The sequence below is a fragment of the Melopsittacus undulatus genome (genome assembly GCF_012275295.1).
Source record: "Melopsittacus undulatus isolate bMelUnd1 chromosome W unlocalized genomic scaffold, bMelUnd1.mat.Z SUPER_W_unloc_2, whole genome shotgun sequence".
Classification (NCBI taxonomy): Eukaryota; Metazoa; Chordata; class Aves; order Psittaciformes; family Psittaculidae; genus Melopsittacus; species Melopsittacus undulatus.
The window spans coordinates 294,780-416,982 of record NW_022993944.1 but is presented as its reverse complement, the minus strand read 5'-3'; the positions used below and the strand labels follow the sequence as shown (position 1 = coordinate 416,982).

General features: G+C 44.8%; 1 protein-coding gene across 4 annotated transcripts; it reads right to left on the bottom strand.

Moving 5' to 3' along the window:
* Positions 1 to 29,026: 29,026 nt before the first annotated feature.
* Positions 29,027 to 121,566, bottom strand: LOC117438228 (methyl-CpG-binding domain protein 2). 4 transcript variants are annotated; one of them, XR_004550670.1, is made up of 8 exons: positions 121,308 to 121,566; positions 81,624 to 81,783; positions 76,196 to 76,333; positions 56,828 to 56,918; positions 45,571 to 45,748; positions 32,566 to 32,706; positions 31,201 to 31,245; positions 29,027 to 29,888 (listed from the first exon to the last, which is right to left on the bottom strand). XR_004550670.1 is itself a non-coding variant. In XM_034073734.1 (7 exons), the coding sequence occupies exons 1-6, from the start codon at positions 121,418 to 121,420 to the stop codon at positions 32,577 to 32,579; spliced, it is 810 nt and encodes a 269-aa protein (XP_033929625.1). In that variant the 5' UTR covers positions 121,421 to 121,566; the 3' UTR covers positions 29,027 to 31,245; positions 32,566 to 32,576. The 4 variants fall into 4 exon arrangements, 3 of the variants coding, with proteins under 3 accessions (XP_033929625.1, XP_033929626.1, XP_033929627.1); XM_034073734.1 differs by having other exon boundaries at positions 29,027 to 31,245; XM_034073735.1 differs by lacking the exon at positions 31,201 to 31,245.
* Positions 121,567 to 122,203: the final 637 nt, after the last annotated feature.

Genomic DNA, 122,203 nt, shown 5'->3' with positions numbered 1-122,203 from the left:
TGGAAGAACTCGAAGCATCAGCTACAGGAGCTGACCGTGAATACCCCAAGCAAAATGAGATAGAGGAAGAGAAAAACGAATGATTGCAAAATATCACTTGGGGGCAAATGAAAAGTAACAGCTTGAATATGCATGCTTGTAAATTATTAGAGGTTGTGATTTTGTGTATAAAACCACCTGTATTTCCTAGCCAGTTGCTAATAAGAAACTATACCTTGTATTGTATAGATTTATCACTTGTAAAAGAGATGTTAGAGCATGCAAATTTGCAGCAGCTGCTAGAAAATGCTAAGGCAAAAGCTAGAAAGATTCTAAGATGATGGTAGTGTTACAAAGCAAGTAATGGAACAAATTAAGAGGGTGGGAGATCTCCACTGGTAAGAAATTTCTTTGGTTAGTCCCTCACTGCCATCAGCACCTTCAACATGCTGATGCACTCTGTAATAGTTACTCTGCTAATTTAAATCTGTGTGTGCTTTGCCATATTAGTGACTTGTTACTGGATGCAGCAGGTGAAACTCTGCATTGACAACAAGGTGCAAGGACTGAAGTTGACCAAGTGCCTGCTGTCACAGTCAAGGGCAAGACTGGGTTGGCCTCTGTGTTTGCCACCAAGAAGAACTTTAACTCTGCTTTTGTCTGCAACCAAGCAGGCATAAAGCGGTGGAGACACATGCCATGCCAGACCTTGATATGAGGGATGACCTCCGCTGTTATCAGAGAGCCATCCAGGAGAAAAAGGGCAGGCCCAGCTGTGTACAGCTATCGACAGGACCATCCTGACTGCTAGTGAACAGTATAAAGCTGCAGAACTCAACAACATAAAGAAACACCAATGACAGAAATCTTTGTAATATCTGTTCTATTATGTGTGACCACGGGTAACAGACAAGCACACTGGGCACATCTGTTAAATCCCCAATATTCCTACCTGTTACACGGTGTGTAGGATTCACTGGTATGCCACATGCTATAAAGGTTCAAGTGACTTCAAATCAGACTAATCTTAATGAAATAATGCTACCTAGAGTAGTGGGTTGTTATGTTACACAAGTCAAGCAGTGATAAGCAGAAACACCAAACTGTAAAAAACTTTTAGTAAAACTAAAAAGGGGGAGATGTGGAGACAGTGTTCTCACAGGAGAATGAATATTTGGTACATGAGCTCTGAATAACTCTGAAAGATACAGCAAGGCTGTGGGAGGCCCGAGGAAGCTTAAGCAAGCAAGATAAGAAGAAGCTGGAATTCACTGAGTTATGAGAACTGTGGACTGTTGGCAAGGATTTGAGGTCAAGTTCTCACACCTGTGCTTAACCAATTATATGTTAGTCACTAAGGGTCTTCAAGACAAGTATCCAATCATGATATGCCAAATTGCTGTAGGTGTGTGTAAGCAATAGTATGTAAGGAGTTAATGCTTTGCAATAAATGGCTTTTTGTCTGATCATATTGATCTCTGATTGAGTCCATTCCACGACAGCACACCCTCTCTCCCCCAACTGCCCCATCCCAAACACGGTGGCAATTCAGAAACGTAGGTATTGCCAGGTCTATTTTACAAGAATAAAACCAGCATTGTTCCTTCTACTGATGTAGGTTCCTCATGCTTAGAAATACATGTACAGAATACAGTGAAGCATGCTGGGTCATGTGGGCTGTATAATGTTCTCCATCCAGCTGAGACCAGCATGAGGATGTGTTCAATGCCTTTTGCTGAGACTGTTAAAAAAAGGCCATGGAACCTCTGAGAACCCAATTTGACACCCGGCAGGACACTGTGCAGCTAAGGGGGATGCAGAGAAACAAAGCTAACAAGAAAAACAATCTCTGATCACCTATAAGCCATGATTTTTTTTAAAAAAAAACAAAGTTCATCCATACAACTTCCAGGTATCCAGCGCAAAAGTGAAGCCAAGGGGGTTGTAGATTTTCTGTCTTCTGCTTCCCACTGACATTGCTTGCAGAGCACTTCCTTTGCCTACATCTCTTTAGGGATTTAATGGGCACCTCAGTAATGCTGCCAGCTCTCACCCTGCAAAGGTTTGCACCTGGTTTTATCACTGGTATTGCTAAAGATGGTTCTTGCCTGTTCACAGTGATATGATATATTGCTTGCTATATTGTACACCTGCAATTGGTAGCATCTTGGTACTGCATCTTGGGCCTGGGATGAAGTGACCCTCTTAAAACAATAAGGAATTCATGGGCACAGATATTGGTTGTGTTTGAAGGAACAAAGGAAAACAATCAGGACTGATAGCAGTAAAGGATAACTTATTTGACAGCTTGGCAACATGACCATTCAGTTAACTAATGTGACAAAAGAATTAACTTTTAAGGTGTCCTGAAATGAACTGATGGGAAACTCTGGAGTAGGCAGTAATGCTTGGAGCTATGTGTCTGTCTCTGTGCTTTTCCAATTCTGGCTGCCTTTAAGTTGGGAATGACTGGTTCCTAAATGTGAGGGTGCACAAACAGCCAGACCAGTATAGGGGATATGATGGTCCTCAATTCCTGAGTAGTGGCACCACAAATCCTACAGCAAAATTTTGGAAGCATCAATGTCAGCTCCAAACCACAACATAATCAAGATCATGTACAAGAACAACAAAGAGATTATCCTCCTCCTTTTAAAATATTAAATAGCTTCTCAAAGTGACTGAACCCTTTCCCCAGAAGTGAAAATATAAGTGTTGTGGTTTAAAACCCCACCTCAATCTCCCGCAGTACAACACACCCCTTTCCCCCCCCCCCCCCACCTCCCCACTCCCGGAGGGATGGGGAGGAGAACCGGAGGAATACAACTCCCACGGATTGAGATAAAACCAATCCAGCAATTAAGGTATAACACAAATCACTACTGCTACCACTAATAAAGCAATGTTAGGGGAAATAAACAAGGAGAGAGAATACGATACCACCCGCTGTAACGAGCCCAACCCAGAAGAGAGCTAACCCCCTCCCCCCTTCCAGCCAACTTCCAGTTACCTCCCCGAGCATGACGTGCTGTGGTATGGAATACCTCCCCGACTAGCCCAGGCCAGGCGCCCTATCTCTCCCTCCTCCCGGCCTCCCCTCCTCCCTGGCAGAGCATGAGCTTAGAAAAGGCCTTGGACCAAAACCAAACATTTAAGCAGTAACTCAAAAACGTATGCGCTCCCAGCCCAAAAGTCAAAACACAGCACTGCACCAGCCACCAAGAAGGAGAAAAAAATGACTGCTACTGCTGAACCCATGACACTAAGCAATCCACAAAGATGATGAATTAGGGAATGCTCAGCCTTTTGAACCATTGATAGATATTGCTCCATTTTTAGGTCTTCAAGGGGATGTCGAGTTTTAAGTGCAGTCAGCAACTCAGACCCAAGCAGCCCACTCACTCACTCCACCACCTTCCTCCCCTCCAGTTCCCGGAGGAGAATCAAAAGAATGTAACTCCCATGGGCTGAGAAAAGAGCAATCCAGTAACTAAGGTATAAAACACACCACTACTGCTACCACCAATAATAATAATGATAAGGGAAATAACAAGGGAAGAGAATACAAATGCTCACCACCTGCCGATACCCAGCCCGACCGAACAGTGAACTAGACCTTCTGGGCAACTCTCAGTTTACATCCTGGGCATGACATGCTGTGGTATAGAATCATAGAATCATAGAATAGTTAGAGTTGGAAAGGACCTTAAGATCATCTAGTTCCAACCCCCCTGCCATGAACAGAGACACCTCACACTAAACCATATCACCCAAGGCTCTGTCCAACCTGGCCTTGAACACCGCCAGGGATGGAGCATTCACAGCTTCCCTGGGCAACCCATTCCAGTGCCTTACAACCCTTACAGTAAAGAACTCCTTCCTTACATCCAATCTAAACTTCCCCTGTTTAAGTTTTAACCCATTACCCCTTGTCCTATCACTACAGTCCCTAATGAAGAGTCCCTCCCCAGCATGCCTATAGCCCCCTTCAGATACTGGAAGGCTGTTACAGTTAATATATCCTCTGCAGGTTTCTCTATCTTGAAATGCTTTTTGGGAATATAATGTTTTTCTTTTTCTTGTCTATAACACATTCAAAAAGTCTTTAATGAAGTAGTACATAGGCTTTTCATTACAAACATTTTGCTTTCTCACTGTGCCTCCTCAAGCTATACTGTTAAAGACTGCAGATCACGACTAGGATGAATAAATAAAAGTAGTATTTACTTACAAAGGAAATAGCTATAGAAAATGTTAAATTTTATTATGACCCTGAAACTTCTCTGAACAATATATTTAGAGTCACAGAATTTTACACCTTATACCAAATGGACATTAAATGTCTATTGTAGCTCTTCCTAAGCACTAGATTCCCAAGGAAAGCAGGAATAAACAAGCATGTCTGGCTGCATGATCAGACATCAGCTGAGTTCCCTTATTATTGTCTGGGAAGTCCCTATCTCTTAAGAGTCCATTTACAATTATGACAAGCAGAATGCAATCTACCCCAAGAGCTCTCAAACCTGTGAATACCTCTTTGGTTAGCTTGGGTCAGGTGTTCTATCTCTGCTTCCTCCCAGCTTCCCTCCTCCCTGGCAGACAATGAGACTCAGAAAGTCCTTGGTCAGAGTAAACATTACTTAGCAACAACTAAAAACACTGGTGTTATCAGTGCTGTTCCCAGGATGAAAGTCAAAACCACAGTACTGCGCCAGCTTCTAAGAAGGAGAAAAAGGGACTGCTACTGCTGAACCCAGGACAGTATCAACCCCTTATTACATACCATTCATGTCATGCTCATATCCCACATTTGCAGTATACTATCACTCTTATATATATACATATATATATATATACATCCACGCACATACAGAGAGAGAGATCATTCATTAGTGCATGGGCCAATCCCTATAAAGCTGATGAGTTCATTCGATCCATAATATAGGGCTCCATCTCTTGTAACAGTCTTTCAGATCAGGACAGGCTGTGTGCAGTTTTGGATTGCTGCCTGCTGATAACACCGCAGAACTCATCTGGTTTCATCAAAGTTCATTCTCTGTTCAGATGATGGTCAGAGGGAAGTCAGGGCCAGTCACTGGTGACCTGAAGGCATCTAGTTGGTGGGCTATAAAAGTGCTACATAGCAGGCAACAGTATACAATTCAGTTCATTAACAGTTTTCCCCTAAAATCAAATCACCTTAAGGGACACATCAGACTTCCCCATCCTCCCACATTACCCACCAAGTATAGCCAGGTCTCTGAGCAAAAGCAGTCCTATGAGTGGGTTTACCTTTATCTGAAGCAGGAATAACCCAGACTGTCTTCCCAGCAAATTCTTCATGTGCACCACAGGAACTTTGTTCCCCTCTACAATATGTAAAAGTTATGACTGGGCTGGGCCAGCCCTGTTGGCAGATCCTCTGGTGTTGACCAACTAGGTGGCCTTTGGTGTGTATCCCAATGCTTGAAAGTTCCCCCACCCATTGCTCTCAGTGTAGTTTTTAACAGCCCATTGTACCGTTTTATTTTCCCAGAGGCTGGTGTATGATAGGGGATGTGATATACCCACTCAATGCCATGCTCTTTGGACCAAATGTCTAAAGGTTATTCTGGAATTGAGTCCCATTGTCTGACTCAATTCTCTCTGGGGTGCCATGTCGCCACAAAATCTGTTTCTCAAGGCCCAGTATGGTGTTCCGGGCAGTGGTGTGGGGCACAGCGTATGTTTCCAGACATCCAGTGGTTGCTTCCACCATGGTAAGCACATGGCGCTTGCCTTGGCAGGTTGGTGGGAGTGTGATATAGACAATTTGCCAGGCCTCCCATATTTATACTTCAGCCATCATCCTCCATACCAAAGAGACGTTAACCTTTTGGCTTGCTTAATTGCAGCACATGTTTCTCACTCATGAATAACGTGGGCAATAGTGTCCATTGTTAAGTCCATCCCTCGATCAAGGGCCCATCTGTATGTTGCATCTGTGCCCTGAAGGCCTGAAGTGTCATGGGACCACCTGTCTTAAAATAAATCACCCTTATGTTGCCATTCTAAGTCCATCAGAGCCACTTCCATCTTAGCAGCTTTATCCACCTATTGGCTGTTCTGCTGTTCCTCAGTGGACTGACTCTTGGCTACATGGGCATCTACATTGCATATCTTCACCACCATGTTCTGCATCCAGGCAGCGATATCTTGCCATAATGCAGCAGCCCAGATGGGTTTACCTCTGCTTTGCCAGTTGCTCTGCTTCCATTGCTGAAACCACCCCCACAGGGCATTTGCCACCATCCGTGAGTCAGTATAGAGATAAAGTACTGCCCACTTTTCTCATTCAGCAAAGTCCAGGGCCAGCTGGATGGCTTTCACCTCAGCAAACTGACTCGATTCACCCTCTCCTTCAGCAGTTTCAGCAACTTGTTGCTGAGGAATCCATACAGTTGCCTTTCATCTCTGATGCTTTCCCACAATACGGCAGGACCCATCAGTAAATAAAGCACACTGCTTTTCACTTTCTGACAGTTTATTATATGGTAGGGCCTCTTCAGCATGCATCACCTCCTCCTCTGATGACATTCCAAAATCATTGCCCTCTGGCCAGTCCCTGATGACTTCTAGAATGCCTGGACGACTGGGATTTCCTATCCGAGCTCATTGTGTAATTAGTGCAGCCCATTTACTCCAAGTAGCAACCCTACCTTTAAACATTCAGCCTAGCATGGGCAACCTGGGTGCCAGGAGGAGCTGTGCTTCAGTGCCAATCACTTCTGAAGCAGCTCGAACCCCTTCATAGGCTGCCAGTATCTCTTTCTCCGTTGGGGTATAGCTGGCCTCAGATCCTTTGTATCCCCGACTCCAAAAGCCGAGGGGTCGACCTCGAGCCTCCCCTGGAGTTTTCTGCCAGAGGCTCCAGGTAGGACCATTCTCCCTGGCTGTGGTGTACAGTACATTTTTTACATCTGGACCAGTCCGGACTGGTCCAAGGGCCAAACTATCTCGCGTTTAATTTGATCAAAGGCTTGTTCTGCTCAGGGCCCCATTTAAAATCGTTCTTCTGAGTCACATGATAGAGAGGGCTTACAATCGAACTGTAATTTGGAATATGCATTCTCCAGAACCCCACAGCACCCAAGAAAGCTTGTGTTTCTTTCATATTAGTTGGTGGAGACATTGCTGTTATCCTGTTGATCACATCTGTGGGGATCTATGTCCATCTTCCCATTTTATTCCCCGGAATTGTATCTCCTGTGCACATCCCTTGACCTTACTCCGTTTTATGGCAACAAAAGGATTTCAGCAGGATATGGATTATTTCCCTCCCTTTCTCAAAGAGTTCTTCCTCTTTATCACCCCACACAATAATGTCATCAATGTATTGCAGGTGTTCTGGAGCTTGCCCCTGTTCCAGAGCCATGGCAAACGGTAGGGCTGTGTTTCCACCCCTGGGGCAGTTGGTTCCAAGTGAACTGTACACCCTTCCAAGTAAAAGCAAACTGTGGCCTGCTCTCTTCTTCCAAAAGAACTGAGAAAAATGCATTGGCAATATCAATCGTGGCATACCGCTTGGCGGCCTTTGACTCTAATTCATACTGAAGTTCTAGCATGTCCGGTATGGCAGCACTCACTGGTGGTGAGACTTCATTCAGGCCACGATAGTCTACTGTTAGTCTCCACTCTCAGTTAGACCTTCACGTTGGCCATATGGGGCTGTTAAAGGGTGAGTGGGTCCTGCTAATCACTCCCTAACTCTCCAGATCACCTTATGGATGGGAATCAGGGAGTCTCGGTTGGTGCCATATTGCCGCCAGTGCACTGTTGTGGTTGCCATTGGCACTTGTTGCTCTTTGACTTTCAGGAACCCCACAAAAGAAGGATCCTCTGAGAGACCAGGCAAGGTGGACAACTGCTCAAATTCCTCAGTCTCCAAAGCAGCAACACTAAAAGCTCATTGGTACCCTTTTGGGTCTTTGAAGTACCCTCTCCTGAGGTAGTTTATGCAGAGGATGCATGGAACTTATAATAAATGCTCGGAGCAATGTAGTGATATTCCAGCCACTCCAGCCAATGAGCCGGGTTCATTTGGAGCTCAGCTCAGATGCCTCTATACAAATGCCCGTAGGATGGGGAGCAAACAAGAGGAATTAGAGATGTGGGCACTTCTAAGGTGGTATGATAGAATAGGCATCACAGAAACATGATAGGATGGCTCCTATGACAGGAGTGTTGTAATGGAAGGTTACAGGCTCTTTAGAAAAGACAGACCCTGAAGGCGGGAAGGGGGAGTTGCTCTTTATGTTAGGCTTAGGCTGGAGAGTATGGAAGACTCTCTAGGGACAGGTGATCAGTCAACAGAGAATCTGTGGGTCAGAGTTAAAGGAAGAACAGTGATGGGAGACATTACTGTGGGGATCTGTTGCAGACCGCCTGATAAACAGGAATCTGCGGATGAAGCCCTCTATAGACAGACAGGAACTGTCTCATGCTCGCAGGCCCATGTCCTCATGGGGACTTCAACCACCCTGACATCTGCTAAAGGGACGGTACGGCCCAGCACAAGCAATGCAGGAGGTTTCTCAATTGTGTGGAAGACAACTTCCTTCTGCAAGTAATGGAGGAGCTGACAAGGAGAGGTGCCATGCTTGACCTCTGGCTCAACAAGAGGGAAGGACTTGTTGGAAATGTGATGCTCCAGGGGAGCCTTGGTTGCAGCAATCCCGAGATGGTCGAATTCGAGATCCTCAGGACAGGGAGAAGAGTGTGCAGCAAGCTCACTGCTCTGGACTTCAAGAGAGCAAACTTTGGCCTCTTCAGGAATCTGCTTAGAAAGGTTCTGTGGGATATAGCTCTAGAGGGCAGGGGGGCCCAAGACTGTTGGTTAATATTCAAGGATCGCCTGCTACAAGCTCAAGAGTGTTGCATCCCAAATGTAAAGAAGCGCAGTAGGAGGGCCAAAAGACCTCCTTGGATGCATAAGGAGCTGCTGAGGAAATTTTGAGCAGAAAAAAAGAGGCTTATAAAAGGTGGAAGCAAGGACAGGTGGCCTGAGATGAATACAGGGATGTTGTCCGGGAAGATAGGGACCAGGTTAAGAAAGCGAAGGCCTAGTTAGAATTAAACTTGCCTAGGGATGTTAAAGATAACAGGAAGGGATTCTATAGGTATGTAGCAGCCAAAAAGCAGACTAGGGACAAGGTAGGCCCCCTCTGGAAACTATCGGGAGAACTGGCTACACAAGATTTGAAGAAGGCTGAGGTTCTGAATGGCTTCTTTTCGGTCTTCACTGGCAAAGACTCTGACCACACCACCCAATTCTTGGAAGGCAGACACAGGGACTATGAGAATGAATAACTTAAGCTTACTGTAGGAAAGTATCTGGTTGGAGACCATCTTAAGAACCTGAACATACACAAGTCCATGGGCCCTGATGAAATCCATCCATGGGTCCTGAAGGAGCTGGCAAATGAAGTTGCTAATCCACTGTCCATCATATTTGAAAAATCATGGAAGTCATGTGAAGTTATCAACAACTGGAAAAAGGAAAATATAACCTCCATTTTCAAGAAGAGGAAAATGGATAACCCAGGGAATTACAGACCAGTCAGTCTCACCTCTGTGCCTGGCAAAATCTGGGAGCAGATTCTCTTGGAAGGCATGCTAGGGCACATGAAAAAGAGCAACATGCTTGGTGACAGCCAGCATGGCTTCACTAAGGGAAAATCATGCCTGACCAATTTGGTGGTGGTGTGGTTTAAACCAAGTCTGCACAGCTCGTTCACCCACTCCCCCCCTTGCTCCCCCAACTCCTGGAGAGTTAGGAAGGAGAATCCAAAGAATGTAGCCCCCATGAGTTGAGATAAGAACAGTTTAATAGCTAAGGCACAACACAAATCACTACTGCCATTACTACTACAAATAATAATGATAAAGCCAATGACAAGTGAAGAGAATACAACACCTCACCAACCACCGACCCATAACTCACCCCACCCTGCTACTGCTCAAACCAGGAGAGGTGGCCTTCTATGATGGGGCTACAAAAGTGATGGACAGGGGTGGAGCAGTTGACGTTGTTTACCTGGATTTGTGCAAAGTGTTCAACACTGTCCCACACAACATCCTTGTCTCTAAATTGGAGAGATATCAATTTGACAGGTGGACCACTTGGTGGATAAAGAACTGGCTGGATGGGCACATGATAAATGTCGTGGTCAATGGCTCAATGTCCGGCTGGAGACGAGTAAGGAGTGGTGTCCCTCAGGGATCGGTGTTGGGACCAGTCTTGTTTGACATCTTTGTCGGTGATATGGACAGTGGGATTGAGTGAACCCTCAGCGAGTTTGCAGATGACACTAAGCTGTGTGTTTTGGTGGATACACTGGAGGGATGGAATGCCATCCAGAGGGACCTTGACATGCTTTTGAGGTGGGCTGATGGCAACCTCATGAAGTTTAACCATGCCAAGTGCAAAGTCCTACACCTGGGTCGGAGCAATCCCAGGCACAGCTACAGATTGAGCAAAGAGATTCTGAACAGCCCTTTGGAGAAGGGCTTGAATGTGTTGGTCAATGAGAAAATTAACATGAGTCGGCAGTGTACCCTTGCAGCCCAGAAAGCCAACCATATACTGGCCTGCATCAAAAGAAGCGTGACCAGCAGGTCAAAGGTGGTAATCCTGCCCCTCTACTCTGCTCTTGTGAGACCTCACTTGGAGTATTGTGTGCAGTTCTGGTGTCCTCAACATAAAAAGTTATGGGTCTGTTGGAACAAGTCCAGAGGAGGGCCACAAGGATGGTCAGGGGGCTGGAGCACCTCCCGTATGTAGGTAGGCTGAGAAAGTTGGGGCTTTTCAGCCTGGATATGAGAAGGTCGCATGGAGACCTCATGGCAGCCTTCCAGTATCTGAAAGGAGCCTATAAAGATGCTGGAGAGGGACTCTTCATTAGGGACTGTAGGGAGTAATGTGTTAATACTTAAACAGGGGAGTTTTAGACTGTGTATAAGGAAGAAATTCTTTACTGTGAGGGTGGTGAGGTACTGGAATGCGTTGCCCAGGGAGGTTGTGAGTGCTCCATCCCTGGCAGTATTCAAGGCCAGGTTGGACGAATCCTTGTGTGGCATGCTTTAGTGTGAGGTGATCCTCCCCATGGCAGGGGGATTGGAACTAGATGATCTTAAGTTCCTTTACAATCCTAACTCTTGTATGATTCTATGATTCTAACCTCCGGACCAGTCACAATGGCATACTTTTGCCATTTCCTCCCAGTCAGGCTGATTTCAGCCTCTCGTACTGTCAACTCTTGGGATCCTCCTGTCACTCCAGAAATATAGATGGCTTCCACCCTTTGACAGCTTGATGGCGTCAGGGTACACTGTGCACTGGTATCTACTAGAGCCCTATACTTTTGTGGGACTTATGTGCCAGGCCATCTGATCCGCACAGTCCAGTAAATCCGATTGTCCCCTACTTCCACCTGGCTGGAGGCAGGGCACCTCTAATAGTCATCATAACGTTGGACACTTAAGTCTTGTTGAAAGGGATTATTCTTCATTATCACAGGAGCTGGGTGACGTGTGACGTATACCTTCTGTATGTTCTCTCTCAAACAATAGGACTCCTTTTGTTAATAGCTGAGACATGTGTTGTTACATGTGAGGAGCTGGATAAATCATCCCTCAAGTGTTTGAGATCCTGGGACAGTTTTTCCACAGCTGAGATGATGGAAGGGGTGAGACTGTCTTCGAAGTCTCAGAGTTTATGAATCATTTCATCAACTGTTAGTGGTACTATGTCATTCCAGGTTACTGTTGCCAACGAATGTGCATATGATGACGGTGCATTCCGTGTAATTTTTCACCACATGGGTCGTGTACACTCGAATTCATCTGAGTCTATGGGTATATCCCCATTATTCCGCTTAGTGCGTCAGATCATCTCTGCGATGGCTGATTCCCTCAGAGACTGGATGCCTTTGTCTGAAGTAGTACACTTGGCCAAACAACTCATAACATCGTCCTTGTATGGAAACCATTCTTTCAGAGCTGCCAAGAGCCACCTCCAAAGACTGAGGGACTTTCTCTCTCTTGCAATTGTTTTGTCAGTTCCCCCTTCTCTAGCAAGTGATCCCAGCTGCTTGGCTTCTGTACCTTCTAGTTCGTGACCATTGGCCCCATTATCCCAGCACTGGAGAAAACAGGTGATGATGTGCTCCCCTGGTTGATGGGTAAAATCTTTTCTCATATTCCGTAGCTCAGTTGAGGTCTGAGGTTGAGAAGTCACCTCTTCTTCTTCTTCTTCTTCATCATGTGATGATGACTCCTAATCAAATGCTGGACCAGGTGATTAATACATTTTTTTCTTCATCTTCCTTCACCCTTCTTGCCTCCTTTTTGCTTTTTCTTTTGCGTACAGGGGCAACCGATATTGGTACGAATTGGTCCTCTGGTTTAGCTGCAGTGATTATCACTGTAGTTTGAGTAGCGACTGTACTTGTCGCTGGGGGTGGTGTAGCTGCTCTGCTTGGAGCTGCGGTAGTTGCGCTGTCCGTTGCAGCCAAAATTTGAGTAGCTACTGTACTTGTTGCTGGGGGTGGTGTAGCTGCTGTGCTTGGAGCTGGAGTAGCTACGCTGACCGTTGCTTTGCCCTCAGATCCTGGGACAGTTTTTTTCATTTTGAAGGTGCTGGATAGTGTTGAACAAGGCTCTGTAAGCATAAGCCAAGCACCAGCACGTTGCCATGATTTGTCCATTTCTGGTATGGCCAGAATGACAACACACCTCATATAAGTGTTTTACTAATTTTTCTGAATTTTGCACTTGTTCGGTGGTGAAATTCCAAAGTACTGGAGGGTCCCACTGACCTAGATACTTGCCCATACTATCCCACACACCCTGCCACTCATGGCTGTCCAGCCTCGGGGAAAATCTCTTGGTCCTCCTATATCTTCTTTTAACCCCAGAGAAGATCCAAACCTGACTCTGCTTAACTCTTGAAATCAGACGAAATGGTCGTGGGCAAAACACACTCTGATGCCAATGAAAGCTGGTCAGTATTCAAGGATCACCTGCAAGCTCAGGGGCAATGCATCCTGACAAAGTCAAGCAGGAACTCCAGGAGGCCTGCATGGATGAACAAGCAGCTCCTGGACAAACTCCAGCATAAAAAGGAGGCCTACAGAGGGTGGAAGCAAAGACAGGTAGCCTAAAAAGAATATAGAGAAATTGAGCAGCCAGGCTTCAGTTTAGAGAAAATAAAGCCCTGACAGAACTGTATCTGGCCAGGGACATTGAGGGCAACAAGAAAAACTTCTATAGGTACAATACAGATAAAAAGAAGACAAGGGAAAATATGGGCCCTTTCCAGAAAGGAACAGGAGGCTTGTTAACCCAGGACATGGAGAAGGCTGGAAAATGACGTTTTTGTCTTGGTCTTCACTGGCAAGAGCTCCATCCACACTTACCAAGTCACAGAAGGCAAAGGCATCGACTGGGATATTGAAGAACCACCTGCTGTAGAAGAAGATAAGGTTCAAGATCATCTAAGGAATCTAAAGGTGCTTAAGTCCATGGGACCTGATGAGATGCATCTGTGGGTCCTGAGGGAAGTGGCAGATGATGTTACTAAGCTGTTATCCATCATATCTGAGAAATCATGGCAGTCTGGTGAAGTTCCTGCAGATTGGAAAAGGGGGAATATAACCCCCATTTTTAAAAAGGGAAACAAGGAAGACCCAGGGAAATGCAGGCCAGTCAGTCTCACCTCAGTGTCCCCTGGCAAGATCATGGAACAGATCCTTCTGAAAAATATACTAAGGCACATGGATAATAAGGGGGTGATTGCTAACAGCCAACATGGCTTTGCTAAGGGCAAATTGGTGGCCTTCTATGATGAGTCTACGGAACTGATGGATCTACCTGGACTTGTGAAAAGCATTTGACACTGTCCCGCATGATATCCTTGTCTCTAAATTGGAGAGACATGGATTTGATGGATGGACCAGTCACTGGATAAAGAATTGGCTGGATGTTTGCACTGAGTTGCTGTCAATGGCTTAATGTTCACATGGAGACCAGTGACGAGTGGTGTACCTCAGGGGTCGGTGTTGGGACCCATCCTGTTCAACATCTCTGTTGGAGACGTGGACAGTGGGATTGAGTGTGTCCTCAGCAAGGTTGCTGATGACACCAAGCTGTGTGGTTCAGTTGATATGCTGGAGGGAAGGAATGCCATCCAGAGCGACCTTGACACACTTGAGAGGTGGGCCAATGCCAACCTCATGAAGTCAAACAAGGCCAAGTGCAAAGTCCTGCACCCGGGTCAGGGCAATCCCAAGTACAAATACAGTCTGGAAACTAGATTGATAGCAGCCCCCTGAGGAGGACTTGGGGGTGTTGGTTGATGAGAAGCTCAACATGAGTCAGCAGTGTGTGCTTGCAGCCCAGAAAGCCAGCCTTATGCTGGGCTGCTTCAAAATGAGTGTGGCTATCAGGGTGAGGGAGGTGATTCTACTCCTCTACTCTGCTTTCATGAGACACCACTTGGAGCACTGCATTCAGCTCTGGGGCCCCCAGCATGGACCTGTTGGAGGAAGTCTAGGGGCAGGCCACAAAGATAATCATAGGGCTGGAGACCTCTCCATAGAAGACAGGCTGAGAGAGTTGGTCTTGTTCAGCCTGGAGAAGAGAAAGCTCCAGGAGACCTTATAGTAGCCTTCTAGTACTTAAAGAGGGCCTACAAGAAATCTGGGGAGGAACTTTTTACAAGGGCATGTAGTGACAGAAAAAAGGGGTAATGGCTTTAAGATTCAAACCGGCCATCAACTGCCATTCTCTATCATTTGCTGAGGTGAGTAGCTGGAGAGAAGACGCCTGCAACACCGGAGCAGAGCGGGGAGAGATCAGCGTCCAGGAGCTTCACCACAGAGCGACAAGAGCCACTGAGGAGGGAGCCCCAAGTCCTCAACAGGACTTGCCCAGGAGCCAGCTGCTCAGCTTACACGAGGGGCTGACTCACCGGGGGGGTGGAACTAGGAGGAGTGGCACCAGCTGTGAGTGGTTAAAAACCTACCCAGGGAGCGCGGCGACCAGGAGCGTGGCGACCAGAGCGGGTCGAGGCAGTTCGCACGGGCTGGCAAGCGGGCTGGCAAGCGGGCTAACCACCTTATCAACAGGACTCGCCTGGAGCTCAGGAGGGGAAGGAGTGCTTGTTTGTGTGGAGAGACGTAGATGGATCATTCGACCAGATAGATCATGGTTACAACATGATCAAAAGCGGTAGTGAGTAATAATGTGGGTATCCAGACTGAGCCTTCCTGCAGACATGCAGCCATGCAGGTCTCTGGCTGCAGCAAATGCCTGAGCCTGGCACTTGTATTGGAGGGAGCCAGTGACACTGCTTGTGTTCGCTGTGAGCAAATAAATGATCTGCTCAGGCAGGTGATTGAACTGAGGGAGGAGGTAAAAAGGTTGAGAGCCATCAGGGAATGCAAAAGTGAAATAGATTGGTGGAGCCACACCCTAAGGCAGGGGCAGAGGGAAGTGGTTGAACAAGTGACGGATCCCCTTCCCTCCTACCATCAGACAGAAGGAAAGAACTTAAGGGACAAGGATGTATGGAGGGAGGTCCCTCCTCGGAGAGGTAAGCGAAAACCCCTGCAATCCCTTCCTCCCTCCCAGTTGCCCTTGAATAACAGGTATGAGGTCTTGGAACTAGATGGCCAGGTAAATGGAGATGGAGAGGTACATCTATCTAGTGAGTCACCTAGGGCTTGTCACTCACCCCCATGCCTTAGAACTTCCCCAACCAAGAAGAAAAGAAGAGTAATTGTGGTGGGTGACTCCCTTCTGAGAGGAACAGAAGGGCCCATTTGTCGACCGGATCCATCCCACAGGGAAGTCTGCTGCCTACCTGGGGCTCAGATTAGAGATGTTAAAAAGAAACTCTCTGATCTGGTGCAGCCCTCTAACTACTATCCGCTGCTGGTTTTTCAGGTTGGCAGTGATGAAATTATTACAAGGAGGGCAAGGGCAATGAAGAGAGACTTCAGGGCCCTGGGACAGCTGGTTAAAGGGTCTGGAGCGCAAGTGGTGTTTGCCTCCATACCTGTTACAAGCAAGGGTGAAGAAATAAATAGGAAGAGTCTGCAGATTAATGTATGGCTATGTGACTGGTGCCATAGGCAGGGGTTTGGATTTTTCAATCATGGGCTGCTGTATGAGACACCTGTTTTGCTGGTAGCAGGTGGGATACAGCAGTCCCAGAGGGGGAAAAGGGTTTTGGGGCAGGAGCAGGAGTTAGCAGGGCTTATTGACAGGGCTTTAAACTAGATATGAAGGGGGGAGGGGATTTAACTGGGCCTGTTAGGGACAAGCCCAAGAGAAACATGCTAGGGCTTGAAGGATGGCAGACTAGGGAGGACTATCAATCTATTGTTTCATTTGTGGGAAAGGATAGTTTAGACCCTGTCCCGCAGGTGAAAAAGGGTACTAGGACAAGAGTTAGCAGAGCTAACTCACAGAGCTTTAGGTTAGATTCAAAGTGTGAGGGGGTCGTACCAGAACTAGTGAGGCATTGTTCTAGTATTAATGAAGACCAAAAGGCCTCCCACCTCCCAAAGGTGCCATCAGTGTGCTCTGCTCTCTCCCTGAAATGTCTGTACACCAATGCACACAGCATGTGGAATAAACAGGAGGAGTTAGAAGTCTGTGTGTGGTCTAAATTTTATGACCTAGTGGCAATTACAGAGACATGGTGGGACAGCTCACATGACTGGAATGTGGTCATGGATGGCTATGTCCTTTTTAGGAAAGATAGGTCAGCAAAGCGAGGTGGTGGAGTTGCTCTTTATGTGAGAGAGCGACTAGAAAGTATTGAGTTCTGTCCAGGGGCAGATGAGGAGAAAGTGGAATGTCTGTGGGTACGAATTAAGGGACAGACTGGTACGCGTGATACAGTTGTGGGAGTCTATCATAGACCTCCTGATCAGGATGAAGGAGTTGATGAGGCTTTCTACAGGCAACTGGAAGTAGCCTCGCGACTACATGCCTTAGTCCTCATGAGGGATTTTAACTACCCTGATATTTGCTAGAAGACTCACACAGCCAGTCGTTCACAGTCTAGGAGGTTCCTCCAGTGCATTGATGATAACTTTTTAATGCAAATGGTGGACAAACCAACTAGATATAGCGCTGCTAGACTCACCAACAAGGAGGGTTTGGTTGAAGTGGTGATGGTCAATGGCAGCCTTGGCTGCAGTGACCATGAGATGGTGGAGTTTAGGATCCTGTGTGGGAGGAATAGAATACCTAGCAAGGCCACAGTTCTGGATTTCCAAAGGGCCAACTTTGGCCTGTTCAATCAACTGCTAAGGGAAGTCCCATGGGAAAGGGTTCTAGGTGGTAAAGGGGCTCATGATAATTGGTCAGTATTCAAGGACCACTTCTTCCAAGCTGAGGATCAGAGCATCCCAATGAGTAGGAAATCAAGTAAGGGATCTAGGAGACCCGTGTGGTTAAACAGGGAGCTGCTGGGCAATCTCAAGTGGAAAAGGAGAATCTATGGATTATGGAAAGAGGGGCTGGCCACTTGGGAGGAATATAGGACAGTTGTTAGAGGATGTAGGGAGGTTTCGTGGTTTAAACCAAGTCCCCCAACTCCTGGAGAGTTAGGAAGGAAAATCCAAAGAATGTAGCCCCCACGGATTGAGATAAGAACGGTTTAATTGCTAAGGCATAACACAAAACTCCTACTGCCATTTACTACTACAAATAATAATGATACAGCAAACAGCAAGTGAAAAGAATACAACACCCCACCAGTCACCGACCCATAACTCACTCCACCCTGCCCGACTGAGCACCGCATACTCCCTCCTCCATTTTTCTCCAGCTCTCTCTTTCCCAGTATGCATCCTGGGCATCACGTGCTATGGTATGGAATACCTCATTGCCTAGCCTGGGTCAGGTGTCCTGTCTCTCCTTCCTCCCGGACTCCCCTCCTCCACCTGGCTGGAAAAAACCTTGAACAAAAACACCCTCAAAACATGCTCAAACCATGACATTATCCACCCCTTATTCCATACCATTCACGTCATGCCCAGATCCCACATTTCCAATACACCATCACTCTTAAGTCCACCCCTCGATCATGAGACATCTCTATGTTGTATCTCTGGAATGATGGCCTGAAGTATCTGGGCCCACCAGGCTCAAAATCATTCACTGTCCCCCTTCAGCAGTTCTACAGCTTGCTGCTGGGGACTCCATACAGCTGCCTTCCACTTCCAATGCTTCCAAAGCACTGGAGGGGCCCAGTGGATCAGATACTTGGCCATACTGTCCCACATGCCCTGCCACTCATGACTGTCCAGCCTTGGGAACAGTCTACTGGTGCTCCTATGTACTTGTCTAACCTTAGACAAGACCCAAACCTGACTCTGCTTAACTTTTGCGAGTGGGGCTGAGGTAGCTGCCCTGCTTGCCAGTTCTCCCACCACCAGCTTCTCTTCTCCTGAGTCCGGATCTTCCTTCTCTGCCTTGCTGGGAAATGCTGTGTGATCTCCTGTATCCTGCTGGGGCTCGGCGGGTGACTCCCGGGGAATATTCTCGGACGCTGCGGGGTTCGGAACGGCAGCAGGACTCGGTTCCTCCACTGCCTTGCTGCGAAGTGCTTCGTAGTCTCCTGCATCCTGCTGGGGGTCGGCGGGCGACTTCCGGGGGACACTCTCGGCCGTCGGAGGGTCGGGAACGGCCGCGGGACTCACCTCCCCCGCTGCCTGGTCCCGCTGCTCAGCTACCGCCCTGCTCCACTCCTCCTCCGCCTGTTCCCGCTGTTCTGCCACAGCCGTTTGGCTCCCCGTGCCACTCTCCCTGGCAGCCTCAGCTGCCGGCAGCTCCCGGGGCCGCTCCTTCCCGGCTTCACGCAGCTTCACGCAGACGAGGGTGAGGACAAGGACGGCGAAAAGCAGCGGGACGGCCTGGTACAAGTCCGAGTCCACAGCCTTGTCCATCCCCCCCTGCTGCCGGAGCCCCACCGTATTACAAGCCTCCGACACAAAGTACAGTGAAACAAAAGCTTTAGCCCAAGCCTCAAACACATCCAATCCATACACAAAGTACCCGGCAAAAACCCGAAACCGCGAGATCCAGAGAAAAACCTCTAAGAGCCAATAAATCAGAATTGTGGCAAGAGACCATAAATCCGCTCAGATCTGTTCTTATCTCAAACCCTCGGGCCCCACGTTGGGCGCCAAAAATGTCGTGGTTTAAACCAAGTCCCCCAACTCCTGGAGAGTTAGGAAGGAAAATCCAAAGAATGTAGCCCCCACGGATTGAGATAAGAACGGTTTAATTGCTAAGGCATAACACAAAACTCCTACTGCCATTTACTACTACAACTAATAATGATACAGCAAACAGCAAGTGAAAAGAATACAACACCCCACCAGCCACCGACCCATAACTCACTCCACCCTGCCCGACCGAGCACCGCGTACTCCCTCCTCCATTTTTCTCCAGCCCTCTCTTTCCCAGTATGCATCCTGGGCATCACGTGCTATGGTATGGAATACCTCATTGCCTAGCCTGGGTCAGGTGTCCTGTCTCTCCTTCCTCCCGGACTCCCCTCCTCCACCTGGCTGGAAAAAACCTTGAACAAAAACACCCTCAAAACATGCTCCAGCCATGACAGGAGGCAATTAGGACAGCTAAGGCCTCCTTGGAAATTAATCTTGCTAGTTGGATTAAGGACAATAGAAAGGGCTTCTTCAAATACATAGCAGATAAAACTAACACAAGAGGCAATATAGGCCCACTGCTGAACGAGGTGGGTGCCCTGGAGGCAGAGGATACAAAGAAGGCAGAGGTGCTGAATGCTTTCTTTGCCTCTGTCTTTACTCCTGCAGACTCTCCCCGGTGGGCCCCAGATTCCTGTAGCCCCAGAAGGAGTCAGGACAAAGGAGGAGTTTGCTTTGGTAGATGAGGATTGGGTTAGGGATCAGCTATGCAATCTGGACATCTATAAATCAATGGGCCTGGATGGAATGCACCCACGGGTGCTGAGGGAGCTGACGGAGGTCATTGCTAGGCCACTCTCCATCATCTTTGGTAAATCGTGGGAAACGGTAGAGGTGCCTGAGGATTGGAAGATGGCAAATGTCACGCCAGTCTATAAGAAGGGCAAGAAGGAGGACCTGGGTAATTATAGACCGGTCAGCCTTACCTCCATCCCTGGAAAGGTGATGGAACAACTTATTCTTGACTCCATCTCTAGACATATCAAGGATGAGGGGGTTATTAAGAACAGCCAACATGGTTTTATGAGGGGGAAGTCATGTTTGACCAACCTTATAGCCTTCTATGATGAAGTGACTAGGTGGAGGGATGATGGTAGAGTGGTAGATGTGTTTTTTCTTGATTTCAGTAAGGCATTTGATACTGTCTCCCACAGCATCCTCATAGATAAGCTAAGGAAGTGTGGGCTTGATGATCAGGTAGTGAGGTGGATTGAGAACTGGTTGAAAGGAAGAAAGCAGAGAGCTGTGGTCAATGGGGCAGAATCTAGCTGGAGGTCTCTGACCAGTGGAGTCCCTCGGGGGTCGGTGCTGGGACCAGTGCTGTTTAATATTTTCATCAACAACCTGGATGAGGGAACTGAGTGTACCCTCAGCAAGTTCACTGATGACACTAAATTGGGAGGAGTGGCTGACACACCAGAAGGCTGTGTTGCCATTCAGCGAGACCTGGACAGGCTGGAGAGTTAGGCGGGGAGAAACTTGATGAAATTCAACAAGGGCAAGTGTAGAGTCTTGCATCTGGGGAAGAACAACCCCATGTACCAGTACAGGTTGAGGGTTGACCTACTGGAAAGTAGTGAAGGGGAAAGGGACCTGGGGGTCCTGGTGGATGGGAGGATGACCATGAGCAGCAATGTACCCTTGTGGCCAAGAAGGCAAATGGCATCCTAGGGTGCATTAGAAAGGGTGTGGTTAGTAGGGCAAGAGAGGTTCTCCTCCCCCTCTACTCTGCCTTGGGGAGGCCGCATCTGGAATATTGCATCCAGTTCTGGGCCCCTCAGTTCAAGAAGGACAGGGAACTGCTTGAAAGAGTGCAGCGCAGAGCCACAAAGATGATTAAGGAACTAGAACATCTCCCTTATGAGGAGAGGCTGAGGGAGCTGGGTCTCTTTAGCTTGGAGAAGAGGAGACTGAGGGGTGACCTCATCAGTGTTTACAAATATGTAAAGGGTGGGTGTCAGGATGATGGAGCTAGGCTTTTTTTCAATGATATCCAGTGATAGCACAAGGGGCAATGGGTGTAAACTGGAGCATAGGAGGTTCCACGTGAATATCAGGAAGAACTTCTTTACTGTAAGAGTGACAGAGCACTGGAACAGGTTGCCCAGGGAGGTTGTGGAGTTTCCTACGCTGGAGATATTCAAGGCCCAACTGGACAAGTTCCTGTGTGATGTACTCTAGGTTACCCTGCTCTTGCAGGGGGGATGGACTAGATGATCTTTTGAGGTCCCTTCCAACCCTCGGGATTCTGTGATTCTGTAAGCTGTCAGAGGGGATATTTAAATTAGACAGGAAAAAGTTCTTCACTATGAGGGTGGTGAGACCCTGGAATAGGTTGCCCAGAGAAGTTGTGGATGCCCCATGGCTGGAAGTGTTTATGGCCAGGGTGGACAGGGCTTTGAGCAACCTGGTGTAGTGGAGGGGGGTTGGAACCAGATTATCTTTAAGGTCCCTTTCAACCCAAAACATTCTATCATTCATTCTATGATTCTATGATCAGTTATTTCAACTGTGGACCTTCTGGAGGACTTCAGCAATGAGCTGCAGCTAGAACCTGACCATGGCCCTCTCAGCTTTCTGCCATCTTTATCACTTTCACTTCCTAAAAGCAACCTGTGGGTAACCTCTGACTGGAGAGAATTCCAGAGTTTCTCACTGAAAAAAACTTGTGGAAGCCCTTCAGCTTTTGCACTGAGACATCCCTGGGGTCACAGGGATAAACTAGGATTCACATGGGTGATGAGCCAACCCTGCAGGCATCCACAGAAGGGTAACATTAGCCTTGTTTTCCCATGACATGTGATGAAAACTATTTCTGGGTTCCCACTGCTATACAGGACTCAGCAGCTTAATGTGGTCAGGGTTTTGAAGACAAGACTGGGTCTGCCTTGGCCTTTGGCAAAAAACTCATGTCATATATAGAATCAAAGAATAGTTGGGGTTGGAAAGGACCTTAAGATCATCTAGTTCCAACCCCCCTGCCATGGGCAGGGACACCTCACACTAAACCATATCACCCAAGGCTTCATCCAGCCTGGTCTTGAACACTGCCAGGGATGGAGCATTCACTACCTCCCTGGGCAACCCATTCCAGTACCTCACCACCCTAACAATAAAGAATTTCTTCCTTATATCCAATCTAAACCTCTGCTGTTTGAGTTTCAATCCATTACCCCTTCTCCTATCACTACAGTCCCTAATGAATACTCCCTCACCAGCATCCTTATAAGCCCCCTTCAGATACTGGAAGGCTGCTATGAGGTATTGTCATGGTTTAAACCAGGTCCCCCAACTCCCGGAGAGTTAGGAAGGAAAATCCAAAGAATGTAGCCCCAACGGATTGAGATAAGAACGGTTTAATTGCTAAGGCACAACACAAATCACCAAATCACCACTACCATTACTACTACAAATAATAATGATAAAGCCAATAACAAGCGAAAAGTATACAACACCCCACCAGCCACCGACCCATAACTCACTCCACCCTGCCTGGCCGAGCACCACGTGCTCCCTCCTCCATTTCCCTCCAGAGCTGCACCCTCCAGCTCTCTCCCCCAGTTGCATCCTGCGCATCACGTGCTATGGTACGGAATACCTCTTTGGCTAGCCTGGGTCAGGTGTCCTGTCTCTCCTTCCTCCCGGCCTCCCCCCCTCCCTGGCAGAGCACGTGCTCAGAAAAGGCCCTGAACAAAAAACACCCTCAAAACATGCTCGCTATCAAGTGCCGCGGCCAGGTGGAGGGGAGAAAACACCGATACGATGTAGGTTCACAAAAGCTCCGTTTATTGATTACAAGGCTGCTCTTAATATACTCTTTTAAGCTTCCTTACACGTGATCACGCATTACTTGATTGGCTGCCTCGCTTTGTCCACGAGGCATACACGCTCCCCTTTACCTTTCCTGATTGGTTTCAAACATTCGTGTCAGCTTAGCGTTACATAATGCTTTTGCAATTACTGGCATCCTGTTATTGCGTTCCTGTTTTGCTGATCTTGACACTTCTTCTTCTTTTAACCTGGGGTCATAAGTTCACTTTCTCACAGCTTGCTGTAGGCCTGTTCAAGCGCCCATGCTCGACCCCCAACAATCAAGCAACTGTTCCAGCCCAGAAGTCAAAACACAGCACTACACCAGCCACAAGAAGGAGAAAAATGACTGCTACGGCTGAACCCATGACAGGTATCCACTCAGCCTTCTCTTCTCCAGGCTGAACAGCCCCAACTTTCTCAGCCTATCTTCATATGGGAGGTGCTCCAACCCCCTGATCATCCTCATGGCCCTCCTCTGGACTTGTTCCAACAGTTCCATGTCCTTTTTATCTTGAGGATACCAAGTAGAGGGGCAGGATCACCTCCTTTGACCTGCTGGTCATGGTTGCTTTCTGGGCTGCAAGCGCACACTGCCAGCTCATCAACCAAGACCGCCAAGTCCTTCTTCAGAGGGCTGCACTGAGCCTGGCTGCGGTCAGAGCCTTTGCTGGTGAAGACTAAGGCAAAGAAGTCATTCAGAACCTCAGCCTTCTCCAAATCCTGTGCAGCCAGTTCTCCTGATAGCTTCCAGAGGGGGCATACATTGTTCCTTGTCCGTTTTTTAGCCGCTACATACCTATAAAATCCCTTCCTCTTACCTTTAACATCCCTAGCCAAGTTTAACTCTGACTGCACCGTAGCTTTCCTAACCTCCTTAGCTTCATGGACAACATCCCTGTATTCACCACAGGGCACCTGTCCTTGCTGCCACCTTTTATAAGCCTCTTTTTTACTGTGAATTTTTCTCAGCAGCTCCTTTTGCATTCAAGGCGGTCTCCTAGGCCTCCTGCTGCACTTTCTTCTACTTGGGATGGAACACTTCTGATCTTGTAGCAGGTGATCCTTGAATATTAACCAAGAGTCTTGGGCCCCCCTGCCCTCTAGGTCTATATCCCATGGAACCTTGCTAAGCAGATTCCTGAAGAGGCCAAAGTTTGCTCTCTTGAAGTCCAGAGCAGTGAGCTTGCTGCACGCTCTTCTCCCTGTCTTGAGTACCTCGAATTCGACCATCTCGTGATCGCTGCATCCAAGGCTCTCCTGGAGCGTCACATTTCCAACGAGCCCTTCCCTGTTGGTAAGCACAAGGTCAAGCAGGGCACCTCTCCTTGTCGGCTCCTCTATTGCTTGCAGAAGGAACTTGTCTTCCACACAATCAGGAAACCTCCTGGATTGCTTGTGCCGGGACGTACCGTCGCTCCAACAGATATCAGGGTGGTTGAAGACCCCCATGAGGACAAGGGCCTGCGATTGTGAGGCTTTTCCTATTTGTCTGTAGAGTTCTTCATCCACGGGTTCCTCTTGATCAGGCGGTCTGTAACAGATCCCCACAGTAATGTCTCCCATCGCTGCTCTCCCTTTAACCCTGACCCACAAACTCTCTATTGACTGATCACCTGTCCCCAGAGAGTTCCATACTCTCCAGCCTATCCCTGACATAAAGGGCAACTCTCCCTTCCCACCTGCAGGGTCTGTCTTTTCTAAAGAGCCTGTAACCTGCCATTCCAACACTCCATTCATAGGTGACATCCCATCATGTTTTTGTGATACCTATTATATTATAACCCCATAGATGTGCTCATTGGCTGCAGCAGCTGAAACATCTCTACATTGCTCCGAGCCTTTATTATAAATTCTGGCTACTGACTGGGTGTGTTGGGATGGAATGATGCCCCCCTCCCCCAACACATCTAGTTTAAATAATCCTTGACAAGTCTGGCAAGCCTCGTCCCAAAATTGCTCTTCTTCTTCTTTGTCAGACCAGCTCCAACAGCCGTCAGTAGAACTGGCCTACTAAATTGAGTCCCATTTTCTAGATACCCAAACCCTGACTATGGCACCACCCTTCTAACCATTTATTAACGTGGCCAATCTTCCTAGCCTGTTTGGGGTCCTCCCCTGTATCCTGGAGTCTTGACAAAAAGACTATCTGAGCTCCAGAGCCCCTAACTACCTCTCCAAGGGCTCTGTAGTCCTTCTTTATACTCCCCAGGCTACTACTATCTACATCCCTAGCACCCATATGTATCACTAGAAGCGGGTAATAGTCCGTGGGACTTACTAGAGCAGGCAGCCTCTCCGCAACATCCCTGATCTGTGCCCCAGGTAGGCAACACACCTCCCTTGTGACCAGGTCAGGCCGACAGATGAATGCTTCTGTCCCTTTCAAGGCAGAGTCCCCTACTACTACAACCCGCCGCTTTTTCCTGGTGACAGCGGTAGAGATCTTCTGTACCAGTGCATTAGCCATCTGTTTCTGGTGCAAGTGCATTTCCTCATTAGCCCCTTGAATGACAGCAAAGCAGTTCAGCTTGGGGACAGTAGATTTAGGAGGAAGCCCCTTGCTTTTAATTCCTCTCTTCCTCCTTTTGTTGTTTTTTTTGTTACTAATTCCCAGCTTCCCAGGTTAACGGCCTCCTTCTTTCCTCCATGAGCTAGAGGGGAAGCTTGAGGCCCTTGCACTGTTTGAGCCTGGAGCAAGCATTCCTGCTTCCTCTCAGCTTCCCTGACATCTTGCAGCTTATTGATATCATCCCGCAGCTCAGCCACCTGCTGGAGGAGGACCTCCACCAGGGAGCACCGAGGGCAGCCCTGCCCATTCTGCACCTTTCCCTCACAAGACCAGTGCAGGCACTCTCTACACTCCGAGCTCTGCGCTGCAGCCTCCCCTCTTACCGGCTCTGTCTGGGTGCCTACGCTGGCCACTGCCAGGACAGCCAGGGCAGAGCTCCCAGACAGGGCCCTGGTCATACGGCGAGTGCTCACCATCCTGCTTGCCTCCCCGCATGAACTGCTGCGCAGACTGCTTCAACCCACTCTGTTCGCCGCGCTCCTGGTCGCTTGCACTCCCTGGGGCTCTTTTTAACCACTCACGGCTAATGCCGCTCCTCCTGGCTCTGCCGCCTGTGTGTCAGCTGCTCACATCATCTGAGCTGCTGGCTCCTGGGCAAGTCCTATCGAGGACTTGAGGCTCCCTCGGTGGCTCTTGCCGCTCTGAGTTGAGGCTCCTGGGCGCTGACCTTCCCCCGCTTTGGTGGTGAAGGCGTCCTCTCTCGAGCTACTCACCTCAGCAAGAGTTCCTGGAGTTTTCTCCAAATCAATATTAATGTGTTGCAGGTTACATACATACCGACCCCTGGTTGAATGAGATACCGCTGAGCAGGAAATGGAACATATTGCCCAGTCGGAGGGGTGGTAGGCATTGCGTTTTAAGGGCAACCCCTTCTCACCCTTCCGATCCTGCACAGGTCCTTATAACCCCCTAGCGTTGGAGTGGAAAATTACCAGTTGCAACATCAACGCACATGTGGCCAGTGTGGGAACAGTTGTTTTCCAGTACAAGGCTCCCTTTCGCTAACAGCAGTGTTAACTCCCTTATTTTCAAGGCTGTGTTCTCACAACCCGTGCCAAACAGTACTATTCCATTTTTGTGTGTTTTACCACGGACCATTATCTATTGTCACTGACACACCAGGACACACGTAGGGAGTAAATAATATCCGGCTGATGGGGGAAGGAACATCACAGGACTGATAACAACTAAGGAGGCACTAAGTAAGACCAAAGATGCTAACCTTCAGGATAACAGAGACTGGAACAGAACAAAAGCAAGGACATAGCATTGCTAACTCAGCACTAGAACCTTGCAGTCATGTGCAAGCACTTAGGTAAATATGTAAATGCAGTGAGGAAGACTATTGGAAACCACCGGAGACCCCCACTCAGCAAGAAAGCACATGCGTAATTAGAATGCAGATATTATAATTAGTTCCTGGAAATATAATGAATATATAAATTATTTCCTGGAAGAGCTCTAAGTAGGCATGAGTATGCTAAATATATATTTGCTGTTTGCAAGTAACTGGTGTGCTCACCCTTGCGTAACTATTCATGTGTGTGCCCAGCATTGCAATAAAGAATGCTGCTTTCTAAAATTCCAAATTGAGTCTTGGAGAGTTTCTTTGACTGACTTTTATGTCAACAATTTGGTGCCCAAACAGGGACCTTCTGCCGTGTTTCCCATGGATACAGGGAGTCTCTGGGACCTTCATGGGGAATTTCCCTGAAAGCAACCACGTATCCCTGGACCAACTAAGGACCTCAGTAAGACCCTTGTGCCGCGGCCAGGTGGAGGGGAGAAAACACCGACACGATGTAGATTCACAAAATGCTCCGTTTATTGATTACAAGGCTGCTCTTAATATACTGTCCCACACGCAATCACGCACTACTTGATTGGCTACTTCACTCTGCCCGCGAGAGGTACACGCTCCACTTTGCCTCTCCTGATTGGTTTCACACCTTCGCTTCAGCTTAGCGTTACATCATGCTTCTGGCATCTTGTTATTGCTCTCCTGTTTTGCTGACCTTGATGCTTCCTCTTCCAGCCTGGGGTCAGAGGCTCACTTTCTCACAGCTTGCTGCAAGCCTGTTAAAGCGCCCATGCTCGACCGCCAACACCCTTGGGTTTATTTCTTTAAAAATGTATTCTTTCTCATCCCTTATCCCCCTTTGTCGCAGGGGGTGCTCTGTGCAGTGGGTAAGGTAGTCTGATTCTGGTTGTCCGGATACTGGTATCTGTGTGGAGGTCAGGATCATGGGTACCACTGACTCCATGGGGGGAGTACTGAAATGGTCCCTGCAGGGTTGCCTTTTACAACACTAGAAACAAATTGGTGGACCCCTGGGTGGTTCAGTTACTCAGAAGACTCTGGTAAAATACTGTAATCAATGGTGGCTGTTGTGCAAATGGATTTTGGGGAAAAGTGGCCTGTGAACAACACAATTAATTATAATACTTTGTTACAATTGATGCTATTCTTGAGATGAGAAGGAAAGTGGGATGAAGTAGCTTATGTGGAAATGTTTTTCACTTTGAGAAATCATCTGGAATGGTGAAAGGGTTGTGGTTTTAATCTTGCACCCCAGGACCCGTTAGTATTGTCCTTGGAGAAAGACAGTAAAATTTGTTTAAACGCTATTGCTCTTTGTGCAACATAGGACAGTTATGCACTAAATGTGTGAGGAATCCAAAGAAGGAGGATTAGGATTCAATGGTAGCCCCTTGGAGAAGGAGTATTGTGAATACTGAGGCAGAAGGTGTTGAAAATGAGAATCAAGCATAAGCACAAGCACAGGCACCAGAAAGGGAGACGTTAAAGGGAGCTGAAGGATTTAGCCCTATAGCATTGTGAACTAGGGGAAAATTAGGGGAAACTGTAATTGTACCTTTAAGACAAGCTGTGGGCAACAAAATAAGGCAAGATATAAAAGAATTGCCTTCTGGGTTTGTGGAAAGATTAAAAGAGGCGATGCATAAATATACTACTATTGATCCTGAATTGGAGGAAGGAAGGAGAGAATTAGGCCATTTAATAAAAGGTCAATCCATGGAAGATATAAGGAAAAAGGTACAAAAGCTTAAGGGAAAGGACCAATGTGATTTGGGAAAAATAATGAATGTGGCCTGGGAGACCTATCATAATCCACTGCCCTGGTGCAAGTTCTATGAAATGGTTCAAATGGCAGTGGGAAGGGGTTTGAGTCCCCAATTATTAATATTGTTGGTTGAAATAATACAATATTGTGTCCTAGTCCACACCTATCCCAGGAAATCCTGCAGTAAGATCACCTGTCTCCCCACTTTCACGTCTTTGTGCAGAAAAGAGACTCCAAAGGCTATAGCAAAGCTCCCCCAGCACGGGCTGCAATGCAGGACAATACCTTACTAGGCCTGGAGAAGCAGATGTTATTCTAACCTTGGAAGTACTCTGACCTGCTAGGCAATTTAGTCTTTAAGCCCCCAGAGAAGTTAAGCAAACCTGTTCAGTTTTTTGATTATTTCTGGGTTTTCTAATTAACTGTGACAGACCCAGCTCGTATCATGTAAATCTTTGCAGTGTTGTAGGCCGCCCTGACATCCTACTTGCTTTGTCTGGATAGACAGAAACAAGACCAAGTTTTGGCCCATGCTGCATTCTGCACCAAAGACACTTTCCTTATTATCTCACCTTGACCTCAAAGCAGAACTCTGGAAGTCATGCCGTATCTGGCCAAGGGAACACTGAAATATGAGCAGGGACAATCTTTGCTTAATCTATCCACAACAGAACAAATTTTCAACTGCTAGATTATAATAATTTATTTATCTTTACAGTGATGACAGAAGAATGTACAGGTGTTTTCAGCCATAGGTATAAAAATATGTTTATATACAGAGTCACAATAATCTTTAATTAGGAAATTATTTGGTTCTTCTGATCTATTCTTACTAAAAACCACAGGAAAAACAAATATTTAGTACAGGCAATATAATTCCAGTAAGTTTACAACCTGGCATCAAAAGCTCAGCTTTAGATCAAGGTTAACATTCGATACTTAAAAAAGGACTTTAAGTCATAGGACACAAAGTTACTTTTCAAATAAGATACTTGCATCAAAAATAGAAGTCTAAAAAAAGCATTGGTTTTAATGATATTAGAAAGCTATAAAAATGTGCATGGGTCTATTTATTCTTATAACAAAAGACTGAAGGAGAAAGTGCCTCTGTCTTTTAGGAAGTTCTTCCTGGGATAAGTCAGTTAAAAGTACCTGTAAAAGAGACAGAAACAACCCCTTGTGGAAAAGTAAAGGATGATGGTGACATCAATTAGAATTACTTAGTTGGAGCAGTTTTAGGTGTGTTTCAGTCCCATACTAAGAGCACACCATAAATAGTTCGTAAGTGGGTAACAAACAATACAATGTAAGTAGCTGCTCTGTTGTTAAGAGTCCTGCAGGTGCATAGTTACTTTTTCATTAAGCACAACCTGCACATATATAACATGCTTTCACCATCCAGCCTCTTTCACCACACACCTTCCTGGCACATCACCCAGGCTTCTGCAGTACTGTATTACAGCCTTAAATCCCTTTCTGAATTCTTGGGGTTTAAGTACAGCACAATGTGTATGTGAAAAGTTTCTTAATATAAAAAGATCTTACTGGAACATTAGTCTGTAAAAAGGAAACAAAAACTTGAATATTTCAAGATATTTTACATTAATTAATCCACTTACTCAAAAATCTTGTTCAAGTCAATAATTAAAACCACTAAGGAAAAAAAAACCAAAACAGTTTTACAGAACACAGCCAATACATTAATGTCTACATGTACACTGGCTACACACATGTAAAAAGGTAATGAGCTTACAAGTTGACAAAACTCAAGTTCTACTGATCCAACTGATTCTTGCAGAGAACCACAGTACCAGTGCAGAAATAACCACTTATACAGATTTATGACTCCATTAGAAAATAATTATTTTATTAAAAATTAAAAAAAAGCAAAATGAAAATTTGATTCTAAAATGGCAAATATTTGAAATGTCAAATCTTAAACTAATATTCTTTCTTAGCTTCCTTTAAAGTTATCCATAATTAGTTTTATAGGAGAAATACTCATGGATTAGGAGTTTAATAGTAAATAGCTGTTAGAAAGTAATTAAAAGAATCCAGTAGCCCAGAAATCATCAAGATTTCTGGCCTGTTAAGTTGCCAGCAAACAACACTGGGAAATAGCTTTTGTTCATTTATAAAGACCAAGTTTTCCTTTATGTGGCACTGACACTATAAGTAATAAAAGTGACTGTACATTTTAAACACATTTTGTTTCTAGTTATAAGAATTTACTCAAGCAACACACCCTTGTATCTGAAGCGGTAACCTAGTGCACAGTCCCGATACTGAGTGCAAAAACAACATCTGGCTGTTGGGTGCACCAGGCTTATATTCTTCTTATATCAGGGAACCAAAATGCCATGGAATTACCCCTCTATGCTATGGGTTGAATACTGGTTTGAATGTTCAACAGCCTTGATAAACAGGTCACAGCCTGGAAACTTCCATCTTACGTCTGAGTTACCTGAACAAAGTATTCATAGTTGTGTAAAAGTTATCTCCACTTTACCTGTCAAATAAGAAGTATATATATTATTTCCCCTTATGGCTAGTAAAAACAGAAGAAAAAAAAAAAAGAAGAAATGAATTCATTTAAAATTACACAACCATCTCCAAACACAATTCTTAGTTGTTAAAATTTCAGTTAACTCTTTATAAAAAGTTCAGATCTCAAAGTTGTGCACTTTCATAAATGAGCACTGTGTGCTTAATAGAAACAAGAGAATGAATTATCATTCTTCTGTGGGTGATTTTAAAAGAAAAAAATTAACAAAGTGTTTGGCAAATCCACAGATCGGTACTGTAAAGAGGTATAAGATCATAGAATCATAGAATAGTTAGGGTTGGAAAGGACCTTAAGATCATCTAGTTCCAACCCCCCTGCCATGGGCAGGGACACCTCACACTAAACCATATCACCCAAAGCTTCGTCCAACCTGGCCTTGAACACTGCCAGGGATGGAGCATTCACTACCTCCCCTGGGCAACCTATTCCAGTACCTCACCACCCTTATAGTAAAGAATTTCTTCCTTATATTCAGTCTAAACCTCTGTTGTTTGAGTTTCAATCCATTACCCCTTCTCCTATCACTACAGTCCCTAATGAATACTCCCTCACCAGCATCCTTATAAGCCCCCTTCAGATACTGGAAGGCTGCTATGATGTCTCCATGCAGCCTTCTCTTCTCCAGGCTGAACAGCCCCAACTTTCTCAGCCTGTCTTCATATGGGAGGTGCTCCAACCCCCTGATCATACTCGTGGCCCTCCTCTGGAATTGTTCCAACAGTTCCATGTCCTTTTTATGTTGAGGACACCAGAACGGTACACAGAGGTCTCACAAGAGCAGAGTAGAGGGGCAGGATCACCTCTTTTGACCTGCTGGTCTCTCTTCTTTTGATGCAGATACAAGAATATACCTTGGAAAATAAATTTGTAGAGGTATTGCTCATTTAAAAATAAACAGAAAAGTTTCAGAACTCGTTATGTAATTTTACTAAATTAAATTTGAAGAACAGAAAAAGGCCAGTTACTTTGATTGCTTTAAATCAGTTTCAAGTACTAAGTGCCAGAAAAGATACCTACAGTAGTTTCTAGAGACTAGGTCTTTGCTGTAAAGGATTAAAATCACTGTTTTTCCCTCCCTAGTGATCTGTGTATCATTTAATGTGAGGTTCTTCACATCTGTATCTGCAAATTCACCCTTGTGTTCTGCTGATAGAGGGCATGTCAGCTAATGTGTGTGGGGAGAAAGCAGGATTGCTTATGTGTGATACACTGCTGTCCACCAACTGACTGCTGAGACAGCTAAATCTTAGAGATTGGACTCACCTGATTTCTTTTTACACTTCATCTCTATTATCCATTTTTACATCTATATCTTTTGTTGTATCAGCTGCTCGTGACAAAATGTCTGCCATTAGTGCTTCCTCCAGCTTTTTACGCACTTGTTGCACCCGCTCTTCTTGTTTTCTGAAGGGAGATAAGGGAAGAAGGGGCAGAAATGTCAGTCCTTCAAGTGTACTAGTAGGTTGAGAGCATAATACGTCCAACAATGACTCAGGACTGGTTTCTCAACTCTTATTTTAACTGAGAACAGAATATGATAGTTCTAATTGGAAGGGACCTACAATGATTATCTAGTCCAACTGCCTGACCCCTCCAAGGCTCACCAAAAGTTAAAGCATATTATTAGTGGCATTGTCCAAATGCATCAAACACCTCTTTAAACCATTACTGACTATTTCTGTTACTTTTGCACATATTCAGGCACTAAAATGAGAGCACTCTGAGTCAAAACCCATTCTGGTTTAGCATGCATAGTTTCCTTTCCCTCACACAGTGACAGAAGTATTGAATGTGATGTATGATCTTCCACTCCCAGATTAGATACTTGAAAAGACCAAACATAAAGTTAATGGAGCAGTTTCCCACTGGGCTATCTTTATTAGACTGGCTTTTTTCTTTTTCCTTTTTAATTTTTTTTGGCAGAAACACTTTAGAGTAGATCACTGAAAATCACAGCAGGAGATTCCTGTCACAAGCATTGTAAAGGAGACCTGAGGCAATCTCCCTCTTTCCTTGAGTAAGGCTGTGTACACCAGGAGCACTTCTACAGGATGATGGGGCACTGAGTAGGTTTCTAAATACTCAAAGAATCAACTCCAAGTCCTACACAATGCATGTGCAGTGGAAGAACCTCAAGGAACTTCACCATTTCAATTTTTTATTTAATTACTCCTACCTATCTATACAACCTTATCTATTAGGCTGTCTGCTTACAGAGATATCAAAATGAAGAAAAAAAAAAACACCAAAAGAACAAGCTAGCAATTCAGTAAGAACATGTTTTCTGTCTTCCAGCTGTTTTCTATCTTTGATTTTTATTTCAGTATACAGCTTACTGTCCTAGAGCTGTTAACTTTCAATGTCTAGAGAGTGATCTTTCAAACCCCATGGCACAGAACCAAACAAAACCAAAGACGCCTTATCTTTTGCAGAACCTGTGACAAAGGAGAAATAAGAGTAGCAAATTCAGTATCTGTTAATGGAATGAAAATGATCCCAAGAGCACACATAAGATGAAATACTTTAAAAAAAAATAAAAAATAAAAAATAAAACACTGTTACCATCTCGCTGTTGGAATACACTGTGAACTGGCCAAAGGTTATGAAAAATAGTTGAAGTATATTTATCTTTTCCTCTTTCTGGCTTTAGAATTTTGACTTTAAGACAGTGGGGTCTTTCCACAACCCACAGCCTAAAAACTCCATTACAACATGCTTCAAACTAAAGTCAGTAGCTATTTACACCAGCAGATCCCTTCCCGAGATTGCTGGGGTTTCCTTACTCAGAGTAATTTAGGCTATGATGACACTTAATTACATCATTTTTAAAAAAGCATCTGAAGGATCAAATCAGAGAGAAGAAAGCTGCTGGAATATCTTTATAAAGCTCCCCTTCAGAATGCAAAGAAAATTCCAATGAACTAAACAAAACACAGTAAGGACACTTCCCTACTCCCACAAAGAATGGATCAAGACTGAAATATAAGAGTTCCTTGATCATGGTTCTAGTCACAAGGCATTTTAAGTATATGTCTTGGCAAAGCCCTGAAGCATTACATAAATCATAGAATAGTTAGGGTTGGAAAGGACCTCAAGATCATCAAGTTCCAACCCTCCTGCCATGGGCAGGGACACCTCACACTAAACCATATCACCCAAGGCTTCATCCAACCTGGCCTTGAACACTGCCAGGGATGGAGCATTCACTACCTTCCTGAGCAACTCATCCCAGCACCTCACCACCCTAACAGTAAAGAATTTCTTCCTTATGTCCAATCTAAAACTCTGCTATTTAAGTTTCAACCCATTACCCCCTGGCCTGCCACTACAGTCCCTAATGAATACTCCCTCACCAGCATCCTTATAGGCCCCCTTCAGATACTGGAAGGCTGCTATGAGGTCTCCCCGCAGCCTTCTCTTCTCCAGGCTGCACAGCCCCAACTTTCTCAGCCTGTCTTCATATGGGAGGTGCTCCAGTACCCTGATCATCCTTGTGGCCCTCCTCTGGACTTGTTCTAACAGTTCCATGTCCTTTTTTTTCTTGAGGACACGAAAACTGCAAACAATACTCCAAGTGAGGTCTCACAAGAGCAGAGTAGAGGGGCAGGATCATCTCCTTTGACCTGCTGGTCACGCTTCTTTTGATGCAGCCCAGAATACGGTTGGCTTTCTGGGCTGTAAGCGCACACTGCTGGCTTATGTTCATTTTCTCACTGACCAAAATCCCCAAGTCCTTCTCCGCAGAACTACCATGAATTTCCTTTTTGCCCAACCTGTAGCTGTGCCTGGGATTGCTCCGACCCAGGTGTAGGACCTTATACTTGTGTCGTGGTTTAAACCAATCCGCACAGCTTGTTCACTCACTACGCCCCCCCATTGCTCCCGAAACTCCCAGAGAGTTAGGAAGGAGAATCCAAAGAACGTAGCCCCCACAGGTTGACATAAGAACAGTTTAATAGCTAAGGTATAACGCAAATCACTACTGCTATTGCTACTTGTCATGGGTTCAGCCATGGCAGTCATTTTTCTCCATCTTGTAGCTGGTGCAGTGCTGTGTTTTGACTTCTGGGCTGGGAATAGTTGCTTGATAGTGAGCATGTTTTGAAGGTGTTTTTGTTCAAGGCCTTTGTTTTTGTTCAAGTGCCTTTTGTTCAAGGCACATGTTCTGCCAGGGAGGAGGGGAGGCTGGGAGGAAGGAGAGACAGGATACCTGACCCAGGCTAGCCAATGAGGTATTCCATACCGTATCACGTGATGGAGTGAGTTATGGGTCGGTGGCTGGTGGGGTGTTGTATTCTTTTCGCTTTTTGGCTGTATCATTATTACTGTGTTATGCCTTAGCTATTAAACCGTTCTTATCTCAACCCCTGGGGGCTACATTCCTAGGATTCTCCTTCCTAACTCTCCGGGAGTTGGGGGACTTGGTTTAAACCACGACACTACTACAAACAATAATGATAAAGGAAATAACAAGTGAAGAGAATACAACATCTCACCAGCCACTGACCAATAACTCACCCCACCCTGCCCGACGAAGCACCGACCGATACCTCCTCCATCCCCCCAGAGCTCCAGCCCTTCCGGGTATCTCCCGGTTACATCCTGGGTGTCATGGTTTGAGCCATGGTATGACATGCTATGGTATGGAATACCTCATTGGCTAGCCTGGGTCAGGTGTCCTGTCTCTCCTTCCTCCCGGCCTCCCCCCCTCCCTGACAGAGCATGAGCTCAGAAAAGGCTTTGGGCAAACCAAACATTTGAGCAGTAACTCAAAACATACTTGCTATCAGCAACCGCTCCCAGCCCGAAAGTCAAAACACAGCACTGCACCAGCAACCAAGAAGGAGAAAAAAATGGCTGCTACTGCTGAACCCAGGACAACTTGGCATGGCAAAACTTCATGAGGTTGGCATCAGCCCACCTCACAAGCGTGTCAAGGTCCCTCTGAATGGCATTCCTACCTCCAGTGTATCAACAAAACCACACAGCTTGGTGTCATCGGCAAACTTGCTGAAAGCGAACTCAATCCCACTGTCCATGTCACCAACAAAGATGTTAAACAAGACCGGTCCCAACACCAATCCCTGAGGGACACCACTCGTTACTGGTCTCCAGCCGGACATTGAACCGTTGACCGCAATACTTTGAGTGCAACCATCCAGCCATTTCTTTATCCACCGAGTGGTCCACCTATCAAATTGATGTCTCTCCAATTCAGAGACAAGGATGTCATGTGGGACAGTGCCGAATGCTTTGCACAAGTACAGGTAGATGACATCAACTGCTCCACCCCTGTCCATCATTTTTGTAGCCCAGTCATAGAAAGCCACGAAATTGGTCAGGCAGGTTTTCCCCCTAGTGAAGCCATGCTGGCTGTCACCAAGCACCTTGTTGTTTTTCATGTGCCCTAGCATGCCTTCCAGGAGAATCTGCTCCAAGATTTTGCCAGGCACAGAGGTGAGACTGACTGGTCTGTAATTCCCTGGGTCATCAATTTTCCCCTTCTTGAAACTGGGGATTATATTTCCCTTTTTCCAGTCGTCGGGATCATCACCTGAATGCTATGATTTTTCAAATATGATGGACAGTGCCTTTGCACTTCATTCGCCAGCTCCTTCAGGACCCATTAATGGATTTCATCAGGGCCCATGGACTTGTGTACATTCAGGTTCTTACGATGATCTCAAACCAGCTACTCTCCTACAGTGCGCCCAAGGTCTAGATTTTCACAGTCCTTGTGTCCACCTCCCAAGACTTAGGTGGTGCAGTCAGAGCCTTTGCCAGTGAAGACCGAAGCAATGAAATTATTCAGAACCTCAGCCTTCTTCAAATCCTATGCAGCCAGTTCTCCCGATAGCTTCCAGAGGGGGCCTACATTGTCCAGTGTCCGTTTTTTAGCTGCTACATACCTATAAAATCCCTTCCTGTTATCTTTAACACGTTTAGCTCTAACTGGGCCTTAGCTTTCCTAACTTGGTCCCTAATGTCCCGGACAACAACCCTGTATTCATCCTATGCCACCTGTCCTTGCTTCCACCTTTTATAAGCCTCTTTTCCTATGAATTTTTTCTCAGCAGCTCCTTATCCATCCAAGGGGTGCTCCTGGCCCTCCTGCTGCACTTCCTTCTAGTTGGGATGCAACACTCTTGAGCTTGTAGCAGGTGATTCTGGAATATTAACCAATAGTATTGGCCCCCCCTGCCCTCTAGGGCTGTATCCCATGGAACCCTGCTAAGCAGGATCCTGAAGAGGCCAAAGTCTACTCTCTTGAAGTCCAGGGCAGTGAGTTTGCTGCACACTCTTCTCACTGTCCTGAGAACCTCGAATTCGACCATCTGGTGATCGCTGCATCCAAGGCTCACCTGGAGTGTCACATTTCCAACGAGCCCTTCCCTGTTGGTAGAGCATGAGGTCAAGCATGGCACCTCTACTCATCAGCTCCTCTACTGCTTGCAGAAGGAACTTGTCTTCCACACAATTGAGAAACCTCCTGGATTGGTTGTGCCGGGCCGTATCGTCGCTCCAACAGATGTCAAGGTGGTTGAAGTCCCCTATGAGAACAAGGGCCTGCGAGTGTGACGCTTTTCCTATTTGTCTGTAGAGTTCTTCATCCACAGATTCCTCTTGATCAGGTGGTCTGTAACAGATCCCCACAGTAATATCTCCCATCAATGATTTCCCCTTAACCCTGACCCACAAACTTTCTGTTAACTGATCACCTGTCCCCAGAGAGTTCCATACTCTCCAGACTATCTCTACCATAAAGGGCCACTCCCTCTTCCCTTCCTACCAGGCCTGTCTTTTCTAAAAAGCCTGTAACCTTCCATTCCAACAGTCCAGTCAAAGGAGCCATCCCACCATGTTTCTGTGATACCTATTATATCATAGCCCCGTAGAAGTGCCCACTTCTCTAATTCCTCTGTTTTTTTCCCCATGCTATGGGCATTTGTATAGAGGCATCTGAGCCGAGATGCAAATGAAGCTGGCTCATTGGCTGGAGCGGCTAGGATATCACTACATTGCTCCGAGCATTTATTATAGGTGCTGGCAACTGACTGGGTGTGTTGGGGTGGAATGATGCCCCCCTCCCCCAACACATCTAGTTTAAAGCATCCTTCTTGACAAGTCTGGCAAGCCTCCCAGCAAAACTACTCTTTCTTTATCAGAGCAGCTCCATCAGCCCCCAGTAGGCCTGGCCTACAAATATGGGCCCCATGTTCAAGACACCCAAACCCTTGACTATGACACCACCCTTTTAACCATTTATTAACCTGTCCAATCCTCCTTGCCTTTGGAAGGTCCTCCCCTGTGTCCTGGAGAATTGTCAAAAAGACTATCTGAGCTCCAGAGCCCCTATCTACCTCTCCCAGGGCTCTGTAGTCCTTCTTTATACTCCTCAGGCTACTACTATCCATTTCCCTAGCACCCACATGTATCACTAGAAGCAGGTAGTAGTCCGTGGGACTTCCTAGATCAGGCAGCCTCTCTGCAACATCCCTGATCTGTGCCCCATGTAGGCAACACACTTCCCTTGCGACCGGGTCAGGCCGACAGATGAGCGCTTCTGTCCCTTTCAAGGCAGAGTCCCCAAATCCAGCAAAGACATGGGAAATGATCAAACCTCCCTTTGTCAAAAATGTCACAGGGCATTTACACAACCTTGCTAACTCAGTAACTGTGGAGACAGAGTTCTCACTGGAGAATGGATATTTGGTACATGAGCTCTGAATAACTCTGAAAGATACAGCAAGGCCGTGAGAGGCCCGAGGAAGCTTAAGCAAGCAAGATAAGAAGAAGCTGAAATTCACTGAGTTATGAGAACTGTGGACTGTTGGCAAGCGCTCGAGGTCAAGTTCTCACACCTGTGCTTAACCAATTATATGTTAGTCACTAAGGGTCTTCAAGACAAGTATCCAATCATGATATGCCAAATTGCTGTAGGTGTGTGTAAGCAGCAGTATATAAGGAGTTAATGCTTTGTAATAAATGGCTTTTTGTCTAATCATATTGATCTCTGACTGAGTCCATTCCGCGGCAAATGGTGCCCAAACAGGGACCTTCCATAAGTTCACATTGAAACGGAAGAGGGTGTGAATCGCTGGGCCGCAAAGAAATCGTCTGGAATTGATCTGGCTGGACCAAGATCGGGAGGCAGAAGCCTTGGAGGTGAAATCCTCGGATCAGAGCCTTGTGAGCCCGGAAGACACTGCGCAGTGCAAATAAGGGGAGCAGCCGGGCAGTTGAAAGGGAGCTTAAGGATGGGAAACCAGTTAAGTAAAGTAGAAGAAGTAATACTTAAGCTCTTCCAATATATCCTCTCTGTGAGAGGGACAGACTATGATGAAGCTATGCTAAAAGGATTGTTGCTCTGGAGTAAGGAGAAGGAGTTAATTGTGGGAGTCAGCGAAGCCTTTTATCTCGAGACTTGGGAAAATATTGCTAAGGAAGAAGCCTCCTTTTTATGGGTGTTTTCAATCCTTTTTAAGGTGAATGGAGCAACCCTTACAGAGACAGACTTAAAGTTAATACTGAAATGATTGATGATGCATTACCCAGAGATTGATGAGTCTACCGGACTTGAGATCTCTTTGTGGAATGAGGCAGGAGTTAAACTGTGGAATGCAGCCATGAAAGACAATGACACTGTGAAATGTTTGTTAGTCACTTGGAGAACTGTTTTAGAGACTTTAAAGTCAAAAAATTAGATTGTGGAGACCATCGCGCCCTCACCCCCCGCTCTTCCCCCGAACCTCCGCACATTGCCGCCACGGCTGCGAAGACTGAGGATGGGGATGAAGACGATCCTTTTGACTCAGACCCTATGGACCCCGAGAAGGAGCCTGTGCACGTTCATCAGTCTGCTGTTGCTGATCCTGAGATTCTGACACCTGATAATGCCGATGCTGACCTGGATAGTCCTTTTGACCTGGAGCCTATTCATCTGGAAAAGAAGCCTGATTTGTATCTCCCAGATCCTCATGATAAATGGGAAGCTATAAAGGGAGAAGTGAGACGGGTGGGTGATGCAGATGTATTGCACGGTTTCCCTGTGGTGTATATGCTGGTTCAAAACCCGCAGTGGGAAAATCTCTTGTATGCTCTTATCAGGGGTATTGGGCAGAATGTGTCAGACCGTGTACTTGGGACCCCATATACAACTCCTTTGATACAGTCTGTCTGTGATACTCATGTAGTAGAAGTTGGTAAATATAAGTATGTTCATGTATCTATCAACCCTTGGAAACCTTTATAGATATTGCTGGCAACTTCTTCCAACATAGGCTGGCCACCTGTGTTGGAATGAGTGTGCAGTTTGGTCAGTATAAAAGCCCAAGCCTCATGCGATGTGAGGGAGGCAGAACCTCTGTGGGGACGCCCACTAAGTTTGAGCCTGCCACCTTGCACTGTGAAGATGCTTCTAGGAGCTGGTTTCCTGATAGTCTTCACAAGGTCCTTGTGCCATGCTCTGCATGTGGGACTGTGTAGAGGGAGTAATGATTGTCTGGATTTTGTGTTTCAAATATTGTAGTTGTATGGAGTGTGCTTGTGGGATCCCAAGCGTGTGTGTATGTTTGTGATGAGGGCAGACAGTGTTCTGTATATTTTTTGTTGTCAGGATCATGTAAAAGTTTTTAATGGGTAGCATTTTAACATTTTGGGCAAGAAAGGGTTAATGCAAAAGTGCAGCAGGTTTTTATGGTTGCTGCTGCCAATAGGGCGGCACTTGTAGCTGTGCAAAGCAGGGTGAGTGACTCTGGAAAAAAAAACAACAAAAAGGAGGGGAGAATTTAATTAGAACTTCTGGGATCAGTTGATGGGCTGAACCTGCCTGCTCCCCATAGGGACACCTATTGGGTAAGAGTTTTATGCATGCTAAATAATTAACTCATTCTAGCTGTTATTAGTGACTGTAGTTTTGTTTTGTATTGCTTCAAGCTTGTTTTCCAGCCAGTGTACTATCAACAGCACGTAAGGGATTTGATTCAGTGACTCTGTCAGCGTGGGTCCCTGAATAGGTTAGTCGAATCACACTCTGATACAGTGGGCTGTCCAGTACGGTTCCCACAATGGGACACGGACAGGCTGGTCGGAAATAAGGGTCCCGTCCTTCTTGGGACATTGACAGGCTGATCAAATATAAAGGGTTGAAGGAAACCCCCCTTATAATGTTACAATGTGGTCTAAGCCATAGGGGTTAGGAAGTATTGCTTTTCATTCTGCATCTGTGACAGAGAGAAAAATCATTCAAATTAACCACAACAATAATATCAATAATATTGCATCTTCTGTCTTTATGTGAACAAAGTACTACCTGACAAATAAATCTTACTATCTTTAATGTCAAAAAAAAAAAAACAAACCCAAAAAATCCCAAAACCTCTCAATCTTTTGAAGTATTGGGGCAGTTTGTAACCTGGGGATAAATCCAAGACTTGGAGGAACAGTTCGGTTGAAACAAGAACTGCTAACTGAAAAAGCAAGAGGGGAAATGCAACCATAAGCTCTATCAGCCATCACCTAAGCAGCATCATGGTGACAGAGAGAACAAAAAAAAGGGTAATGATGGAGCAAACTTCTTGACTGTTAACACTGTGCAGTCTATTTCTGCAGCTGCTTCACATTCCCTTTGCATCAGAATGCTTCTGCTTTAAGGAATCACTTTAACCTGTTTACTTCTCAAGAAATTATAACCTGGGAGAGGAGGTATATTTGTGCCCTCCTACCTACAGGTCCATGGTGGCTGCCTGCAAAGTTTGTCAAGCCTTGCCATGAGCTGGACAGATGAGTGGAAGAACTCGAAGCATCAGCTACGGGAGCTGACTGTGAATACCCCAAGCAAAATGAGATAGAGGAAGAGAAAAACGAATGATTGCAAAATATCACTTGAGGGCAACTGAAAAGTAACAACTTGAATATGCGTGCTTGTAAATTATTAGAGGTTGTGATTTTGTGTATAAAACCACCTGTATTTCCTAGCCAGTTGCTAATAAGAAACTATACCTTGTACTGTATGGATTTATCACTTGTAAAAGAGATGTTAAAGAATGCAAATTTGCAGCAGCTGCTAGAAAATGCTAAGGCAAAAGCTAGAAAGTTTCTAATATGATGGCAGTGTAATAAAGCAGGTAATGGAAAAAATTAAGAGGGTGGGAGAACTCCACTGTAAGAAATTTCTTTGGTTATCTACTCGCTGCCATCAGCACCTTCAACATGCTGATGCACTCTGTAATAGTTACTCTGCTAATGTAAATCTGTGTGTGCTTTGCCATATTAGTGACTTGTTACTGGATGCAGCAGGTGAAACTCTGCATTGACAACAAGGTGCAAGGACTGAAGTTGACCAAGTGCCTGCTGTCACAGTCAAGGGCAAGACTGGGTTGGCCTCTGTGTTTGCCACCAAGAAGAACTTTAACTCTGCTTTTGTCTGCAACCAAGCAGGCGTAAAGCGGTGGAGACACATGCCATGCCAGACCTTGATATGAGGGATGACCTCCGCTGTTATCAGAGAGCCATCCAGGAGAAAAAGGGCAGGCCCAGCTGTGTACAGCTATCAACAGGACCATCCTGACTGGATGAATGGATATTTGGTACATGAGCTCTGAATAACTCTGAAAGATACAGCAAGGCCGTGAGAGGCCCGAGGAAGCTTAAGCAAGCAAGGTAAGAAGAAGCTGGAATTCACTGAGTTATGAGAACTGTGGACTGTTGGCAAGCGTTCGAGGTCAAGTTCTCACATCTGTACTTAACCAATTATATGTTAGTCACTAAGGGTCTTTTAGACAATTATCCAGTCATTATATAACAAATTGCTGTAGGTGTGTGTAAGCAATAGTATATAAGGAGTTAACGCTTTGCAATAAATGGCTTTTTGTCTGATCATATTGATCTCTGAGTCTATACCGCGGCAAGTAACCTAAATCAAGCCATGAACAGTTGAGCTGGGAGAGAAAGGAGGCCCATTCCAGGATGTGAGTACTTCCTAACACTAATGTTTATCAGAGAATGCACTTTCCAGAGAGCACATGAGAAGTTAATCTGAAACATCCTTTCTTTGTTGATGCTATGAGGTCCTTCCCTGCTTCGCTCTTCAGTGAGTCTGTTTTTCAGACATGGAATCTAATATAAAGGCCTGCAAGTATCTTGATATTGAGGAGCTGGGCACAATACAGCCAGAAGCTTGTTGTGGTTTAAACCCAGCCACGCAGTCACTCACCTACCCCCCCCCCTTGCCCTCCCCTCGCTCCTGGAGGGATGGGAAGGAGAATCAAAAGAATGTAATTTCCACAGGTTGAGATAAGAACAGTTTAGTAACTAAGGTATAACACAAATCACTACTGCTACCACCAATAATAATAATGATAAAGGAAATAACAAGGGAAGAGAATACAGCACTTCACCACCCACCGACCAATAACTCACCCCACCCAGCCCGACCGAGCACCAACTGATACCTAGTCCAACCCCCCAGTCCCTCCGGGTAACTCTCAATTACATCCTGGGGATGACGTGCTGTGGTATGGAATACTTCTTTGGTCAGTTTGGGTCAGGTGTCCTGTCTCTGCTTCCTCCCGGCTTCTCCTCCTCCTTGGCCGAGCATGAGGCTCAGAAAGTCCTTGGCCAGACTAAATTTTTGAGCAGTAACTAAAACCATCAGTGTTATCAGTGCTGTTCCCAGGCCGAAAGTCAAAAACACAGCGCTGCACCAGCTACTAAGGAGAAAAAGTGACTGCTACTGCTGAACCCAGAACAAAGCTTTATCACCTCATTAGGCTCCTTTATTTGAGATCTTCTTTTAAATGTACTTAACTATGTTGATGAAGTTTTGAAAAACATGCTGAAGCATAACCTTAGTCTGTGCTAGATTTCAGAATCATTATCATTAATATGATTTGTAACAAGCCCCTTCCTATCATCTCGGACATATGACTGTAGTATTTAACTATCACAGTACACAGAAGTGACAGCCAGTTTTCTATATCTCAGACTGTTATTAAGGACCCAGGTTCCCTATTTACAGCATACGAGGCTTTCTCCAGAGGATACTCGTGGGTCTTGCTTCCCAAACTCATGTGAAGACAAAGCTTTAATTTCCAAATTTTCAGTCAGCTAGTTAATCTTCCTGGGAGCAACAACCAAAAAATACCTCCCAGCACTCCCAGTCCTGAAGAGTTTGGTCTTCTAGCAAAAAGAACTTTTAAGTATTAAAAACACAGCTCTTTTTAGACAAGTAATATGACTTTTAAAGCACATGAACTACCAAGAGCAAATATTTAAGAACCAACAGCAAGAAAACACTAGTAATAAAAGTGCTCATCTTTAACATGAAGTAAAACTCAAGGACCTAAGAGTATCTACATTCAATTTGATTAATTTGACTTCTTATGCTAGTTTATCACAGAAGTATTAGGTAAAGCTACTGTAGTCCATTAAGTCAGCAGAGTTAGCAGTGGTGCCAGGGAAAGCAAACATGCGACCCATGAGTGCCCACTCTTTGCTCCCAGCCCTCAGCCCTTCAGCTCCACAGCACCATCCTGGCAATAGAGCTCCCACACAGCAGCATACTATGCTGATCCTTCTCACCTCCCCTGCCACAGCACTCACTGCTAAGCAGCTCCTTGGCCACGTGCTCTTTTCAGCCTTCCTCTGAGCAAGACACAATCCTCATCCTTTAGAAATCTCTCTCTTCACTCAGTCCTAACCTTGAAATTCAGTGCTGAAACCCTTGCTTTTAGTACTGTAATAACGGATGAGTCATTTTTTTTAAAGAAAATTAACAGTGCAGCTATTAGTAAACCAAAATCTTTGCACATATGTAAACAGATCTATCTGTGCTCTTCATATCATATCCCAATCTCCCACTTTAAGAGAGCATATTAGTCACAAAGCTATATGCTATAGGGGAACATTCTTATTCTCTTTGGTTGAAGTTACTTACTTTTTAACTGAGATCAACAAATTAACTTGACCAAACCAGAAATGGGAAGGAAGAAAGCCAGTATTGATCATGACTACAGCTTAATGTTTAGGGCACTCTCTTGGGAAAGAAAATATGGATTATGACTCATATCTTAGTGAATATTTGATATTACTATTTTGACCAGAAAGAAAAAAAACAGGTATCCATTTTTTAAGTTATTGAACTAATCAACTAATCAACAGGTAAAAGAAAAATGTTCATACCTCTCTTCTAGGACTGCACTGAGCCAGGAAAGAATCTACTTTAATTGAACTTGCTTTTCATTTTACTGAAGACTTTACGAAACTTACCTAATGTCATCATCCATGACTATGAAAGCTTTGCAGAGGGGTTGAGATGTATTAAGCCAGACAGCTGGGTTCTTCTCAACAGCTGCAGAGAGCTGCCCCGTGATAGGCGCAGAACTGGTGTGCAAAGCACTAGCAACAGCTGATAACAGGGTATTGTCATTATTACCTGGCCCAACTCCTAAAACAAAGATAACTGAATAATTTCACATTTCATATATAACTTCCAGTGGCAGAGCTCTTCTCAGTTTGTAAGGTTAGGTACACTCATGATATAATTGCCACTGGACATGACTGTATAATCTAAACAGTTAAATGCAAGTTCTTAAAAATGGATTTGTAGTACCACAGTTCTCATTTAAGTATAAGTTAACATTTCAAAAGTCATCTTGTTTTTAAAATTGTTTAGGCTTTTTTGCTTACACTAACGATTACAATATCATATTTTTTTTAATTAAGATGATCAGATTATTATAAATTTATCATTCACATATTGAAACACCTTCTTTGCAGTTTCATGGTATTAATCCACAACAGCACAGTCTTTGCTTCAACACTACAAGGTATTAAATTAATTCTGGAAAATAAACACTGGAGATATTTTACAACACTCAAATTCGCAAGAAAATCTCCCAAGCAGTGGAACAAAGTTATTAACTTTTAACTGTGACTTGAACATATTTTAAATCAACTTTCATAGAATCATAGAATTGTAGAATAGTTTGGGTTGGAAGGGACCTTAAAGATCATCTAGTTCCACCCCCCCTGCCACGGGCAGGGACACCTTCCACTAGATCAGGTTACTCAAAGCCCCATCCAACCTGGCCTTGAATATTTTCAGGGATAGGGCAGCCACAGCTTCCTTGGGCAGCTTGTTCCAGTGTCTCACCACTCTCACCATAAAGAATGTTTTCCTAACATCTAATCTAAGCCTACTCTCTTTCAGCTTAAAGCCATTCCCCCATGTCCTGTTACTACAAGTCTAAATCCCTCACCAGAATTCTTGTAGGCTCACTTTAGGTACTGGAGGACTGTTATAAGGTATCTCCAGAGCTTTCTCTTTTCCAGGCTGAACAAGCCCAATTCTCTCAGCTTGTCTCCACAGGAAAGGTGCTCCAGCCCTCTGACCATCTTTGTGGCCCTCCTCTGGACTCACTCAAGCAGGTCCACATCCCCCTCATTTCAGCTCAGAGGGCCCCAGAGTTGAATGCAGTACTCCAGGTGGAGTCTCACAAGAGTGGAGTAGAGGGGGAGAGTGCAGTTCTGCAGTGCAGTTGATATTAACTACAGAAATGAACTAAAAATAAACATATTTTTCAAGACCTGAAATTGCCGAGGTGAGCAGCTCCAGAGAGGACACCTCCAACACCAGAGTAGGGGGAAACACAATGTCCAGGCGCCTCAATTCTGACTGGCAAGAGCCACCGAGGAAACCTCAAGTCCTTGACAGGACTTGCACAGCAACTGGCAGCTCAGCTGATGTGAGCAGCTGATTCGAGCAGCTGATTTGTAGGGCGTGGCACCAGGAGGAAAGGCACTAGCCCTGAACAGGTAAAAACCCATCCCAGGGAGTGTGAGCAACCAGGAATGTGATGTTAGTCAGGGTATGGTGTGGCAGGTCAAATAGCAGGGTGAGAGGGTAGTAAAGCGGTATGGTGAGCACTCACCTCAGGGCCAGGGCCCAGCCTGAGAGCTCTGCTCTGGCTGCCCCAATGGTGGCCAGCATTGGCACCCAGACAGAACTGATGAAAGGGAGGCTGCAGTGCAGACCTCAGAGTGTAATGTGCCTTGACTTGTCTCTTGAGGCAGGGGTACAGAGCTCAACTCAGTGTGCCCTGGTGGAGGTCCTCCTGCAGCAGGGGTCTGAGCTGAGGGAGACTGTCAGTGAGCTAAGAGATACCAGGGAAGCTGATAGGGAGCTGGACTGCTTGCCCTAGGCCCAAACTGTGCAGGAGCCACAAGTGTCCATCATAGCTCATACAGAAAAGAATGAGGGCATTAACCCAGGAAGCTGGGAACTAGTACCAAAGAAAAGCCAACAAAGAGGAAGAGGACAATTAAAAGTGAGAGGCTTCCTCCTAAATCTGATGTCCCCCACCAGAACAGCTTCACAGTTCTGCAGGGGGCTAAGGAGGAAAGGCACACCTCATCAAATGCGTAACCAGCTGATGCACCAGTAAAGAGTATCAGTACTAGTGCCTCCAGGAAAAAGTGGCAGGTCATAGTAGTAGGGGACTCTACTTTGAAAGGCACAAAGGCACTTTTCTGCCATGACATCTGGCATGACATCTGTTGGCCTGACCCAGTCTCGAGGGAGGTGTGTTGCCTACCAGGGGCTCAGATCAGGGATGTTGCTGAGAGGCTACTTGGCCTAGTAGAGTCCTGTTGACTATTACCCACTTCTTGGGGTCCATGTGGGTGCTAGTGACATAGACAGCAGTAGCCTGGAGAACATTAAGAAGGACTACAGAGCCCTAAAAGAGGTGGTTAGGGGCTCTGGAGCTCAGAGAGTTTTTTCATCAGTTCTCCAGGTCAAAGGGGAGGACATTATAAAGGCCATGTGGATTTGGCAGGTTAATAATGAGATTGAACACTGTATGTATGTGCAGGTTGGGAAAGTATCGAACAGGGGAATAAAAAGGGCTTGGTTGTAATAAAGTGGGATTTGAGTCTCTGCATCAACTTGAGTCTGTGTCATGAAATGCCACAAACAGCGCCCACCACATGGGGCATGAAAAGCGACTAGTCATCGATCTGGTGGTGTGGCTCAGTCGAACTGCTTGCTGAAAGTAAGCAAAGGTGTACACTGAAAGGATGCAAATTCAAACCGCGTGGATTGCCTCTCGCAGGACGGGGGTAAGTGGCTGAGAATTATGGGGTCTGCTTTAACAAAAGAACAAGGAAATGTTCTAAAGTTTTTGCTATAGTTCTTAAGCAGTATGGGAAAAAAAAGTTGATAAGGAAGAATCAAAACATATCCTTCTCTAGGCATCAAAAGTTGAACCATCTATTAATTCCACTAATATTTATACCCCAAAGATTTGGGATAAAATTGGTATTAATTTGTGGGACTGTGTTACAATCAATGATAAAGTTGCCGCCACTTTATTGAGCCCTTGGCGAACTATTTCTGAAGCTGTAAAATTTCATGTCGGCTCACAAGGAAGCAGAAGCAGCACCTTTGGCTCCCTTACCACCACCCTCTTTGCCAGACTCTGTTGTGAGATCAAAAAATCAGTCTGCTGTTGTTGCTCCTGTGGTTCTGCTGCCTGATAATTCTTATGATGACCTGGATGGTCCTTTTGAGCCGGGGCCTATGGATCTGGAAAAGGAGCCTGATTTATATCCCCCCAAACCCTTATGATATATGGGCAGCTGTAAAGGGGGAAGCGAGACAGGTGGGGGATGCAGATGTATTATGTGTTTTCCTGGTGGTGTATGTGCTGGATCAAGACCCGCGGTGGGAAGGTCTCTCATATGCTCTTATCAAAGACATCAGGCGAATGATGATGAACCATGGACTCGGGCCCCCATATACAATTCATTTGATATAGTCTGTCTATGATACTCATATATTTATCCCAAATTATTTCAAAACGTCATTTCATTTGAAAATGCTGGACATGCAATATACTATGTGGGAATCGAAAATGAGGCAGCTCGCAGGGACCCAGGCTGCTGAAAACTTAGCATTGAGGGTGTGTGACTCACTGTGAGTGGTTACTGCTGATGTATTGCTTGGACAAGCTGATTTTGGCAACAGTGCCTGGCAAGATATGATTTGCCAGGCGGGCTTGCAGCAAGTTAAACAATTGGCACTGTGGGCTTTGAAAACTGTCCCTGAAGCTGGTAAACAGAGACAGCCTTTTGTCCAAATAAAACAAGAGGCAAATGAGCCATTTATGAAGGTTTTAGACCGACTTAATGAGGCTCTGGAGAAAAGGATTGATAATGAGCAAGCACACGAATATATTTTCAAGCAACTTGCTATTGAGAATGCTAACCCTGACTGTCAGAAAGTATTGTGGCCATTACAAGATCTAAGCATAGATGATATGTTAAATGCTTGAATGAATGGCGGGTCTAGACAACACAATTTGCCTCTGATTGTGGAAGCATTTGTGGCATTGTCGGTTAAGTCACAGCAGTGCTTTTTGTGCGGTTAGTACGGCCATTTGAAAAAGGACTGTCTGAATACAAAAGCAAATAATAAAAGGGAAGCACCTGGAATTTGCTCACCCTGTCATAAAGGGTGTCATTATGTAAATCAATGCCAATCCTAATATGATCAGGATGGCCAGCCTTTAACTTTAGGGACAGTGCCATGACAACAAATTACCCCTCCAAATGGCCCCCTCAGGATGCTGCTGAAGTTTGCACACCAGCACAAGCAGCAGCACTGGAATGGACCTGGCCACCTTGGGCAAGACAATAATTTAAGACATTATTTTTCACCCCAGTTACTGGATGCTGTCCACACTGTGTGGGGCTCAGGATGTTTTGACTCTACAGGGATACCTGAAATTCATAGGATTCAACAATTAACTTTGGGCCGACCCCAGTTGTCCTTTACTTTAAAATCATGAGGGACAAACATTACTTTGCAAGGAATTGTTGAATAGTGGAGCAGATGATACAGTAATTTCTGCATCACAATGGCCTGATCATTGGCTCTTAATGGAAGCTCAGGCCTCATTATCGGGAATTTGTGGTTGAACCTCTCCAAAGCAGAGCAGAGAGCTTGTTATTATTTTTGGACCAGAAGGGAGATCTGCCTTGATTAGGCCTTTTCTGTTATCTGGACCTCCTACCCTATAGGGCAGAGACTGTTTAAGCCAATGGGAGTACATTTAAGTATGGATTTTTCCTAGGGGACACTATTTTGCAGCAGATCCCACCTTTAACCTGGAAATCGGATGAACCTGTGTGGGTAGATCAGTGGCCCTTCACAAAAGAAAAAACTGCAGCAATTACACAAATTGGTGGATGAACAGCTGAAAGCTGGTCACATAGTACCCACAACCAGCCATATCTGTCCTTGTGATTCATAAGAAAAATAATGCTTGGAGGCTTTTACACGACTTCAGAAAGATAAATGAGGTCATTGAAGATATGGGAGCTTTGCAACATGGCCTCCCCTAGCCAACAATGTTACCACAAACGTAATCTCTCATAGTCATTGATTTAAAAGACTGTTTTTTCATGATACATCTTGCTCCACGAGATGCACAGTGATTTGCCTATTCTGTGTCTTCGATCAATGCTGCAGAGCTCCATAAAACATATCACTGGAAAGTATTGCCCCAAAGCATGAAAAACAGTCCTACACTATGCCAGCAATTCATAGCGGCATTTTTGAGCCCTATACGAGAGATACACTGAGAATATTTTAATCTATCATTATATGGATGACATTTTAATTGCAGCAGAAACAGAACAAGCAGCCCTAAAAGTGATCAGTTAACAGAAAGATTGTGGGTCAGGGTTAAGGGGAAATCAGTGATGGGAGACATAACTGTGGGGATCTGTTACAGACTGCCTGATAAAGAGAAACCTGTGGATGAAGAACTCTACAGACAAATAGGAAAAGCCTCACACTCACAAGCTCTTGTTCTCATGGGGGACTTCAACCACCCTGACATCTGTTGGGGCGACGGTACGGCCCGGCACAAACAATCCAGGAGGTTTCTCGATTGTGTGGCAGACAACTTCCTTCTGCAAGCAATAGAGGAGCCGACGAGGAGCGGTGCCCTGCTTGACCTTGTGCTCACCAACAGGGAAGGGCTCGTTGGAAATGTGACTCTCCAGGGGAGTCTTGGATGCAGTGATCACGAGATGGTTGAATTCGAGGTCCTCAGGATAGTGAGAAGAGTGTGCAGCAAACTCACTGCCCTGGACTTCAAGAGAGCTGACTTTGGCCTCTTCAGGAACCTGCTTAGCAAGGTTCCATGTGATGTAGCCCTAGAGGGCAGGAGGGCACAAGACTCTTGGTTAATATTCAAGAATCACCTGCTACAAGCTCAAGAGTGTTGCATCCCAACTAGAAGGAAGTGCAGCAGGAGGGTCAGGAGATCCCCTTGGATGGATAAGGAGCTGCTGAGAAAAATTCACAGAAAAGAGTCTTATAAAAGGTGGAAGCAAGGACAGGCAGCCTGGGATGAATACAGGGATGTTGTGCGGGAAGTTAGGGACCAAGTTAGGAAAGCTAAGGCCCAGTTAGAGCTAAACGTGGCAAGGGATGTTAAAGATAACAGGAAGGGATTTTATAGGTATGTAGCAGCTAAAAAACGGACACTGGACAATGTAGGCCCCCTCTGCAAGCTATCGGGAGAACTGGCTTCCCTGGATTTGGAGAAGGCTGAGGTTCTGAATGATTTCATTGCTTCGGTCTTCACTGGCAAAGGCTCTGACTGCACCACTCATGTCTTGGAAGGTGGATGCAGGGACTATGAAAATCTAGACCTTGGGCACACTGTATGAGAGGATCTGGTTTGAGATCATCATAAGAACCTGAATGTACACAAGTCCATGGGCCCTGATGAAATCCATTCATGGGTTCTGAAGGAGCTGGCAAATGAAGTTGAAAAGCCACTGGCCATCATATTTGAAAAATCATGGCAGTCAGGTGAAGTTCCCGATGACTGGAAAGAGGGAAATATAAAACCCATTTTCAAGAAGGGGAAAATGGATGACCCAGGGAATTACAGACCAGTCAGTCTCACCTCTGTGCCTGGCAAAATCTGGGAGCAGATTCCCCTGGAATGCATGCTAGGGCACATGAAAAACAACAAGGTGCTTGGTGACAGCCAGCATGGCTTCACTAAGGGGAAATCCTGCCTGACCAATTTGGTGGCCTTCTATGGTGGGGCTACAAAAGTGATGGACAGGGGTGGAGCAGTTGACGTCATCTGGACTTGTGCAAAGCATTCGTCACTGTCCCACACAACATCCTTGTCTCTAAATTGGAGTGTCATCAATTTGATAGGTGGACCACTTGGTCAATAAAGAACTGGCTGGATGGTCGCACTCAAAGAGTTGTGGTCAATGGTTCAGTGTCCAGCTGGAGACCAGTAACGAGTGGTGTCCCTCAGGGATCGGTGTTGGGACCAGTCTTGTTTAACATCTTTGTCGGTGCCATGGACAGTGGGATTGAGTGTGCCCTCAGCAAGTTTGCCGACAACACCAAGATGCATGGTTCAGTTGATACGCTGGAGGGAAGGAATGCCATCTAGACGGACCTTGACACACTTGTGAGGTGGGCTGATGCCAACCTCATGAAGTTTAACCATGCCAAGTGCAAGGTCCTACACCTGGGTCGGAGCAATCCCAGGCACAGCTACAGGTTGGGAAAAGAAGAGATTCAGGGCAGCCCTGCGGAGAAGGACTTGGGGATGTTGGTCAGGGAGAAAATTAACATAAGACAGCAGTGTGCACTTACAGCCCAGAAAGCCAGCCGTATTCTGAGCTTCATCAAAAGAGGCGTGACCAGCAGGTCAAAGGAGATGATCCTTCCCTTCTACTCTGCTCTTGTGAGACCTCACTCTGAGTAATGTGTGCATTTCTGGTGCCCTCAATTTAAAAAGGACATGGAACTGTTGGAACAAGTCCAGAGGAGGGCCACGAGGATGATCAGGGTACTGGAGCACCTCCCATATGAAGACAGGCTGAGAAAGTTGGGGCTGTTCAGCCTGGAGAAGAGAAGGCTGCGTGGAGACCTCATAGCAGCCTTCCAGTATTTGAAGGGGCCTATGGGGATGCTGTTGAGGAACTATGCATTAGGGACTGTAGTGATAGGACGAGGGGTAATGGGTTGAAACTTAAACAGCAGAGGTTTAGCTTGGATCTAAGGAAGACATTCTTTACTGTTAGGGTGGTGAGGTACTGGAATGGGTTGCTCACGGAGGTTGTGAATGCTCCATCCCTGGCAGTGTTCAAGGCCAGGTTGGATGAAGCCTTGGGTGATAGAGTTTAGTGTGAGGTGTCCCTGCACATGGCAGGGGGGCTGGAACTAGATGATCTTGAGGTCCTTTCCAACCCTAGCTATTCTATGATTCTATGAGCTCTGAGGCACTGGTGCTTTGAGAAGCCCTAGGACGATGAGTTGGGGCATTGCAGGCCAGAGGATGTGGGCATTGTGATAGGGTCTGCAGTACTGTGGTAGGAAAATTTACCTGGAGAGTTTTACAGGGGCCAATGAGATTGAAAGTTGTGTGAAGGTGCAGGTTGGGAAAGTACCGAAAAGGGGAATAAAAAGGGCTTGGTTCCAATAAAGTTGGATTTGAGTCTCAGCATCAACTTGAGTCCGTTTTGTGAAATGCCACATGGCCTGGCACATGTAATCCAGGAGGTTCCTCGATTGTGTGGAAGACAACTTCCTCTTATAAGTAATAGAGGAGCCAACAAGGAGAAGTGCCATGCTTGACCTCGTGCTCAACAACAGGAGGGGCTGTTTGGGAATGTGACGCTCCATGGAAGCCTTGGCTGTAGCAATCATGAGATGGTGGAGTTCGAGATCCTCAGGACAGTGAGAAGAGTGTGCAGCAAGCTCATTGCCCTGGACTTCAAGAGAGCAAGCTTAGGCCTCTTCAGGAACCTGCTTAGTAAGGTTTCATAGGATAAAGCCCTAGAGGGCAGGGGGGCCTTAGACTGCTGGTTGATATTCACTGATCACCTGCTACAAGCTCAGGAGAGTTGTGTCATTAATAGAAGGAAATGTGGCAGGAAGGACAGGAGGCCTCCATGGATGGATAAGGAGCTGCTGAGGAAACTCAGAGGGAAAAAAGAAGCTTAAAATAGGTGGAAATGAGAACTGTTGGCCTGGGAAGAATATAGGGACATTGGTGGGGAAGCTGGGGACCATGTCAGGAAAGCTAAGGCTTAATTAGAATTAAATCTGGCAAGGGATGTGAAAGATAGGAGGAACGGCTTCTATAGGTAAATAGCAAATAAAAGACAGAGAGTAGGACAATGTCAGCCTCCTCCAAAAGGTATCAGGAGAACTGGCTACTCTGGATTTGGAGGAGGCTGAGGTTCTTAATGACTTCTTTTCCTTGGTCTTCAATGGCAAATTCTCTGACCACACCACCCAAGTCTTGGAAGGCAGACTCAGGGACTGTGAGAATGAAGACCTTGGCCCCACTGTAGGAGAGGATCTCGTTCGAGACCATCTTAAAAACCTAAACCTAAACCAGACTGTCTGTGCTGGGGATTCATGTGTGCTAATGTGTGGGTCAGGGTAGACTGAAAAAATCAGAAAACTCACAGTACTGCTAAATAAAAATGTGATTTTCAAAGGCACCTGAGTGTAGTAACTGAATCTTTAAGGATTTAAGCAACCTCATTCTTTCCTGAGAATTTAATTGGAAAATAACATGGTTATACATGCTCAGAAACTTTTCTATTAATAGAAAGCTCCAGTTTGGTGGAAATTCAAGGGAAAAAATAAGCTTATAAAAGGTGGAAGCAGGAACAGGCACTCTGGGAAGAATACAAGGATGTTGTATGGGAAGCTAGGGACCAGGTTAGGAAAGCTAAGGCCTATTTAGAATTAAACTTGGCTAGGGATGTTAAAGATAACAGGAAGGGATTCTATAAGTATGTAGCAGACAAAAAACAGACTAAGGACAATTTAGGCCCCCTCTGGAAGCTATCGGGAGAACTGGCTTCCCTGGATTTGGAGAAGGCTGAGGTTCTGAATGATTTCTTTGCCTTGGTCTTCACTGGCAAAGGCTCAGACAACACCACCCAAGTCTTGGAAGGCAAATGCAGGGACTGTGAAAACCTACACCTTGGGCCCACTGTACAAGAGGATCTGGTTCAAGACCATCTTAAAAACCTAAATGTACACAAGTCCATGGGCCCTGATGAAATCCATCCACGGGTCCTGAAGGAGCTGGCAAATGAAGTTGCTAAGCCACTGGTCATATTTGAAGGATCATGTCAGTCAGGTGAGGTTCCTGACGACTGGAAAAAGGGAAATATAACCCCATTTTCAAGAAGGGGAAAATGGATGACCTGGGGAATTACAGACCAGTCAGTCTCACCTCTGTGCCTGGCAAAATCTTGGAACAGATTCTCCTGGAAAGCATGCAAAGAGTTGTGGACAATTGCTCAATGTCCAGCTGGAGACCAGTAACGAGTGGTGTCCCTCAGGGATGGGTGTTGGGACTGATCCTGATCAATATCTTTGTCAGCAGCATGGACAGTGGGATTGAGTGTGCCCTCAGCAAGTTTTCCGACGACACCAAGCTGCATGGTTCAGTTGATACACTGGAGGGAAGGAATGCCATCCAGAGAGACCCTGACACGTTTGTGAGGTGTACCAACGCAAACCTCATGAAGTTCAACTAAGCCAAGTGCAAGGTCCTACATCTGGATCACGGCAATCCCATGCACGGCTATAGGTTGGGTGGAGAGGACATTTGGAGCAGCCCTGCAGAGAAGGATTTGGGGGTGTTGGTTGATGAGAAACTTAAGATGAGCTGGCAGTGTGTGCTTGCAGCCCAGAAAGCCAACCGCATCCTGGGCTGCGACAGAAGAAGCATGACCAGCAGGTCAAAGGAGGTGATCCTGCCCCTCAGAGTGGGACCTCACTTGGAGTACTGTGTACAGTTCTGGTGTCCTCAACATAAAAAGAACATGGAACTGTTGGAGCAAGTCCAGAGGAGGGCTACAAGGGTGATATGAGGGATAGAGGACCTCCCATATGAAGACAGCCTGAGAAAATTCGGGCTTTTCAGCCTAGAGAAAAGGCTGCATGGAGACCTCATAGCAGCCTTCTAGTATCTGAAGGGGGCCTATAAGGATGCTGGAGGGATTGGACTCTTCATTAAGGACTGTAGTGATAGAACAAGGGGCAAAGGGTTCAGACTTAAACAATGAAAGTTTAGGTTAGATATAAGAACAAAGTTCTTAACTGTGAGGATGATGAGACACTGGAATAGGTTGCTCAGGGAAGTTGTGAATGCTCCGTCCCTGGTGGTGTTCAAGACCATGTTGGACAGAGTCTTGGGTGACATGGTTTAGTGTGAGATGTCCCTGCCCATGGTAGGGCAGTTGGAACTCTATGATCTTAAGGTTCCTTCCAATGTTAACTAGGTATTTGATGATCCTATGACTCAAGCATTTTGCCAGCAAGAACATTTACAATTTCAAGTATACTTAATCTGACTGTAAACTGAAAAATTAAGAGCACCAAAAAGTCTGTCCTTTTTAAGCACAAATATGGATCTGAAGCAACTGTAGTAGGTGAACACAATACCTTGAAGGCCTTTAGGTAGCTCCATGGATTTTATGATTTGTTCACTGACATCCGAGGCACTGAGGCCTTGTAGCCTCTTCTCCCAGAAAAGCTATAAAAGAAAAAAGATTGTTCATTCAAAATTGCAATAATAATAATCCCATAAAACAGCTAATGGAAATAAACATGATCAAAACAGCATCAGAACAATAAAAGATAAACAGTATCTAGCACCTTACAAAATAATCAAACTAGCAGTCACATAAGTTACCAAAAATGTAATATCCAGTCTGGTGGCAGAGTTATAGTCATGGTGAGCATGTTTGTATGGAATTATGCAGAGTGCATTGAGACACTGAAGACAGCACTGCACCTTGGAGCAGTACAGCTGCACCAAGACAAATGCCAATGTGCAGCTATGCCACTTCAGATATGTGCTGGCTTGATGACCTGGCCTTCTCTGACTCTCTACTTATCTCTTGACTTATCTGAAAATGGAATGAAATCTTTCCAATTTTAGGAAAATGCATGAACTAAATTCATATTCACATTACTTGTTATTGCTTTGTTTATTAGCTGGGAATAAGTTTCCATTTCTCACAGAAACCAACTTATTGACCTAAGAGATTTTTCTTCAGTGATACAGAATTCCCTACTCACTCCTACCCGTCGTGGCTTAAGCGTGGTAGATAACTCAGAACCACACAGCCATTTGCTCACTACTGAAACAAAGGAGACACAAAATCACAAAATGGAATATATGAACCTTTAGAATTAGTTTTAAGCAATGTTAAATTTGATGGCTTTGTAACAGTAGCAATGGAAATTTACTGAGGTGCATGATACATAGAAAAAAAAATAGAGTACAGATAGAGAACATACTGAGAATTCTTGTCCAAGATAAATTGTTATAGTTGATATAGTTTAAAAAAAACAGTCTAGAAGAACAGGACACAGGGGATGTCTGGGAATGGCAGGTGTCCAGGATGGGCTACAGTTAAACTAACTGATAAGTAGGAGGATAGGAGGATTATTATGTCTCTGGTGCTAACAAACCAATTAAACTGGTATAAGCATCTACTGTGCGTGCTTCAAAGGCTGCCAGAAGTGATGAAGATTGTTGGAAGAAGCAAACGACCCTCAGAGACCACCACCATATTTTTGTACATATGCGGGGAACTTTCTGGAAAGTGATGTAATCCATACGTAGCCTCATGAATATGTATGTATGCCTAGGGACTATATAAGGATGGCTTGTGTAGCAGTACAGGGACACACATTAGGAGGAGCTATCCCCTGTGTCTCCCAGTGCCGCAATAAAGAATACCTGCTTGTCAGCTTGAAAACTTTGTTAGCAAGTTTGTTCCTGGAGTTTTCTCTGAATCACTACCCCCCTTCTTCCTAGCTGTGGTCCCACAGGTATGGGGAGGAGAATTGAGAGAATGTAATTCCAGCAGTTTGAGACAAGAACAATCCAGTAACTAAAGTATAATATAAAACCACTACTACTACCACCAATAACAATTGATTGACGGCTTGGTTTTGCGAGCAAAGATTTTGGGAACGGCTTTAACCATGCTTACTACAAGCACAGGGACCAAGGGTGAGTGGGATATGCAAATCTGGTTTGAAAAGGGTGCTTAGGCAATCATGGAGTGTTGGACCAGTAATAATAATGATAGGAGAAATAACAAGGGAAGAAAATACAACCACTCATCACGTGCCGAACGATACCCAGCCAGACATGAGCAGCAATCTACCCCTTCTGGGTAACTCTCCCAAGTTTATATACTGGGCATGATGTGCTGTGGGATGGAATACCCCTTTGGCTAGTTTGTGTCAGGTATGCTGTCTCTGCTTCCTCCTGGCTTCTCCTCCTTCCTGGAAGAGCAGGAAACTCAGAAAGTCCATGGTCAGAGTAAACACTACTTAGCAACAACTAAAAACATCAGTGTTATCAGCGTTGTTCCCAGGCTGAAAGTCAAAAACACAGCACTGCACCAGCTACTAAGAAACAGAAAAATGACTGCCACTCCTGAACCGAGGACACTACCTTACTAGTCTGAAGATTCATCCTGAAGTTATCCTGTGGAGATTAGCCACACCTATTCTTTAAAATGGGCCTTTACAATTTACCATAATGATAATGATGTGTCCTAGGTTCAGCAGAAGCAGTCATTTTTCTCCTTCTTAGTAGCTCCTGCAGTGCTGTGTTTTTTACTTCAGTCTGGGAACAGTGCTGATAAAACCTATGTTTTTAGTTGTTGCTAAGTAATGTTTACTCTGACCTTCTGACTTTCTGAGTCTCATGCTCTGACAGGGAGGAGTGGAAGCTGTAAGAAAGCAGGGAAAGGACACCTGACCCAAAGAAGCCAAAGAGGTGTTACATACCACAACACGTCATGCCTGATATATAAACTGGGGGAGTTAACCAGAAGGCCCAAATTGCTGCTTGTGTTTGGGCTGGGAGTTGGTCAGCAGGTTGTGAGGGATTGTTCTCTTCCCATGTTATTTCCGTTACCATTATTATTACTGGTGGTAGTAGTAGTAGTTTCCTATTATACCTTAGTTACTGGAATGTTCTTAACCAGCTAGAGTTACAAGAAGTGGGAGAGTGAGTGAGCGGCTGTGTGGTTCTGAGTTGCTGGCTGGGCTTAAACCATGACAGTTCTTTGAAAATAGCCTCCAGCAGCCAGGATTGCCAGGCAGTCTCCCATCCAAATACTAACTGAGCCCGACCCTACATAGCTCCTGAGAGGAGATGAGGCCAGGCATTCTCAGGCTGGTGTGGCCAAAGCAATGATGGATGGCACCAGATTCACACAGATGTGATAAACAAGGTAACAGCAATGTCTCCACCAAATAGTGAAAAAGAAACTGTCCTACGTTTAGCAGTAGCAGTCAGTCCTGGTGTCCTCAACATAAAAAGGACATGGAACTGTTGAAACAAGTCCAGAGGAGGGCCACAAAGATGATCAGGGGACTGGAGCACCTCCCGTATGAAGACAGGCTGAGAAAGCTGGGGTTGTTCAGCCTGGAGAAGAGAAGGCTGCGTGGAGACCTCATAGGTCTTCCAGGATCTGAAGGGGGCCTACAGGGATGCTGATGAGGGACTATTCATTAGGGACTATAGTGATAAGTCAAGGGGTAATGGGTTGAAACTTAAACAGCAGAGGTTTAGATTGGATCTAAGGAAGAAATTCTTTACTGTGAGGGTGGTGAGGTACTGGAATGGGTTGCCCAGGGAGGCTGTGAATGCTCCATCCCTGGCAGTGTTCAAGACCAGGTTGGATGAAGCCTTGGGTGATATGGTTTAGTGTGAGATGTCCCTGCCCATGGCAGGGGGGTTGGAACTAGATGATCTTAAGGTCCTTTCCAACCCTAACTATTCTATGATTCTATGATTCTTAGTAGCTGGAACAGTGCTGTGTTTTGACTTTCAGCCTGGGAACACAGCTGATACGTATGTAGCGGCTAAAAAACAGATTAGAGACAACATAGGCCCCCTCCTGAAGCTTTCGGGAGAACTGGCTTCCCTGGATTTGGAGAAGGCTGGGGTTCTAAATGACTTCTTTGCCTTAGTCTTCACTGGCAAAGGCTCTGACAGCACCACCCAAGTCTTGGAAGGCAGATGCAGGGACTATGAGAATGAAGACCTTGGGCCCACTGTAGGAGAGGATCTGGTTCGAGACCATTTTAAGAACCTGAATGTACACAAGTCCATGGGACCTGATGATATCCATCCGTGGGTCCTGAAGGAGCTGGCGACTGATATTGCAAACTCACTGGCCATCATATTTGAAAAATCATGGCAGTCAGGTGAAGTTCCCGACAACAGGAAAAAGGCAAAAATAATCCCCATTTTCGAGAAGGGGAAAATGGATGACCCGTGGATTTACAGACCAGTCAGTCTCACCTCTGTGCCTGGCAAAATCTGGGAGCAGATTCTCCTAGAAGGCATGCTAGGGCACATGAAAAATAACAAGGTGCTTGGTGACAGCCAACATGGCCTCACTAAGGGGAAATCCTGCCTGACCAATTTGGTGGCCTTTTATGACAGGGCTACAGAAATTATGGACAGGGGTGGAGCAGTTGACGTCATCTACCTGGACTTGTGCAAAGCATTCAACACTGTCCCACATGACATCCTTATCCCTAAATTGGAGTGTCATCAATTTGGTAGGTGGACCACTTGGTCAATAAAGAACTGGCTGGATGGCCTCATGCAAGGAGTTGTGGTCAACGGTTCAATGTCCAGCTGGAGACCAGTAACGAGTGGTGTCCCTCAGGGATCGGTGTTGGGACCAGTCTTGTTTAACATCTTTGTCAGTGACATGGAATGTGGGATTGAGTGCACCTTCAGCAAGTTTGCATATGACACCAAGCTGTGTGGTTCAGTTGATATGCTGGAGGCAAGGAATGCCATCTAGACGGACCTTGACACGCTTGTGAGGTGGGCTGATGCCAATCTCATGAAGTTTAACCATGACAAGTGCAAGGTCCTATACCGGGGTCGGAGTAATCCTAGGCACATCTACAGGTTGGGCAAAAAGGAAATTCATGGTAGTCCTGTGGAGAAGGACTTGAATGTCCTGGTAGGTGAGAAAATTTACATGAGCCGGCAGTGTGCGCTTGCAGCACAGAAAGTCAACCGTATGCTGGCCTGCATCAAAAGAAGCGTGACCAGCAGATCAAAGGAGGTGATCCTGCCCCTCTACTCTGCTCTCGTGAGACCTCACTTGGAGTACTCTGTGCAGTTCTGGTGTCCTCAATATGAAAAGGACATGGAACTGTTGGAACAAGTCCAGAGGAGGGCTACAAGGATGATCAGGGGACCAGAGCACCCCTCATATGAAGACAGGCTGAGAAAGTTGGGGCTGTTCCACCTAGAGAAGAGAAGGCTGCATGGAGACCTGATAGAGGCCTTCCAGTATCTGAAGGCGCCTACAGGGATGCTGGTGAGGGACTATTCACTACAGAATTACAGAATCCCAAGGGTAGGAAAGCGACCTCAAAAGATCATCTAGTCCACCCCCCCTGCAAGATCAGGGAAACCTAGAATACATCACACAAGAACTTGTCCAGTTGGGCCTTGAATATCTCCAACGTAGGAAACTCCGCAACTCCCCTGGGCAACCTGTTCCAGTGCTCTGTCACTCTTACAGTAAAGAAGTTCTTCCTGATATTCACGTGGTACCTCCTATGCTCTAGTTTACACCCATTGCCCCTTGTCCTATCACTGGATATCATTGAAAAAAAAGCCTAGCTCCATCATCCTGACACCCACCCGTTACATATTTGTAAACACTGATGAGGTCACCCCTCAGTCTCCTCTTCTCCAAGCTAAAGAGACCCAGCTCCCTCAGCCTCTCCTCATAAGGGAGATGTTCTAGTTCCTTAATCATCTTTGTGGCTCTGCGCTGGACTCTTTCAAGCAGTTCCCTGTCCTTCTTGAACTGAGGGGCCCAGAACTGGATGCAATATTCCAGATGCGGCCTCCTCAAGGCAGTGTAGAGGGGGAGGAGAACCTCTCTTGCCCTACTAACCACACCCTTTCTAATGCACCCTAGGATGCCATTTGCCTTCTTGGCCACAAGGGCACATTGCTGGCTGTCCTGGGTTCAGCAGTAGCAGTCATTTTTCAACTTCTTGGTAGCTGGTGCAGTGATTTTTTTTGAGTTCCGAGATGGGAACGGTGCTGATAGCATGTATGTTTTGAGTTACTGCTCAAATGTTTGGTTTCTCCAAGGACTTTCTGAGCCTCATGCTCTGTCAGGGAGGGGGGGAGGCCAGGAGGAAGGAGAGACAGGACACCTGACCCAGGCTAGAGAAAGAGGTATTCCATACCATAGCACGTCATGCCCAGGATGTAACCGAGAGTTACACTGAAAGGTTAATGCTCTGAGAGTTGGAGGAGGTATCGGTCGGTGCTCGGTTGGGCAGTGTTGGGGTGAGTTGTGGGTCAGCGGCTGGTGAGGTGTTGTATTATCTTCACTTGTTATTTCCTTTATCATTATTATTATTATTGGTAGTAGCAGTAGTGATTTGTGTTATTCCTTGGTTATTGAACTGTTCATATCTAATCCCGTGGGGGCTACATTCTTTGGATTCTCCTTCCCAGCTCTCTGGGAGTTGGGGGGAGCAAGGGGAGGGGGAGTGAGTGCACGAGCTCTGTGTGGCTTAGTTTAAACTACGACACTGGCTCATGGTCATCCTCCCATCCACCAGGACCCCCAGGTCCCTTTCCCCTTCACTACTTTCCAGTAGGTCAACCCCCAACCTGTACTGGTACATGGGGTTGTTCTTCCCCAGATGCAAGACTCTACACTTGCCCTTGTTGAATTTCATCAAGTTTCTCCCTGCCCAACTCTCCAGCCTGTCCAGGTCTCGCTGAATGGCAACACAGCCTTCTGGTGTGTCAGCCACTCCTCCCAATTTAGTGTCATCAGCAAACTTGCTGAGGGTACACTCAGTTCCCTCATTCAGGTCATTGATGAAAATATTAAACAGCACCGGTCCCAGCACCGACCCCCGAGGGACTCCACTAGTCACAGACCTCCAGCTAGATTCTGCCCCATTGACCACAACTCTCTGCCTTCTTCCTTTCAACCAGTTCTCGATCCACCTCACTACCTGGTCATCAAGCCCACACTTCCTTAGCTTATCTATGAGGATGCTGTGGGAGACAGTATCAAATGCCTTACTGAAATCAAGAAAAAACACATCTACCATTCTACCATCATCCCTCCACCTAGTCACTTCCTCATAGAAGGCTATAAGGTTGGTCAAACATGACTTCCCCCTCATAAAACCATGTTGGCTGTTCTTAATAACCCCCTCATCCTTGATATGTCTAGAGATGGAGTCAAGAATAAGTTGTTCCATCACCTTTCCAGGGATGGAGGTAAGGCTGACCGGTCTATAATTACCCAGGTCCTCCTTCTTGCCCTTCTTATAAGCTGGTGTGACATTTGCCATCCTCCAATCCTCAGGCACCTCTACCGTTTCCCACGACTTATCAAAGATGGTGGAGAGTGGCCTAACAATGACCTCCGCCAGCTCCCTCAGCACCCGTGGGTGTATTCCATCCGGACCCATTGATTTATAGATGTCCAGATTGCATAGCTGATCCCTAACCCAATCCTCATCTACCAAAGCAAACTCCTCCTTTGTCCTGACTCCTTCTGGGGCTATAGGAATCTGGGGCCCCTGGGGAGAGTCTGCAGGAGTAAAGACAGAGGCAAATAAAGCATTCAGCACCTCTTCCTTCTTTATATCCTCTGTCTCCAGGGCACCCACCTCTTTCAGCAGTGGGCCTGTATTGCCTCTTGTGTTAGTTTTATCTGCTATGTATTTGAAGAAGCCCTTTCTATTGTCCTTAATCCAACTAGCAAGATTAATTTCCAAGGAGGCCTTAGCTGTCCTAATTGCCTCCCTACATCCTCTAACAACTGTCCTATATTCCTCCCAAGTGGCCAGCCCCTCTTTCCATAATCCATAGATTCTCCTTTTCCACTTGAGTTTGCCCAGCAGCTCCTTGTTTAACCACACTGGTCTCCTAGATCCCTTACTTGATTTCCTACCCACTGGGACGCTCTGATCCTGAGCTTGGAAGAAGTGGTCCTTGAATGCTGACCAACTATCTTGAGCCCCTTTACCACTTAGTACCCTTTCCCATGAGACTTCCCTTAGCAGTTGATTGAACAGGCCAAAGTTGGCCCTTTGGAAATCCAGAACTGTGGCCTTGCTAGGTATTCTATTCCTCCCACACAGGATCCTAAACTCCACCATGTCATGGTCACTGCAGCCAAGGCTGCCACTGACCATCACCATTTCAACCAAACCCTCCTTGTTGGTGAGTACTAAATCTAGCAGTGCTCCTCTCCTAGTTGCTTTGTCTGTGGGAATTCTTAAAGAGCCAAGGCCACGTAGTAAGCGATTCCAATACCCTGAGCCTTGTTACTGTAAAGTAAGAAGATTTTTGCAGGCATAAGCAAGGTCAATTGTCTTGTTAGGCCTCTGTAATTTTCCACTGAAAACGTGCAGAGAATGATCTCTGCCAAGGTTGTAGTTTCCCACTGTATTTTTAGAGTAAGTTATTTAATTGCAATTATAACAAGTTATAAACATTAGCTTTGTAAACGGTAGTAACCTCTAGACTAACCAATTAGAGCTCAGTATCCAAGGCTGTTACATAAGAAACCTAAGGGTGTAAGGGTATAAAAGGAGCACTATTTGAATAAACTTTGGCAATCGCTTGATCACATTGATCATCTCCGTGTTGTCCATGACTCCTGCATCAACAGTTTGTCCACCATTTACATTAAGAAGTTTTCATCAATGCACTGGAGGAACCTCCTAGACTGTGAATGACTGGCTGTGTGAGTCTTCTAGCAAATATCAGGGTAGTTAAAATCCCCCATAAGGACCAAGGCATTTAGTCGTGAGGCTGCTTTCAGTTGCCTGTAAAAAGCCTCATCAACTCCTTCATCTTGATCAGGAGGCCTATAATAGACCCCCACAACTGTATCACCTGTACCAGCCTGTCCCTTATTTCATGCCCACAGACATTCCACTTGCTCCTCATCTGCCCCCGGACAGAACTCAATACATTCTAGTCGCTCTCTCACATAAAGAGCAACTCCACCACCTCACTTTGCTGACCCATCTTTCCTAAAAAGGACATAGCCATCCATGACCACATTCCAGTCATGTGAGCTGTCCCACCATGTCTCTGTAATTGCCGCCAGATCATAACCTTTAGACCGCACACAGACTTCTAACTCCTCCTGTTTATTTCCCATGCTGCGTGCATTGGTTTACAGGCATACCAGGAAGCGAGCAGAGCATGCTGATGACTGGATGAATTCAGCAACTTTATAGAGATTGGTCAATAATATCTCTCTTTTTATGTGTGTGTGTGTATATATGTATTGTCCTGGGTTCAGCAGTAGCAGTCATTTTTTCTCCTTCTTGGTAGCTGGTGCAGTGCTGTGTTTTGACTTTCAGGCTGGGAACGGTGCTCATAGCACTTATGTTTGTAGTTACTGCTCAAATGTTTACTCTGATCAAGGACTTTGTGAATTTTTCTCAGCAGCTCCTTATCCATCCAAGGGGGTCTCCTGGCCCTCCTGCTGCATTTCCTTCCAGTTAGGATGCAACACTCCTGAGCTTGTAGCAGGTGATCCTTGAATACTAACCAAGAGTCTTGGTCGCTCCAACTGATGTCAGGGTGGTTGAAGTCCCCCATGAGAACAAGGGCCTGCGAGTGTGACGCTTTTCCTATTTGTCTGTAGAGTTCTTCATCCACAGATTCCTCTTGATCAGGTGGTCTGTAACAGATCCCCACAGTAATGTCTCCCATCAATGATTTCCCCTTAACCCTGACCCACAAACTCTCTTTAAACTGATCACCTGTCCCCAGAGATAGTTCCTTACTCTCCAGCCTATCCCTAACATAAAGGGCAACTCCCCCTCCCCTCCTACCAGGCCTGTCTTTTCTAAAAAGCCTGTAACCTTCCATTCCAACACTCCAGTCAAAGGAGCCATCCCACCATGTTTCAGTGATGCCTATCATATCATAGCCCTGTAGATGTGCCCACATCTCTATTTCCTCTTGTTTATTCCCCATGCTACGGGCTTTTGTATAGAGGCATCTGAGCCGAGCTCCAAATGATGCCAGCTCATTGGGTGGAGCGGCTAGAATATTACTACATTGCTCAGAGTAGGTGCTGGCAACTGACTGGGTGTGTTGGGATGGAAAGATGCTCCCCTCCCCCAACACATGTAGTTCAAAGCATCCTTGACAAGTCTGGCAAGCCTCCCAGCAAAACCACTCTTCCCTTTCTTTATCAGAGCAGCTCCATCAGCTCCCAGTAGGCCCCATGTTCAAGACACCCAAACCCTTGACTATGACACCACCCTTTTAACCATTTATTAACCTGTCCAATCCTCCTTGCCTTTGGAAGGTCCTCCCCTGTGTCTTGGAGAATTGTCAAAAAGACTATCTGAGCTCCAGAACCCCTGACCCTCTCCCAGGGCTCTGTAGTCCTTCTTTATACTCCTCAGGCTACTACTATCTATATCCCTAGCACCCACATGTATCACTAGAAGCGGGTAATAGTCCGTGGGACTTACTAGAGCAGGCAGCCTCTTCACAACATCCCTGATCCGTGCCCCATGTAGGCAACACACCTCCCTTGCGACCGGGTCAGGCCAACAGATGAACGCTTCTGTCCCGTTCAAGGCAGAGTCCCCTACTACTACAACCAGCCGCTTTTTCCTGGCGGCAGCAGCAAGAGATCTTCTGTACCAGTGCACCAGCCGGCTGTTTCTGATGCAAGTGCATTTCCTCATCAGCCCCCTGCAGGACAGCAAAGTGGTTCTGGGTGGGTACAGTAGATTTAGGAGGAAGCCCCTTGCTTTTAATTGCTCTCTTCCTCCTTTGGTTGTTTTTTTTGTTACTAATTCCCAGCTTCCCTGATCAGCAGCCCCCTTCTTTCCTCCATGAGTTAGAGGGGAATCTTGAGGCCCCTGTGCTGTTTGGTCCTGGAGCAAGCAGTCCTGCTTCCCTGACATCTTGCAGCTTACTGACAGCATCCCCTGCTCCCAGACCGGACCCTGGTCGTACGCCGAGTGCTCACCATCCCGCTCGCCTACCCACGCAAACTGCCGTGCAAACTGCCTCGACCCGCTCTGTTTGCCTGCTCTGTTCGCCGCGCTCCCTGGGCAGATTTTTAACCACTCACAGTTGGTGCCCCTCCTCCTGTCTCCACCCCCGGTGAGTCACCTCCTCGCGGGAGCTGAGCTCTTTGCAAGTCTTGTCGAGGACTTGAGGCTCCCTCCTCAGTGGCTCTTGTCGCTCTGTGGTGAGGCTTCTGGACGCTGATCTCCCCCGGCTCCACTCCAGTGCCACAGGCGTCCTTTCTCAAGCCACCCCCCTCAGCTCTTCACTTGTTATTTCCTTTATCATCATTATTAGTAGCAGTAGTAGTAGTAGCAGTAGTGATATGTGTTATACCTTAGTTATTAAACTGTTCTTATCTCAACCCGTGGGAGCTACATTTTTGGATTCTCCTCCCCAGCTCTCCAGGAGTTGGGGGAGAAAGGGGGAGAGTGAGTGAACGAACTCTGTGGTTGGGTTTAAACCATGACATGCATATATATGTATATGAGACAAATAGTGATAGTAAATTTCAAAATGTGGGATCTGAGCATGACGTGAATGGTATGGAAGAAAAGATATATACTGTCCTGGGTTCAGCAGTAGCAGTCATTTTTTCTACTTTTTAGTAGCTGGTGCAGTGCTGTGTTTTTGACTTTCAGCCTGGGAACAATGCTGATAACACACTGCTGTTTTTAGTTGTTGCCAAGTAATGTTTATTCCAATCAAGGACTTCTTCAGTCTCGTGCTCTGCCAGTGAGAAGACAGAGACAGGACACCTGACCCAAAACTAGCCAAAGGGGTATTCCATACCACAGCACATCATGCCCAGTATATAAACTTGGGGGAGTTACCCAGAAGATCCAGATCGCTTCTTGAGTCCGGCAGCATGTTGGTCAGGAGGTGGTGAGCACTTGTATTCTCTCCCCTTGTTATTTCCCTTATCATTATTATTATTAGTGGTAGCAGTAGTAGTTTTGTATTATACCTTCGTTACTGGACTGTTCGTATCTCAACCCATGGGAGTTACTTTCTATGGATTCTCCTTCCCATGCCTCCTGGAACTGGGGGAGGAAGACGGGGGCAAGTGAGCAAGCAGCTGCATAGTTCTGAGTTACCATCTGGGTTTAAACCACGTCAGTAAATTAACTGACCAGTTCATAAATGGTGGGAGTGTTATGGGGAGTTACTAAGCTCCATCAAATTGTCTAAATATGTGAAATTAGGAAAGGGAAAGCAGGGAATATGCCATTGCAACTTCTGGGATCAGTCGATGGGCTGAACCTATCTTCTCCCCCATAGGATGCCTACTGGATAATAACTTGATCTTATGCACACTAGAGTAACTATTTAGTCTGGTTGTGTATCACTTCAAGCTTGTTTTTGCAGACGGTATCTTATAATTTGCATTCTCTGAACTTTTATCTGCCACACGCTTGTATATTGTGCAATAAAAGACTTCAGCTGAAGTCCATTTTGTGCAAGTCTCTGGAGACTTGAATATTTGAAATAAGGGATTTGACCATTTTCAGTGCCAGAATTTGGGTTTTTTTTGACCGTGTGTCAGTTTGTACAGCACCAGGCCTGTAATTTAAATGGATTTATACCAATGCCTGCAGCATGGGCAACAAACAGAAGGAGCTGGAAATCATAGTGCAGCAGGGAAATTGTGACATAGTCACCATCACAGAAACATGGTGGAATGATTTGCATGATTGGAGTGCTGCAATGGATGGCTACAGGCTCTTCAGAAGGGACAGGCAAGGAAATGAGGTTGCATTGTATGTCAGGGACTGCATCCACTGCCTTGAACTCAGTGTTGTGAATGAGAAGGCTGAGTGTTTGTGAGTGAAGATCAGGGGGAAGGCCAACCAAGCAGATATCCTGGTAGGAGTCTGTTACAGACCACTCAGCCTGGATGAATGCTACAGATGAAGTGTTCTTCAAACTGGGAGAAGTTTCATGATTGCTTGCCCTTGTTCTCATGGGAGACTTCAACCTACCAGATGTCTGCTGGAAGTACAACACCGCAGAGAAGAAACAAACCAGGAGGTTCTTGGAGAGTGTGGAAGATGATAACTTCCTAACCCAGCTGGTTAGTGAGCCAACTAGATGACATGCCTGGCTAGATTTGCTGTTCACAGAAAAAGACTAGTGGATGACGTGATAGTTGGAGGCGTCTTGGGCAAAGTGATCACAAAATGATTGAATTTTCAATCTTTGGAGAAGTCAGGATGAAAGTCAGCAAAACCTCCACCTTAGACATTCGGAGTGCTGACTTTGTCCTGTTTAGGACACTGGTTGGCAGAATTGCTTGGGAAATGTTACTGAAGGACAAAGGGGTCCAGGAAGGCTGGACACTCTACAAGAATGAAATCCTCAAGTCACAGGAGTGGGCAGTCCCTATGTGTCATAAATCAAACTGGCGTGGAAGAGACCAGCCTGGCTGAACAGGGAAATATTACTGGAAGTCATGAAAAAGAAAGAGAATCTATCATCTGTGGAAGAAGGAACAGTTAACCCATGAGAAGTACAAGGATGATGTTCGGTTATGTAGGGAGAAAGTTAGAAAGGCAAAGGCACAGCTGGAACTAAATCTGGCCACTGCCATTAAAGATAATAAAAAGTACTTTCTCAAATTTATTAGCAAAAAAAGGAGGGCCAAGAAGAACCTCCATCGTGTACTGGATACTAAGGAAAACCTAATGACTGAGGATGAGGAAAAGGCTGAGATACTTCATGCTGCCTTTGCCTCAGTCTTTAATAGTCACACCAGCCATCCTCAGGGTACTCAGTTGCCCGAGTTGGATGGCAGAGCTGGGGAGCTGATTGAAGTACCCATAATTCAGAAAGAAATGGTTAGCCATCTCCTGCTCCACTTAGACATATACAAGTCTATGGGGCTGGATGGGTTCCACCCAAGAGTGCAACCTCCCTCCAAGGAGCTTGCTAAGCCACTCTCCATCATCTATCAGCAGTCCTGGTCTAGTGGGCAGGTCCCAGAGGATTGGAGGTTGGCCAATGTGGCGCCTCTCTACAAAAAGGGCAGGAATGAAGACCCTGGAAACTACAGGCCTGTCAGTCTGACCTTAGTGCCAGGTAAGGTCATGGAGCAGATGATCCTATGTGAGATCATAAAGCACATGTGGGAAAATGGAGAGATCAGGCCCAGTCAGCATGGTTTTATGAAGGACAGGTCCTGCTTGACCAACCTGATTTCCTTTTATGACAAGGTGACCTGCCTGGTTGATGAGGGAAAGGCTGTGGACATTGTCTATTTGGACTTTAATAAAGCATTTGACACTCTCTCCCACAGTGTTCTCCTGTCACGGAGTAAGTGCAGGTACAAGGGGAAGCGATCCATAAAAAGATTGATTTGCAGCACCATTACATTTGATCCAGTTAGGTACAGAATACTTGATAGACAAATAACTCAAGTTTAAGTGACTGCATAAAATATTTACTGCCTATAATAATTTCAGATAGTTACAGGACTTCATCTGCTTCACATTCATTCTTCTCATTGATAAATGTTCAAATCCAGGAGCACAAGTGGAGCATTAATGCTCCATGAAGTGCTGCTAGAGCTAGTGGCCTTTTTGCTAAATAGAGGGAGGGAGAAAACAATGTGATTTTAAAACAGTAAGCAACACCAGCTAAGAGGAAGATGATAGATACATGTGTATGATTTTTTGATTAATCGTTAATTTCAATTTCAGCAATGCTAATCTGACTTTGTAAAATCTAAACCACTACCCTAAAATTCCTCAAGAATGTCTCATATCTTATCAAAACCTACTAGAGTCTAACAGTGTAGAGCAGGCTAAAACAAAAAGGCTTGTTGTTTGGAGGTTTTTTTGTTTTGTTATTTTTTTTTCTTGCAGGGCCCACTAGCAATCTTTCAGGATATCTTTTCTTACACTGATTTATCAGTTGACTCTGCGAGGAGGAAAAAACCCCAAAAGCCACAGGAATAGTAATAAAACCTATCTTAAGTAAGTTTATGGAGTCGAAACATTTTGAACAGGTTGATAATTAAAAAAGAGATGCTAAAGCACTCTGAAGAAAACTGAAATTAAGGCTATTAGATTTGCTGTTTAGGATCTTACAGATATTTCTATCATTTGATTAGATATAAGAATTCAAGAAATCTCCATGGAATGACTGCTACTGTTACTTGAAGAAAAGCCAAGCAGAGGAAGAAGACTGGATAGTTAAGAGAAACCTAGTGAGTACCAGAAGACCCCATCAGAGCATGCATGCATACAGGCACAGCTCATGTTCTGACACTATCTATTTCCAGGATTCTCCAAAACATTACCAATTTTTCTTGGGTAAAGTTGACTACTCTGATAATCATATAAAACCTTTAAGAATGGTTTTGAAAGCTTTAAGATACTGTCTTGCAGAGCTGTTGATTGAAAAAGGCTTAGACAACCTCATGACACTTCTTGTGTGCAATGAACAAGCACCCCAAATATATGGAAACAGCAGTTGCCACAAAGATCTGTTGTTCCAATTGACAGATTTACCTATATGAAGATCATAGGCATATAGGCTTAAATTATAGGTTTAAACTAACAATAGAATCATAGAATAGTTAGGGTTGGAAAGGACCTTAAGATCATCTAGTTCCAACCCCCCTGCCATGGGCAGGGACAACTTGCACTAAACCATGTCACCCAAGGCTCTGTCCAATCTGGCCTTGAACATTGCCAGGGATGGAGCATTCACAAACTCTCTGGGCAACCCATTCCACTGCCTCACCACCCTCACAGTAAAGAATATCTTCCTTATATACAGCCTAAACTTCCCCTGTTTAAGTTTTAACCCATTACCCCTTGTCCTATCACTACAGTCCCTAATGAAGAGTCCCTCCACAGCATCCTTCTAGGCCTCCTTCAGATACTGGAAAGCTGCTATGAGGTCTCCACGCAGCCTTCTCTTCTCCAGGCTGAACAGCTCCAGCTTTCTCAGCCTGTCTTCATATGGGAGGTGCTCCAGTCCCCGATGATCCTCTTGTCCGTCCTCTGGACTTGTTCCAAAAGTTCCATGTCCTTTTTATGTTGAGGACACCAGAACTGTGCACAGTACTCAAAGTGAGGTCTCATGAGAGCAGAGGGGCAGGATCACCTCCTTTGAAGGACTTGGGGGTGTTGGTCAATGAGAAAATGAACATGAGCCAGCAGTGTGCGCTTACAGCCCAGAATGCCAACTGTAGTCTGGGCCGCATCAAAAGAAGCGTGACCCCATGGCAGGGGGTTTGGAAGTAGATGATCTTAAGGTCCTTTACAACCCTAACTATTCTATGATTCTATGATTCTCAGCACAAAAGGGTTTCGAATCCATTAACATATGAATAGCCAGACAACCATTTCTCTTGCCACAAAAGTGCCGTAACTTTCATATGCTTTGGTGATTATTACTGGTTCAGCAGACATGTCCAAAAGGAAATTCCTGACACACCAACTGTAGTAGTTCAAAAGGAAAACCCCAAGAATGTGAAGAGAATAAATAGACACATGCAGTTATGCATCTTTAGATCTGAACGTGATACACTTACATGGCCCCTGTTGAACTTCATGGGATCAACAATGAGGTTAGCTGAGGCCTTCAAATCTTGCTAAAATATCTCAACAAAATGATTCAATACAGCTCAATAGTTCTTTTTCTTTCACACCTGAATTTAGAAGATGCTGACTCTAAATTCCTTATGTTATTTCTTACAAGCACAGTATTCAATATGTTTGAAAGTGCAGTATTAGAGACAGATTGAATTTCAAAGGAAATGTTGTTAGGACATATGAGTATACAAAAATTTTAACATGCTTATGCATTTTCCTCTCATCCCTGCATTCCTCAAATAGAATAAGATGTTTCAAATTGACTCAAAAAATACAAGTCAGACTTAAAAACAATAACTCAGTCCAGTATACACTACATTACCTACCTGATCACTCATTCATTAACTAGGTTCATGTTTCTTAGAATCATATCATAGAATAGTTAGGGTTGGAAAGGTCCTTAAGATCATCATTAAATGTTTCTGGAGTTTTTGCTATGGAGAAGGGTTCAGGCACTAATATCTTCAAAGGCCTAAGGGTATCATGTGTGACAAGACAGTACTGGTAAAGTTATATCCAATCATCACTTCACAAACCTGATAAAAACTAGCTTTCATAGAATCATAGAATAGTTAGGGTTGGAAAGGACCTTAAGATCATCTAGTTCCAACCCCCCTACCATGGGCAGGGACACCTCACACTAAACCATATCACCCAAGGCTCTGTCCAACCTGGCCTTGAACACTGCCAGGGATGGAGCATTCACTACCTCCCTGGGCAAACCATTCCAGCACCTCACTACCCTAACAGTAAAGAATTTCTTCCTTATACCCAGGCTAAACCTCTGCTGTTTAAGTTTCAACCCATTACCCCTTGACTTATCACTACAGTCCCTAATGAATAGTCCCTCACCAGCATCACTGTAGGCCGCCTTCAAATACTGGAAGGCTGCTATGAGGTCTCCACGCAGCCTTCTCTTCTCCAGGCTGAACAGACACAACTTTCTCAGCCTGTCTTCATATGGGAAGTGCTCCAGTCCCTTATCATCCTCGTGGCCCTCCGCTGGACATGTTCTAACAGTTCCATGTCCTTTTTAAATTGAGGGCACCAGAAATGCTCACAGTACTCCAAGTGAGATCTGACGAGAGCAGAGTAGAGGGGCAGGATCACCTCCTTTGACCTGCTGGTCACGCTTCTTTTGATGCGCCTCAGAATACGGTTGGGTTTCTGGGCTGTAAGCACACACTGAAGCCTGCTCATGTTCATTTTCTAATTTACTAACACCCATAAGTCCTTCTCCATAGGGCTGCCCTGAATTTCCTTTTTGCCCAACCTGTAGCTGTGCCTGGGATTGCTCCGACCCAGGTGTAGGACCTTACACTTGGCATGGTTAAACTTCATGAGATTGGTATCAGCCCACCTCACAAGCATGTCAAGGACCCTCTGGATGGCACTCCTTCCCTCCAGTGTATCAACGGAACCACACAGCTTGGTGTCATCGGCAAACTTGCTGAGGGCACACCCAATCACACATTCCATGTCACTGACAAAGATGTTAAACAAGACCGGTCCCAACACCGATCCCTGAGGGACACCACTCGTTACTGGTCTCCAGCTGGACACTGAACCGTTGACCACAAATCTTTGAGTGCAACCATCCAGCCAGTTCTTTATCCACCGAGTGGTCCACCTCTCAAATTGATAACACTCCAATTTAGAGACAAGGATGTCATGTGGGACAGTATCAAATGCTTTGCACACGTCCAGGTAGATGACGTCAACTGCTCCACCCCTGTCCATCATTTTTGTAACCCCGTCATAAAAGGCCACCAAATTGGTCAGGCAGGATTTTCCCCTAGTGAAGCCATGCTGGCTGTCACCAAGCACCTTGTTTTTCATGTGCCCTAGCATGCCTTCCAAGAGAATCTGCTCACAGATTTTGCCAGGCACAGAGGTGAGACTGACTGGTCTGTAATTCCCTGGGTCATCCATTTTCCCCTTCTTGAAAATGGGGGTTTTATTTCCGTTTTTCCAGTCATCAGGAACTTCACCTGTCTGCCATGATTTTTCAAATATGATGGCCAGTGGCTTTTCAACTTCATTCGCCAGCTCCTTCAGGACCCGCGGATGGATTTCATCAGGGCCCATGGACTTGTGTACGTTCAGATTCTTAAGATGGTCTCAAACCACATTCTCATGTACAGTGGGCCCAAGGTGTAGGTTTTCACAGTCCCTGCGTCCACCTTCCAAGACCTGAGTGGTGCGGTCAGAGCCTTTGTCAGTGAAGAGAGAGGTAAAGAAGCCATTCAGAACCTCAACCTTCTCCAAATCCTGTGTAGCCAGTTCTCCTGAAAGCTTCTGGAGGGGGCCTACATTGTCCTTAGTCTGTTTTTTTAGCTGCTACATACCTATAAAATCCCTTCCTGTTATCTTTAACATCCCTTGCCACGTTTAGCTCTAACTGGGCCGTAGCTTTCCTAACTTGGTCCCTAACTTCCCAGACAACATCCCTGTATTCATCCCAGGCTGCCTGTCCTTGCTTCCACCTTTTATAAGCCTCTTTTTCCCCTGAATTTTTCTCAGCTCCCTCCTCCCTATAAAAAAAAACAACAAAACCCAAACAAAAAAAGCACTGTGTGAACAGGCAATCTGTCATTAATATAAAGAAAAGCAGGTAAAGGATAATTTGTGCAAGATGAGTTCATGTTACTGTGGTTTGTACTTACAGTAGTAGCAGAGTGAAAAAGAGGGATTTAAAATACTTTTTTTTCATTGATTTTGCACTAAGTTATTCTTTATAAAAGAGAGTTTACTTCTTGATGAGAACCATGTGTTTTATAGAAACTTCTATTAACAAGCTGCACATTAAATTTTTTTAATATTTGATGTCCAATTGCAACATATCTGAATTTCAGAACATACCTGAATTTCAAGAGGAATGTGGCAACGAAATATGAATGAAGATTTGGATTAGGAAATATTAATCTCCATATAAAATTACTGTTGTTTCTCTATTTTTTTTAAATTCTATGTATTACACACATTTCTATAAATAATCTTCAAGACAAGAATTCTTACCAGAATTTCACAGCTGAAAACAAACACATTTTCAGCTTGTTTCAACCTTCTGAGCACTAACAATGGAAATAGATATATTCTTACCTGTTGTGGCTGCTCCATCACTGGCTGTGAGTCAGACCGTACTTTGTTACTAGGATGATTAGTAACTTTGGTGACTGGTTGTTTGAAAATTGATGCAGTTTGCCTGATTGGTAAAGCTGTATTTAAGTCTGGTTTTCCCTGTTAAAAACAAAATAATGAAAGAAAAAGAAAAAGTGAGTTAAGAAAACTTATACATAAAAAGTATAAAAATTAATGTTGGATTCCCCCTCTTCTACTGATGTGCAAAACAAGGAGGTTTTCTTTCCAATAAATGCTGTACTTAACTAACCTTTGCCAGTCACCCATTTTTAAGAAAAGAGAAAAAAAAAGTAACACACAATTAGGTCCACAGATTTTCACCTTCTTGGGAAGAATCAAACTGCTTGAAAATCCATCTTTTGTTAAAATATATATATTAATTGTTCGAGTGACTTACATTCTGAAACAATAAAACTTTACGATCAGATGGCAAAACAAAATCTCCAAAGCTCCATGAATATATAAAATTCCAAGTCTTAGAGGACAACAACTTCCTACATAACTTTGGTCACTAATTTCCTAAGCAATCCCTACATCAAACAATCCTTAATTAAGTGCAGCAAGTTATTCCAGAAAGAAAGTAAAACTATATCAACTTTAAAAAGTCTTTTGACAAAGCCAGGAGGCTCGGTGGAAGATTCAAACCGGCCATCATTGGTCTTTCTCAGTCAGTTGCTGAGGTGAGTAGCTTGAGAGAGGACACCTACAACACCTGAGCAGAGCGGAAGAAGATCAGCATCCAGGAGCCGCACCTCAGAATGACAACAACCACGGAGGAGAAAGCCTTAAGTCCTCAACAGGACTTACCCAGGAGCCAGCAGCTCAGCTCCCGCGAGGAGCTGACTCACCGGGGGTGGAGCCAGGAGGAATGACACCAGCTGTGAGTGGTTAAAAACCTACCCAGGGAGCACAGAGACCAGGAGCACCGCGAACAAAGCTGGCAAACAGAGTGGGTTGAGGCAGTTTGCGCAAGAAGGCAAGTGGGGTGGTAAGCACTCACCGAATGACCAGGGCCCTGTCTGGGAGATCTGCCCTGGCTTCCCCAACGGCAGCCAGTGTAGACACCCAAACAGAGCCAGTAAGAGGAAAGGCTGCGGTTCAGAGCTCCGAGTGTACAGAGTGCCTGCACTGCTCTTGTGAGGGAAAGGGGTAGAATGGGCAGGGCTAAACTCGCTGCTCCCTGATGGAGGTCTTCCTCCAGCAGGTGACTGAGCTGCAAGATGCTATCAGTAAGCTGTAAGAAGTTAGGGAAGCTGAGAGAAAGCAGGACTGCTTGCTCCAGGACCAGGCAGTGTAGGGACCTCAAGCTTCTCCTTTAACTCAGGGAGGAAAGAAGGAGGCTGTTGATCAGGGAAGCTGAGAATTAGTAACAAAAAAAAAAAAACAACCAAAGGAGGAAGAGAGCAATTAAAAGCAAGGGGCTTCCTCCTAAATGCTCTGTATCCACCCGGAACCACTTTGCTGTCCTGCAGGGGGCTGATGAGGAAATGCACTTGCATCAGAAACAGCCGGCTGGTGCACTAGTACAGAAGATCTCTACTGGTGCCACCAGGAAAAAGCGGCTGGTTGTAGTAGTAGGGGACTCTGCCTTGAAAGGGACAGAAGCGCTCATCTGTCAGCCTTACCCGGTCGCAAGGGAGGTGTGTTGCCTACCTGGGGCATGGATCAGGGATGTTCCGGAGAGGCTGTCTGCTCTAGGAAGTCCCACGGACTATTACACGCTTCTAGTAATACATGTGGGTCTTAGGGATATAGATAGTAGTAACCTGAGGAGTATAAAGAAGGACTAAAGAGCCCTGGGAGAGGTGGCTAGGGGCTCTGGAGCGCAGATAGTCTTTTCGACAATTCTCCAAGACACAGGGAAGGACCTTCCAAAGGTTAGGAGGATTGGACAGGTTAATAAATGGTTAAAAGGGTGGTGTCATAGTCAAGGGTTTGGGTGTCTTGAACATGGGGCTCAAATTTGTAGGCCAGGCCTACTGGGGGCTGGTGGAGCTGCTCTGATAAAGAAAGGGAAGAGTGGTTTTGCTGGGAGGCTTGCCAGACTTGCCAAGGATGCTTTGAACTAGATGTGTTGGGGGAGGGGGGCATCATTCCATCCCAACACACCCAGTCAGTTGCCAGCACAAAAAGAGTTGTGGTCATTGTCTCAGTGTCCAATTGGAGACCAGTAGTGAGTGGTTTTCCTCAGGGATGGGTGTTGGGATCGATCCTGTTCAATGTCTTTGTTGGCAACATGGACAGTGGGATTGGGTGTGCCCTCAGCAAGTTTGATGATGACACCAAGCTGCATGGTCCACTTGATACGCTGGATGGAAGAGATGCCATCCACAGAGACCCTGTCACGTTTGTGAGGTGTACCAGTGCCAACCTCATGAAGTTCAGCTAAGCCAAGTGCAAGGTCCTACATCTGGATCGGGGCAGTCCCAGGCATGGCTACAGGTTGGGTGGAAAAGAGATTCAGAGCAGCCCTCCGGCGAAGTATTTGGGGGTGTTGGTTGATTAGAAACTTAACATGAGCTGGCAGTGTGTGCTTGCAGCCCAGAAAGCCAACCGCATCCTGGGCTGTGACAGAAGAAAAATAATGGTCAAAGGACCATCCTACCCCTCTACTCTGCTCTTGTGAGACCTCACTTGGAGTACTGTGTACAGTTCTGGTGTCCTCAACATAAAAAGGACATGGAACTGTTGGAGCAAGTCCAGAGGAGGGCTGCAAGGGTGATATGAAGGATAGAGTACCTCCCATATGAAGACAGGCTGAGAAAGCTGGGGCTCAATATCCAAGGCTGTTACATAATGGTGTAAGGGTATAAGAGCACTGTATCTAATAAAGTTTGGCAATCGCTTGATCACATTGATTGTCTCCACGTTGTCCATGACTCCTGCGTCGACAGGGGGATGGGACTCTTCATTAGGGACTGTAGTGATAGGACAAGGAGCAATGGGTTCAAACATAAACAGGGGAAGTTTAAGTTAGATATAAGGAAGAATTTGTTTACTATGGTTTTGGTGAAGCACTGGAACAGGTTGCCCAGGGAAGTTGTGAATGCTCCATCCCTGGCAGCGTTCATTGCCAGGTTGGATGGAGTCTTGGGTGGCATCTTTTAGTGCGAGGTGTTCCTGTCCATAGCAGGGGGGTTGGAACTGTATGTTCTTAAGGTCCTTTCCAACTCTAACTATTCTATGATTCTAGGATTCCAGTTCCAGAAGCATCAATTTTCCCCAGACATAAAAGCATTTTAAAAACTCAGCAATGTTTTTCCAGGCCTTTCAAATCCTTTTACCTAAGAAGTCACTTATAATTAAACAGCATGTTTAGCCAGTACCCTCTATTATGTTTTCTTTAAAAAAAAAAAAGAATTGATAAGCATATTTTTATAAGCACATCAGTGTGATGTATATACTGGATTTGTATTCATTTGTATCCCTTATTTCATTGTCTCTTCAAAAGCACTTCAAATAAATAAACTTAATTTGCAAATGTAATGTAAAAATGGCCACACAGACAACAATGGCAAGATTAGTAAAGACTGAAGCAAAACTCCTCCTGCAGCTCTACTGTAAATAAACCTATCAAATATACACTTTTATTGACCATAATGAAAGATTGGCAAGAATGCACAATTCTAAGGTTGGAGATAAATATTTTTCTAGAAGAATATTTCTCTGTTGTTTACACTGTTATACATTAACATCCCAAAATTGAGAGCATTCATTAGCGTATAATATTCTCAGTCTCATTTTAAGCCAGGTGGCATTAGTATGTCAGTCTTAACTCTGAGTTCTAACCTGCTAAGGATATGAATCTAAAAAATGAGAAGTATGGCAAGACAGCATTTCCATCGAGTAGCTGCAGAAATCTAACTGGCTCAACATGTCAGAGAAAGAAAACTCAAGAGTATTTTGATATTTCATCTTGAAACCTAAGGGGAGCCAAAGAATTTAGAAGCATTTGTTGTAAATTGTTTGTACGAAAACAAGCAACCCGTAAAATATGAGCAAGTTTACACACAAAGTTGCCTATGCAAGTCTGTCTTTTATGGACCCCGGCAGCACAGCTGGCAAGGTGGACTAGAAGGCAACCACAACCAATCTCTCTTGGTGTCTGTGGAAGAAAACAATAAACTTCAGGAATAAGTTGAGATCTCCTTTTTAACTATCACAAGAATACTGCAGAAATTCTTGAAAGCTCATGAGTTTCAGATTCAGTCACTTAGAAATAATAAATATTATTTATGTAAAAGCATTTTTTTCTAATCTTGTATTTAACAGAGCTACTGTGAGCAACATTCAAGTAATCTAAGATCATAGGAATACAAAGTGAGCACAAACTCAGATTTTATATACCAAATTTTGTAATTTCTGCTCATGCAAAAAGTCTAACCAAACCCTTTCCTTGGACTACCCCAAATGTTATATTATTTGAAAGCCTCATGTCTGTAGGAAGAAAATATTAAATAATTTGAACACATGCTTTAAATAAAAAGAAATTGGCATGAAATGTGTGGTTCATGCTTTACAAACGGCAGACGACAAAAAACATCAGTGCAGAAAGCATAGCTGTAACTCGTTAGGTATTTTAATACCTAAGTAATGTTATGAAATCCTGAAGAATAAAACACTTAAAAAGAAAACAGTGTAGGTTGTTACAGAAATCCTTTCAAAATGTTGTATGAGGTTTCTAAAGTCCAGGAACATGCTATCTGAGAGTCAGCTAAATTTACTTGTCATGCAACAACAGTTATTTCACTTCTGTATGCTTTGGCCTTTTATTTTTAATCTACCATACACATTTTCTTCAGTACTCAAAAAGATACACTGCTGTTCAAAAAGAAACAGACAATAAGCACAATCAGATCAATACCAACCAAAAGCCTCAATCTTAAACAGAAAAACACTTGGCCTTGTTAAGCTACATAGCTGTACACAGACATCCAGATTTGTACAGATTGATGCATTTGCCTCAGAAAACAAGCTTCCTGGCACATACTGAATGCATTAAAAATAAAAATGTTAACTATTTCATCTCAGAACAGGAAGATGAACATAACAATTTGAAGCCTTGCACAAGAGAAGCTCTTGGAGTCCTAACTTCTCCCATTTTTAAGAATATAGTTCAGGTAGATGACTAGCACTGAGTTTCTTAGTCCCAAGCCATTACCTGATTTCCTCACACTTCTGACTCATACTTAACCTTACCTTGATATTTTTTCCTGGTAGTAGCAGAGTATTCCTTCTGTTTATAAATTTATGTCTCTACCACTACTAAAAATTAAACATACATGTACATCTTAGAAGCAGACTGCTTTAAGCAGAAAAGAAATTGCTAAATGAACTACAGGAAAATAAATTCTTAGGATATCCTTAAACAGAGTATTTATTAACAAACCTTATTTTGATTGAGAGAATCATTCCTTAGTCTCTGTTTGTTCTTCTGCAATTTACTGGGCATCATCTTTCCCGTTCTGAAGTCAAAACTGCTGAGATCAACAGTGTTTCCCAAGTATCTTGCCAACTGAGGCTTGCTTCTGAACTTCTTACCACTTGGACTAAAAAGAAGAAAACACTTTAGTATGTTTTGTTGTACAAAAGGATACAACCTTGACTTATTTCAACAGGCTTTATACCTTGTTAAATATCTAAAAAGTTTCTATTACCTTTATTCTGTGTGGCATGTTCAGTGATGTGTTGATTAGTGATGGTATACCTGCCCATATCCACTCCCATCCTTTGCACAGGATTTAATTTCTGTGTCAGGCTGTTGGATGCTAGGATACACTACACCTTGGGAAGCTGGGTTAGCAGGACAGCTAAACCAAATTTCAGTATAAGAAGTACAAATGTCAGGCTATGGCCAAGTGTGGAACCCTCTGCACAAATGGAAGGACTGCATGCAAAGTTTAAACTGACTGCTATCTAAGGCCAACCTAGACTCAACAGCAAACCTTCTCCACTATTGAAGAACAAGGCATTAAAGAGACATGCATAACCAGGATTTGAGGGGCCATGACATCTCTTATTCAGTCACTAAGACTGGTGAGCAAAGCCAGGTAAATAACTGAGCAACAAGCAGCAAGCAAGATGATAGAGAATATGAAACAGGTCCAAAGCTGCAATTGTGTACGTAGATGCCAACATAACAAATGAAATCAGTTGTAGGGAAGTTATTTAAATAATCTTAATTTTAAAATATGGAATTATTATTACCCCAAAGTTCCAGCTGATGATTTGAGTAACATCAGCAAATATCCAATTTTCAGTTATCTTATGAAAGTGGTATTGACATCACAGAACTTTCTATCCCCTCATCTCTACTTCGTTCTCAAGCATCCCAAACACCATCACACACATTGTGCATGCTGCCTGCATTAAATACACGTTTAATCCATGTGTATTTTCACCGACCTCACTGGTGATTCTGGTAAACTTATTAACTAGTCTTCATGCCCTGCGTGCAAGTCATTGCTAATAAGCACCTTATTGACAAGAAGTTCTACAGTTTGTTTCAGTTTAAGGGACAATGGTGCTGCCCCCAGACTTAAAAACTCAGCAGAAAATTAAGTACCAAGACCTGCTATGTAAAACTCAGGCTGCAACACTAATTTGTGATAGTCTCTCAGTATAGTTGTGAAAATGGCTAAATACTCATCATGCGAAGTCAACAGTCCCTTGGTCTAATGCAAATTTCTATCCAATGAAACAAACCAAGTGTCCGAATCCTCCCAACTACTGATACACAGAAGGTTAACTGATCTCAGAGCATTTTTCTTTCTGCAGAAAAATACTGAAGATTTTTTTTTCTTCACTTTTCCAAAGTGTTTTTTGTTTGGTTTTAACTTAAAAACACCTTGAGGCAATAACTTCCCCACAGAATATTTACTGAATTCTAATTAAGCTAATTAAGACAAACTTATTTCAAATTCATTTAAATTAATCTAGAAATATGGAGAGACGTAATTAATGAGAGGTGAAAGGTGGAAGAAAAATACTTAAAACAGATCACAATCTGAAGCTAACCTCCTCAAGGATGGGTGTGGGAGAGAAAAAAAAAACAAGTCACCACACACATGTACATACACACCCCACCACAAAACTCTCTTCTACTTCTTATAAACCAAGAATTGAACCTATGCTATAATCCAAACTAAATACAACACCAGTTCTATTTTAGATAGTGGAGATTAACACCCTGGCTTGTAACCAGTAGGAAAAATTTTGCACTGAAGGTTAGAGACAAAGTAAGTCTTCTGTGGGGCAAGTAAATTTGTTATTAAAATAATCTGATCCATTGTCTTTCATTCCTATTCAGGCACCTCAATGAGGAATTGGCCAGATGGTCACATTCAGAAGGTAGTGGTCAATGGCTCAGTGTCTGGATGAACACCAGAGACAAGTGGCCTCCTTCAGGGGTCCAGATTGGGACCAGTACTCTAATATCTTCATCAGCGACATAGTGGGATTGAGTGTGCCATCAGCAAGTTTGCAGATGACATGAAGCTGAGTGGTGAAGTTGAAATGCCTGAGGGACAGGAAGCTATCCAGAAGGACTTGGACAGGCTTGAGAGGTGGGCGCATGCAAACTTCATGAGGTTCAGCAGGGCCCAGAGCAGACTCCAGCACCTGGGTCAGGGCAACTCTCAGTATCAATACAGGCTGGGGGATGGAGGGATTGAGAGTACCCCAGAGAAGCAGGACTTGGGGGTACAGGTGGATGAAAGATTGGACATGCTGTGTGGAGACCTCATAGCAGCCTTCCAGTATCTGAAGGGGGCCTACAGGGTTGCTGGTGAGGGACTATTCATTAGGGACTGTAGTGATAGGAGAAGGGGTAACGGGTTGAAACTTAAACAGCAGAGGTTTAGACAGGATATAAGGAAGAAAACCTTTACTGTAAGGGTGGTGAGGTGCTGGAATGGGTTGCCCAGGGAGGTTATGAATGCTCCATCCCTGGCAGTGTTCAAGGCCAGGTTGGACGAAGCCTTGGGTGACATGGTTTAGTGTGAGGTGTCCCTGCCCATGGTAGGGGGGTTGGAACTAGATGATGTTAAGGTCCTTTCCAACCCTAACTATTCTACGTTTCTATGATTCTATGACTCTATGAGCAGGCAATGTGTGCTTGCAGCCCAGAAGGCAAATTGTATCTTGGGCTGCAACCAAAGGAGTATAGCCAGCAGGTCAAGGGAGGTGATTCTGCCCCTCTGTTCTGCTCTGGTGAGACTCCACCTGGAGTCCTGTGTACAGCTCTGGAGTCCTCAATACAGGAAAGACATGGACCTGTTGGAGAGGGTCCAGAGAAGGGCCACAAAAATGATCAGAGGGATGTGGCACCTCTCCTATGAGGAAAGGCTAAGAGAGTTTGGGTTGTTCAGCCTGGAGAAGACTCCAGGGAGACCTTGTTATGGTCTCAGTCCTTAAAAGGGGGAGAGAGACTTTTTGAACAGGGCCTGTTGCAATAGGATGAGGGGTAATGGTTTTAAACTAAAAGAGGGGAGATCCAGGCTGCATGTAAAGAAGAAATCCTTTACTATGTAGCTGTAAAATACTGGAACAGGTTGCCCAGAGAGGTAGTGGATCCTTTGCTCTTTAAGGAATGGTTTTATCATATATCAGCAAACTGCTCTGAAGTCTTTACAGATAAATGAACTATAAGAAAATTGCAGATTAAGTTTCAGAAAAAAAAAATCATACAGTCAAGATACTTGAGGATGGAGAGTGATAAAAGTTTCAGTAAGAAAATATTAGTTAATATTGGTTATGAAGTTATTTTTATTAAATTCATTTTGCTGTAAAAAGTGTTTAAAACTGTATCCTTTAAAAATTAGGTGACAACTTTATTAACTGCTAATTTTTATTTTTCCTTTTTCTACTTTGAGAAAAATGTTATGGTTTCTTCAAAGCTTTCAAAAGAGTATGTGAGAAATATGTAAGTGTAAACACATTTTGTTTGTAATGAATAACAACATCTTTTTTAAACAGTGATGCTCAAGACTGAAATGGAGAAGTCCTTCACAAAAGGGATAAGTTTAGGTTTGTTAGCTGTAGAGAAGATTTTTCCCTGTAGTTACAATGGGTCAGCAGTAGGGCTGCAATGAAGGTGGTGGATTTCCCAAGCAATTTTCAAATGTGCTATTAAAATTAAATACTATATAGCACATACTAATATGGAATAAATTGTTATGAAGTCACATTTTGGCCTGAAGTCAGTGACTTCCTGGTGGAATATTCTATTCAAACTCTTGTGAGGAAAGAGCTTGTGAACCCTTGTGAGGTTGGGAGCTATGCTGGTGGTGGCATATGCCTCCTGTAGGGTCTCCCATGTGTCATGGGTTCAGCAGTAGCTCATGCTCTGCCAGGGAGGAGGGAGAGATAGGGCGCCTGGTCTGGGCTAGTCGGGGAGGTATTCCATACCACAGCACATCCTGCTCGGGGAGGGGACTGGAAGCTGGCCGGGAGGGAAGGGGTTAACACGCCGGGCTGGGCTCGGGGAGGCAACTAGAAGCTGGCCAGGAGGGGAGAGGGGGAGCTCTCTCTCTCTTCCGGGCTGGCCTCCTGGCGGCGGGTGGTATCGTATTCTCTCTCCCTGTTTGTCTCCTCTAACATTGATTTGTTATTGGTACCGGTAGTTATTTCTGTTATACCTTGATTGCTGGACTGATTTTACCTCGATCCGTGGGAGTTGTATTCCTCTGGCTCTCCTTCCCATCCCTCCGGGAGTGGGAAAGTGAGGGGGGGAGGGGAAACAAAGGGGGAACTGTGCAGATTTAGTTTAAACCACGACAGTTTTTGGCGCCCAACGTGGGGCACAAACCCACGAAATAACAACAAATCTGACAGGATTTATAGTAATTTGTCACAATGCTGATTTATTGGCTCTCACAGTTTTTTCTCTTGATCTCATGGTTTCAGGATTTTACCAATTACTTTTCATATATATTAGCTGTGTTAGTGTTTATCAAGTATGGGGTTTGGGCTAAGGTTCTGGTCTCATTGTACTTTATGTTAATGACTTGTAATACAATAGAAGCATTGATCATAAAACTGATCTGGTTTATGCTCCCGGTATGGTCACCAACTTTATATTTTGGGAGGTATATAATAGAAGGGCTTAGGAATTTCACATCTTTTTTCTCCTTCTCGGGTGGTCAACCTGTGAAGGAGACATTCTATCCTCCCAGTGTTCTCTCCAGATGGTCTACAACATCATTTGAGGGTTTTGAAGTTTTTGAATGGCCTTTTAATACTGTTGAGACTTGTGTGCTGATTGTGATGGGGAACACCATAGTAGCACGCATACAGAGTGTGTTTTGCTCACAGTTATTTCATCTGATTTCAAGAGTTAAGCGGAGTCAGGTCTGGTCCTGTATTGGGGTTAAACGACGATATAGGAGGACCAGGAGATCTTCCCAGAGGCTGGACAGTCATGAGTGGCAGGGTGTGTGGGATAGTATGGGCAAGCATCTAGGTCAGTGGGCCCCTCCAGTACTTTGGAATTTAACTCCCGAACAAGTGAAGAATCCGGAAGAATTAGTAAAACAGCTAAATGAGGTGTGTTGTCGTCCTGGCCATACCAGAGATGGACAAATTACAGCAACGTGCTGGGGCTTGGCCTATGCTTATAGGGCCTTGATCGACACTGTTCAACACCTTCAAAAGGAAACAAATGTCCCTGGATCTGAGAGCAACACAGAAGTCAGCACAGCTGTTCCAACTCCAAGTACAGCAGCTACACCATCCCCAGCGGCAAGTACAGTTGCTACCCAAACTTCAGCTGTGACAGACAGTGCAGCTACCCCAGTAACGAGTACAGCGGCTATTCAACCCTCGACTGTGACAGAAAGTGCAGCTACCTCAGCAACAAGTACAGTTGCTACTCAAACTACAGTGATAATCACTGCATCTGAACTATAGGACCAATTCGTACCAATATCGGTTGCTCCTGTACACAAGAGAAAAAACAGAAAGGAGGCAAGAAGGAAGAGGCAGGATGAAGAAACTATGCATCCACTACCTGGTCTAGTATCTGATCAGGGGTCATCATCACACGACGAAGAAGAAGAGGTGACTTCCCGATCTCGGACCTCAACTGAGCTGCGGAATATGCGAAAAGATTTCACCCGTCAATCAGGGGAGCACATCATCACCTGGCTGCTCCGATGTTGGGATAATGGGGCCGATGGTCACGAACTAGCAGGTACAGAAGCCAAGCAGCTGAGGTCACTTGCTAGAGAAGGGGGAATTGACAAAGCAATTGCAAGAGAGAAAAAGTCCCTCGGTCTTTGGAGGCGGCTTTTGGCAGCTGTGAAAGAGAGGTTCCCATACAAGGATGATGTTATGAGTTGTTCGGCCAAGTGGACTACTATAGACAAAGGCATCCAGTCCCTGAGGGAATCAGCTATCGTAGAGATGATCTACCACACCAAGCCGAATAATGGGAATGTACCCATAGACCCAGATGAAGTCGAATGCACACGACCCATGTGGCGAAAGCTTACACGAAACGCACCGTCGTCATATGCCCATCCATTGGCAATGGTAACCTGGAATGACATAGCACCACTAACAGTGGATGAAATGATTCATAAACTCCGAGAATTCGAAGACAATCTTACCCCTTCCATCATCTCAGCTGTGGAAAAACTGTCTCATGATCTCAAACAGTTGAGGGACGATCTGTCTGATTTATCTAGCTCCTCACGTGTGCCAACACGCGTTTCAGCTATTAACAAAAGGCGTCCTATTGCTCGAGAGAGAAAATATATAAGATACACACCACGGGCCACCCTATGGTTTTACCTGCGGGATCACGGAGAAGACATGACAAAGTGGGATGGACAACCTACTTCAGCCTTGGAGGAACGTGTGAGGGAATTTAAGAGAGGAGCAAGGGCCATGACTGATCGCCCCATGAGAGCTGCAGCTTCAGTCTCTGGTGAACAGGTTCCCAGATGGAGCGGAAGAGCTGATTTTACTCCAGCTCCTGTGATAAAGAAGAATAATCCCTTTCAACACGACTTAGGTGTCCAAGATTGTGATGACGATGACTATTAGAGGGGCCCTGCCTCCAGCCAGGTGGAGGTAGGGGACAATCGTATTTACTGGACTGTTTGGATCAAATGGCCTGGCACATCAGCCCCACAGAAGTATAAGGCTCTAGTTGACACCGATGCACAGTGTACCCTGATGCCATCGAACTGTCAAGGGGTGGAACCCATCTATATTTCTGGAGTGACAGGAGGGTCCCAAGAGTTGACTGTACTGGAGGCTGAAATCAGCCTGACTGGGAGGAAATGGCAAAAGCACCCCATTGTGACTGGTCCAGAGGCTCCATGCATCCTCGGCATGGATTACCTCAGGAGAGGGTACTTCAAAGTCCCAAAAGGGTACCGGTGGGCTTTTGGTATTGCTGCTTTGGAGACTGAGGAAATTGAGCAGCTGTCCACCTTGCCTGGTCTCTCAGAGGATCCTTCTGTTGTGGGGTTGCTGAAAGTCAAAGAACAACAAGTGCCAATTGCGACCACAACAGTGCACCGGCGGCAATATCGCACCAATCGAGACTCCCTGATTCCCATCCATAATCTGATCCGTAGACTGGAAAGGCAGGGAGTGATCAGCAGGACCCGATCACCTTTTAATAGCCCCATATGGCCAGTGCAAAAGTCTAATGGAGAGTGGAGACTAACAGTAGACTATTGTGGCCTGAATGAAGTCACACCACCATTGAGTGCTGCCGTGCCGGATATGTTAGAGCTGCAGTATGAATTAGAGTCAAAGGCAGCCAAGTGGTATGCCAAGATTGATATTGCCAATGCATTTTTCTCAATTCCTTTGTCGGCAGAGTGCAGGCCACAGTTCGCTTTTACTTGGAGGGGTGTCCAGTTCACTTGGAACCGACTGCCCCAGGGGTGGAAACACAGCCCCACCATCTGCCACGGACTGATCCAGACTGCACTGGAACAGGGGCAAGCTCCAGAACACTTGCAATACATCGATGACATTATTGTGTGGGGTGATACAGCTGAAGAAGTTTTTGAGAAAGGGAGGGAAATAATCCAAATCCTGCTGAAAGCTGGTTTTGCCATAAAACGGAATAAATTCAAGGGACCTGCACGGGAAATTCAATTTTTGGGAATAAAATGGCAAGATGGACGTAGACATATCCCTACAGAAGTAATCAATAAGATAACAGCAATGTCTCCACCAACTGATAAGAAAGAAACACAAGCTTTCTTGGGTGCTGTGGGGTTCTGGAGAATGCACATTCCAAATTACAGTTCAATCGTAAGCCCTCTCTATCATGTGACCCGGAAAAAGAATGGTTTCAAATGGGGTCCTGAGCAACAACAAGCCTTCGAGCAAATTAAACGCGAGATATTTCAGGCAGTGGCCCTTGGACCAGTCCGGACCGGTCCAGATGTGAAAAATGTACTGTACACCGCAGCTGGGGAGAATGGTCCTACCTGGAGCCTCTGGCAGAAAACTCCAGGGGAGACTCAAGGTCAACCCCTTGGTTTTTGGAGTCGGGGATACAAAGGCTCGGAGGCCAGCTATACCCCAACGGAGAAAGAGATATTGGCAGCTTATGAAGAAGTTCGAGCTGCTTCGGAGGTGACTGGCACTGATGCACAGCTCCTTTTGGCACCCCGCTTGCCAGTGCTGGGCTGGATGTTCAAAGGCAGGGTCTCCTCCACACATCATGCAACTGATGCTACTTGGAGTGAATGGGCTGCACTAATTACACAACGAGCTCGGATAGGAAATCCCAGTCGTCCAGGCATTCTAGAAGTCATCATGGACTGGCCAGAGGAGAAAGATTTTGGAATGTCACCAGAGGAGGAGGTGATGCGTGCCAAAGAGGCACCACCATATAATTGTCAGAAAGTGAAAAGCAGTATGCCTTGTTCACTGATGGGTCCTGCCGTATTGTGGGAAAGCATCGGAGATGGAAGGCAGCTGTATGGAGTCCTCAGCGACAAGTTGCTGAAACTGCTGAAGGAGAGGGTGAATCGAGTCAGTTTGCAGAGGTGAAAGCCATCCAGCTGGCCCTGGACATTGCTGAGCAAGAAAGGTGGCCAGTACTCTATCTTTATACTGACTCATGGATGGTGGCAAATGCCCTGTGGGGGTGGTTGCAGCAATGGAAGCAGAGCAACTGGCAACGCAGAGGTAAACCCATCTGGGCTGCTGCATTATGGCAAGATATCGCTGCCCGGGTGCAGAAGCTGGTGGTGAGAGTACGCCATGTAGATGCCCACATACCTAAGAGTCGGGCCACTGAGGAACACCACAATAACCAACAAGTGGATAAAGCTGCTAAGATTGAAGTAGCTCAGATGGACTTAGATTGGCAACATAAAGGTGAATTATTTTTGGCCCAGTGGGCCCATGACACTTCAGGCCATCAGGGCAGAGACGCAACATACAAATGGGCTCGTGATCGAGGGGTGGACTTAACAATGGACACTATCGCCCAGGTTATTCATGAGTGTGAGACATGTGCTGCAATTAAACAAGCTAAACGGTTAAAACCTCTTTGGTATGGAGGACGATGGCTGAAGTATAAATATGGGGAGGCCTGGCAAATTGACTATATCACACTCCCACCAACCCGCCAAGGCAAGCGCTATGTGCTTACCATGGTGGAAACAACCACAGGATGGCTGGAAACATATGCTGTGCCCCACGCCACTGCCCGGAACACTATCCTGGGCCTTGAGAACCAGATTTTGTGGCGACATGGCACCCCAGAGAGAATTGAGTCAGACAATGGGACTCATTTTCGGAACAACCTTATAGGCACTTGGGCCAAAGAACATGGCATTGAGTGGGTATATCACATCCCCTACCATGCACCAGCCTCTGGGAAAATTGAACGGTACAATGGGCTGTTAAAAACTACACTGAGAGCAATGGGTGGGGGAACTTTCAAGCATTGGGACACACATTTACCAAAGGCCACCTGGTTGGTCAACACCAGAGGATCTGCTAACAGGGCTGGCCCAGCCCAGTCAGAACTTTTACATATTGTAGAGGGGGACAAGGTCCCTGTAGTGCACATGAGAAATTTGCTAGGGAAGAAAGTCTGGGTTACTCCTGTTTCAGGCCAAGGCAAACCCACTCGTGGGATTGCTTTTGCTCAAGGACCTGGATATACTTGGTGGGTAATGCAGGAAGATGGGGAAGTCCGATGTATACCTCAAGGGGATTTGATTTTAGGGGAAAACAGCCAATGAACTTAATTATACATTGTTGCTTGCTGTGTAATATTTTTATAGTCCATCAACTAGATGTCTTCAGGTCACCAGCGACTGGCCCTGACTTCCCTCTAACCATCGTCCCAACAGAGAATGAACTTTGATAGAACCAGATGAGTTCTGCAGTAAAGGGATGATCAACATCGGCAGGCAACAATCCAGCACTGCACACAGACTTTCCTGCTACAAAAGACTATTACAAACTTAACATCATGGACCAAATGGACTCAATTGCATTATAGGGATTGGTCCATGTATTAAGAAATGATTTCTTTCTATCTGTCTGGGTGTACACAGATGTATATATATATATATGTATCTATATGATGGTATATTGAAAATGTGGGATCTAAGCATGACGTGAATGGTATGGAATAAGGGGTGGATAATGTCATGGGTTCAGCAGTAGCTCATGCTCTGCCAGGGAGGAGGGAGAGATAGGGCGCCTGGTCTGGGCTAGTCGGGGAGGTATTCCATACCACAGCACGTCCTGCTCGGGGAGGGGACTGGAAGCTGGCCGGGAGGGAAGGGGTTAACACGCCGGGCTGGGCTCGGGGAGGCAACTGGAAGCTGGCTAGGAGGGGAGGGGGGAAGCTCTCTCGATTTTTCGGGGCTGGCCTCGTGGGGGTGGGTGGTATCGTATTCTCTCTCCCTGTTTGTCTCCTCTAACATTGATTTGTTATTGGTACCGGTAGTAATTTGTGTTATACCTTAATTGCTGGACTGATTTTACCTCAATCCGTGGGAGTTGTATTCCTCTGGCTCTCCTTCCCATCCCTCTGGGAGTGGGAAAGTGAGGGGGGGGGAGGGGAAACAAAGGGGGAACTGTGCAGATTTAGTTTAAACCAGGACACCCCCTCACCCTCCCACTCCCGGAGGGATGGGAAGGAGAGCCAGAGGAATACAACTCCCACGGATCGAGGTAAAATCAGTCCAGCAATTAAGGTATAACACAAATTACTACCGGTACCAATAACAAATCAATGTTAGAGGAGACAAACAGGGAGAGAGAATACGATACCACCCACCCCCACCCCCACAAGGCCAGCCCCGAAAAATCGAGAGAGCTTCCCCCCTCCCCTCCTAGCCAGCTTCCAGTTGCCTCCCCGAGCCCAGCCCGGCGTGTTAACCCCTTCCCTCCCGGCCAGCTTCCAGTCCCCTCCCCGAGCAGGACGTGCTGTGGTATGGAATACCTCCCCGACTAGCCCAGACCAGGCGCCCTATCTCTCCCTCCTCCCTGGCAGAGCATGAGCTACTGCTGAACCCATGACAGGGGGGGAGGGGAAACAAAGGGGGAACTGTGCAGATTTAGTTTAAACCACGACACCATGCCAGACAGGTCTCAGCTGAAGGGTCAGACAAAGTATGTCCATGGGCAGGATGGGCTCACTAGCCTTTGGGCAACCATCGTAGGAGAAGGATGACTCTAACTTCAAACACGGGCAGATGGAGCTCGCTTAGCCCTGTAAGGCCATCCATCTAAGAGAAGGATACTCTAATCAAACCTATGACTTGAGAACTTTGCTGCCACTGCCCAAGCCTGCTAGGCCCTGTCTGATAAACCTCAGGTGTAAAGGGTGGGGCCACTTTTGCACATGCTGTGCCTCACCTAAAAAATCCACTGCGCAGGCCCAAAGGGTCTACCCACACTTGCAAAGCCCTGTAGCAAAAGGCAAGGGACGAAATGGCAGATGATAAGGTGCACTGGAAGTCACAGACCCAATCCTGCATGCAGGCAGTTCAGGACATTGGTCACTCGAGACTGACCCAGGAGATGACAGTCTTGTTTGGCAGCATCCCGAATGACCAAGCAGCCTTTTTCTCAAGGAGAGCACTGCTTGGTCCATATGGAGAGAGGCCTAGAAAAGGTGGCCTAACCAAAGCTCATCTCCCCCTCCACCTGGTTGGCTAGCCACGGCCAACAGGCATCTTCTGTTGCAGTTGATTAAAGACAAAGAGACAAAGGCATACACCTGCCTCCAAAGGTGTGTCCAGTTTTACACTCACATGTTGGAACATCAGAACCATGCTTGATACAGCGAACAGTGGATGTCCTGAGCGCCGTTCTACGCTAATTGCCCACGAACTGTCTCGACTCAACATCGATATTGCTGCTCTCAGTAAAGTTAGACTTCATGAGGAAGGTAGGCTTAAAGAACATGGTGCTGGCTATACACTCTACTGGTCAGGCAAATCCAAAACTGAAAGTCATCTTTCTGGAGTTGGCTTAATGATTAAAACTCCATCGTCTCTAAACTTGAAAATTTGCCGATAGGTCATTCTGATTGTATTATCTCCTTACATCTTCCACTACACTATAAGCAACATGTTGTTCTTTTCAGCATATATGCTCCAACTCTGCAAGATGACCCTGCAGAAAACAACAAATTCTACTCCGATCTGTGTTGCCTCACTCAAAAGGTTCCTATAGATGATAAGATCATTATCCTTGGTGACTTCAACGCCCGAGCGGGTAAGAACTTTGAAGCCTGGAGAGGAGTACTAGGCAAGCACGGTGTTGGTAGGTGCAATGATAATGGTCGCCTCTTACTAGAGTTTTGTGCAGAGCAGCAGCTTACCATCACCAACACTATTTCCCAGCAGAAAGACAGCCGGAAGACAACCTGGATGAATCATCAATCTAAACATTGGCACCTTATTGATTATGTCTTAGTGCGCCAAAGAAATGTTTGTGTTGTCTGTCACGCCTGAGTGATGCCTAGTGCAGAATGTCAAACAGACCACCGCCTTGTGCATTGCAAACTTAACTTCCACTTCAAGCCCAAACCTAAGAGGGGCAGCATTCCAAGGAGGAATAATAATCTTCAAATAGCTGCAGTGAGGGACAGCTTTCAGGCTAACCTTCAAACTAGGCTTGAAGACCACCTTATAGATTCTTCTCCTGAAGCACTTTGGCAACATATTAAAAATAGCATCCTGCAGTCCTCTGTAGAATCTTTTGGGTTCTCCTTAAAGAAAAACAAAGACTGGTTTGATGATAACAATCAGGAGGTCCAGGAATTGCTGACAAAGAAGAGATCTGCCCATCAAGCACACCTTGCACAGCCACTTTGCCATGTAAAAAAAGCAGCCTTTCGTCTTGCATGTAGTAAACTCCAGCAGAAACTTTGAGACATCCAGAACAAGTGGTGGCTCAGCCTAGCAGAAAAGACTCAAATATGTGCAGATTTGGGTGACCACAGGATTCTATGAGGCTCTGAAAGCATTGTATGGACCCACATACCAGGTTCAAAGCCCCTTACTTAGTGCAGATGGCCAAATGCTTCTTACAGATAAAATCTCCATCCTGAATCATTGGTCTGAACATTTTCAAACACTCTTTAGTGCTAAACGTGTAGTCCAAGACAAAGGAATCCAGCACATTTTACAACATCTGGTAAAAATGAACTGGATATAGCCCCTACCATGGGAGAGACTCTTAAGGCTATACAGCAGGTGAAAACTGGCAAGGCAGCTGGGGCCGACGGAATCCCACCCAAAATCTGGAAGCACGGAGGCCAAGCACTTCATGCTAAATTTCATAAGCTAGTTGTGCACTGTTGGGAACAAGGTAAATTACCATCAGATTTTCGTGATGCAATCATCATCACTCTGTATAAGAAAAAAGGTGTAAAGTCAGACTGCTCAAGTTACCCAGGTATAACTTTGCTCTCCATTGCTGGAAAAATTCTTGCAAGAATACTGTTGAACAGATTAGTACCTGCTATCAAAGTAGAACTTCTACCTGAAAGGCAGTGTGGTTTCAGATCTAATAGAAGTACCACAGATATGGTATTTGTTCTCAGACAACTGCAAGAAAAGTGTAGCGAACAGAATAACGGTCTCTGTGTAACTTTCATTGACCTCACCAAAGCTTTTGACATTGTGAATAGAAAAGGCCTGTGGCTGATCTTGGAACGATTAGGTTGTCCCCCCAAGTTCCTCAAAATTATTATTCTGTTACATGGGGATCAGCAAAGCCAAGTCAGATATGGCGATGCACTCTCTGAACCCTTCCCAATAACCAATGGTGTGAAACAAGATTGCGTTCTCGCACCAACTTTATTCACAGTCTTCTTCAGCATGATGCTTTGAAGGGCTATAGTAGACCTTGACAAACAAAACAGCATTTATATTCGATTTCGTACTGATGGGAGCCTATTCAATCTAAGGCGACCGAAGGCCCACACTAAGACCTTAAATAATCTTGTCCGTTAACTCCTTTTTGCTGATGATGCCACCCTTGTTGCCCACACAGAAGCAGCTCTGCAGCATTTAACATCTTGCTTTGCGAAGGCGGCTAAGCTTTTTGGGCTGGAATCCACCTTGAAGAAGACAGTAGTTCTCTACCAACCTGCACCACGAGATTATCATCATCCTCACATTACCATTGGTGAGTCAGAGCTTAAGTCAGTTCAGCAGTTCAGCTATCTGGGAAGCATTATTTCCTCGGATGCCACAATTGACAAAGAGATAGACAACAGAATAGCAAAGGCCTATAGAGCCTTCGGAAATCTCCATAAAAGAGTCTGGTGCAATAAACACCTGAAGAAAAGTACAAAGATTAGTGTCTATAGAACCATTGTACTGTCTACTGTTTTATATGGGTCTGAATCATGGGTTATCTACCACCATCACCTGCGACTCCTCAAATGCTTTCATCAGTGCTGCCTCTGTACAATTCTAAACATCCATTGGACTATGTGTCAACCATTACTGTCCTTAAACAGGCAGGGGTCACCGGTATTGAGGCCATATTGCTGAAATTGCAGCTGCACTGGGGAGGGCACGTTTCTAGGATGAAGGATCATCGCCTCCCTAAGATTGTGCTTTACGGTGAGCTTGCCACTGGTTGCCGCAAAAGAAGTGCCCCAAAGAAGAGACATAAGGACTCCCTGAAACAATACCTTAGCCTTGGCCATATTGACTACCATCAGTGGTACCTTGGCCTCCAATCGGGAGACTTGGAGACACTATACATAACGCCGTTGTCTCCTTTGAGAACACACGCAAATCTAGTCTCGAGGAGAAAAGACAACGTAAGAAAGAATCACACCCCGCCTATAACACCCAAGAAGACCTTTCGTTGTGCTTTTTGCAACCAGATTTGCCTATAGAATCATAGAATAGTTAGGATTGGAAAGGACCTCAAGATCATCTAGTTCCAACCCCCCTGCCATGGGCAGGGACACCTCACACTAAACCATATCACCCAAGGCTTCATCCAACCTGGTCTTGAACACCGCCAGGGATGGAGCATTCACAACCTCCCTGGGCAACCCATTCCAGTACTTCACCACCCTTACAGTAAAGGTTTTCTTCCTTATATCCAGTCTAAACCCCTGCTGTTTAAGTTTCAAACCGTTACTCCTTGACTTATCACTATAGTCCCTAATGAATAGTCCCTCACCAGCAACCCTGTAGGCCCCCTTCAGATACTGGAAGGCTGCTATGAGGTCTCCACGCAGCCTTCTCTTCTCCAAGCTGAACAGCCCCAACTTTCTCAGCCTGTCTTCATATGGGAGGTGCTCCGGTCCCCTGATCATCCTCGTGGCCCTCCTCTGGACTTGTTCTAACAGTACTATGTCCTTTTTATGTCGAGGACACCAGAACTGCACACAGTACTCCAAGTGAGGTCTCACGAGAGCAGAGTAGAGGGGCAGGATCACCTCCTTTGACCTGCTGGTCACGCTCCTCTTGATGCAGCCCAGGATATGGTTGGCTTTCTGGGCTGTAAGCACACACTGCTGGCTCACGTTCATTTTCTCATTGACTAACACCCCCAAGTCCTTCTCCACAGGACTACCATGAATTTCCTTATTGCCCAACCTGTAGCTGTGCCTAGGATTGCTCCGACCCAGGTGTAGGACCTTGCACTTGTCATGGTTAAACTTCATGAGGTTGGCATCAGCCCACCTCACAAGCCTGTCAAGGTCCCTCTGAATGGCATTCCTTCCCTCTAGCGTATCACCAGAACCACACAGCTTGGTGTCATCGGCAAACTTCCTGAGGGCACACTCAATTCCATTGTCCATGTCAGTGACAAAGATATTAAACAAGACCGGTCCCAACACCGATCCCTGAGGGACACCACTTGTTACTGGTCTCCAGCCAGACATTGAACCATTGACCACAACTCTTTGAGTGCGACCATCCAGCCAGTTCTTTATCCACCGAGTGGTCCACCTATCAAATTGATGACACTCCAATTTAGAGACAAGGATGTCATGTGGGACAGTGTCGAACGCTTTGCACAAGTCCAGATAGATGATGTCAACTGCTCCACCCCTGTCCATCACTTTTGTAGCCCCGTCATAGGCCACCAAATTGGTCAGGCAGGATTTTCCCCTAGTAAAGCCATGCTGGCTGTCACCAAGCACCTTGTTGTTTTTCATGTGCTCCACATTGGCCTTTTTAGCCATCAACGTGCTTGTAGTAAGTGTGGGTAAAACCCTTCCCAAATCTTCATTCGCGAAGTCAAGCCATGATGAGTTCTATTCAAGCCATTACAACTTACCAGCTGGGCTTTACTTTTCACCCCTTCATGCTTGTGAAATGACTGATACATGCAGAGACATGCTTATGCTCTCACTCTACCTTATCTGTCCTTTTACCTTTTTCTTTCTGGCACCTGAAGCAGAATTAACTGTACTGAGGATAAGAAGGTCATGTAATCTCTGAAACAGCATCTCCATCTAGCTTTCCTTCTCTTGAGCAACAAGTTCCATGCTGCTAATCAGCTAGATTTGGTCCAAAGGGCTGATCTCACAGCTATCACTGATAAAGTTGGCTCACCTATCTACATTCATCCCCACTTCTTCCCTACCCTTACCCTGCCTTTGCAATCCTGCTTCTCATTTATGGTGGCTATGACACTCATTGTTTACCAAGCGGATTTGGATCATTAAACCAGGGGAAAGAGAAAAACCTTTGCTGAAGAGAAGTGTGTAAAAACAGAGGAAAAGAGGAGACTTACAACATGTCCATTGCTTCTCTTTTTTCTTTTTTTTTAATGGTTAATAACTATTGAATTATATTAAATGCCAATCTAGACAGGCAGAAGAGGAAAATTGCATTTGATTCTTTTTTGTTCTCAATATGATGAAATATTTGTGATTAGTGGTATTCTAAATCCAAAAGTTTGGTTTTCTAATTATTTCTGAAGGTTTGAGCTGTTTCTAGGAGCAACAGTATAGCTCTCCCCATTTTCATTTTGACATGGAATATTTATTAACCACATATCACAAATGCCAGTTTATTTTTTTAATCGGCAATAGTTTGCTCTATTTACTAAAAGAAATCAGTATGGGATCCAGTAGTGAAAAGCAATAGAGATCCTTGCTTCAGCCAGGTGAAATATTTTGAGCAGAGCTCAGGGAAGCATTGAAGTAATTGTTCAAGGCTGAGTAGGATTCTGTTTGGAATTATGTCACCTAAGCCCAAGAAAGACAATGAGGTCTGTATTTCAGTTTGTCTGAGATAGTGAGTCTAGGTTTGGTGATCCACGTGATCTTTACCAGCCTTACTTCCTCTTTTTCTAATGTTCCCAATAATCCACTTTAAAAATTGGAAATTGAGGTTTTTCATAAATGTGCCCTTTCTTTTATTCTAGCAACTCTGTCTTTCAGAAGCCTTCTTGTTGTGGTTTAAGCCCAGTCAGTAACTCAGAACTACATAGCTGCTTGCTTAGTGTCCCCTCTTTTTCCCCCCCACCCTGCTCCCGGAGGGATAGGGAGAAGAATCAAAAGAATGTAAATCCCACAGGTTGAGATAAGAACAGTCCAGTAACTAAAGTATAATACAAAACTACTACTACTACCACCACTAATAATAATGATAAGGGAAATAACAAGGGAAGAGAATATAAAACTAAAAAGGAAAGGAAAAAAAACATTAACAACTGACACTGTGTTTAGGAGAGAATATACTACAGGATGCAGGTGAGAGCTGCTTAGGAGATTATTAAACATAAGTTCATGGAAGTTATGGAGCTAAAGGGTGCATCCAAATATTAATATGCTGATTTTTACTGGTCCTGACGCAGCTTATGTTTACTGTTTCTGAGTTTCTGTCACCATCAAACTGCTGTAGTTATCAGAGAAGCAAGTTGCTGGAGTAGTCATACACCCACATAGCATGCACTCCACAATAGCAGTAAGTGGTATGACAAAAGTTCCTGCAGAGTGAAGAAACAGACCCACGATTTTATAGGACTGCTGTGTTTGGGTTTGAACTTAGCTATCTTTGCTCTTTCTGACTTGTACTCATACATTGTCAGGGTCTGTAAATCTAATTTCATGTTTCTTAAACTGTTTGCACGCATAGTCTCCTTTGAGCTCATCTGTCGTCACACAGCATCCTTCACCTTTGCATTTAATTGCTGCCTGTGAGTGCTTACTGTAGTGATTCAAAGTTTCTCCAGGAACTAGGTGTGAGATCTATCAGTATTAGTGACCAGCTCCCAGCATTACAAGAGTTTCCTATTTCCTGGTGAGAGGCCCATCTTCCCCTCTTTGAACTTTCCCTTGAACTCCTCAGAACATTATGCACAAAAGCTGGAAAAATGTCTGAATGTGCTAGTTCATAAATAGTGATTTGCAATCACTGTCAAAATGGATTGGAAGTATCTCTATAGAACAAAAAAAATTAATAGATGAATTGCACATGTGTAAATTATTATTCTAATAATAACAAATAATTAATTTAAAATGTGTGGTGTGAAGAATGTAATGGTCTCAAAAATCAGTTACAGAACAATTTTTATTCCTACTTGAATTTTAATCAATCCATCAAGTGCAATCACATTTGTGTGCTCTACCTCATTATAGCCTGTCATCCCCAACTGCTAAATACTTATTGTTGTATAACTTATTTTTCCAGTTCATAAATGTTAATTCAAGATCTGGGGTTGTTTGTTTTTTTTTTACACAACCTAGATACTGTGAAGAAGGGACAATTAAGTCCCTAGTAAAATTATTCCTTTTATGTATCTTCTTGAATGTGGTGGCCTTCTATGACGGGGCTACAAAGATGGACGGGGTGGAGCAGTTGATGTCATCTACCTGGACTTGTGCAAAGCGTTCGACACTGTCCCACATGACATCCTTGTCTCTAAATTGGAGAGACATCAATTTGATAGGTGGACCACTCAGTGGATAAAGAACTGGCTGGATGGCTGCATGCAAAGAGTTGTGGTCAACAGTTCAATGTCCAGCAGGAAACCAGTCACGAGTGGTGTCCCTCAGGGATCGGTGTTGGGACCGGTCTTGTTTAACATCTTTGTCGCCAACATGGGCAGTGGGATTGAGTGCACCCTCAGCAAGTTTGCCAATGACACCAAGCTGTGTGGTTCGGTTGATATGCTGGAGGGAAGGAATGCCATCCAGAGGGACCTTGACACACTTGTCAGGTGGGCTGATGCCAACCTCATGAAGTTTAACCATGCCAAGTGCAAGGTCCTACACCTGGGTCAGAGCAATCCCAGGCACAGCTACAGGTTGGGCAATAAGGAAATTCAGTGCAGCCCTGCGGAGAAGGACTTGGGGTGTTGGTTGATGAGAAAATGAACATGAGCCAGCAGTGTGGGCTCACAGCCCAGAAAGCCAACCGTATTCTGGGCTACATCAAAAGAAGCGTGACCAGCAGGTCAAAGGAGGTGATCCTGCCCCTCTACTCTGCTCTCGTGAGACCTCACTTGGAGTACTGTGTGCAGTTCTGGTGTCCTCGACATAAAAAGGACATAGTACTGTTAGAACAAGTCCAGAGGAGGGCCACGAGGATGATCAGGGGACTGGAGCACTTCCCATATGAAGACAGGCTGAGAAAGTTGGGGCTGTTCAGCCTGGAGAAGAGAAGGCTGCGTGGAGACCTCATAGCAGCCTTCCAGTATCTGAAGGGGGCCTACAGGGTTGCTGGTGAGGGACTATTCATTAGGGACTGTAGTGATAGGACAAGGGGTAACAGTTTGAAACTTAAGCACCAGAGGTTTAGATTGGATCTAAGGAAGAAATTCTTTACTTTCGGTGTGGTGAGACACTGGAATGGGTTGCCCAGGGAGGTAGTGAATGCTCCATCCCTGCCAGTGTTCAAGGCCAGGTTGGATGAAGCCTTGGGTGATATGGTTTAGTGTGAGGTGTCCCTGCCCATGGCAGGGGGGTTGGAACTAGATGATTTTAAGGTCCTTTCCAACCCTAACTATTCTATGATTCTATATAGAAACAAAGCATTATGATCCTACAAGCTGACCAGGTAATATGATAATTTAATACAAATATTTTATTTTAACTCTTTCTGCATGAATTATGGTGAATAAAAAGACCTCTACTTGGACAAAGAAAGCTCTCAATGCAAAATAAAGTCAGTAAAAACTTCTAAAACTGCTGCTTATGTGAAATGGGTATGAAATGGGTCCTTCCCCTTAGGGATTAAATATTTAGGATAATTTAAAAATTATGGTAAATTTAAATATTAATTATTAAATATTTTTTAAATTAAGATAAATTAAAATATTTATTATTAAATAATTTAAAAATAATGGTAAATTTTAATATTATTAAATAAATGTCCTCAAACATGCCAGGACTTCAGTCCATGGAAACAACAGACATCCCTATCAAGAGTAGGGTGAGGCACAATGACAACAAAATGTAGGGAAAGCTTCCCTGTCCATGAGCATAGTTTACACAAATTTAAAAAAAAAAAATCACCAGTTAAAGGCAATGTGGAAGTTGAACTGACAGTGCTGTGAAATAGTGTATGTTCTGAATTCCAGTTGCTTGGGGCTTTGTCTCAGGCACTCTGGAAACAGAGAACTGGGAATTCCGCTGGAGAATATCAGTTCTGTGTTAGACAGCTTGAGAGAGATGGCCCTGTGTATGATGAGGTCTTGGAATATATTACACACATATGAATGACTCAAGAGTATTGAAAGTACTCCCTAAGCTGGAGGGGTATATCCTCCTATTTTTATCATCCCTAAGACTCTCTTTCCCTTTCCTCTGCTCGGATCTGCTGGAGTTGGTCAGATGTTAGGGTGTAGTGGTACATCCTTCTTTGCTTTTTTGGGTACTGATTTAGTTTAACAGATTATACACCTTTGTCCTAGAATGCAGTGTGCAATCTAGCATGTGTATCTTAAACAGGCATTCTGGCTCCACCAAACGCGGCCACTAAGTGTGCACATTTTTTCCACGCAGAAAATATACTCCTTCCTCAAATCCAGGCCAGGCCATAAGGAACTGCAATGAATCCCTGATGGTGTTACTGGAAGATCCCTTTCATGGATTTATGTTAGTTCAGCACTAACTAGATCATAAAATCATAGAATGGTTAGGGTTGGAAAGGACTTTAAGATCATTTAGTTACAATCCCCCTGCCATGGGCAGGGACACCTCACATAACCATGTTACCCAAGACTCCTGGCTGCTTGGTGCCAGGAGTGCAGGCTGTGCATGCATCTGGTGAAGCGCTTGCCCGGCACCCGCTCCTACAGCTGAGCCCCGGAATCCGGTCAGCAGCCTAGAGTTAATACAGCACAAGAATTAGTATAAAACTTGTAAATTTTATTTTGTTGTAATATCTTTTTATTACTATGTGTTTGTTTTTTTAAATGGTGACATCACATGTAAGGCGGCTGGTTATTTTTAATCTGTTCATTTAATGTCCAACCCCCCTGCCATAGGCAGGGGCACCTTCCACTAAACCAGGTTGCTCAAAGCCCTGTTCAACCTGACCTTAAAAACTTTACTGTGCAGGTTGTAAAATACTGGAACAGGTTGCCCAGAGGGGTGGTAGATACGCCAACCCTGGAGACATTCAAGGCCAGGCTGGATGTGGTTCTGGGCAACCTGATCTAGTTCAAGATGTCCCTGCTCATTGCAGGGGGTTGGACTAGATGACTTCTGAAGGTCCCTTCCAACCCAAACTATTCTATGATTCTATAGGAAAAGCTTAGGATAAAATCTTGTCAAGAATTACTGGCTGCCTAGCTAAATGCTTCCTAACAGACTGGAAGGGGTGAATTTACTGAATAAAGCCTCCTGTTATGAATTGCTTTCCCAACTTTCCTAATGAACATAAAACAGTGAATGAAAAGAAGAAAACAATTACTATAAGCAAACCCTGAAGTTAGTGTTAATATTCTCTGTTCCAGACCCTTTTTTAAAAATTAAAACATGTATACACTTTGTAATTTTAGCCCACAGCTAAGTAACTACTAAAAGTATATAGAAATTTGACATTTTCTCCTATTATATCCTATTTTTAGTACCAAAGATGAAACATGCTATCTTTCATTTTTTCCATAGTACCACCTTCTCTTATTCTATAAGAAGCTAACAGACTGTGTCATCAAGGCAGCACTCTTTTTACTAGCTTTCAGCTTTCCTCTTCAGACTCCCTAGAGAAATGCTTCACATACAACATGAAGGAATCCAAAATTCCAGAAGTGAGCAGTTATCAGCCTAGCTTCACTAAAAAGTCTTCCTGTAGAACTCTGAAAACAGATATCACAAATAAAAGCAAACTTTATAAATACATCAAACATTCCTGAATTCTATTATCTACACATCTAACATTCTGGCGGTCTTGTTTGTTTCATTCAGTAATCCAAAAGCAAATCAAAACATATGATCCAATACTCCATATTAGCATCTGCATGGATTATCAGCAGGGGTGGTATTAAAAACTATTTCAATCCATGGCACAAAATCTACCATTTAACTTAACAATGAAACTCTTAGCAGGGACACAGACTACAATCCACTAGCAAAATATCTACTTTCACCTTAATTTCAGTGTTAAGAAGAAAAGCATTTTCATGCTGAGATTAAAAAAATAAAAATAAAAAATACAGAAACTAAAAAATAATCCAGGACAAAAAAGAAGCAACTGAAAATAGGCTTTTTTTTTTTTTTACTAAAAAGTGTTTGACATTCTGTCCTGTAGCTTTTGCTTCCATATTTTCCCACACTGGTGAGAAGGATAATAGACTTGATCTATCTGTCCTTGACCTGATATGGCAAGAGCAAACAAAAAAGGGCAGGCAGAGAGCAATCTGTCCACCTCAGCTTTGGCTGACACTTCAGTCAAGTACTTATTCTGGACTTTTTTACATTTCCCTTATTCCACCATTCATTCTCTTTGTCCTACACCTTCTCAAGATGTTGCTGCCTCCTGCCAGCACTTGGTGACCACAGCACCTCCTCGTGTCTACAGAAGTGTGTCACTCCCACTACATCCGTACTGTTGTCAATATATCTTCTCCTTTTTAGTAGTGAACCAACTATCTGCCCTCTCTAACAAAAAGCAGAAATTATATTCCTTAGTCCTTAAATGCAGTCTTCTATTCCTTTTTATTTTCACCCTAAATAATCCCCTTATCTTCTAAATCATTCAATTTCTCCTGATTATTTTCTGATCCTCACTTGTTCTCATGCTGTCCCAGGTATGGAATTTGCACATAATGCATACATAGCACACATCACTTTCACATGCTAAAGACAAAAATGTTGAACAGTGCCAGTCCCAATACCAACCCCTGAGAACACCACTCGTCACTGGTCTCCACTTGGACATTGAGCTGTTGACCACAACCTCATAGGTAAGCTTAGGAAATGTGGCTTAGGTGAATGGACAGTGAAGTGGATTGAGAATTGGATGAATGGCAGAGTTCAAAGGGCTGTGATCAGTGGAGTAGAATCCAATTGGAAGCCTGTAGTCAGTGGTGTTCCCCAGGGATCAATACTGGGTCCAGTCTTATTTAACTTGTTTATCAATAACCTGGATAAAGGGATAGAGTGTATCATCAGCAAGTTTGCTGATGATATGAAGCTGGGGGGAGTGGCTGATACACCTGAAGGCTGTGCTGCCATTCAGTGGGACCTTTATAGGCTGGAGAATTGGGTGGGGAGAAACTTCATGAGGTTCAACAAGGGCAAGCATAGGGTACTGCACCTGGGGAAGAAGAACCCCAAGTACCAGTACAGGTTGGGGTCTGACCTACTAGAGAGCAGTTCTGCTGAGAAGGACCAGGAAGTATTGGTAGATGATAAGTTCACTATGAGCTGGCAGTGTGCCCTTGCAGCCAGGAGGTCCAATAGTATTCTGGGGTGCCTCAGAAGTGTGGCCAGCAGATCAAGGGAGGTGACCCTCCCCCTCTACTTGACTGTGCTGAGTGGTATTGCATCCAGTTCTGGGCTCCTCAGTACAAGAAAGACAAGGAGCTACTGGAGACGGTCCAAGGGAAGGCCACAAGGATGATCAGGGGTCTGAAGCATCTTTCTTATGAGGACAGATTGCAGGAGCTGGGCCTGTGTAGTCTAGAGAAGACTGAGAGGGGATCTCATGAATGACTCAAAGGTGGGTTCCAGGAGGATGGTGCCAGACTCTTTTCAGTGGCACCCAGCAACAGAATGAGGAGCAATGGCCATAAACTAAAACACGGGCAGTTTCACCTCAACATGAGGAAGAACTTTATGTTGAGGGTAGCAGAGAATTGGAACAGACTGCCCAGGGTGTTTTGGAGTCTCCTCTGGAGACATTCAAAACTCGCCTGGACATGTTTCTGTGCAACCTGCTCTAGGTGGCCCTACACTGGCGGGGGGTTGGACTAAATGATCTCCAGAGATCCCTTCCAGCCCTAATGATTCTGTGATTCTGTGAGCGCGACCATCCATCAAATTCATGCAGTGTGGGACAGTATCAAATGCCTTGCACAAGTCCAAGTAGATGATGTCACTTGCTCTTTCCTTATCCACCAGTGCTGTGGCCCCATCGTAGAAGGCTACCAAATTTGTCAGGCGTGATTTGACCTTAGTGAAGGTGAGTTGTCACCAATCACCCCCTTATTGTCCATGTGCCTTACCATATTTTCCATGAGGATCTGCTCCATGATCTTCCCAGGGGACAATATCTCCTCTATCAGTTGGAGAAGGAAACTGTCATCAATGCATTCCAGGAACATCCTGAACTGCTTCTGCCTTGCTGTGTTGTCCCTCCAACAGATATCAGTTCACTATGAGGTTCAGGATTTATGCATTTGAGGCCACACCTATCTGTCTACAGAGGGCCTCATTCTCTCAGTCTTTCTGGTCTGGTAGCATATAGCATTCCCACACCATAATGACCCCTCTCCCTGCCCTCTCTTTAATCCTGACCCATAAACTCTGTCAGCTCCTCATCCATCCTCTGTGCACTCCAGCTGGTCATTGATGGCAATATGCCCTCCTCTTATTATATAACAAGGAGAAAAATGACTGATATAGCTGAACCCAGGACAAAGTGAGAAGCAATATGCCTTGTTTACTGCTGGGTCCTGTCGTACTGGGGGAATGCATCGGAGATGGAAGGTAGATGTATGGAGTCCCCTACAACAAGTTGCAGAAACTGCTGAAGGTGAAACAAGGGGAACACAAAATCACAAAATGGAATATATAAACCTTTAGAATTAGTTTTAAGCAATGTTAAGTTCAATGGCTTTGTAACAGTAGCGGTGGAAAATTACTAAGGTCCATAATACATAGAAAAAAAATAGAGTACAGATAGAGAACATACTGGCACAAGATAAATTGTTATAGTTGATGTACTCTTAAGAAAAACAGTCTAGAAAAACAGACGCATGGATAAGGAGTATCTGGGAATAGCAGGTGTCCAGGATAGGCTACAGGTAAACTAACTGATAAGTAGGAGGATAGGAGGGTTATTATGTCTCTGGTGCTAACGAACCAATTACACTGGTATAAGCATCTACTGCCCATGCTTCAGAGGCTGCCAGGAGTGATTAAGATTGTTGGAAGAAGTAAACGACCCTCAGAGACCACCACCACAATTTTGTACGCATGAGGGGAGCTTTCAGGAAAATGATGTAATCCATACGTAGCCTCATGAATATGTATGTATGCTCAGGGGCTATATAAGGACGGCTTGTGAAGCAACAGGGGAGACACACGTTAGGAGGAGTTATCCCCCGTGTCTCCCGGCGCCACAATAAAGAATACCTGCTTGTCAGCTTGAAAACTTTGTTGGCAAGTTTGTTCCTGGAGTTTTCTCCGAATCGATTTGGCACCTCAGATGGGACCCTCTCTGCTCGGCTGCAGGACCCGCTGAGGACAGGGCTCCCTAGGGCCCTCGGGAATTTTTCCCGGCGGGACCCCTCGACTCATTCGGATCACTGCGGGAGCAGACAAGGACCATCTTCATAAAAGGTATTCTTTTCTTTTCTATAGTCTGTAAGGTGCAGGGGGCATCTTGCATAAAGACTACATTGGTCATTGGGTTGGTTTGGTAAGCGTACGCAAGGTTTGGAAGCCTTCCGTAAATCAAGATAAGAAATCTCGTAGGTAAAGGCGTATACCCAGCTGCCAGTGTCCGTTTGGTATACACCCACAAGAAGCAGGGGGCTTCTTGTGGTTTGGGTCCTGCAAGACGCAGTGGGAGTCTTGTAGAAAAGGTTTTGGATTTTACTGGTATACACCCTCAAGAAGCAGAGGTCTTCTTGTGGTTTGGGTCCTGCAAGATGAAGGGGGTGTCTCGTGGAAATGGTTTTGGATCTTGCTGTGGCTTTTTACATTAAGGATTTTGGTCTTGTGATTTTGGTATTGGTGACAGGATGTTATAACTGTGTTATTAATTGTGGTTTGTTTCATAGAATTTTAGTCTCTGTCTGTTTCAAGTGTTGTAACTGTGTGGAGTGTGTCTGTGGGATCCCTAGTGTGTGTGAGAGATTGATAATGGAAAATCAGCAGAGTGAAGAGATCATGCAAAAGAGTCCTTTAGGGTGCATTTTGGCACACTGGAAAGAACTTGGAAGGTCTTCTTTGGGCTTGGTAAATAAGAAAATGTTGGTAAAATACTGTAACCAATGGTGGCCTTTGTATACTTTGGAAGATCAGGAAAAATGGCCTAAAAATGGAACCTGAAATATAATACATTGTTACAATTAATGTTGTTTTGAGGCTGCAAGGAAAATGGCATGAAGTAATGTATGCCGATATGTTCTTCACTTTAAGAGAGCACGTGGAGTGACAGATGCAATGCAGAATTAATATAGCTCCGCCAGATCCCTTGATTTTGGCTTTGGAAAAGGACAGGGAAAAACTGAAAGTTAAGATGGAGAGATGTTGTTCAGCCTGTGATACTGGGGAAAGATGTTTAAAGTTAAAAAACAGTAATCAGGAAGATAGGCTGGAAAATTCTCACAGGTACCTCCAAGAGGAGCACCCTCTGCATGTGTCCTATCTGATATTGATAAGGAGCAAGAGATCGCTGTCACTGTCAACAAGCGGCAGATGCACATTCCGAGTTCAGAAAGGGTTAAACCAGCAGTGCTGTTGCAGAGGCATCTGCAGCCCCTGCAGAGCAGGGTGAGCAACTGTGAGGAGAAAAAAAAAGGAAACCCAAGGGGGAAAGGAGGGGAGCTCATGCAGCTCCTGTGTTTGAGCATGGGATGGGTGCTGGGGCAGGCAACTGGGAAAAGACATGTTCACGGACGGGTCTGAGGGGTTTTTGAATAAATGTGGACAGGAGGAAGCATGGAGAGCGTATAGGAATTGGGAACAGATAGAAAAGAAAAAGCTGGGTCGTGCTACAGCCACAGCTGCGGTGGTTGCTTTCAAACTGGGGGGGGGAGAGTTCAGACACTGGAAGTGAGACTGCCCTTGGGGGGGGTAGTGCCATGGTGTGGCTCCAGCGACTGAATTGGAACCAGACTGACAGGGACCTGGGGAATCTACCCTAGCAGATCCACTGGTTAAATTAAAAGTAGGAACTAGAGGAAATAAAGTGGAATTTTAGGGGAGAGAGGAGCAACTTATTCAGTGTTAAATCTGAGAGAAAAGAATTTGTTACAGATGTGGGAGCTACTGGCCACCAAGAATAAGAGGAAAAAAAAAACCAAACAACCAACCTGAGGCATTCTTTCTGAAACCCTTAAAGTACAAATTGGGAAAACAAATAGGAATGCATAAATTTTTATGCATGCCAAATTCTCTAAAATCTTTCTTAGGGTGAGAAACAACATTTAAAGAAGGCAGAATGGAATTTAGAGTTAAAAAACAAACAGTTAATTGCAGTTTTGAGTTTATCTTTAATTGAACAGAAAAGCAAACAGGAGGACCTCCCTGAAACAGAAGAAATCCTTAATCAGGTATATCTGGGAGTATGGGCATCTGGAGTTCCAGGTAAGGTGAAAAATGCTTCGCCTGTTAAAGTGGAAGTAAAAAGGGGGGCCTGCCCGATTAGAATAAAACAATATCCCTGAAAATTAGAAGATCAAAGGGAATAATAAAAAGTCATCGATAAATTTTAAAATATATATTATTCATTGAATGTGAATTTGAATATAATATTCTGGACAGTAAAGAAATAGGATGATAAAAGTTGCAGATTGATTCAAGATCTCAGAGCAGTCAACAAAACTGCAGAGGATATTTGTCCAGTAGTAGCAAATTTGTATGATTTATTGACTAAACTGAATAATAATCAGAAATGTTTTGCCATCTTGGATTTAAGGGATGCTTTCTTTTGCTTACCATTGGCCAAAGAAAGCCAAAATTTATTTGCTTTTGAATGGGAAAATACTGACACAGGAAGGGAAACTCAATTAACTTGGACAGTATTACCTAAAGGGTTTAAAACAGTCCAGCAATTTCTGGAAATCAGCATGAGAACTAGAATCATGGAAGCCACCTGCTCAGATGGGGACTCTGTTACAATATGTGGATGACCTATTAATTGCTACAGAAATAAAGGAAGAATGCATCCAGTGGACAGTGGAATTATTAACTTTTCTGGGACTGAATGGTTATCGGGTATCCAAACAAAAGGCTCAACTAATCCAAACCCAAGTGTCCTACCTAGGATATGAAATAACAGGAGGACAGAGAGAACCTGGGGCTGCTAGAAAAGAAGCCAACTCAACCGGCAAGGAGCTCCGGACATTACTGGGAATGACTGGATGGTGCAGACTTTGGATCCACGATTATGGTGTTCTGGTAAGACCACTATATGAACTGTTGAAGGGAAAACCTCCCTCTTTAGAATGGATTAATTCAGCAGAGGGGTCTTTTAGAAATTTAAACATAGAGCTAATGAGAGCTGCAGATCTGTGACTTCCAGATGGAAATAAATCCTTTTGGCTATATTCCTATGAAGAACAGGGAATTGCTTTGGGAGTCCTTGCTCAAAAACTAGGACCCTACAGAAGGGCAGTGACATGTTTTTCAAAACAGCTGGATGAAGCGAGCAAAGGATGGCCCAGATGCCTAAGGGCTGTGGCAGCAGTTGTCATGAATATTGAAGAAGCTCGCAAATTCACCTTGGGACAAAAATTACTGTGCTAATGTCCCATGTTGTATCAGCAGTCCTGGAACAGAAAGTAGACCACTGGTTGTCTCCTTCATGTTTTTTAAATACCAGGCCACCCTTGTGGAACAAGATGATATAGAAAGTGTGGTCACTAATGTTGTCAATCCAGCATCCTTTTGCAGGAACAATCGACAGAACCACTAACACAAGACTGCTTGGCCACCATAGAGACTGTATATTTGAGCTGACCAGACTTAAAAGAAAGACCTCTGGAAGATGCTGATTCTTGGTTTACTGATGGTAGTAGCTTCATGAAGAATGGTAAACGAAAGGCAGGATATGCCATTAACGCCACTTCACAGGTAACAGGGGCTAAACCTTTACCCTCTAACACTTCTGCCCAGAAGGCAGAAATAATAGCATTAATGAGAGCCCTGGAATTGGCTAAAGACAAAAGGATAAATATTTGGACTGATTATGTACATGGTGTTATCTGAAAAGAATGAGGACTTTTGAACAAACATGCTGCAGAAATTCTACAATTACTGGAGGCTGTTCAGCTACCTGAAGAAGTAGCTGTTATGTACTGGAAAGGACATCAACAAGGTGACTCTGATCAGGAAATTGGAAATAATTTGGCCAATTGTGAAGCCAAACGAGCAGCTGAACAATCACAAATCATGTCCTTAATCCGTGATGGCAAACTAACAATTGAAAAATCTAAACCTAGGTATTCAAAAGAGGATAAAAATTGATTGAGGATCTAAAAGGACAGGAAAATAAAGAGGATTGGTTTCAGATATCTGATGGGCGAATTGTAATCCCCTATAACCAACTCTGGAAGTTAGTTCAGGGAGAACATAATAAAACTCATTGGGGTAGCAACTCTTTATATAAATATTTAGACAAACAAATTGTGGGAAGAAATCTATACACCACAGTTCAATTAATGACAAAATAATGTCAGCTATGTCTTAAGAATAAGCATAAAACTGAAAATAGAAATCAAATCGGGACAATTGTGAGAAGAAGTTTCCTGGGACAGCACTGGCAAATAGATTTTTCTGAATTATCAAGAAAAGGGGATTATCGATATTTGTTGGGGTTAACAGATACTTTTTCTGACTGGCCAGAAGCATTCCCTTGTAGGATAAATAATGCAAGACAACTGATTAAAACATTATTTAACGAGATAATACCTTGCTTTGGAGTACCAGCAGCAATTTCTTCCAACCGAGGTTTGCAGTTTAGTGCAAACTTGTTACAAGAAATTAGCAAAAATTGGAAATTGATTGGCAACTACATGTTCCATACAGGCCTCAGGCCAGTGGGCACATAGAAAAGAGAAACCATCTGATCAAACAACAAATTAGGAAAATATGTCAGGAAATGAAATTATATTGGTACCAAGCCTTACCACTGGCTCTATTAAGAATTCGAACTAAACCTCGGTCGAAAGAAGAGGTTAGCCTATTTGAAATTTTATATGGAAGACCATAACAGTCCCAGTTTAAAGGAGAAAGTCTTCAGGAAGTGGGGGAAAGCTATCTCCAACAGTTTTTGATCCATCTGGGAAAACAATTGGAGGAGATAAATAAGAGAGTAGCAGGGACAAGAGCAAGAGGTTTGGATTATCCCATTCACCCTTTCAGATCTGGAGACTGGGTTTATGTTAAGAATTTTTCAGGAGATTCTCTACAGGAAAAGTGGAGCGGACCGTACCAGATATTACTGACCACCTTTACAGCAGTGAAGATAAAGGAACAACCTGCTTGGATACATTATTCAAGAATAAAGAAAGCACTAGAACCAGAGAAGACATGGCAGATGGAACCTTCAGGACGCTTACTTATGAAATTGCGACAGTCATAATTTGGACTCATATGATAACTGGTGCACAAGTTTGAGACCAGAATTTATACCTGAAATTAATGCAAAATGTTACTGAAGTTTTTAATCGTAGTGACTGTCGGGTGTGTGCACAGTTGCCTAAATCAGGAGAAAGCCTGGAACTCCCATTAATTGGAGTTCCAATTCCTAACACTGTCTCATGGACAAACCTGTGGGTGAACACTAGCAATTTGTATTCAAAGGGAAGGTTAAGATTTGGAATAGTTAATCCTAATCCAGGCAATAAATATTACACCTGTGCACAAAGATGTATTACACCAGGAACCAGGGTAGGAGACTATACTTGCTTAAATGCCACAGATGTAGGTCACCATTCAAATTGCAATTACACCATTAATATAGATGGTATCGTAGTTCACTGGTGGCCCGTTCCTAAAGGGAAAGGATGGTATTGGTTATGTGGAGAAAATGCTTATAAGACTTTACCCCCCAACTGGAAGGGGGCATGCACCTTAGGTGCTGTAATACCCAATTTTACTATTTTCGACAGGTATCCTTCCGGATCCTGGATTAGAAGTTTTGTTAAACGGATTAAACGAAGGTTTAACCCTATTATAGAATGGCACACTGCATTTCATAGTTTTGTGAGAGGGCTAATTCCATCTTTGGGAGTAAGTGAATTAGAGAAAGCAATTGTAATTATCTCAGCAACCATAGAGGAAATGGAAAGTAAAGACATTGATATAATACAGGCAGAACAACAAGACATAACCAGCCTATCTAAAGTGGTATAAAACCGAATGGCTCCAGACATGTTATTGGCATCACAAGGAGGAGTTTGTTCCATAACCAGTGAAAGTTGTTATTCCTACATAGACCAAAGTGGCAGAATTGAAACAGATCTGGAGGAAATTTGGAAACAAATGAAGATATTTCATGAGATGGCTGTGGATGACACCTCCTAGGGTTTCAAAGAAATATGAAAAAAGTTAACTTCATGGTTACCTAATGTCTCCTGGTTGAGGCAACTGGTTGCAAGAATACTGATGTTAATTATTTTAAAATTGATTACTTGTGGTATGATACAATGTTCCCTCTGGTGTTGTAAACTATGATAAATTATGAAGATTGGAAAAGGAATGAAATTAAGCACCAAGTAGAAATGGGAAATTATTTCAAAGGACTTTTGATGGTAAAGGCAATATATAAAATGTTGCAAAAGAATTTGCAAAAGGGCAGAAAAAGGGGGAATTGAAACAAGGGGAACACAAAATGGAATAAATAAACATTTAGAATTAGTTTTAAACAATGTTAAGTTCGATGACTTTTTAACAGTAGCAGTGGAAAATTACTGAGGTGCATAATACATAGAAAAAAAATAGAGTACAGCTAGAGAACATACTGACACAAGATAAATCGTTATAGTTGATGTAGTCTTAAGAAAAACAGTCTAGAAGAACAGGACACAGGGATAAGGAGTATCTGGGAATAGCAGGTGTCCAGGATAGGCTACAGTTAAACTAACTGATAAGTAGGAGGATAGGAGGATTATTATGTCTCTGGTGCTAACGAACCAATTAAACTGGTATAAGCATCTACTGCGCGTGCTTCAAAGGCTGCCAGAAGTGATGAAGATTGTTGGAAGAAGTAAACGACCCTCAGAGACCACCACTACAATTCTGTACGCATGCGGGGAACTTTCTGGAAAGTGATGTAATCCACATGTAGCCTCATGAATATGTATGTGTGCCCAGGGACTATATAAGGATGGCTTGTGTAGCGATAGAGAGACACACGTTAGGAGGAGTTATCCCCCGTGTCTCCCAACACTGCATTAAAGAATTCCTGCTTGTCAGCTTGAAAACTTTGTTGGCAAGTTTGTTCCTGGAGTTTTCTCCGAATCAAAGGAGAGGGTGAATCGAGTCAGTTTGCAGAGGTGAAAGCCATCCAGCTGGCCCTGGACATTGCTGAATGAGAGAAGCGGCCAGTACTTTATACTGACCCATGGATGGGGGCAAATGCCCTGTGGGGGTGGTTGCAGCAATGGAAGCAGAGCAACTGGCAACGCAGAGGTAAACCCATCTGGGCTTGCACTGTGGCAAGATATTGCTGCTCAGGTGCAGAACCTGGTGGTGAAGGTACGCCATGTAGATGCTCATGTAACTAAGAGTGGGGCCACTGAGGAACACCAGAACAACCAACAGTTGGATAAAGCTGATAAGACTGAAGTGGCTCAGATGGATTTAGATTGGCAACATAAGGCTGAATTATTTTTAGCCTGGTGGGCCCATGACACTTCAGGCTATCAGGGCAGAGATGCAACATACAGATGGGTTCGTGATAGAGGGATGGACTTAACAATGGACACTATCGCCCAGGTTATTCAGGAGTGTGAGACATGTGCTGCAATTAAGCAAGCAAAGTGGTTAAAGAATATCTGGTATGGAGGACGATGACTGAAGGACAAATATGGGGAGGCCTGAAAGACTGACTATGTCACACTCCCACCAACCCCCAAGGCAAGCGCCATGTGCTTACTATGGTAGAAGCAACCACCAGGTGGCTGGAAACATACACTGTGCCCCACGCCACTGCCAAGAGCACTATCCTGGACCTTGAGAAATATGTCTTATAGCGACACAACCACAACACCCACACCAAGGAAAGAACTGAGTCAGACAATAGGACTCATTTCTGGAACAACCTTATAGACACTTGGGCCAAAGAGCATGGCATTGAGTGGGTATATCCCATCCCCTATCATGCACCAGCCTCTGGGAAAATCAAATGGTACAATGAGCTGTTAAAAACTACATTGAGAGAAAAAGTGGTGGTGGGACTTTCAAACATTGGGATACACATTTACCAAAAGCCACCTGGTTGGTCAACACAAGGGGATCTGCCAACAGGGCTGGCCCAGGCCAATCAGAACCTTTACATACCGTAGAGGGGGATAAAGTTCCTGGGGTGCACATAAAAAATTTGCTGGGTAAGACAATATGGGTTATTCCTGCTTCAGGTAAAGGCAAACCCACCCAGGATATTGCTTTTACTCAGGGTCCTGGATATATGTGGCTGGTAGTGTGGGAAGATGGGGAAGTACAGTGTGTACCTCAAGGGGATTTAATTTTGGGGGAAAACAGCCAATGAACTCAACTATATGCTGTTGCCTGCTATACAACACTTCTATACCCCATCAGCTAGATGCCCATCTCTGCCACTCTGAGCTTTGAAAAGAAGATATGTGCTGTCACGATCATCAGCAGAGAATAAAGTCGTGGGAAATGCCAGCAGCAGCAAAACTGTCCTCAGGTCACCATTGACTGACCCCGACTTCCCTCCAATCATCACCTCACCAAAGTATGAACTTTGGCGAAACCAGACGAGCTCAGCAATGTCATCAGCAGGCAACAATCCAATACTACACACGGTCTCTCCTGCCCTGAAAGACTGTTGTTGTTTTTTTGTTTTGTTTTGTTTTGTTTTTTTTTCAGTTTAAACCCATTACCCCTTGTCCTGTTTCAACAGGCCCAGCTAAAAAGTTTGTCCTCATCTTCCTTATAGAACTGTTGCAGTGGGGTCTCCACAGAGCCTTCTGAGCGGCTCCAACTCTCTCTGCCTGTCTCATTGGGAGAGATGTTTCAGCTCCCTGAGCATCTTTATGATGCTTGAGCAGGTCCATGTGCTTCTTATACTGGGGGCCCCCAGAGCTGTACTTCAAGTGGGATCTTACCAAAGCAGAGTAGAAGGGGAGCTTCACTTCCCTCAACCTGCTGGCTAGGCTTTTTTTAATGCAGCTCAGGATCTGGTGGCCTTCTAGGCTGCAGGTGCATATTGCACTTGGAGTGTTGTGTGCAGTTCTGATGCCCTCAACATAAAAAGGGCATGGAACTGTTAGAACAAGTCCAGAGGAGGGCCACGAGGATGATCAAGGGACTGGAGCACCTCCCGTATGAAGACGGGCTGAGACAGTTGGGGCTGTTCAGCCTGGAGAAGAGAAGGCTGCGTGGAGACCTCATAGCAGCCTTCCAGTATCTGAAGGGGGCCTGTGGGGTTGCTGGGGACGGACTCTTCATTAGGGACTGTAGTGATAGGACAAGGGGTAACGAGTTGAAACTTAAACAGCAGAGGTTTAGATTGGATCTAAGGAAGAAATTCTTTACTGTTGGTGTGGTGAGACACTGGAATGGGTTGCCCAGGGAGGTAGTGAATGCTCCATCCCTGGCAGTGTTCAAGGCCAGGTTGGATGAAGCCTTGGGTGATATGGTTTAGTGTGAGGTGTCTGTGCCCATGGCAGGGGGGTTGGAACTAGATGATCTTAAGGTCCTTTCCAACCCTAACTATTCTATGATTCTATGATTCTATGATGGAGCCTGACATTATGGACTGAATGAAGTCAGCAAACTTTAGACTGATGGTCCATGGACTTAAGGAATGATATCTCTCTCTTCGTGTGTGTGTGTATATATATATGAGACAGAAAGCGATGGTATGTTGATAAATATACGACTGTTACATGAGATGGAGCCTGACATCATGGACTGAATGAATTCAGCAACTTTATAGGGATTGGTCCATGGAATAAGGAATTATATCTCTGTTTGTAGATGTATATACTATTCTATGATTCTATATATGAGACAAAAAGCAATGGTACTTTTTAAAAAAAAAAGGATAGGAGCATGACATGAATGGTATGGCATAAGGAAATACTGTTCTGGGTTCTGCTGCAACAGTTATTTTTCTACTTCTTAGTAGCTGGTACAGTGCTGTGTTTTTTACTTTAGTCTGAGAGCAGTCCTGATAACACACCAATTTTTTAGTTCTTGCTAAGTAATGCTTACTCCCATCAAGGACTTTTCGGTCTCATGCTCTGCCAGTTAGGAAGGGCACGGGAAGCCAGGAGGAAGCAGAGACAGGACACCTGACCCAAAGTTGACTAAGGTGTATTCCATCCCACAGCATGTCATGCTCAGTACATCAACAGGCAGGGAGTCATCTGGAAGGCTCAGATCACTGCTCGAGTCAGGCTGGGTATTTGTTGGTGGGTGGTGAGCAATTGCATTGTGCATCGCTTGCGTTTACTGGTTTTTTTTCTCCCTTTCCCCTTTTAGTTTTATATTCTCTTCCCTTGTTATTTCCCTTATTATTATTATTTTTGGTGGTAGTAGTAGTGGCTTTGTATTATACCTTAATTACTGGACTGTTCTTATCCCATGGGATTTATATTCTTTCGATTCTCCTCTCCATCCCTGTGGGAGCCAAGGGGTAATAAGGTGGGGGAGGGAGTGAGCAGCTGTATGGTTCCGAATTACTGGCTAGGCTTAAACCATGACAGTCCTACATTCAGTATCATGATTTTTAATGTACTACTCCCTAGATCAAATAAGTTTATAGTACTAAATATAGTCATTCTCTCCTTCCTCAACCTCAACTCCGTAAGAATTAAATTTTTCGCCATCACCATTAACAAGCATTGTGCAAACCAAGCCAGGCCTCTGGTGTCACCTCTGCAAGCCTACTGTCCTCAAAGCAAGACACATGGCAATCTATTTCTTCTGACTGCTTGGATAAAAATAAGCAACTGGAGGCTTAAGTGAATTATTCTGAAGATGTACAAACTTAAAATGCAGTGGACATTTTTTCCATTGTCCTACAGCTGCCAAAAAAGTGAGGTGTTACTCTTTAAGTAGTCAGGCCAAATCCTGACTATGCAGGCTTTTAGGGAATATTAGTCTGTATAAGGCACACAAACCAAAACCCACTTTGTACCCAACTCCATATTTTAACAATGTAGTATTTATTAACATTCTTTTTTTTTCCTCAAAAGAACTGGAATGACATAACTCTTTTGAATGTATTTGGCTTGCTTTACTTAATGGATCAAAACAGATTTTTCATTTGTTTTAAATATAGCAGTGCTGAAATCTGCCTCACAGCTATAAAAGAATGAAAATAAAATAAATAATAATAATAATAAAAAAGACAAATTTCCTATGCCAGTCCTGCCTGCAACTATAAAAATATTTGTTTCACTTTGGTTGTGCAGAAGTATTCTTGTCAGTGAACAGAAGTTATTTCTCTAGACATAAATGATTATTTATTTTCCCAAACCTGTAATCTGTAATGAAATCAACAAACTCTAAGCTATGAGTTGTCTGGTAAGGTTTTAGTTTCAATTTTGTGGAATTTTTTTGGCAGATCTGCATCACTGATAACCATGCTGGAAGGCATCCTAAAATTTGAAACACTTATTCCTACCTCTTTCCCACATTTAAAAGACAGAATTCTGGAGTCAGTGATGAGCAGATTACAGTTTTGCATCTTCAACAAAAATTGTGTTAAGGAGTTTCTTAACAGGGTTTTAGGCAATAGCAGTGGCAAAATCTGAAGGATGAAGGCTCATATCACAAAAGGGGCTAACCTCAAAAAGTTTCAAAATTCAAATAAGGTAGATTGCAACAGGTATTAATCTGACAAGAGTTACTATTAGCATTATTTAGACCATCACAGTAAATGAGGCTCTGTCCAATCCCTTTTGGGTTTTTCTTTCTAGCCTTAAGAAATCATAAAAACATAAACCTTGGCTTTTTAGTCAGCTAACTAAGGTACCTTAATGAACTTAATGAGGTTACATATCATTTTTTGAAAAGCAAACATCTGTAAATACTAGAATTTACTGATTTTTTCACGTATTTTCATAGTTTAATTAAGGGTCTGTAATACATAAAACACTGACACCCCTACATTCTGATGGGGCAAACATGTGGCTAAATTGTGTGGCTAAGTATTTTTAAAAGAGGTCATTCTGAGCAAATAGCTGAAGTTACTTGGGCCGTCTACATTAAATATATTCCAACAGAGTCAGCAGTGACTGTCTGGCTTGAGAAAAGTCTGGCATTTAATTCTGGAAAGAATAATCCTCTGCAGAAAGTTCAATTTAGCAATCTATAGAAAACCAGGAGCCCTCCAGAAAACAGGATTCAAACTGTGGACTCAAGTGCAATCTTCAAGCCAGGCTTCATGAAGCAGCACTGAAAAAAGGAAAGGCAGCTACAGAGAGACAGATACATGACAGATGTTACCCAATCATCTGCCACAATATTAGCATACATTTGGGAGCACAAGTCAGACAAAAGTGGCAAGACAAAACCAGAATCTGTCTAAAAAAAGTTTTCAATCAGATTCATTCAAAAAGCTCACAGAAAATCAACACTCCTCCTCTACATCTAGCAATCCTTTTATCAGACATTTTATTTTCCTCAGCAGCAACATGTGATGTGTCAAACGATGCCATACTCAACACCAACAGAAACCAACTTTGCTGTAAGCTGGCATCAGAAAAGGAGTGAACACGACTTCCTGCTCCTCCAGCCATTCACTGCAATAAAAGGAGACTGCTAGGCCAGCTCGGAAACAGCAGTGTTAGGGAGAGGTTTCAAGTGTAGCTCATCAGAGGCATTCAGAGCTATAAATACAGGTGCTGTGGACAAAGGGTTAGCTGTTGCAGAAGTCAGCTTCCTGTGCTGTGCAGCAGGCTAGATTTACAGAAGCACAGCCTAAAAACAAGACTTCAGAATTTACTTGATTTCTGCCTTGAGAACCATCTTCAGTTTCTGAAAGCAAGCAGGCAGGCAAAACTTCTCAAATTTTCACATGCTCTATTTTTGCTAAAATTTCAACTGTTATTACTAATGGTAAGTTTCCTCATGACTTCACTGTGGGGGGTGGGGGTGTGTGTGTCCCTAACAAATGACTAAACTATTTTGGTAGGGCATCATGGGTAAGATTATGGCAACTTTGACTTGATTTGAATGCACGGGGGTGCTCTTGTTAGACTGCCCCTGCTCTGCTGAACAAGGCTCTAGAGGGTTCTCATGGACCAATGTGCAACAGCACTAACACTTGCCTCCCAAAGGAAAACCGGGCCGAGGGGGTCCTTACAAGCCCGGCTGTCTGCCCTACAATTGGCCAGCCCCGTGCCAGCAGTCGCCCAGTAGTGGCAGGGAACTGTGGGGCATGGTAGCAAGCAACCGGAAGTTACTCCAGAGCAAGAGGCACAGCTGCCGGCCCGGGGCTTCTGCACCGGCGGCAGAAGGAGCACTGGCTCAGGGAGTCCGGCCTCCAGCCCGCCCTACGGGAGCGGTTCATTCGTTCCTCTCCCTACACCAACACTCTCCTCAACATCGCCTTGAGGACAGTTTCTTCCTAATGGCCCCTAACAAGAGGCGGTGGGAGAACATTGGCCCCAACCCCTGACAAGAGGGGCCACGCCGGGAGGGCACTAGTCTCACCCCACCACCACCACGCGGACGGTAGGAGCGGACTGAGGTCTCCAGCCGCTCCCAGCAGCCGAGCCGCGGCGAGAGAGAGCAGCGCCTCCTTGGCAGGCAGATGGCGATGGCGGATAAACTCTCTAACAGGTGGGTCGGAGGAAGTGGACCAGTACTCCCTGCGGCCCCTGACAGGTGGGCAGTGGGAGGGAACTGGGAGCGGCTCCGACGTTTCTCGCCGCCCCTAACGGAGGGTGAATTAGGAGAGCAGATCGCGGCCCCAGGGTACGGGGCCGAGGAAGGGCAGAGGAGCTCTGGCGCTGAACCTTGTCCTGGCTGGCCCCGTCCCGCCGGGGGAGCGGATTGTCACAGGCCGGCGGTCTTGTCGGCACGTACCTGAAGTAGTATACGTCACTCTTGCCGGCACTGAGGCCCGACTTGCGGATCACCTCTTCCTTCTTCCAGCCCGGGGGTAGTGCGGGGCAGTCCATCCTGCCCTGCTTCTCCATGCACTGGGAGCGGAACCCGAGAAGGAAGGATTTGTGGATAAAAGATTAGTAGAGAAAAGGCTCGTCCGACCTCTGGCAACAAGAGCCTTACTGTTCCCAGACAAGGCCAGGGCCGGGACAGCCTGGCGATGGCGGCCGTGGCGGGCTGCTCGAGGCCAGGAGTGCAGGCTGCGCGCGCAGCCGGCGGAGTGCTTTCCCGACGCCCGCTTCCGCGGCCGAACCCTGGAATCCGTGTCAGCAGCCTAGAAGTTAATATAGCACAAGAATTAGTATAAAATTGTAAATCTTATTTTGTTATATGTGATAAACACATAAATGTATTGGCTTTCGCAAATCATAGGTGTGGTTATGTGGATATAACTATACAAGTTTATAGTAACAAAACCAAAGCTCAGTAAAGACACAAGATGAGCAAACCGGTGTCATATAGTAGAAGAATCTTGAAATAAGGGGAACAGAAAATCACAAAATGGAATTTATAAACCTTTAGAATTAGTTTCAAGCAATGTTAAGTTCAATGGCTTTGTAACAGTAGCAGTGGAAAATTACTGAGGTGCATAATACATAGAAAAAATAGAGTACAGATAGAGAACATACTGGCACAAGATAAATCGTTATAGTTGATGTGGTCTTAAGAAAAACAGTCTAGAAAAACAGGACGCAGGGATAAGGAGTATCTGGGAATAGCAGGTGTCCAGGATAGGCTGTGGGTAAACTAACTGATAAGTAGGAGGATAGGGGGATTATTATGTCTCTGGTGCTAGTGAACCAATTAAACTGGTA

Coding starts and splice junctions, on each gene's coding strand:
- LOC117438228 (XM_034073734.1), bottom strand. CDS start 121,420: ATGGAGAAGCAGGGCAGGATGGACTGCCCCGCACTACCCCCGGGCTGG. Junction 81,784..121,307: donor AGTGACGTATACTACTTCAG/GTACGTGCCGAC, acceptor TCTTCTTTTTAG/TCCAAGTGGTAAGAAGTTCA. Junction 76,334..81,623: donor ATTCTCTCAATCAAAATAAG/GTTTGTTAATAA, acceptor TGTTTTTAACAG/GGAAAACCAGACTTAAATAC.